Below are 121080 nucleotides of genomic sequence, written 5' to 3'. Positions count from 1 at the left end.
CGTAGCTAAAAAGAGCTGTGTAGTGTTTTTTTCAAATGTCTGTGGCTTACACCATCCCACCGACAATATTAATGTCACCCTCTGCTTTTTATAAAGTGGTCAGGACTACATCAGAGTGCACAGACTTGGAAGCAGGAAAATATAAAAATAAATACCACACTGATCAGCCAGAGTCCAAATGTGTGCCAGGTAGTTATCCAACTGCTTTATGAAATGAACACTTTATTTTAAAATTTCTTGTAGCATATGCGTCTGAACTCTTTTCAACTGCAGAGAAAATAATATCTGTGTTTTAAAGGCCAAAATCTTGCCTGAGGCTAGCAAATACAAACTAGGGGCACATAAGTGTGAGAAAGGTCAAAGGGATATAGCTACACAACACTGTTAGGGGTATTTCTAAAACATCCTGCAGCCTATGTGCTCTCTTCAGACATTGATCAGAATCCCTGCCTAAAGCATAGGCATAGGCTGCTCTCAAAATGATGTGACCCTGTTGGTTCCTGTGGTCACCTAGTGCCTTAGTACCTTCTAGTTACATTTTTAGGTGCTTATGCAAAGGTTGTGTTGTCTGCAAGATGTCAAAGTGTACAGGATACAGGTGAACGTGGGAATCATGTTGTTCTTTTGGATGTTGGAGGCTCTTTTGGAGTACTGCATATTGGCAGGAAAGGCACAGCACCCTAGGATTGTCTTATTATTATTTTTTTAAGATATCATTAGAACAAGAGTCTATTTCTTGATTTCAGTCTTGCTTTTTAATCCATACTCTGCATTCTCAGCTCAAAAATTCTAGACTTCAAATTTTTGCTCTTCATATGGAGTCAGGAAACTCCAGACTCGACCATTTTTATCTGCCACTACCCTGGAATGGAATGTTATCTCAGTTCAGTTTGGGGGTTTCTGATTATGTGCTTCATACTCAGAAGTGAAGGGCTGAGATATGCACTGGCTAAGAGCCTTCTTAAAACCACTTAGCAGAAAACCAAGTGCAGTTCTGGAAAAGGAATTTAGGGTAGTTTTCAAATGTTTCCCAATATGTTTTTCCTGGATTGGCATGCTCTAGAGTGTCCAGAGATCCAAAAGCCAGCTTCAGCTCTCATGGGAAATGGCAGAGGTATAAACCCAGAACATTTCAGTGTTTGCCAGGCTTTCATATCTTTTCCAAATGCAACAGCAGAAAATAATATATTTGATTTCACTCACTTCTCTGAATGGGAATTTCTATTTTTCAAAAGAAATGCTCGTCTATACCCTAGGAAATGATCATCAATGCCTTGAATATTCAAACCCACAGACATTGCAGTAATCTCCACTTGCCTCTCAAACCAGTGATTTTTTTCCTAGATCCTTAAACAGACTAAGTTCAGAGGCATCAACCTTTGCTACTGATACTAAGATTTCTCTCTCAGCTGCCATGAACTGCCACTCCAACCACTTACCCTAGTGCTCAGACCTCACCTCTGTGCACTGTGCTGTTGGTTTCCAACCAGGCTCCGTGCATTGCAGCTAATTCAGCCTACTGTCAGCATCAGGCTTGCATAGTCTATCTTATGCCAGCATTTGGGATTCTCTGACTTCTGCTGAAGACTACAGAAACCAGAGATGCAGTAAAGCAGCTCCGATGTCTCCCTCTAACAATGTCATAGAATGACAATGGCTAAATTTGAATATTCATTTCAAAGTGGGGTTGCCAGTAAAAGTTCAGCTTCCCAGCTGCTGCCTTAACACCTAGCCTACAGACCAGTGAAGGCAGTACAAAACTGCTCAACATTCTCACTCCTCCGATTCAAAGTCACTTCCCATAACTACCACTTAGTCTGTCACTGTTCATGCACTGACGATGCACTGATTACCATGAAAGGGACAAGTACACTGCAGCACATCTCCTCTGTATATTTAAATTCCATCTGTAAATTGTCTGTGAACAAACTTGCTTCCCCAAATTCATTCTTCAACATTCTTCATTGACTGTTTTCATGGTCATTGTCTTAACCTATAGATAGCTGTTGTTTGTGCCTTTGTCTGGCAGTTCCCATTAAAATTTCAGACAGTTTTGGTTTAATAGATAGTCCATATTCACTTATGTAATAATAATAATAACAACAATAATAATAATAACAACCAATATACCATATCTAAGTGCAAATCATCGTGATTATGAATCTGAAATGTATTCCCTCTGAATGTTCTCAATAATCCCTTAATATTTAATGCTTTCATGAGTATTTCTATGTACAAGTTTACTTGCTCGAACATTCATGGAAAGTAGATAGAAAAGGGATATAATGAAGCACACAGTAACAATTTGAAAGATTATCTATGAATATTTTTTGTCGTTGTTGCTTTATTGATTGAACTCTATGTATATTCAAATGTGTATTTGATCTAAATTTCCACCTAATCTACTCATGGAATAATGTCATCTTTTATTTTTTTAACAAGTCACTAATATAAATCACTAGTTGTGAATATCAAGGAAATATATCAATGACAATATATTTATTTCATTTCATGTGTGATTTCCTGTTCTCACAACATTTACCTTGTCCCATTCCCAGATCACAATTGACTTTTGAGCATATGGAGAGGCAGATGTGTCAGAAGTATTCCAGGGTACACTAGAAGAGAGGGAAAAAAATTATGCAGTCCTGTGAGGTTTAATAAGGTTGATGTGAACACGAATATCCACTGGCTTAATAGCTTTAACTAAAAGCTGAGCATCATAGTTTCTTTTGTCTCCTGTGCTGACTTGCCCTTTTGCATAGATTTACTGAAGTTGCACTAAGTTTTGTATTTCAGCACATTCCCACTGTGTATTAAATAAAGTGGAGATGTGCCATGTGAAGATATCTGATATACAGATAGATCTGGGCAAAACTTTTTGGCTAAAATGTTATTCCTGTATGACAGTGATTTAATTATGTTCATTTTCATGAGCTGCTTAAGGAGAAAATAAAGTCTTAACACTGGAAAAATGTCAACTTTATAGTGCTGAGATACTTTGATTTTTAGTTCAAAGCATTTGGAAATCAACTTTAGTTTTATGAAAGAATGAATAAGCAAACAAACAGCCCCTCCCAAACCCCAAACCTTGTTCTCAATTAAAAAAATATATATATACATATATTACTTTTCCTGCTCTTTATTTGGCTGAATACTTCATTCCAGCTTGATGCAAAATGAATTCTTATGATCTGCCAGTGAGCCCCCCAAACCAATTATTTACCCAGCTCTGGATACAAAAGTCCGCTTAGAAGCAAGTCTTTGGCAAGAGTGCCAACAGTAATTTTTGTGTGAGTGTTGAACTCCTAGGTTATTTACAGATAAATGAATGGTATGCTTTCAAGTCACTATTCTTCCAAACATTCTCTGTTTGTTTGTACTTATTATGCATCAGTAGTTTTGTTTTCACATTGACAATGCACAAAGATACCACTTATGGTCATGAAGTTGTGCAAGAAAGATGCTAACATAGAGCCAGAAAAGACTTTGGATATCAGGTTTTGAATTGACAGCAATGCAAGTATGAAGGCCTTGGTGTCTTAAAGGGGATGACAGAACTTTCCACTTCTACTTTGCTGTTTTGGATTCTGGTTGTGGCTCCTCACAACAGAAGGGTGAATGGAGCATGTGTCATATGAGGAGAGGCTGAGAGAGCTGGGCCTGTTTAGCTTGGAGAAGAGAAGACCGAGGGGAGACCTCAACAATGTGTATAAATATCTGAGGGGAGGGTGTTGAGAGGATGGGGCCAGATTCTTTTCAGTGGTGCCCAGTGACAGGACAAGAGGCAACGGGCACAAACTGAAGCACAGGAGGTTCCGGCTGAATATGAGAGGTCACTTCTGTGCTGTGAGGGTGACAGAGCACTGGCACAGGGAGGCTGTGGAGTCTCCTTCTCTGGAGATACTCAAAACCCGCCTGGATGCGACCCTGTACAACGTGCTCTGGCTGACCCTGCCTGGCATGGAGGTTGGACCAGATGATCTCCAGAGGTCCCTTCCAACCTCAGCCATCCTGTGACTGAGTGATTCTGTGAACTGAAGAATTTGTAAATAAAAGTTGTGGAGACTACCATTATAATATCAGTTGAAATAAAAATCACAGACAGTTAGGTGCCTGAAGCAAGATATGTACTAACATCTCAGTTACATAAAATCCTTGTTCTCCTGACAGATGTCAGCAGCAGATATGAGTGCACTTCCCTCTGAAAATCAGGACCAATCCTTGTGCACCGATAGCGATCCAGCATGCCATGGCCCTACACAAAACCCTACCAGTTTTCCAGGACAGTGCCTGTTGTTCATTAATAGTGAAGGGGGAAATGCCACCTATCTGTACAGCCAGAAAGTCAGTATGTGTGAGAGGTGAGTCACTTTGTGAAAGGTAAGTGTGAGCATTTGTGAGACATAACAAGGGCCTGGACAATTTCCAAAGATACCTTTTCATGGAAGAGCGTTGCCAATAATGTTTCGAGTATTACTCACTCTATGGAAGTGCAGTACTAATTCTCCTCCTCTCTGCCCAGCTGGAGAATGTGGCAGAACCCAGCGAGATTCTCGGGGTGGAAGAAAAGAGATGAAAAGAAGTTCAGATGCAGGTTCTGCTATTCATTGCAAAGGATGGCAAAAGTCCAGTCCCGCTGAATTCAAAGCCAAATGATTTCCCCATTGCAACAGAAAGTAAAGCACTGCACACAGACCTGGACTATAATGCAAAACTCTGGACAAAATTATCTTCGTGTTCCCAAAATACACTACTCTTTTGCCAAGCACAGAACAATCACTTAATCATTTGTAATGAAAGCTGTAGAAAATACTTCTTGCTGCATAGTTTCTCACCCATACAGAGTAAGTAAAGTGCAGCCAAATAGAATTAACGAACAACAGCGAGTATCATGCATGCCTTTCTGGGACCTCCCTGAGTCCTCTTTCAAAGGATGAAGAGAGTGCTGAAGTTATTTACAGAATAACTTTCCTGTGTCAATCTCAGGAGGAGAAAGATTAAATTGATTGTTTCTAGCAATGGGGCTGACTTTGTCAAAGCTATAAAGGTGCCAAGATTACCCATTAATTGTATTTGACCCATTGTTTGAAGCTACTAGTACAATTTTTTATTTATTTTTTAATTCTCCTAAGTCCAGACAACACCTGCCAGGTAATGAAATAAACTAGCTGCCCATTTTCATCTCTTCTTCAGAGGGAGATGAATTCTTCCCAATCCTTGCCCCCCAACCCTTAATAAATAAATAAATAAATAAATAAGTTTGTGAGAGTAATTATAACAAGATGTACAAAAAACATGAACCCCATTTTGTAAACAGCTGTAGCTTCAAAACCTCATAAAGGTAGCTCAAATGGCTATTGCCCCCATGGGATGCAATACAGTAGAAAATCCACTGCAAGATCTGAGCTCTGACATCATCTATCCACCTAAAGAAAAGAGCAGTTTTGCCACCAGGATATTTCATTTGAAGGTCACCTGCCTATCTTTCAGTGTCCTCAATGGGATATGCAAGTTTTTGTACAAGAATCTTAAAATTCTCCTGTGTTCATGTTGCCCACAGAAGCTGTGGACTCCCCATCCCTGGAATTGCTCAAGGCCAGGCTGGATGAGGCTTTGGGTAACCTGGTCTGGTGGGAGGTGTCCTTGCCCATGGCAGGGGGGTGGGAACTGGGTGATTTCAAAGGTCCCTTCCAACCCAAACCTTTCTGTGGTTCTGTGATTTTATGTCTGAGGGAGGAGAGGGGAAGACAGAAGCTTTGTAGTTTTAGCTTCACAATTCCGTATTTTTGGTGTGCATGAAATAAAATGAGCAGGATACCAAATAATACATGAAATGTCAATAAACTGAGACTGAAGTGCCAGGTGCCATTTACATGGTGTGCATGCTTGCTGTGTGCTCCCTTTTATAGGAAAAGTTCATGGCTACATGATGTATCCCTGTGCCAGAGAAGCACCAGCATAATGGCAGTAATTGAAAGAGAAGCACTTGTAGTAATTATTAGAGGGCTAAAAGCGATGACGTGTGAGGTGAGCTGAGAACAACTGGATGTGGATATGTCAAACAACTGACAGCTTAGTGCCTTAGGAGACTGCAGGCCAGAGCAGCCCATGCTTCATGGTGGGAAAAGGTTAAACGTGCTCTTCCCAGCCAGCCCAGCTTTGCTGCCCAGTGCTTGGATCTTTCCCCAAGCCCAGGAGGAGCACAGAGGCAGAGTCTGAGCTCGGATCTTGCCTTGCTCTTGTACCATGTAAACTCTGTGAATTTGTGCACATGGTGACCATTGAAAGGATCCTCATCTTTTGGACCTCATGCACAGGGCTGAGCAGAGCAATAAGTGTCCAATGCCTCATGTACCAGCCACAGGCACCCTACACTGCAATATATAATTCTGGTCCCTTTTCTGATTAATGACTTGGAGAAACTGCATGATGATTCTTTTTTCCCTTATCTTCCTACCATTTATGTCTGCTTTTCGTTTTGTGAATTAATGGTAGATTTATTGCCTTGGGTGAGATTTTCAAAGCATTCACAGTTGGCCTAATCCTGTTGCTGTTGAAGCCACTGGGACTTTTGCCAATGCATTTAATGAGAACAGAGTCAGGCCAGTGCTGTGAGCTTTGAAGCCCCCGCTTTGTGTGTACTCGTATGAAGGTGGGGAACAGTGTGCAGATAAAATGAGAACCAGTCTAAACTTGGATCCAGCAAGGGAAAATAATGCAAACAAAACCTTTCTTGTGGTTCGAAGGAATCTCGTCTGCCATTCCTTGTTCCATTCCCCAAAATCATCGACCTGATCCTGTAATCAGCGCCCTGTTCTGTGGGGATGCTCCCTTCTGTGGGGCCATACCTTGGTTTAACACTGATTTCGTTCACTTTTCAAGGCTAGCTGTTTTTCACCAGGAGCAGAAACCACCTTTTTTCTTCAAGTGCACCAGTGAACAGTTTGCTAGCAATTAGTCAGGAATTTTAAAACCAGAATGGACCATCATAGTCATATAGCTAGATCTTCAGCATAATACAGTTTATAGAGTTACAGTCAGTAATTTCAATATTCACCCACAACTTCTGTTTGAGTTATAATAGCATATAGAATATTTTGCTCTGTGTGTGTGTTTTCAGTGCTATAAATAGGCAAATAAACATGTAATCTACCTGGGTTGGGTGTGCCACAAAGAGAGAAAGTATTACCTAGTTTGAAACAGGCAAGCGGTTATATTAAAAGACAAATTTAAACAAAATAGGGTGTGTTGTTTTTTTTTGTTGTTACTTCTGAATTGCAGCAATATTTTCTTGTTGATTTTGAATACATAAAATTTATTGATTTTGATTGGCATTACCTTCTAACATTGCTAGATAGAGCAAAGATTATACCCAGTAGCACAAAATGCTTCCATAAGTTATATTTCTTCATCTGTATATGAGATTAATACTAAAAACAACATTTATCCAGAATACGTTACTATACTGTGCAAATTTAGGCATTGCCAAGAGAGATGATAAACAGGCTTCAACTTGCTTCAAATACTCTAACCAGTATTAGCATTGCACTCAAGAAAGCAATGACAGATTTCATAGATTATAGTATTTTTCATAAGCTATCAAAAGCAGTTAGTTATGAGATACTGTTTTAAAAATCCTCAAGCCCTAGAGAATCTTTGCTAAGAAAAAAAAAAAAAATAGAAACTAGTGAAAAAAGTATGGTGCTGTAATAAGAAAACTCTGAATTCAAACCCTGTCCCTATGGTCAGATGCTCTGTGGCCTGCTCAGCATGTCCAATTTTCATGATAGCTCAGTTAACTTCCTACAGCCTTTGCTTCTAGAGCCAAGTGATTGCATGAGAAATACAGCTTTCAGGTCAAAAAAATAAAAAGCCCTGGCTGTCATGGCAGTACAGAATATCTTCAAAATAAAACCTCAAGGCTCAACGGTGTATGAGGAGTTAAATCTTCTCTCATTTTTTAAATTTCTTTTTCAAATTCCATTAACAGTGCAGAGTAGAACTGGAATGTCTTTTGCACGTTATTTAGGCAAATCACAGCTCACGCTCAGTTTCTCATATGTATAGACAAGTATTCATGCTGCAGAGGCTATTGAAGAGAAGAAAACAATCTCTGCCTCAGAAAATCCTTGGGCACAAAGTGTTAGGGTATAAGAAGGAAGATAGTGCTCTCTGTTTGATCAGTTTTCTTATTCTTATACTCCTGCTCCTATGCTCTCAGCCTAAGAAGTTGGGTATAGTGGTGCTGGTGGATAAATACTGGGCTGTGTGGAACTTCACCTGATGCAGCTGATGTGTCTGTGCAACTAAACACGGGGAGCTCTGGGAACAATGACACAGTCTCTGGAAAGAGGGCCTGTGACTGATTAAAGTAATGCAAAGAAAATGCAGTGCCAGAGTGGATATTTATAGGCTGAAATTCGTGGTAATTGCTGCATGCCCTGGAGTGTACAAAGGAGGTATGAGAAAACATCAGAGGATACAAAGGCTGATGGGACTGCATTCGAGGACCATGTGCTGTGGAGGGAATGAGCTCTGATCTAATGCCTCTACACTGATGTTTTGGGGGAACAGTCCCTCAAGGCAGCTGACCCTAGAAACATGAGTAGCTTTGCCTTGGACAGTGCTAGTCAGAATAGCTCAAACAGAGCAGAGTGAACCAATTTGTGTGAGCAATCATGAGTACAACACTCTTGCTTACTTCCTTGGACCCTATTTATTTAGCAGAGCAAATGTAGCCAATGTGGTTCTTCTTACAAGTGTGGGGAAGAACACTTAACTAGGAATTATATTGTGCTTTAGCACTGTAAAGAATTACTTAGTGTTATGCAAAATTAGAAAAGAAAGAAAGAAAAAAAAATTTCTAAAAATGGCTCTTAAAGATATTCTTACAATGTTTGATTGTATTATTTTCAAGACCACTCTCTGCTCTAACTTGCAGATATCTTCCCTAGCTTCATTCAAGAGCCTAGAAGGGTGTCTCTTTGGAATGTGTTTTCTAGTCTATTTTAAACCATGTTTTCATTTCTGCTTTAAATGTAATATTTGGCTGTGTTTCTTTAAAGATTTTTTTTTAATGTACTCTTACTGTAAGGGCTTTGAATGCGCCTCTGAAAACCACGAAACAACAAAGTTGTTGTTGCCATTGCTGCTTGATCTTTCTGGGAGGCCAGTCCCACACAAACCTCCTTCTCTCTCCAGAATACTGCATATTGTAAATACAACAACAACTTTCAGTTTAGTCAGAGGAGAAAAATGTAGTAGCTTTCTCCTCTTTCGTATTATGAATCATTTTTTTGTTTCATGAATATCAGTTTCAATAGCTGCACAGCCATTTACGTTAACCAAAAGACCCCAGATAACAAAAAGCATGAGTGGTGTTGTAAGATGCTTTTTCAAATTCACTGTTCAGGGCCTGAACAAAGCATTATATTTAGACATGCTCTCAGATTCTCATTTCTTTTGACACTTTCAGAGCTCTTCATGTGTTCTAAATGCAATGACAGGTATTGAAGAGAAATGTTCGAGAAATTACATAAATAGCTTATTCTCATCATATAGCCAGAATAGTTTTGCTTTCTGTCTGTGTGAGTCAGTGAACTCTGACACTTCATGCTGTGACAGCTCTAGCCATACTCATGTGACCAAAGAGAAACTAAGGGAAAGGCAAACTAAAATAAGAGTCAAGAATAATATTTTTTTTTTATATCTGATTTGGATAAATGCAGATAGAAAATTATTCTCCCATTCCATAAGAGTTTCTGACATTTTGCAGCTTTTCTCCAATGCTAAATGGGAGGAGGAATTGAAAAGTAGGAAAATGTCATAGACTAATACACTAATATATATATATATATATATAAAAGGATCACATGAACTGTATCATTTTATTTTGTCATGTTAAAAATCTTTCATCTTGACTGTGGCCTTTCATATTCAATTATGTATTATTATAAACTAGTTCAAAGTTTTTAGGGAAAATGTATAATGAAGGGGCAAGTAGAAAGTTGTGTGTGCTTGAAATGTCTGAGAAAGGTGTTAATCACTTCCAATAGATTTGGAAATTCAGGGTAGTTTTTGAATCAGAAAACTTGTTGAAACAGCTCCCTTCTCCCTCGCAGCTTCATTTTAACTAGTTGACATGAAAAATCTTAGGAAGCTCTTCACCATCTCTACCAACATCTTCTTTCTGTCCACTTTTCTGCTATTTGCCACCTCTGGTCATTTTCCTTAAATAAAAGGTGATTAGTTTAAAAACTGTGCTAAGCCTTACAGCTATGCTGCCCCTTTTCACATCACTCTGCTTGTTGTTCCTCTGCTTTAGGCATATGCAACGCTTCCTGACAGCCAGGGAGAGGAAACACTGGCATGCAGCTGAGATCCGGACAAGCACAATTTTGAAAAAGGCCAGTAGCTGAACATGGAGAGAGTGCAAGGAGAGAGCTGCAGGAAACGTGTCTTCTGTTTCACTGATGGATGTTTAGATGTTGCATTCAAGTACTGATGAGGGAATCGAGAGCACAGGAGGAAACCAGAGAAGGTTCGAGATGGGTGGCAAGTCACCTGGCACCCCAAACAAAAGTTCAGGAAGCTGGATCAGAAGTTTGAAGCAGTTTGAAGAAGACAGTTAAGAACTAATCCAGATCTGGAAATAAAAAGGGCAGACAACTCCAGTTGTATCTCGTCTCCCACATTTCTGCTCAGCTAACTGTTGCTGCATGTCCCAATGTAGGTTTAAGAGCTAACAATTTTTTTAGGATGGAAGATGGATAACAGAACTATTGGTGCTGTTATTTCAGGCTTTTTAGCTTCAGTTCAACTAGACAATTAAGCATGTTTTCATTATGTTAACGTTATCTGTACAAGCCAGAAGGGACTGCAAAACTCAGACCAGAACTACCCAATGGATTTGACTGAACAATGCAAGTAAAAATGCCTTGCTGTGACGGGAAGGAAGGAAGGAAGGGAGGAAGGGAGGAAGGGAGGGAGAGAGGAAGGGAGGGAGGGAGGGAGGGAGGGAGGGAGGGAGGGAGGGAGGGAGGGAGGGAAGGAGGGAGGGAGGGAGGGAGGGAGGGAGGGAGGGAGGAAGGGAGGAAGGAAGGAAGGAAGGAAGGAAGGAAGGGTGGAAGGAAGGAAGGGTGGAAGGAAGGAAGGAAGGAAGGAAGGAAGGAAAATCTAGAAGAGTTCCCTGGTTTGTGTAATGCGCTGTTGCCTTTGGCTGCACTTGAGGGACTCTAATGTCCTTCCAGTCTCCAGTCAAGTGGAGAACTATCTTGAGAATTATATCATTGTCAGAAAAGGTCTCAAGATAAAAACTCCAAAAAGTCAGATTTTCTAAGAATCTCCTTCCAGCTCATTCAGTCAGATACTGAAGGCCTGTGCTGCTGTTGACAGTAGAGTGTACCGTGCCCATTGCAGTGTGCCTGCGGACAGAAGCTCCAGGGCAGACAGGCAGCCCTGCCGTGGAGCTGCCTTGGGATCAGCAACCTCAGGGCCTAGGGTTTCTGACACAGAGCCAAACATTTAGAAATTCAGGGCTTCTAGGGTCAGCAGCTGTAGGGCAGCTCAACTGTTTGGACTGTGCACATGTCCAGCACTTCTCGAGTCTGGATTGGATCCATCCTGAACACTGCCCCATTCATCACTGTTGGAAGGGTTCTTTGTTCTTTTGGACTACAATCGATTCAAATGGCTTTTAAAACAAGGAAAAGGAGTGAGATCACCTGAATTAAACCACATTTTTTACCTCCCAAAAATGGCCATTCGTGAGAACATTTTCAGTATCTTTTCCTTCATGAATGAGAGCTAGTTTTTCCTTACTGTAGGAAAATCTCTATACATGTTGCCTTTCTTTCACTTTAAAGAAAGATTTCTAAACTTGTTAGGTTTGTCAGCTACTGTGCTTCCAATTTTAGCTATTTTCTGAAAGCTGAGTATTGAATACCCTATCAGCACTGATCAAATTCATGTAATATAAATATGTTTTGTCATCTGATTATTCCACTAGTTTTGACTTGGAGTAAGAACGAGGTGGAAAAGTGTATTTGCTATTACAGAGGATATACAAAACAGTTCTTGGCTTACTGGGAAGTAGAATATATTGTAGAGCAAAGGGAATCATGGTGCAAATCAGTACCTCCCAGTCCTGTCAGGCAATATGTAAATATGATTGCTAACAACTGCCCAAAGGAAATTTTACTTTCTCGCAAGAAAATGTTTATCCTCCAGTCTGGGCAAAGAATGAAATCTTAGGGGAAAAAATATCTTGAAAGTTTCAGAGTAAGATGAAATTCCAATTCAGACTAGGAAAAATGTTAATTGATAAAGTAGAATTTCCCACAAGAAACAGATTACACTGGAGAAAAAAAAAAAAAAAAAAAAAAAAGATCTTGATTCTCAGTTTGGTTTCCACAGCAGGGCATGCTGGATTTGACCTCCAAAGTGCTAAAGCTCAGACTTCCACTACTGCATGCACTGTGGCATACTGTTACTCCCAGAATTTAACAGATCACCAGTTTAAAGATTGCTTAGGTGTTTTGCTCCATTGCTTTTGTTGAAAGAATCTCTTAATTTAATGGCTAGGAACCATCTACTTCTGATTGTGCCGATGTCATACTTATTAGATATAACACCTCTTCGTCACTGGTACGTTTAGAAAATTATCATATTCCTTCATAGTCTGCATTTTACTATATGACACCAACTAGGCTCTTCCAGTGTCCTATAGCTTCCTTTAATATCCCCTCTCCCCTCCATCTCTCCCTCATTATAATTTGAACTAATCTTTCTCAAATATGGCAAACCAACTTTGAATGTTCTTGTATAGATGAGGCTTCACGAGTTCTTGGTACACTGATTGTAAGAGTATTCCGTACCTGTTGGAAGTATTTCTCCTGATCTAGTATCATGTTTGCCTTTTTTTTCTGATTGCATTGCATTGGCAGTTTACAGATGTTATTTAATCAACTTCATACTAAACTCTTATTATTCAGAAGTCATTTCCAACTGCTGCTTTTGCTATGAGTCACTACAGGGTCAAATTCTGAGATGTCTTCATAATCCAACTTCAAATAATTTCCATAGGGAAAAAAATATTTTTTCTCCTAAAAATGTGGAGTGGTTTCATTGCAGTGTTCATGACAATATGATGTGCTAAGAAGTTATAGCTTGGATTGATTTACAGTGTTCCAAAAAGTGCTCTGAGACTTTGCCATGCACAAAAAATGCCTAACAGTTGTGTCAATAAAAGGTTGATAGCATATCAGCATATCAGCATAGCATATTACAAATTGTATATCATTCTTTAGATTTTTTCACATCTGAGTCAGCACCAAAAATACAAAAGATATTTTGAAAAACACCCAGCTTAAACTAACAATGAATTTAAGGAATTTCGTAAAACTCTCTTAAAGTTTAGTTCTCTAAATGTAATAACCTGAAGAAAGTATTGAAAATTAAAATCACCAAATCACTTCTTTGCCCTTATTGTTGGTCCTTCATCTTATCATGCTAGCACCTGCAGTATGACCTTATCAATAAGTTTTGCAAATTTTTAACTGTAGTACAGAGAATGTATGGTGTATTACTTCTTCCACATTAAGGATCAACCTCGTAGAAGAAACCTGCTATTGTCTGTTTGGTACCATAGCACTGACACTCCATTTTGCCAAAGGAGAGTGACTGCAGTATTTGTATGGTTTTCAGAATTGCCCATGGTAAAAAACTTTACATTAAACTAAAAATCCTATGCCAGTGGAAATAGCAGAACCTGATATCATACGTAAAAGAACATTTCAAACACCGATGTATTTTGTAAACAGAAATTGAAATTTGCATATTGTATTTTTTTGCATTCATCTTGGAAATAACAGATTGTTCCTAAGTATGTTTTATATCTTCTGTTGCAGGTATGTGCATCCTTATATATATATATAAAACAAAAATAACACTTGGTAAGCAGCAAAATGCTTACAGTTCTAGAAATACGCTTATGCAAGTTATATGGGCATCTAAATCTTAGTACTGGATGACATTTTTCACTGATAAATCTAGAGATCTGGAATGTCTTTAGAGTTCCTTGCCATGGAACAAGTGATGAGTTTGCCATCCTTTTCAAAAACAAAAACAAAAATAAGAAAAAAGAAGAAAAAGATGGGTGGTGCAGTTGATATGATAGAAGGAAGGGATGCCAAATAGACCTGGACGGGCTGGAGAAGTGGGCCCATGTGAACCTAATGAGGTTCAACAAGTCCAAGTGCAAGGTGCTGCACCTGGGCTGGGACAATCCCAGACATGGGCACAGACTGGGAGAAGAACTCGTTGAGACCAGCCCTGCAGAGAAGGACTTGGGAGTTCTGGTGGACAAACAGCTCAGCATGAGCCAGCAGTGTGTGCTTGCAGCCCAGAAGGCCAACTGCGTCCTGGGCTGCATCAACAGAGGGGTGGCCAGCAGGTGGAGGGAGGGGATTGTGCCCTGCTGCTCTGCCCTTGTGATGTCCCACCTGGAGTGCTGCATCCAGGTCTGGGGCCCCCAGCACAAGGAGAATGTTGGGCTGTTAGAGCGGGTCCAGAGGAGGGCCTCAAAGATGATCAGAGGGCTGGAGCACCTCTCCTATGAAGAAAGGCTGAGAGAGCTGGGGCTGTTCATACTGGAGATGAGCAGGCTCCAGGGAGATCTCCTTCTGGCCTTTCAATACTTCAAGGTGTCTTATAAAAAAGCATGGAGGAGGACTCTACTCGGGCAGATAATGATAGGACATGGAGGAATAGTTTTAAACTAAAAGAGGGGAGATTTAGATTAGAAGTTAGAAGGAAATTCTCCACTCAGAGGGTGGTGAGACACTGGCACAGGTTGCCCAGAGAAGCTGTGGATGCCCCATCCCTGGAGGTGTTCAAGGCCAGGTTGGACTAGGCACTGGGCAATCTGATCTATTGGGTGGCATCCCTGCCTATGGCAGGGGGGTTGGAGCTAGGTGATCATTGAGGTCCCTTCCAACTCAAGCCATTCTATGACTATGATTCTGATCTACTTCACAAAATGCTCAAGATAATGCTTTTAAAATAATAAGACTTTAAATAAAAATGCATGCTTCTTTACCGAAATACATTTGAACCTGCAATGTTCCTTTGTAAGGTTTTGTTCAAAAGGCCAGTTTTGTGGACTGTTACTTATATATTTATATATTTTGTTTGTTTGTTTGTTTAGCAAGAGCTGAGATTCTTATGTAGTTCTTAGCTCCTTAAAAGAGATGTTAAACTGAATGATGTCAGAATGGTGTGTAAGTCTCATTGATTTGAGAATATTTTATCCAGTCTTGGGACACTTGCGTTATTTAGAGAAGGTTTTTGAAAGTACAGTAACAACTGTCTGTGCTTCTTGTCATGTCAGAATTAGGACAGGTACACAAATATACCCACTAAGTAGCACACCGACATTGCTGTGGAATGCAAGGTTACTAGAGAATTATGCACATGGTGGCTTATATGATGCTGGGATTTTATTTGTGATAATAGTATGGGTCTATGGGTAACTGGCTTGGCATTAGAACAGATGATCTCAGCTACTGACACAGAAGAATTAGTTACGGAAAGCAGTAATGGGAAAGCATGCCCTTTAAGAAAGCAGAGTCTCTGAAACAGAGTAGTCCAAGACGATCCAAGGTTATGAATCTTGCTGACAGAAAAGCTCATCAGCAGAACTGTTACCAGCAGCAGCGATGGAATGCAAAAGGAAAATGTTGAAGTTTGGCTGCTTCCTGATGTCCAGGTAGTTATTTGTCAAGAATGTCTTGCATTATTTGTGGTAGGCAATGAGTCTGCCTGTTTACCCCTGAAATGCTGGTCTTTTCACACCTTGGCATACATTTGTCACCTGGATTTGGATCCTGAATGCTGGCTAATGGGCTTGCAAGAGGCTCACAAGCACCAGGTCAAAGTCCTGGGAGACTCCAGGAAATCATACTAGGTGCTGGAAGCTACCAGAAGGTACTTTTGCTAATAATGCTGATTGTAACTCTACGGAGCATGAGCCATGTTAGCCCGCTAATTTTAAGCAGTTATTTAAGGTATTAATTTGGTGCATACAGCCGTAAATTATTTATATACTTGCTATACAAGAAGTTCCTCCTGTAGTTGAATTCATGTGATTTTATAGCCTGCTTGCCTGACAGTTTTGTTTAGTTTTATCTTCTACCCCTCTCTTTCCATATTGTAATTTGACAATTTTGAAATGCAAAACAGTTTTAAACCAAATCACTGGTTTTAAACCACTTTCTTTTAACCTTATTCTGAAAAGAGAGGATGTTTTGACCAATTTTTGAATTGGGAGATTTTTAAAAAACAGTTCTACTATCAGTTTTCCATTGAATGAATGTGTATTTTGACATATGAGCACCAAGGATTTCTCAAATAGTTATTTTCTGAGATTTGTATTTTTATATCTGAAGCTACTGCTCTGCAATGTTGGTATAAAAGTAGATAAACTGTACTAAGTGACCAATTATAACCAATCAGCACTAATCAGTCATGAAGTGATTTTAGAAGTAGCCTGCTTGTAAGACTCACAAAACTGCTCAAAGAGAGACATGGTTTGCATTTTTATTATACTGGACACTGATGCAATAAGGCGTACGCAAATCTCTGGGCATGTTTTATCAATACAAGGCAGTAAAGAGGAAGCCAGTGTTGAGCTTTTTTCTTCTACAGCAGCATGGTTTGGTAAAGCCAAAATGTATTTCAAGAGATTCAGAGGCACACCAAGAAATGAGAATGACTGCCTTCCTGAGTAATGGTAATTCATTCTGAAAATGCTAGGTAAATTACAGTCAGCTGGATCTACTCTGCTGCTTGGAACATGGGCATCTTAGATTCAAAATTTCATATTGTGCCGAGAACTACTTACATCAGCAGTTAGACTGCTCGCAGACAAGCCATTGCGTACTGTTGATAGCCTGGGATCTCCAAACCACCCCGGGTACTGGTGCTTTGCCAACACAGTAATTATGTCAGCTGCACACACAAGTGCACATAAGTTGTGCGTGTTGTATACAGCCAATTTTATAGGTGGTTACATTAGTCCCACATGCAAAATACTCACAAATAAAAAAAGATTCACTGCCTGTGTTTCTCTGAACCCTGCCTTAGGGACAGAACAAGGAGTGGCACCCAGGCAAGCCACTTTCAGCCCCCACTCCCAAGCAAATTGACACTAATCAAGGAAGGGCACCAAGGAGGTAGATGATGAAAGCTGTTCCCAGGCTCTTTTGAGCTGATTTGGTTCAGCAGCCACTTCAAAGGATGTGGTCATGTGCATGCCTCTTGGTTTACATCTCGGGAGCTATACCTGCGAGGACTCCTCTCCTTCTCCTCACGCTGTCCTAGGCTGCCAGGGCACGCTGTCACCTGGCTGCACAGCTTTTCACATGGAAAGACACAACTATACCCTACCTTTCTTCCAAGCATACCATTTTAGGAATATTTTAACCTGCATTACACACAACAGCCAAAATCCTGAGCCAGCCAACCTGAGCAAATCCTCTGAAACCTGCAGTGCTAGTCTTTTAAAAGGAAATTCCCAACTGTTGCAACTCGTGGATGGGAACTATGTTACAGTCTTTCGATAGCTCAGTGGGCTGTATCTGGCTCTACTTGACAAACTCCAAATTTCCGTAAACTTCTATTTGTTCACACTTATCTTCTGCACTTGGAATAAACTAAGAATTAAAAAAAAAAAAAAAAAAAAAGAGAAAAAAAAACCACAAGTGTTAACCTGAACATGTTAGGCAAGCCTTCAGGATACATAAGAGAGACTAAGTCGCCTGTTGCAATTTCCCTCTGTCTACATGGTCTGTGTTGCACACACTTTGATTTTTCAAAGTCTCTGACAGACCTGGAGACTTCGGGGTTGCTACTATTTCCAATTCAGCTGGAGCCTGATATAGCTCTGCAGTTAAATGCTAAGAATTTTAGTCAGTCTATGGGAAGGGTGAGTCTGAGAATATTGACAGAGACGAGAAAGGATAAAATGTGGGTTCATTTAAATAATTCTATTTAAATGGAAGGCTTTAAGGACCCCAGATTTCACCTTGTTCAGATTAGTTCATTTCCAGGACATAACAAATAAAAAATAAGGCCTGAGTACCTGGGATCATGCTCCACTTCCAGCTGCTGAGAGTTTTGCCTGAGTAACAGCACGGCATGGTTCACAGTAACAAGAGAAGCATCTGTGAGAATTGGCTATTTCACTGAACACATAGACATTAACCAAAATTATACACGCTTTTAACTGTTTTTAACTGTTGCTTTGCTGCATGCCAGCAGCTGATACCACTCAGACCTTCCCCTCTCCTTTTGGGAAATTTCCCTCGAGTGCACAGTGCCTAACGCAATAGCCAAATATGGTTTAACTGTGTCTAACTCTGGTGTTGGTTGGTGACAGTAATATTCAAGATATAAATATCCTAATTCTGGCTTAACCTTGGGCCACCAGACAGCATGACAAATATGCAGAGGACCAAATATGTCCTCAGAGGACTATAACTTATAGCTGCCACAGTTGACAGGCATTCCTGTTCAGATGGCCCCTCAAGATTCACACAACGCTAACATGCTGCCCCCTGAAATATTTTTGGCAATGACTTGCTTGGTTTTAGAACCACTGATCTTTTTCAGGCCACTTGCATGTCTGTCTTTTTCTTCCCACCAGTAATTGTCTTTTTTATTGCATGGTCCTTAAAAGTGTCAGTATCGATAACCAGTTAAAACTCACGTATGATTTGTAGCTGAACAGAGGATTTTTGCACGGGATTAATGAATTGAAAACTGTTAATCAATCTCATTAATAATTATGTGGAAAGTAACCCTGATATCACTGATTACTTGCTGAAGAAAGGAGAAATGGTGCTTTGCTTTTCAGGAAGCCAGTTAAAACTAGCAAGGAAATTACTTAACTCCTTAAATATGTATGTTTTCCTATAAAGGGAAATATTAGAAGCACCCAGTTATCTATGGGGGAACCTAAGGTGTTGGAGCAGTGATTTAGAAAATGAATTACTTCTTCTGGATTACTTGCAACTAACTAACTAACTCCCACTACATTTGCAGCTAAAAAGCAGCAAGTGGGACTAAAATCCTGTGAGTGCTGGAGAGCAGGAGCTGCTTTAGCACTAGGAAAAAAAGCTGCTGGGATGCACTGCACGAATATGCCTAAAATATGAAAACCAAACATTACAAATCAGACTAAATTTAAATGGTGCTTATGAAATGACACACACACAGAGACTCTTCACAAGTATTTCCCTAACACTGGAAACTCCTCAAGGACTTGCACAAAACACACACACTGAATGATTAATAAGAAAAACTCATCTGTCAATGGATTTATTTGCAAACATCATACTTCATTGTCTCTGTCTTACAAATCTACACATTACTTCATCCCACTAATATCATTATAAGGTTGCATGGTATTGACCAAGGTTAAACATCACTCATTTTATTTCAATCTATAAACTGAAGCCAATCAACGTGCCTTGATATCACTACTCAAAATTCTCAATAGGATTGAATAATAGAGAAGAGGTAAATCAAAGCTAACTACTTTAGCTCCAGCCAGTCTGTCTCCACTCAAAGCATCCATTCAGCTGGGAAGCACATCAAAATTTATAGCATAGACATTTACTGTGAAAGGCTTTAACACTATGAGGAATCCTACACTCGTGCCTTGAAAGCCAATAACATGACACAGAGCCTATATTTGCACTGTTCTACAGGAGTGCTCAGTGGATGACAGCAACAGCAAACAAAAGCATTTATTAGCCTGTGAATCGTATTTCATCTATGTACAGTGACACTGAATTTGAAGCTGAAAACAACAAAAGATTAGAAGTCATAACAACTCCCAACCTTTTTTCTTGTACTTCTAACTGAAAGTCCAGAATCACAGAAGATTGATTCGATCCTCCATCACAAGCCTGGGCAACACAGCCCTGTTTTTCCAGCATCATAACTAAGCAGTAAAGAACATTAAAATTCTTCCACAGTGAATAGAGTAAATCTATTTTCCTAGAGTGCAAAATTAATCTTCTTTCAGGCTCATGAAAAGAACCAAGATTACAGAATCACAGAATCATTGACACAGAATGGCTGCAAATACTTCAGTTGCCAGCAACTTCATGCCTTCATTCTTGATATTACTAGTGATGATAGAAAAGAGATGAGCATCTAAATTACCATCTCACTGTGGAACAGCATTCATCTTGTTTGGACAAAATCTCACATCTTTTAAGGAAGACTGCTAAATGGATCTGAGATAGCAGGGAGACACCCTTATTTTCTCTTTTGACCATAAGTTTAGTTTTGTTGCATGTTCCTCATGAGAAACATATATGGCTAAAGAAATGCATAGGATATGTCTGTTCCACTGGGTTTCCCTTTATGTTTGGTCAAAATTGAATTAGGTGAATTAGTCCAACACATTTTTTCCAGACCAGGTCCTAATCAGATGTAAAAAGTAATTGCACATTGAAGTGAAGTGAATGCCCTTTGCAACATCTGTATTGCTTACAGTCTGTTTGACAAAGCCTGAATATTAGTAGAAGAGATTACTCTTTCCTTTGTGAATGTAACACAGTACAGTTTGGCAAACAGGAAGGACAGGAGACAGGCTGACATTGAAAGTCTCTTGATTTAATTGCTGACCTAGGTTTTCTTTTTACTTTGAAAAAGAAGAATTTATTTTAGAACCCATAACCTTCAGCCCATGCTTCTAACATTCTTTACAGCCAAAAACGATGAAAAGCCATCACAGCTGTGATCTACATTTTGTACAGCAGTGAAATGCATTGCTGCTTGTAGAACATCCATTGCTGAATATTGCATTACAATAGGAATTAAAATTGCAATATTGCAGAAGCAATAGAAGAAAGAAGAAGATCTTTGCTGTCACTCTTTTATTTATCACTAAGTAATAATTGTATCAGATTTGTCAAGTCAGAAGTCTAACCTACCAGAGAGTTGCTCAAAGAACTGGGATGTTCCCAGACCTTCAGTGGACATACAAACAGGAAAATAACCTTGCATTAATGAAGGAGAAACCTCCATACATTCACAACTAATCAGCTCACAACGTGTTATGATATGGACTGTATGATTTTGCCATAAAGAACTACTAGAGTTTGCAAAAGTTTCTGCTTTTCTAACTAAAATAGGACCATGTAATTGGTTATGTAAACAATTCAGGGGGAAGCTGCCAACTGTAACTATGTTCACTTAGCATTTTACATTTCAGTTGCTTTGTTTCCATATTTAAAGGGTCAGTATTTAAATCTGTAAGATTCTTCTGTTTGTTGTTGTTCTTGTAGTTATTATTTTTTTTAATCTGATTTAGTACTATTAAGTTCTTTTCTCATCCTCACTTCCCATCCAGAAAAATTCAGTCATTGAACCCCCCCTTACCTTTTGTTCTCTAAATCTCCATAAACAAATCTAGGAAAAGAAGTTGTGCTTGAAACTTAAAAATACACTATCTGTTAATGGGTGAAAGATTTAAGTGGGTTAAACCATCAAAGCATACTTTCAAAAGCAACTTTTCTTCCTGGCCTAAGTTTATCCTGAAAATACACATTTTTCCTATTCTGATGTCTTTGTCTTTTCTTGTGTTTACTAATTGCTTGCCAATGGCTGTGCGTTCACTTCTCAGGAAGGTTTTAAATCTGACATTACCAATGCATATTAAGTAAAAAAAATAAAGTGAAAAGTGGAAACAAAGTGTTACAATACAATACAAGCAAGCTATGTGAAGTCAAGCATGGCCTGTAGTGCTAACCGTGCCATGCTGATTTTCTGATATAACTCCATTTTGTTGCTAAAGACAGTGAAAGAGCAGTAGCAGTTCTGTTACAGAAGTGCTAGAGCTGATGAAAGAATTTGCTTTCTATTGAATATCACAAAATTCAGAGCGAAAGATGTACTACCTTGCTCCAAAGTGTCTTCAGAAATTCCAAAGCTTTTTGAAAAGGGGAAATTTCCATGACATTTTATTTTGAAATCATGTCAAGCATTTCATTTCAGATATCTCTAATCCACCTAGCAAGTCTGAAACCCCTCGGCCTGCTGCTCATGAGGGCAGCACACAGGATGGGCACTTCCAGGGGTGCCAACCCCTTTATACTTAGGTCATGAAGCTAAGGCTGCATTACAGGTGGGCGGCCAAGCATACAGTGAGGAAACTGTCAATCTTCTGAGAGAAATCAGGCAACTTTTACAGCCTACCTTGTAGGAAAAGTTCGCAGATTCCCAGACCAGTACTTTCCTCTGAGCTGATTTCATGCTCTTAATTTAATGTTTTTAAATTACATAAGAAGGTCATGTTGGAAATTTCTGAGAAGTTCTAGAAAAAAATGGTTACATAAAACCATACATTATTCTCATTTCTTTTTATCTCAGATTACCTTGTGCTTTTTTTGGGGTGATTTCATTTCCATTTCAGACAACCAATTAGATGCTATTACCTCTCACATGCCTTAGCTAGCATCTCTTATTGATCTTGAGTTCTGAGACCAGTTCTTCATTTCTTATCTGTTTGCTCAGTCTTTAATGACCAATACTCTTTTCCTCACTAATCTCTCAAATTAACTCTGCTGTTTCCTAAAAATACTAACCTCCTTTACTGTTGTGAGGTTGTTAATATTTTCTAGATGAGAAACACCTACCTCACAGTCGTATGTTAGAACAGTTTGTTCTATACACATCTTGTTCAAGCAGTGCTGAAAAATATTCAGAGATATCAAACTGGGGAAGATCCAGCTCCTAGCTGACTACAGTGCACTGTGCTATGTAGGACCATGGTCTGAGCTGGCTAGCACTACTAAAAGACTGAGGTCCCTTTGAAGGCCTGATAAACCATTTCTGATTATCAATAGATTGTCCATGAATGACGATGGTGTGTGCTGGTTTTCTGTGTTAATGCAGCTTTTCTGTTAATCCTCATCTTATATCAGCAATTTTACCACATGTGAGTGAAATTTTCTAGCTGTCTCTCAAAGCACCTGTGGTGGTTTTACCCTTCTGAGCAGCCACACTCCGCCACAACCACCCTCCCACTGCCCCTCCTCAGAAGAAGAGGGGGAGAAGAAAGTATGATGAAAAGAAAAAAAGAAAAAAAAAAAAAGGCTCATGGGTTGAGATAAGGACACTGGTGTGATACCAGTGCTCTTCTAGCTACAGGTGCAGAGCACAGCACTGTATGGCCCGCTGCAGGGAAAGTTAACTCCATCCCATCCAGAGCCAGTATAATATCTCAATACTGCATAAATGTTAAACAGCAAACATATATTGCTGTCAGATATGTAGTTTGTCACACGATGAATATTTTGAGGTGAAAACTTTACCTCATGCTTGTTGAAACTCCTTTCTACTCTGAATATGTTTAGGGCCACATGTGCACAGCTCCTATCATTTGTCATGGATGACCTCTGAAAGGCAGTAAGATTTGCTCAGACATATGCTTCCCCAGAGGGTCCAACATTTACACCACTTCTGTTTTCTGAAAATATTAACTGGAAATACTTTTTTGATTGTGTTATTCTAGACATAGTACTTTCACTCAAGAAATGTGTTAGCCTTCACTCTGATTGAAGGAAGCTGGCTGGCCATATGTACTCTTAACATATATGCATCACAGGTCAAACACCTGTAACTCAGATACTTCAGGGTTTTGTATAATCCCTTAATGAATTTGATTTCATAGGAAAAACTCGAGCTACATGTAGTCTAACTTCCATATGCTGTCTGACTGCGTTACCTAAAGAGAAACTCTTCTCACATGTTTCAGATCAACATTTGATAAGCAGCTCCATGGGAATCCGTAAGATCAGAAGAATAATTTGGTGTCACCTTGAGAGCTGTCAAGCACAAAGGATGACCAAAATAGATACAGCTCTCTTCCAGCACATTATGGTTACCATATGTGTTATAGGAAGTATATCATAATATTCCATGACAATGTCTAGTGTAGCACAAACAACAGGAACCTTTATCATCAATGTATTATTATAACTCGTACACTAATTTCTCAGCTGCATTCGCAACCATTGCATGTTCTCACTCCGTGTGTAATCAAACTCTTGCCTTTAGGAACAAAGATATTAATTAAAAGTGAATCTGTGGCTCATTTGCTCCAAGTCTGTTGGTGGTGGTCTTTTTAATGCTGTTATCTAATAACAGGATTTCAAATATGGTGCAGGATGGATGAGCTAAGTTCTGTTGCCATGGCATGACCAGGGTGAAAGCTCTTAGGGCTACAGACTGAAGGGGCAAAGTTCAGCTAGGAAGGGTCACAATCACCTGGTGCTCATTAGCTTCCTAGGAAGCAGCCTGCGACATCAGAAAATGAGAGAAAGGGGAAAGCTGCTCCTTGTGAAATTCAGAGGTTATGGTTTGATCTTACACTATAATGACAGAGTCTCTATAGATTTTTGTGTTTCCTATTTTTTCCTGCAACAAAAATATCCATAAAGAGTGTTCCTATCTTGCTGTGACTTTCTGCTAACTCAGTAGGAAGGAACATGGACAACAGTTTTTTTCTGTATGGATGGAAAAAAATATGGGATGTTACAGTTTTTTTTGTCACTCAAGAATATTACTACTCTTACCAAAGTGGATGGAGGAGAATACAAGGATATTTAGTTTTATGATTGAGCAAATAGGGGAGGTAGCATATAGCAATCATCTCTTCAACATAAGATTGTTACAGAGAAGATCCCGTAAGAAAGTCAGAACAAACTATCAGTTTTTGTGGTGAACTAGTCCTGCAGAAGCAGACTGCTAATTTCCCACAAAGACCAAAGATACTCGTGGACTGTAACTAGACTGCTGTGTAGGATGTCTTCTGGGGGTGATTTCTTAAGAGGAGAATGGGTGAAGACGTTTCCTAAGAACAGTAGAAGAATGTTCGCTCTTCTACTCACGCACTGGGTAAAATGCACAAGTAGGTTTCTTCTACTACTCATGGGTAAGATAAACAAATATCAGAGATCACAGAGTCACAGAATGATTGAGGTTGGAAAGAATTTGACTTCTCAGCTGCAACTGGCTCTTAGTTGGTGTGCAGCACTGGTCCACAGCAAGTCACATCATGCTAGAGTTGCAAGCAACAGCCTGATAAACTCCTTAGGATGATGGTTCTGTTACATCCAGCAACTTGACAGCCTGCTTCAGCTAGCTTTGTACCCAGCTGTAGAAGAGGTATGTCATGTTTTTCACCCAACCGTGTCATGCCACAAAGCAGATTAGAAAGCAAATGCTAACATTGATAGATGCCACAGGCTGGCATCTACCAGGAGCATAGCATAACTCCTGCCAGAGGTATATTGTAAGAGCTGGAATGGGAAGGAGAGAAGTTGTGCTCATCACAGTCTGTGTTTGGCCTTGATATGGGGCTCATACAAGGCTCAGAGGCATGGAACAGGAGTTATTCACAGCAGAGTGGATGCAGTTGCAAAAAATATCTGTAATTATTCCTGCAAAATTTATCATAATACTGCTGGCATTTTGATTTTATTGCAGTTCTGCCTGGAATAATTACAGCAGGACTAGTGTGCAACCTCCCAATAAAAAAATAAAGTTCTGCATGTGTGGCCTGCTCCCACCTCCACAAATTAGGGTCCTTCTTATTCACTCCCTTTGGGACCTAGACTGTCTTTCTGGCTTCAAATACACTGTGGCTGAACAAACACTTCAGCAAAAGCTTCAGTGGCCACCATGAGTCCTCAGCAAGTGCTTCTGCTGGCACGTGAAACAAGATCAGAGCCTACCCATTCAGCAAGCTGGGGAATGTAGGCAAAAGATGAAAAGTAAAAACCGAAACTTTTTTATTATCTCGCTAGGAGGCTAGGAAGGTTCATGAATTGCATGAGGCTGGGCTGCCAGCCCTCAGCCTATGGCGCAAACCATATGGGTATCTGCCTGCATACTGTGGTCCTGGACAGAAGGGTGGTACAGAAAGACTCGGGTGATTTATGTGAAAGGCAAATTTTACTCAAGTGAGAAATCTGATCTTCACAACTGCCTTTAAAGACATTAAAGGTTTCTTATTTAAAGACCAGATTGTTTGGGGAACTAATTACACTTCCTTATAGGACAGAGAGAAATACATCTAATCCTACAGAAAGCTTTCAAAGAACAAGCCCAGCAGAGGAAAAGGATCAAGCAACAATTCTTATTAGTGTGGAACAAGAGCAAAGAGCATGAGAAGATGGATGATCCGGAAGGTGGGTGCCAGGATCCAGTGCGGATGCCTGGGGAAGCAGCAGAAAACATGGAAAGCAGGATGGAGCTCTAGGCTGGGGTTCACAACATTTCAGGAACAATTGCCTTGTCATGTGCCGCAGCTACCACAGGGATTAAAAAAAAAAAAAAAAAAAGGCAGCATTTGCAGCATCTCCCAGCCATTAACTGCCATATTCACGATTATAATACCTGATCAACGACCCGTTTGATTGCAGCTGGATTGGGAAACCAGCTGCCGTTGCAGCCAGTTGAGATAAGCAGCAGTACTCGAGTGGAGCCGCGTGGCTGCCTGCTGCTGAGGTGTGCTCCGAGGCCAGTGGGCAGCTGCTGGCTCTCGATAGGAAACCCACAAAATGAGAAGTGTTACAGCTTGGATATCATCACAGCTGGCACACGAGGAGAACAGAACATCAAAACGCCTTGGGGAGGAGGGCATTGCTTTTGGCTCAGCGCAGTATGCTGCCAAATAGCAAAATGAAATTTAGCAGAAATGATTAAATCCAGAATTGCCTTATCTTGATGCACGTGAGGCCAATTCCACTTGGGAGCTCTCTGTAGAAATTTTCATCCTCCGTGTCTAAGTACCTGATGAAGGAACTTTGTGTAATTTATCCACTCACGAGTTGTAGAGCAGGGAGGGACTGCCTGAAACCATTCAATGGAGACTGACTCCTAGGTTTTTAGGTCCCAGCTCAAGTTGTCTGCTAAACTACACTGTTTGTAATAAACACTATCAGTTCCACAGCAGCAAGAAAAATTCCAGATAAAGTAAGACACTGATCTAAACAAAACCAGTGACTTGAGCATGGAAGGAAGTTGCTTGTACATGGCAAAAGCACTCACTGTGCAATATCAGTTGGTTTTGATACCTTGTTTTGCAAGTACTGCTGGGCACACTGCTGGTATGAAAAGCCTCACCCTGCAGCAGGCTTCTGCTCAACCACGTGGACCTGTCACTTGGGTGGTGAAGGAATTGATAGCCTTACGAGGTTAGGACTGTTTTTTTTGTTTGTTTGTTTGTTTGTTTTTGGGGGGGAGGGGAAGGGCATGGGAGAGGAGAGAATAGAGTGTAAAGGGAAGAAAGAGAAGGGAAGGTTACTTTATTATTCAGCTGAAAGTTCAGGATTAGGGCATGTTTTGTACTTTCTGAATTGTGTTCTGAGTTGGGTGCTGGAGTCAACATTATGCAACACAGAATAGATCTGAGAACTTGGGTCATTCTACAAATGAGGGAAATTCACTGTACCTGCAATCAACTGCTGGCACAATCCCATTTTAACAGCTAAGACCCTTACTATAGACTGCATGAAAGGAAAGCATTAGAAAAATATAATATCATTCTTCTTGCATTAACAGGAGATGACTGAGGGAGAGAGAAATTTTTAGAAATGTTAATAATTTATGTGTGACATGAAGTGAGGAGGAACACTTTGTATTCCATCCATTTCTGCCTGAACAATTCTCACATCGTTATTCTGCTCCCTGCTAAAATGAATGCTAAGCACTTCTAATGGGTAGTAAACCTCATTGCATTGTTCTGTGCATTTCCAAAATCCATTTTGCTCTTGTACCAAGAAGCAATGGATGAAATTCTTCACTCAGAGGGAGGTGAGGCACAGGCACAGGGTGCCCTGAGAAGCTGTGGATGTCCCATCCCTGGAAGTGTTCAAGGCCAGGCTGGATGGGGCTCTGGGCAACCTGGTCTGGTGGGAGGTGTCCACACCCATGGCAGGGGTTGGAACTGGGTGGTCTTTAAGGTCCTTTCCAACACAAACCATTCTGTGATATTATGATGAACCCTTTTACAGAAAATAACCCAATGATTTTCACAGAGAAAACCCCAAATCCTGTGTAACTACTATTATTACAAAAACAAACAAACAAATAAATAAATAAATAAGAAACATATGATGCTGATAAACTATATTAATAAGTCACCAAGAAATTATATGACTGGCTGAGGCAATGCATTATTCATGCTGTTTTTGCAATTCTGCATTGAGAAGTACATTAAGCAGACAGGGAATGGTGAGAAGCTGACAATATTGGGTTACTAGAATTTTTTTAACATCTTCAAAATAAATAAAAATGAGTGAAATATTTGGAAGAAGGTAGGAAGAGCTATGTTGGTTTAGAAGTATGATAAGCAAATTGTATTTTGTTTTGGGGGTTATTTTGTAATCAAAGATCTACTTAAAAATGCCATCATATGAAAAATAAAGCAACTAAAAGTTTCAGGTATACTTTTATTAGTCAGCTTTCAGAAGTTTCTTGAACAAAAGATGGGTTAATGACATTTGCCCAAATATCATTTAAATTACAGATGGTAAGAAGAGCATGTGAAAGCAATATAGATAGAAAACTTTCAGTTAGGTCTTCTTTTGGTCAATATCTTTGGGCTTAAAAACCATAAAATATTCTTCTGGCAATAAGCAACTTAATTTGTTGTCTCTAGTGGAAGATCTGAAGTAGTTTCAAAGTACTGTGAAGAAGTAACATACTGGCTTAGAATATTAAACTAAAAATACTCACTTGATCTCAAGCCAATCACAGTTACAGTTAAATAATAATAATTAAAAAAAAATAGAAATGCTAATGTCTGCTCTGGGGTAAAGGACAAAGGTCTAAAAGAAAACATGCTATGGATCTTATACCTGGATCTCAAAGTTATTTTGGTGCTCAACTGCCGTTGCTTCTAACCACTGACAAAGCAGTTAATGTGGATTTGACATGTGTTAACAAAGTAATTCATAAGTGATGCAGCTGGATGGATTCAGTTATCTCCATGTAGATTAAAAAGGGTGTCTCTTCTGGTTTTGGTCAGGGTAGAGAAGGTATGCAAATACTAAAGTCAGCCATACAAAGGATGCAAACTGAAATAACCTATTTGGCATAGGCTTTGTGCCTTACTCACATACAGGGATTTTGCTGCAACTCCCAGTTCAGTTGATTTAGGCCCAGAAACCCAGACCTGTAAGTAACTAAGTAATTTATGTAAGTATCTGTGATCTGGGATTTGTGTCAAGATGTATACATACATTCATCCACTTAGCCATGTAGGTCCTGTAGATTCAATCCTCAAAGTGTCATTCATGGAGACTGAATTTGATGTAGCGGTTCCTTAATTATCTATGGACTAGGTTGAGGAGCAAGCTAATTTGGGACATTACCTCAGAACTGACTAAGCTAGGGACTCAAGCCATTCATTGTTATTCATTCAGCTGGGAAAGTTAATAAGATACAAAGTGTACTGGATGATGTCTAGCTGTACTGCCTCCAACAGCAATGGGATGCTCACCAATGACTTCAGTGGGTGGGGACTGGACCCTGAACCTCCATTCTCCAGCTCCAACTTCTGTAGTTGCACTTAGGAGCTCTGCCTGCAAACAAACGAGTCAGGTTCTCATTGACTGCTTACACTTTCTGTCCACCATTCTGATTAATTGCAAAGGGAAGACACACATGTCACACCTTGCAGATAATGGGCGTTCTCTTGCCATTACAAATAGGGTTTTAGGCACTGGAAACATCCACACTGCAGGGAGAGAGAGACTTATTTGTTGTAGAACATCTTAACCGTTCTGTAAGAAACTAATTCTGATAACTGGTGCTACTCAGGGCAAGTACACCATTACAAAAATCGTTGCGGTTGGGAAGCCTGGTGTTTGGTATTGCTGAGGGAACGTCTCTCCTTCTGCACCAATTTGCTGTGGTGTCAGTGATACCCGTAACAGTGAAGTGATGGATGAGCTTCTAAATGCCTCTACAGTTTGACTTTAAAAAGTTACTCTGGCTAAGGTAGTAATCAATTTATAAAATGAAGTGAAGGAATTTCTGCTTTTGGAGCTTGTTATTTACAGATGCAAGCACTTGCAAGTACTCTGATCCAGAAAAAAAAAAAAAAAAAAGATGTTAAACAGCAGGCAAATTTATGCCTCTGGCTTTTAGGATGCATAAGACAAAAATGACTACCAGTACAGTGGTTATTACAGAAGATACGAAACCTCTTCATGGATTTATTTTCTACCAAAACATGCTAACTCAATAAAAGCAAAAGCAAAAGCATTTGGAATTCATTATGTTTCTACAGTTTTCTATTGTAACAACTGGATTTCTTATTAAAAAAATCCTATTTTACATTTAGGAAAAAAAAAATCCAAATTGCAATTAAGTATTTTGATAACACTGAAACTAACACAGTGATAAAAACAGCCCTTTGGGGTTTAAGAATTCATTCCACAAGAAATTCTGCATGTTTTGTCTCATTTCATTCTAAAGTCTGATTCCCACCCTTTTGATTAGCTGTGCTGCCGGCCTCTGGCCATTGTATTTGTATTGGGAACGCTTTCAAACTCAATCGGAAAGTAAGCATATAAAAAGTCATCTTCTACTTGGTTGTTTAGTACATCTCACATTGCCATATGTGTCTCTAGTGGAGAAAACTCCATAAACTTACAGTTGCTCTGTTGCAAAAAGGAAGAAGCATTGGTCTGCTTCACTTTGAAATTCTAATTCTATACTAATTTTATTTTTTAGTGCCAATAAAGCATAGATATTTTTCAAATAAAATTTTAAAATGCGAGCAACTTTTTTTATAAGTAGTATTTCTAGCATCTGTATAAACCTATCAAAGCCCCATTCTTCCACCTGACAAGTTTGATGGATTCACACATTCTACGTGTCCTGAAAGCTGAACGTGTTTTGAGGCAGCCTTCTGCTACGGACTGAAAATGGAAACTCCTGAAGATGGGATCAAAGCCAAAGTAAAAAAATAAAAAAATCTTAACACAGAAGTGTCTGCTTATGAAACAGTAGCAAATCTGAGTCAGAAACACTGGCAGCAGTGGATTGAGCTGTAGGATGCCCTGCAGTGGGAGCTAAGATTCAGTTTCATTCCATTGTTTGAAAGTGCAATGAGGTGTACTGACCAATTCAGATTAGAGAAAAATCTATTTCTAGTAAAAATGAGTCCCTCTGTGCACAAAGGCTGGGTAAACAGGATTTACATCTTCCTGTACCCTGAAACCTGCCTGGCAGCACAGCTTGTACATGTGTCCAGCCCACCACACTCCCAGATCCAGTGGCTTACCTATGCCCTGCAACAGGATCTTGAAGACTTTATAAGGTAGAATCTATGATCATGCTCAGAAAAGCAAAACAAATCAAGTAAATGGGTTGTTTGGCTTTTCTAGATGAAAATCGTTTGTCTGATTATTTTTAAAAGGCTTTGGTACAAATTTAGAACCAAAAAGTGGTCCTATAAGAAAGAGGCTTTCTCTTTATTCAACCTGTAGGACACTAAAAATCCTGCTTACCATTCAGTGATTATTACATATGCAACTTGGCCTCTTTTTTCTATTTCCAAAGCCATAAACTCTCTTACAATGCTGAAATAGTTGTGGAATGGCAATTCACAGCTAAGGAGTAGCAGACCTGTTCCACTATCTGAAAACATGTAGATTTAGGTGATAATGCTCAATAGGAATTGGATACGCGCATTTCTTTTACTTCTCTTTTACTGAAATACATTTAAAGCTCGACATAGGCAGTGAAAGTAACATGCACCAGAAAGCTCTGTGGGAAAAACTGAAGTCCACTGTAAGCATTTTCTCACCTGTGTGGCTCCAGGCAGCAACTACAAATTGGATAAATATTTACTAAAATGCAGAACAACGAATGCTGTGAGCAGAGAAAGTTTTACAGCAGCAGCTTAGACTACAGGGGAGAAGAAGAAGAAGTGTTTAAAGAAGCCAGTGTCATAAAGAGATGGTAAGTGGTATATAACTGCATGCCTACAGTTAGTGTTGGCAAACATTAAGTCCTTCTAAGTATTTCAGATGAGAGTATTTTAATTTATTTATAAACCTCACATACTCTGAAATTTTATTAGTCTGCATTCCACTCCCAGGAACAAGTTCCAAAGAGCTGCAGGAGTACAGAAAAGGAGACTGATGTTTTTGGAGTGAACACAGTGACTATAAAGTAATGCCACTGAATGAGGGGTGGTATCTTCTTAAAGAGGAGATGGTATCAGATGCAGGACAGAACTGTTTGCCTTTCAGTTAGGGGCATAATGCAGCAAAATGTACATGAGAGGACACAGGCCTACACAAATGTTAAAACTAGGGTCTGAATATGAACAATGCACATCAGGGTAATCAGGTAATAAAAATCAATACTAAAAATATAAGAAGTGGCATTTGTGGTTGCTCTTAGTATAGGCTGAGGCTGATCCCAATTGAAACATAAATGTTCTCTTTTTTCCTCTCTCACCACTATGCTGAAATCCACCTAATACTTCAAGAACAAAATGTGATGTTTTTCCTGTACCTTCAAGTCACAGAGGAAATATTTTAAATTATTATCTACAGTCTCTCCCCTTCCACGTTTCTATGTGTGAGTTTCTCACAGGACTAACTATAAAATTTCCATACCTGTATTTATGCCCCAGTGTGCAGTCCAGGGAGTGGAGTGGTGAAACTCCTTACCCAACAAGGAAAAATTAACCAGTGCTCATTTTACTCAGCTCAAATTTTAGGCTGCAGCATTATTTTCTTCTTCATATTTAGAGAGTGGTGATAAGGAAGTTATAACTGTTGTGTATAACAGCCTATAGATCCTCACCTACCTTTCTTTGGGAGTTACATCACATTTACCTCAGAATGTCATTCTTCCACACCTTACTACAAACGATTCATCCTGATACCCTCCTGAAGCCTTTAATAGCTAACTGTGAGTCAAGGAACTTGAATTCAAGAAATCTGGATTTCAAGATGAATTCATGTTAGTTTGTTGTCCCTTCTGAATAGCTGTCAGTTCTTGCATACAGTTCCATTTTTCTGTAGAGACTTCACAAGAGGATGCCCAAATTCAGTAAGTGAAAGGTGGACTAAAAAAAAAAAAAAAGAAATTAATCTCTTATCTTGGAAATTAAATGCCCAGCACAGAATTAAGGCCTGCCACAGAGTTCCACGTAATAACAGAATCTGATCTTGAATTTACTTAGCTGCAAATATAAGTCAATTATTAATTCATCAGTCATTTATCACTGGCATGGTAGAGCAAAAGACACCTAAACTAGGATTTGCACTGGAGAAAGACAAAGCAACATATTCACATCATGCAATAATTTTAATTATTTTTTTTCCTCAAGGGTATTATATTGATCCAAGCAGAGACAGGGACCATTTTCTTTCCAACTGTGTTTTTCTTTCTTGCTAGTGAATTTCTGAATGACAATTAAATAGGACTTTAATTCTAATTAAGTGTAATTTTACTTTTCCATCATTCAAACTGTGATTACCATGACACTGCCTGCAATAATCCAACGAAAATGGGATAGGGAAGGGATATCAAGAGATTATCTAGTCCACTATTTTGTTTCAAAGCAGGAGAAACATGCCGTCACTGTTCATGTCAGATGCTTGTCTTCCATGGTCAGTAATAGGCACAGCGAGATAAGACTTTAGGGAGAACAGCAGAAAGAAATGTTACTCACAGGTGCTGCCTGAGAACTGAATTGCACCCCACAACAAATTCAACTTTCTGGAGAGGACGATACAGTAAAACATGAAGTTCATCTCTTAACACTAACTGTCCTGCAGTGCTTCTTTTGTCCATTTCTTAGCAAAATTATTAATCACTCAAGGTTAGGCCTAGTTTCTTCACTTCTTTTCTGAGGATTACGTGATATTCACTATACAGATGGCTACAGAAATTGAATGACAGGATAAACCAGCCTTGAGGATTTAAGTTCAAAGGGGAAGAATAATGTCCCAAGGCCCCTTTTTTTTTCTGAATCTTTTTGTGTGGGGAGTAGGACAGGGAGGAAAAGTTCGTTTTGTTCATTTCATTCCTCTCATTCAGAAGACAAACAGCTGTTTTAGCTGTCACTACGTCCAGCCTGATAACCGTACGCTTCGTTGGTTGTCATGTTACAACTAGGAAAACTTTGCTCACAATATGCTATTTCAGGCCTGCTGGTCTGTGACACTGTCTTTTGAAGTTAGCCATGCACACACAAAAAGCTAAATCGATTAAAAATCATTGCATTGCCTTTATTCAGAAAGCTAATGCTAATCTGAGTTGTGTTCCTACTACATCCGAATGAAAGTTACAGTCTTTTTTTTTTTTTCTTCATGGGTGGTTATATATGTTCCTAACTGTTTATATATATCTGATTAATATATATATATACACATACATATGGCTTACTAGCCAAACTGCAGTACTGTAACATTCAGCTCATCTCTTACTATAAGATTTACCTTTAACTAGAAAACCAAGTGTGTCATGCCAAGTCCCCCAAAGTAATATGACTGGACTGGCAGAGAACTTGCTAAGTTGTCTGTTTTTTGGAAATTCAATACTTTTCATGAACTTTATTTCACCTGTGTTAACATTATTGGTGTCAAACAGCCAGCAAATGAACTAAGGCATAGTTAACTGAGCACCTTAAAAAAGACCAAGAATACTGAAGCAAGGCTAACAATAAATATCTATAAATAAAAAAAAAAACTAAAAATAGTGTTCTGTGCCTCCGTTTTCTCATCACATTCAGAAAGAAGCCACGGAAAGAGTTGTGCTTAGACAGAGAAAACATCTGTGACATTTTCCATTGAAATAAAAATACTGAGTAAAATCAGTCAGGCAAAAGGGAATTTCTTAAGTTACACATTTAAAGCGATACTATTTGAAGATCTGCAGCTACTCCCATAAGTAAGAGTGAAACCTTGCTACTTCTCTACTGCTCAGTGAAGCACTGATAAAACTTTCAATGTGATATCTGATGCATGTCCAGTTAACGCATATGTGGTTGCACATCTATGTATAGCAGCCTGTTAGCAGTTTAACACTATTCCAAATTACTCTGAGCCTCGATTAAGCTGTTTATTTTCAGTCTATGACTGAATATTCCGTATAGAAGTCAATGGAGCCAGTTTAGACTTGCTGAGAATCTGGCCTAAAATTTCTTAGCCTTAGCTGTTATGGTAGCTATTTTCAGCAACAAGTAGACTGAAAAAATAAGACTTGCGTCCCACAGTAACTATATTTAATCAGAAACACAAATAAGGTAACTTCCCAAAGATGCATCATTAGTGATAGATACAGAGTCTTTAAAGATTTTTTTTTTTTTTTGGTGACCCAGGCTCCTAATACGGACCTAGCATATTTCCTTCCTGCCAAGCTTTTTGCAGAGGTAAGCAAGTAATTACTGACTGCCCTCTCCAATAATAATTTAAAAATTTGTCCAGCTTTCTGCAATGCAAAGCCTCACCAAAGTTTAGCAGACCTATGGAAAACAGAATAATAAGAGCATACCATGAGGAAGAAAAGGCTCTCTCCACAAAAATGTGTAGGAGTATCTCTGTTTACCTCAGCAGCGCAGAGTTGCTGGGAGTAGACAAACCCGGAGACCACCTTTTTAAAGGGATTTGTAGCTTTGAACAAATGCAATTTACACCTTATCTGTCCATCTGTAGGATAATGCCCGAAGCTGATCTGCACTTGATGTGCAAATGCTAGGTCTAGCATTTGCATGCACAAGTGATATGCAGGGACCCATTTGCACTTACATATGTAGAAGATGACATTTGAAAAACTGGCTCCTAGAATCATTCCTTCTGTGAATGTTATGCAGCCATCTGTACAAAAGTTAGCAACCAAATACTTTGCCATCAGCAGAGTGTTAGCCTTTCAGAAATGACTGGTTGAGAGAAGTTTTTTTGTTTTTGTTTTTTTGTCCAAACTTCTTTTCAACAAAAAACTGTGTTTTTTTAATTCAACTAATAGAATTTTTCAACATAATGTAAATATGTTGTTGGTTTTCAGCTGAATCTTTCCTTTTCTCACCATCGCCAAATTTGATTGATCTGATAGATGTTAAGCATGTTCATGCCCTGGGATTTCAATTTTCTCTATGGTACAGTGATCAAGGATTCTTGTGACAAATCCTAGCAGCTCATCAAGAGAAGTGTGATCTCACAAGGGGCTGTAGCTTGTGAAAAGAAACATTACCTCAGACAGCAACAAAGCATTTTGCCAGGGTTGGGGATTCATGGGTGAGGGGGCAGAAATCAAGGTTCTTTTTCTTACTCCTCTTCCAAAAACATAAAAATAATACAACGAAAGAATTATTTCTACATTCATTTTCAGTGATTCTGAAAATACAAACTTGCCACAAAGCAATGCACCTTTCTTCCAGATGAGAACTATTCCAGGACAAAGATCTTTTCCAGAGAAAATTATTGTGACATATTGTCAAATAGATATCTTCACATTAAGATCTATGTAAAGGCAGCTGCTCAAACCAGTTATAAACTGGTCAGCACTCTGTTTTCAATGAAATATGCTGCCACTTGATCAACGACATGAATGGACTAAGGGTGAGATGAGAGAGGCATGAAGGCCAGGGCTATGGATGATGAGAACCACATGTGGAATTTATGGTCATGGTCTATGCAAAATGCTCTGTATGTTAAATTTATCAGGAGCCACATTGTTGAGACTCTACAGTACACCCAGTTACAGATATTAAACATGCATGTTGCGTGTTAGATTACATCTGACTCAAATAACCTAAACACAGGTGATAACCAATGAGAGAACCCATCACAGAGTCATGAAAACAACAGTGTGGCAATTTTACAAAAACTGCTGAAATGGCACACATGTTAGGACAGGTGTTCTCTACCTCCACACTCCATGCCAGAGAAATAAATTAGAAAAGTGGAAGAGCGACTTTTATTTCTCTTTTGTTAATCTGTGCAAATACTCATCCATTTTTATCCTTTCTCATTATTTATTTCATACGAGACCAAGGTCACGTGTGCATGCATATACACGGTTCAGAAAGATGCACTTCAGTAAAGCATAATCAGTTTTATAATTTCTTCTGGAAATACAAAAAATACAAAAATGAGAGAGGGAGGGAGGGGGATGAGAAGGCCTTTTATGCTTTGTCTATGTATTTAGGAACAGTTTTGATCTCATTTACACAAAAGCAAAACTTGTATCTGTTGAATCAAACAGAACTTCAACAACAAAACTGAAAGAAAAAAAAAAAAAAGAAATATTGCTGTAAGTCAATGTCCTTTCCTTACTTGTAAAGCCTCCCTGGAGAGCCAAGGTGCCCAACAAAGTCTATGCTACCTTTAGAAGGAGATATTTAAAATTTACCATTTTTCTTCCCCACCTTTCCTTCACATTCTGCCTTGTTCTTTACAAGAATACTTAATGCAGGAGTGAAGTCATCTTATCTCATTTTTGTAGTGCTTCTCCCATCCTATTTTCACAGCATTTTATGCATACTTTTTTACAGAGTGAATTATTACACAGGATGCAAGACAATGACAAATCATGATCTAGAAGCCAGTGGACTTGGTATTTTGTTTTGCATTTGTTTGAAAAATGAGTTTTGTGCCCAGTCCTGCATGAACAGCTGAAACCAGTCAGCAGTGCTTTGTTGTTGCTACCAGAAACCTTTCTGAGTCAGATTTTAGGGAAAAAGGACATCAGGTACATGACAGCTTTTATGAAGTATACGTTTAAAATCATTTCCCCCTCACCAGACTGACATCCATTTCCATAGAAACAGAGGTGGAAATGGACCATTAACATCCACGAGTCAATTTAAGCTACTAGCGGTCAATTTCTATCACTGAAAGAGACGTTGAATTAGTGAAAATAGGAGCTCTAAAACGATACTTTAAACAATCTTTTCATGTGTTTTTCTGTGCTAGCCAGGTTCAGTCTCTACGGAGCAGAGTCACAAAGTCACTTGGAGCCAGCAGGGAAGCAGAGGATGAAGATGACTACTCCAGCTCACGTAAAACAGCTGGAAGTAAAAAGCAAAACAAAAGGCAGATGAAACTTTGGGGTTTTAAAATCCCCAAATTAAAATGCTAATTTTAAATTGCACAGACTTCTTTTTTAAATAGTGATTGTTTAATACCTTTGTTTAAAAAACAAATACTCAAGTCCCTTTAGCAACTGCAACTAGACTTCTCAGGATTTCACTGTCCTTAGAAAGGTGCTATTATAGGAGAGAAGCAGGCATCTAGGTCATGGGGATATTTATTTAATAATCATATATACTGTGACATGTTGTTTTACCAGTGCAATTTTCCTTGAATGGCTTAAAAGAAGCAATTCTGAAGTATCTTTTGCTATGTAATTGCAGAATGCTGAGCTATAAGAATGCTAGACTTAAGGTCTCCTGAGATTATGGCTTAGCAGCATGGTACAGATACCGAACCTCACATTTCTTTTATTGTGGTGTAGCTCCATTGCCATTAATGACATTACTCCTGCTTTCTAAGCATGAGAAGCTTCCTTTGTGGGAAATCAAGGCAATCAAAACCAGTTTTGCAGTGGCTGCTTTCAAGCCTAAGTGTGCATGTGTTGTGCTCTATTTGCACATTACATCAACCACAATATTCGACTACCATTTTTGCTCTTGTGTCTGTATGCAGTTAACAGTCTACATTTTCTTTCTGGAGTTTGCAACCACTGCACAAGCCTTTAAAAAGCATCAGAAAGGAGTTTGTGCCGCAAAATCATACTTCTACTTGAAGACAGAACAGCAACAGTTCTGCATAACAGTTTGGATGCCTGGGGCTCAGGAGCTTCCCCTCTCTTTGGATGAGTTTCACTCCCCCCACAGATGGTTAAAGGATGAAAATTACATGCTTAGTATTTTTTTTTTTCAGGAATTCTGCCTGATTTCTACAGTGCATTGATATAAAGGTCAAATTCCATCAGCTTCTGCCAGAAAATTCTCTGAATTTTGTTATTTTTTTCCAAGACACAGAATGAAGCAGAACACTTGCCTGTAAAATATTTCAACTTTGGGGGGTTTTGTTAGTTTCTTCCAAAAGAAGTGTTACCTTTGCATATTATTTGTTAATTTCAGTATTTAGCTCCATTATTTCAGCATTTAGTCTTCAGCATTGGGTTGAGTCCTTTTTTTTCTGTCTCCATAGCTCTCAGAAGTGAGAAAGAACATCGTGTTCCTGCGGACTGCCCAGGACACATGCTTCACAGCTGTGCCAAGTTTGCAGCTGACCAATTGGCCTACGTTGCAAGAAGACTCGTTTTCGAAATTTACAATCGTTTTTTTTAATGTGTGCCAGATAGGCCGATTCACTGTGAGACTTCTTTGATTTTATTGACGTTTAGAGCCTCATCCAGTTCCCAGTGAAGTCAATGGGTATCTTTCCAGTCCTTATAGCAGGACTTGGATGAATCTCTAAGTGGGCAGAACTGTTTCCCGTCACCTTTTTTGCCTACTGCAATTCAAAGGATCTCTGACCGCCTCATTTTGTAACATCAGACAAAAGCAACTATCCTGGAATTTAAAGGACTTGCATGATCTCCAAAGGTAGCTACCAAATTAAAGGTTGCACCTGACTGAAACTAGCAAATTCCCCACCATTAAGCCTTTCTTGGAAATGCCAGTACTGATGTTGTTATTTTGTTTGATCTGTCACAGAAATAATATGTACCTTCCATAATCCTAGGTCCTGCTCCCTGGAGATGGCAGGTTGTCCAGGTGAAGGAAATGCATGAAGAAGCAAACTTTAGGCATCTAGTCTAAAATATTAAAATGCAATTTCATTAGTAGAATTTTTATAACAGTGGAAGCAGGCATAATTCAACCATAAAATGTTTTGATTAGAGTTTAATATCTGAAACTATTTCAGACTGAACATTTCAGTTTACAGAGCATATAAACAGACTTCTGAAACTCAGCATTTGCAAAGATGAAATCATAAGCTGGAAGAATCCAAACCCAGATGACATTTGAGTCTGTAGCCAACAATAGCATCCACTCTGCAAAGGAAAACCGACAGGGGAGCAGCAATGTTAATACATGTGCTTTAAGCACAAGAAGCTTGTGGACTGTACATCCTGGGATGCCACTTTCCAGGTAAGTGCAAGAAGAAAAAGAAAAAGGAAAAGGAAAAAAAAAAAAAAAAGGCAGTTTAAGGCTTTTCATTCCAATCATTCACCAAGTGTCGTGAGGAAATGAAAGAAAATGAAGCTGAATAATTCCTTTCCCCATTTGCTAGGGAAATTCTCTTTAACAACTTGAAGCAGCTGCATATCACTATGGCATATGTAGGGAGGAAGGAGGGAGGCAAGATATCTCATTTGCTGTAAGAACTGGACTTTTTGTACCCTACTTTTCTCTCCCCATCTGGATCTCATCCTCCTTTACCTCTACAGCCATTATAAGGAAAACCACGGGAGAGCTATATATTGAAACGATCAATTCTCACAAGAAAATAAAATAATATTTGTCCCGTAGAAGAGTCAGGATACACCACTCCTCCTCCTGTATTTCTGCTGAAAGATCACAGACACCTAAATAATTCCTGCACAGTTCAAGTTGTCACTCTCAGTACTTTGTGGTATCTGAATTCAGGGATGCTTAGGACCATATAAATTTCTTAAATTTATAGATCTTCATGCATGTCCATTTGGCACAGCAGAGGTTCTTAGAGTAGCACTCCTGAAAATAAAAACCAAATCAGAGAGAAAGTTTTCTGTTGTAGTCACAAAGGGATGTACCTTGACTGAAACGGAGCTAAACTGGGTTGACATATCAAGAAACGATTTTAGTAATATCTACAGGAGCATGAAATGTTACCAGAAATATAAGCATGGAAGAACCACCTACTGTGCTGTTGTTGAAGGCACTGAGAACACTCTATATGGATACATTTTGGCATGAAGATCATGAACTAGAAGTATAATCATTTTCATCCCCACTTTGTCTACAATCTACCATAACTGAAAGTGTATTAGAAAAACTGGCAAAAGGTACAGAAGTGTTTTTCTACATTTCTGCAAAGAAAATAGGAAATGCTATGAAATCAGTTAAGAGAAGAATTAAGTCTAAAGCCAAGTAATTATGGAACAAGAGATATTTGACCACAAGAAGAAAAGAACAGGTTTTCTCCCTCTTCCCTCCCCCCCTCCCCCAAAGAAAACACGTAAAGACAGGATAAAAATCTATGTCACTGCAATTGTTAAAATCTTCTCTCTGAAACGGTTTTAATTTCCAGTTGTATCGTTTCCCAAAGAGAAACAAAAGAGTCAGTCACAGAAAGCTGACAAGATCATTCTGTCTTGAATAAGATGACAAGGCCAAAAACAGGAAAAGGAATAGCCTAAGACCCCTGAACATATTTCTTCCAAGACAGTTTATTTTCCCTTTACGTTACTTTGCCTTTGCGGTCCTTGCTCTTATCAATCTCCATTCCCATTCTTGCCCCCACCTAGACAAAAGAAGATGAATGGAAGGAGAAGGATCAAGAAATGACTTTTTATGAGCCATTACATCTGTGAATCTGCAAAGTCTACATTTTTTCACTATGTCCAAAGTACAAAATATGAAAATAAAGAAAATCTTCCTCAACTACTGGAGTTATTCCATTGGCTAGCTAAAGCAGTCATTGTTTATTTATAATACAATACCATTCAGAAGGCTTGTCCAGACTGAAGTTTTGTAATCTTAGGTACTGTGTAAGCAGAAAGAAAGGCATCCTGTCCTTGGGGCAGGAATTGTAAGGTGAAATTAGTGTCTTGAGATTTGGTAACCACTGAGGTAAGAGAAGAACAGGGAGGCAGCAGCTAAAACATATGCTAAAAATGGGGACAAAGACACACAAGTCACTATTTCTGCCTAAGACAATGACCACTTCACTTTGACAGCTGATACTGTCCATGGGTTCAACAGCACATTCAGTTGTTTTGTCTCCTTGTCTGAACAAAGGAATGACTTACACAGTGGGAGGGTGTGAGCATGAAAACTGCCAAGTGTTAAGGCAATGCAGCGCTGCACCTGGGGAATGAGGTAGGTGGCAGGGAGGTACATGTGTGTAGCGTGTGTGTGTGTGTGTGTGTACAAGCTTGCACAGTGGCAGGGAGGCCATGTCATACTTCTTGTTTTCTGTTAGGAAGGTTTCTTTGCTGTACCCTCTATTTCTTTACTGACCACTAGGTCATGAACAGTAGTAACGAAAGAGTGAGGCACAGTACAGACCTTTAAATTCATTAGCCTCTACATACTATGTTTCACTGAGTTAGTTGGGCAGTAGATACTACACCAACATGCTTTATTTATTTCTTGGAAATATGCATGTTGGAGAGGGGCCCTGGGCCACACACCTGAAAAAGAACCAAGACTGCTGACGCTGACCAGGGCCTCCTACCTCTTTTCTTTGTCTCAGCTACACCTATGAAAAGGAAGAACACAGAAAAATATCCTCAGGACATTGCACCAGGGAGTGTTACTGGTGAGGACACAGCATCCATTTGACTCTGCAATCACCATTGTCTGCGCTTACATTCATGCTGCACATCTTTAAATGGAAGTATGAACTGAACTTCAGGACACAAGGAAATGCCCCTAAAAGGTGATAAGCACACAGCTCCTCTGAAATCCCAACTAGAAGAGCAGGGTTGCTTATTCTGATCATGAAATCCTGTTTTTAGGAATATTTATGAAAAGATGAGCCAAAATATCATAGAATCATAGAATGGCTTGGGTTGGAAGGACCTTAAAGATCATATAGTTCCAACACCCCTGCCATAGGCAGGGATGCCACCCACTAGACCAGGTTGGCCAAGGCGCCATTCAACCTGGCTTTGAACATCTCCAAGGATAGGACATCCACAAGTTCTCTAGGCAAAAGATTTGAGCAAAAAAATTCCCTCTTAGCTTATATTTACCAATGGAATCTGTGAATCCTGTAACAGTTCAATCCTATAAATGTTCAAAGAATAAATGAATGGTTATGTTTCTGAAATACTACTAGGTTCCATATGGGCTAACAATTTGCTTAGAAAGTGGCTGATAAAAATCCTAGACACAGAAGAGGAAATTGTAACTAGCTCCTTGCTCAATTATTTTTACTTTCAACACTGCCTCAGATAATATTCATACATTTCCCACTGAAGAATTCCAGCTCTCTTTCTCATAGATAAGCACACCCGCAGCCAAGATGTTCTCATAAAAGATTAAAATTTCTTCCCATATCAACAACAAATTAGTCATTCATTTTCACACTGTTGCACTCTGGAATCAGAAAAATATAAATTATTAAATATTCTTATACTCCATTTACAAAAGCAACTATTTTAGTTAATTGCTAATTTGAGCATGGCTTAAAAACAAATGAGAAAATGTACTGTAAATGTTAGCACTCAAATATATAAAGTGGATTCTACCAGGAGAATTATTAGAACTTAACAGGGAGATTTATTTGAGGGAATAATTCTTCTTAGAAATATCTCCTAATACAAAAAAAGGATTTGCTGAAGACTTCATTTTCCTATATGATAGTATAAAAATGGATCAAGGTATTTAAGGTAATATTTCTGTGTTATATATGGCTTATAACTAATACCACATTTTCTCTCCTCATATAGAGCAGAGTATTTTTATTGGCAGACAGGAATATGGCAATGTGCACTTGTGACTATTTAAGAAACCTGTCTGGTAGCCCAATGATAAACTCCAATGAAATCTTATCTATTGACAAGATGAATAATTATGACAAGTCATTTGTCAAAGTAACATTTTAAATTCATAACATTGCAGAAAGGGAATCCTTTAAACAGATCCATCTGCATCACACCCTGTTACTAGCAATGAACCCAGATAAATAAATAACCCCGTGGCATAAATAAAAGTTGTCCCCCTGTACTCTGCTCTGGTGAGGCCGCCCCTTGAGTACTGTGTTCTGCTTTGGGCCCATCACTACAAGAAGGACATCGAGGCCCTGGAGAGTGTCCAGAGAAGGGCTACGAAGCTGGTGAAGGGCCTGGAACACAAGTCCTATGGGGAGCGGCTGAGGGAACTGGGGTTGTTTAGTCTGGAGAAGAGGAGGCTCGGGGGAGACCTCATTGCTCTCTACAGCTACCTGAAAGGAAGGTGTGGGGAGCTGGGGGTCGGCCTCTTCTCACAGGAAACTAGTGATAGGACTAGAGGGAATGGCCTCAAGTTGTGCCAGGGGAGGTTTAGGTTGGGAATTAGGAGACATTTCTCCTCAGAAAGAGCAGTCAGGCACTGGGACAGGTTGCCCAGGACATCACCGTCCCTGGGGTTGTTTAAGGAAAGGTTGGATGGGGTGCTTAGACATGGTTTAGTGGGTGACATTGGTAGCAGGGGGATGGTTGGACCAGATGGTCGTTTCCAACCTTAATGAGTCTATGATAAATAAGTTCATGCTGGTTCACCTCAGGTGAGAATTTTCAAGTGGGTTTCATCAGGACTTGACACAAGGACATGGGACCATGGGATTTGGTTCTTTTGTGGGACTGGCTATTGCAGTGGTGTTCTAAGGAATAGTATGTCTTTTCACATGTAGGGTATGTCCTGAAATTTTAAGTAATATTCACTGGAATGTATTCCACCCAAAGCTATCATCCAAAGTAGTGGACACATAAATAAAATACCAGTCAGCAACTTTGTGGCATGATGCAGAAGGCTGTATCTGCCTCCGAAAACAATCAGTTCTATGAATTAAAAATTATATTCAAACATTAAAGCTATCCCATATAAAGCTCTTTTTTTCTTATTATTCATGAATCAAACTCCTACTGGATTGAGTTGGTGATCCATCACTGTACCACGTCAGGATCTTGTCTGGCTCTTCCGTAGATGAGAGGGCTCCAGCACAAAGCTATGGCCAGGTGGGGTGGACAGAACAGATTGCATGCATGACCATTTATACTCAGATTACAGAATAACCAAAGGCAGGTGAGAATCCAAGACTGCTGAATTGGCAAAAACATTAGACCCACCACCCCAGGTCTATATTGCACTGGCAACTATGGGAAGAAAGAACTTGTATGCTTATTCTGCTGCTATAGATCAGGTGAAGGATGAAGTTAGTATGCCAAGGGTGAGCTCACCTGCTACAGACCAACTATGCAGACTCCTAGTGGGTCTCTCACCTTTGCTCTGCTCTTCTCCAGTGGACCTGTGTGTTGTTTAATGCAGCTTAATGCAGTTTATGGAGCAGAAATTACTCCCACTAGCTGGAGTCTAACTGCAGGGAAAGCACTGAGACTCGGGGCTCTTCATCGTGGAAATCTGCAGCTTGGTGTTAAAACTGACTGCCTACACTTAGCAACAACTCTGAGGGCTACCACACTTCCCTGCTCTGCCAAACAGCACCACTGATTCAAGGCCACTTTTGCTAGTCAAACCCTACATCATTTAACAGGGAAAACAAAGCCTCCAAAAGAAAGAGCGTGATAACAGTTTCCAGGACTGGGCATGGCATAGGCAGTTTCTGTGCTGGGCACAGAGGTGGGAACTGGTTTTCCACAACGCAATCACATTGATTATCAATATCATTGGAGTGGAATCTGATCCAAGTCCTTTGCCCACCTAAGATCCCACTGGTACATCTATCCACAGGGCACAAGACAATTTAAAATCATGGGGTCACATCTATTGCGCTGAAGACAACCCTACAGCAAAGCTACTGAAGGAATCTGTCTTTTTAGTTGGAAATGGTAATGGAGGAGAACTTTTCTCTTTTCCTAGAGTCACAGTGGCTTCATCACTCAGCATAAGCAGTCTTGTGTAGATCTCCTTTGACTTGAGACAGCCAGGGCAACACACTGAAAATCCTGCTGTCTTTATAGAGGGAGATATGATTCTTGTATGAATACTGAAGCTTCAGAAAGAATACTGGCATAGGAAGTGAAATCTATTTCAGAATACCTCCAAAAATTATCTCTCTTCAGCTTTTTCTTGCCAAGACTCACTAAGATTCCATGCAGTGCTGATATTGTATGAAATATAGCACTGTGCAGGAAATAAGCTCACCGGGTTTACTGGAATTATTTAATTTCCATTTTAGCTGTTATATTATTATATGGGGCCCAGATACAGAGATCAGACATCTATCCAGCCTGTCCTTGTTCCCACTAGAAATGGTGGAATAAAATCAAGTTTGTATTATAGGGCCACTGTCCTTATATGGAAATGCCACGCTTTATTAAAAATCCAGAATATGTGATACTTTCCAATTCAAAATAAGGTAGGACTCCCAGCCCACAGTGTATCTGTAAACTCCTTGACTCTTCCTTTGAATGCTTTTTCTTTTTTTTTTTTTTTTTCCGCTCACTATTCCATAGTACAAGAGCTGAAATGCTATTTGTAATAGCTGCCCAGGGAAGTGGTTGAGTCACCATCCCTGGAGGTCTTTAAAAGACGTTTAGATGTTGAGCTTAGTGATATGGTTTAGTGGAGGACTTGTTAGTGTTAGGTCAGAGGTTGGACTGGGTGATCTTGGAGGTCTCTTCCAACCTAGACGATTCTGTGATTCTGTGATTCTGTAATGTTCCCTGCATTATTTTGTAGACCAAGAGCATTCACAAAAACAAAACAAAACCCAAAAAATTTAGACATAGGGGAAACTTTCAGTGATTGAAAACTGAGATGGATACTGGGCTGTAAATTCAGCAGGCCCTGCCTTCCCCCAGCCATAGAGCACAGCACCATCCTGCAGCACGTACAACACAATACACTGCTCACCCAAGCCCCCTCTGCCTTTCTCTGCTGAAAGCAGAAACACTGGAAGAGCAGCTGCTTACAGCTTCTCTCAAAGGTGTATCTACCACACATGTTCCTATAACTCAGTTTCCATCTGGTTTGTATTAGCCACATTTTTGCGCTTCACCTTCTTCCATGTTGCTACTATTAAAAGCAACCAAGACCCAGTTGTGTCTGCACCAAGGAAACTAACTCAGGCAGGGCATATCACAGGACCACCCAACCTGGAGTTTGTCTGGGTAACAATGAATTTATGAGTATCTAAATTACTGTGGCATGTAATGGTCTCTGTGCAAGTGTACAAACACCGGGAGACTCCACCCCCCCTGCAGGGATACTGGCCTCCCTGGACCACAACTTCCTGCCTTCTGGCCTCAAGTTGGAGGGGACGTAGTCCTCAGGTCCTGTGGGGCAATCTGAGATGGGGGATTTGCTTCCCGTAGTCTAGTCCCTGCGTTCAGTCCCCAGTTTTCAGTTGTCACAATCCAAGAACAGACAGAGTTTCAGAACATGTCATGCTGTCCTAACAGCACTTCCTCTCGTGATCTCCCGAGAAAAAGTTTGCTGTACCAGCAATTCTTCCATGCTGCATTTAACCATGATGGCTCTTGCAGTGCACCTCACCATATCAGTCTGTTCCCACAGCCAATACTTTTTGTTTTTTATTTCCTATACCCAAGCCATCATCATCTTCTGCTTCTTCTAAATCTTTATCTCCAGAAGGATTTATGAAAGTCAAACATTTTTTGTGTGTCACATTCACAACTTTTTTATGTTGGCTGCTGTCTCAATCCATTTCTGTACTGACTTCAGGCTATTTCTTACATCTTCAAGGCTGTCACAAGATCCCTGTGAGATCTGACTTATGATATGACACAGCTGATGAAGTACAAGTTCCCCAAATTCCTTTGCTTTAAAAAGCAATGCTTCAGGAAACGGGCCAGAGGGCAGTCCCATCTCTTATGATGCTGGTGACCCTACCACAAGCCACAGTTGAATCATATCAAGGGATCTCTTTTCAGCAGCAAGCTGCACGAATAAACTGCGCTTCACAACATTGTTTCTGCTTCGGGGAACTGGCACAGACAAACAAGTACAGTGACAGAGCAAACCCTCCTCCGGGCCACTTAACTGACTTCTTCATCATGATCGGAGGGGATCCTGGTATCTCAGCACCAGCCACTGATTATTGTTTGCAGTCCAAACCCATTCCCATCCAAGAACAAACAAACAAAAACAACAAAACCCCAAGCCTCTACACTAGTTAACAAATACTGACAGGAATGACATGGCTCTGTTCTAAGTCCAGTTCACTTTCTTTTAAATGTTACTGGAAAGCTCTCCTTTTCCAAAATGCATTGCATTGCCAAAACTAGAAGTGAAATACTTGTTCTTATAAGAAATGTGCAGCAACAATGTACAAATTGGTGGGTAATGGGCAGAAACTACCACCCTTATCTTTGAATTTCCATTCTTCTCCTTAGACTCCAAAACCTTACTTTAAAACTGTGGTATTCCCCCCCTTTTCTTTGTGGTTTAACAGATAAAGTCAGAATGGGAGGAGGTTTCACCACTTTTGCTAAATGTAAAAACATTACATTATTCTGTTACTCTGAGGCTTGTAGATAGGATGAAGATGACAACTGAACACCAAGGATAGCATTTTCTTGTTCAGCTAGTAACAGAGGGCTTCTTTGGTTGGCTTTTCTTTTCCTTTTTTTTTTTTTTCTTTTTTTTTTTTTTCATTTAGCAAATACCTGATGGAATTGTTTTGATATGAGCTCTTCAAGTTTTTAGCTCCACTCTGTTCCCAGAATAAATTTCTTATTTTTTTCTATTTTTTTTTCAAATAAAGTAATTCCTAAACTATTAAGTTTATAATGAAATATACTAGCTCAAATGTATTTGTCAAATACTACTTTTTATATTCTTAAAAAGGTGTCCTAATAGCATATAACAAATAATTGTCCTTATGGAAATATCACGTATAAATACATTGAGTTTACTACATTTCAGATGAAAATAAAACCAGTTCAATTTTCATAGAATCACAGACTCACAGAATCATTCACTTTGGAAGGGATCTCTGAGGGTCATCTAGTCTAGTCTCTCCAATTTGCTCCAAGCAGGGATAGCTTCAAAGTTAGGTCATGCAAACAAAAATGGGTTCCAAACACTAACTTATCATATAATTGCTTGTTTTACGTTAATATTTATTTAATAGTTTTGTAACATTTTTACAATAAGACATATTTTCTTGTTGTACAGAAACAATGTTGTTGCTACAAACAACACAGGCAGATGACAGGCACAGAAAAGGAACAATTGCATGTACGTGTGTGTTGGTATGCATGTGCACTGGGGAGACCCATGATGAATCATACTGCCCTGTAGCAGCAAGGTGGAACTGCCACTTTTAATATTGCTCTGCTGATCCTACTGGAGAAGAGGCAGGAAGCAGGTAGAAATAGTAAAGCAGTTTTCTGCTATGTATTCTCACTTGAAAAAAAGTGAGAGGCAAATGTTCTCAGCCTTCTCAATTAATGGAGACTTAAGGGAGGCTCTCTTTCTGAGCTGCACTTCACAGCACCTACATGATCATTTGGGGCTTGCTAGAATGACAGCTGTCATGCTGTGCAGGCAGAAGCCTTGTTGCTGTGCAATTAATTTGCTACAGAATACCATGATTTAGCTAATTAATCATATTGCAATTTCAAACCACAGTTTAGAAGAATGATAGCTCTGGCCCATCAGATTAAACAATAGATTCATTTGTTTAATGCTACAATAAAAAAGAAGTACCTTCCTAGCCCAACCAGCAAAACGAAACTGAATATGCTTTTCTGCTGGCCCTAAACTCCTACTAACTTCGCAGGATGAGCCCTAATTTTATATTTGCTTCCTAGTACTGTAATTGTTAAAGATGTCACTCAAGATGTATTTTATGTAGGAGCAACAGCACATGTTCCTGCCTGGCAGAATTTGGATTATTCATGCCCATATTGCAGTGAATTTTGCAGGCCCTACAACAACACGTTGAAATTGGCAAGCTTTCCAAGGCTTGGTCTTACATCTTAAGCTCTTTGGAAAAGAAAGGAAGGTGCCATCTATCAAGTACCCATACTGAGACTTACTGTGATCAGTGACTCTTATGAATAATTTATTTAAGGGTCCAGGATATCCCAGATGATTGGTAATAACATGTGATCTCTTCCACCTTGATGTTATTGGAAGAAACCAAGACAACTCTTACTCTGTAGAAGCTGATGCAACATGACTAGATGGTCCCTGCCTAATTTAGACTCCATCTACTTCTCAGAATGAGCTCAGTACTGCAGGATGCAAATTTCTGTGGGATATGATGTCAATGCTGAAACCTACAAAAGGCATCTTTAGGGAAACAGTCTCAACAGAAAACACATCTACAAATAGCCAGGGAAATTTTGATATGCTATTACTCACGGGGGTCTTATTACTCCTCACGGTTGTATTTGGACAGTGCTGATCAACATCAGGTGCACAAATGATACAGCACACATGAAACCTTCCAAGATTTCTGTTCATGCTGCACCACTTGTCTACACAGAAGACATGAGTCTTGCACGGCTGTCAAGGCTGCACTTTTCTATCACTTAGCGTACAAGCACTGAAAGAGCAGAGGAGGAATTACTCATAGATTTCATAAAAAGCAGAATCTATGTTTATGTAATTTTATATGGCTGAAAGATAAACACAGATGTTGCATTTGCAGATATGATATTTATAACGCTATTTTATCAGTTATGTTCTGCTTCAAAGATGGAAAAACATTGTCTATTTATTTGTCTTAATAGCCTGTAGATCTGAAAAAATAATTCTGTTAGATTTAAAAAGGCTTCTCGGCAAAAGAAAATTTTCATACAATTCAAAATTATGAGACTAGAAAAAAAATACATTAAAAATCAACTTCCAGATGATTAATAATAGTGGCTATTTTAAGCAAAATATTTTGAAGACTTCTAATGAGCATAAAATTCTTTCTGGCTGTGATTTGTGCACAGAAATCTTGTTTTCCACTAATTTTGTGTTTTAGAAATGTGTTCCAAAGCATACTGGAAGAACTGCTTGCTAAAAGATAAAATTGCAAAGGTATGGCCTTCTGCTTTCACAGCTACAGTATTCTGGTTTTCGAATATCAGGTGTGGCTAAAGGAGTGATTTTTGGGCCACACAGACTGCTGGTGGAAAAGTTTAGTTAAGAGAAACTATGATTTGTCAGGGTTTGTGTCCTCTTCAGAAAATTAATATGTGCATGCACTTTCAGAATGATAAAAGTACTCCAGTGGTCACCTATTCCATCTCTCTGGCCAAGGCAGGACAACCAGAATCTAAGCCAGGAAGCTGTTTGACCAGATTGCCCCTAAAAACCTTCAGTGATGGAGATCTCTCCACCTCCTCAGACACTCTGTATGTTAAGAATGAACAAAACCTGTAGATGCCCACCATAGCATTCACCTCATAAGTGAATCACAAACTGGAAATATCTGTAAATGGAGATTTGGCTGATTAGCTCAGATACGGACATTTATTGTTGATGTCAGGTTTTTGGCCAAGTAGAACCCATTTTAACCTTCCCACAGAAATGAAATAAAATGCAAATCAAATTGCTCTGCTACGTCCAACATGACTGGCACGCTGTTAATCTGCTTCCTTCCCATTTTAACATGAAGGCTGTCAGGCTTACTTCTCTGATTTTTAGTATTATAGTGAGCTTTGCCTCTCTCTTTCCTGGATTCCTCTATCTTATTTTTAGCTCATTCTTTCCCTTTATATGCTAAAATTCTCTTAAGCAGTGGAGTAACTTGTGTTTCATGCTACTGTTTCATCTTCTGAAACACATTTAAAACCAGTTTTGGGCAGCAATGTTTTCTTTGTGCTAGCTATGACAGAAAAATAGCACTGTTCTCAGGCATTGGTACTTGCCCTTCTTGTGATCCATTTTATTTATTTTATATTTAATTCATACCTACACTAACTATGGTCACTCCTTTGGGAATTTTACATGAGTCACTTAGCAGTGTGTGCTAATAGAACTGCACACTTACACTGTGTGAATTCATTTTCATCTTGAGTAACATGAAAGAATATAAACATTGATTCCTTTTCAACTTCACCGTTCAAATCAGCTGGCTGAAACCCCACTGCTACAAGATGGTATGGTGTTATGTCAGGAGTCACAGGACTGCTCTAATTTAGTAAATGACATATGTCATCAGCATTTGTCACACCTAAGTTAGATTTCAATAAAAGTCCCCTGCACTATCTTGTCTACCCTTGCCCACACTATCCCAAGAGATCACATTCAGCACTGAGAAAATCCACTGAACTAGGTATCTTACCTTACAAATGGATTTGTCTTCGTATCTTAGAAGAAATAGAAGGAAATCTCCCTACTAAATCTCCCTACAGCAGAGAAGAAAAATGGAGTTTGCCAGTTATAGTGACACAGATCTGATGCCCTGGGAACTCTATTTTCCCCACAGATCCTCTTTGTTGACTGTTTGCATTTTTTCCTCTCTTCTCAATCTCCATACTTCAGTATTTTCTAAGATCAAGCTGAACTTTCTTTTCTGGTACAGGAAAGTGAACTTCCAGGGTAGATTCCCTTCAGTGCTGCCTGACCTTTAATACAGAAAGCTTGCCCAGAGGTAAGATGTAAAGACTCAAAACAACTGCAAAAAAAACGCTCATTTCTATATTGCATTCTCCAGTGCAGCCTCTAGCAGAAATGCTCTCTAGGTGATCTCCTGATGGATGGAGACTAAAGTTGTCTTCCTTAGCAAGCACAAGACTTTATGGCTTGTACTTTCATAACCCGCCCTCTACCCATATTTCACCTTTCTGTCATTTCTTCTTTCCACTGATTGACAAATAGTCCTGGTTACATTTAGCCAATAACTTCCAGTCAAGAAATATTCTTCTCAAGAAATCTGTACCTAATCAAGCATGTCTAGGTGCATTACTCCCACTATAAGGTTTATATATAAAAGCTTTATGCAGTCCTCAAGACCTCCTGGAAAGCAGCTGACTGAAGAAGGACCCAGGTTTTGAACTTATGAATCCTCCTCCCATACATATCCAGCTTTACACCAAAGTACTGCTTTGTAATGTTTTCAGTGCAAACCTCATTGCATAGCCTTCAACTACCAAGATTACACTTCGGAAATGATCCCTGAAGACGCTGGCATGATGCTGGGGTCTGTGGGGAAGGGGGTGAAAGGGAGCTGAAGTGACCTTGGTAGAGGAGTCACACCAGGCCCAACAGTAAGCACTGCCTACTTTCTCCCTTCTGGGTTTCTTTCTCCCCTTGCTTAACAGAGAAAAAGAAGCAAGCCAGGTGCCTCAGGTGAACTCAAGAGTCAACTTCAGGGAGGAAATGTGGTAAGGAAAGCATGCTCCGCTGCTAGAGAAGGGAAGAAGGAAGGAGGCCCATTTGACCCTGCCCTGGAGGCTTTCCCTTGCAGTGAGGGATGCCATGCCAGCAGGGAGGGAGCGCAGCCACCAACTCCAGCTCTGCCTTTCACCTGTGGGACAAGTCTAGCTGCATCAGTTGGGAACCATTACTCGAGAGGTTTTTAGTTCCCTTAAATACCCATTGTCACGCCAGTGCCCGGGACTGGCATTCCAACCAGCCAGTCTGTCTAATCCCCTTCAAAATCAATGCTGTTTTTGCCCTCAGCAACAGCAAATGCCAGAGACAGTAGTCTGGACAGAAGAAACGGAACATTCTTTCTTAACTCTGCTTCTGCCTGCATTTTCAATCCCACGAAAAAATGTAAGAGATGAGAGCCGTCACTTCCCTCAACAACCTTCCACTTTACTGTTTAGTAATTAAATTACAGCAATGCTCTTGCTTACATACAAACACCAGTCCGTATTCCAAATGGACTGTTTAGTTTAAAATGCGTTCTGCATGCTTCGATTGCCAGATAGGCTAATGAGAGCATTTTTACTGTTTCCCAGGGACTGGATCCTGCAACCCCATGGCTGCAGCCTTCCAGTGCTGTCACACCCTTGTGTGGTCAGATCTGTGCTGCTATTCCGAGAGGGCTTAGGAGCTGTCATCTTCTCTCATCTGCAGATCTGAAGGGAACTGAGTCCTAATGAACCAACGCAGAAAGGATTAATAGGAGTCAGGAAATATTCCAGTGCCTCTTGGAAGCATGCAAAGTTAGGAACTCAATGGGGAAAAAAACATAAAAATAAAAAATCGACTCCAAAGCATAAAGAAGAGGCCACAGAGGAGTATGCTTTAAAGGAACTATTGCTGATAAGAGATTTCAATTTCTTCTCCACACTCAGTACAACCAAATTTCTTGGCTTAGAACATTTTCAGCAAAAATACCTCCAAAAGCATGAAGATTGCAGAAATGCACACTACCTCTACTGTACTTCACAAGAACTTGTCACAGTGTGTTGTAGTAAAACTGTTCTCACTTCTTCTCTAAACTGCCTGTGATCAGACCATAAGCTAACTTGCCCAGCCGCTAAATGAAAGCCAGGCTCTCTTCCCTTCCCCTCCGGCCAGCTTGTACTTCTCTTTCCATCGTGAGACTTCAGGCTGGAGAAGACTTCACCAGTCTGTTTCCCACACAGAAGGCCTGATCCCTGTAATCTGTCCTAGCAGGTAAATCTCTTGCCTGTGTCTTCATGTCCTGCCTTCAGAATCATGACCATCTTTATATACACCTCTTTAACACCCAGATTGTCTTCCTAAAACCCCTGGTGAGCACAGCTGCAAAAGCCATCTCTTCAGCAAGTTGGCTTGTTCGAGCTCCATCCTTTTTGAACCCTTGACCACAGCAGCGCCCATTTGCGCCACAGATGCCTTGTCCTTACTTTTGAAGGCCTACATATCTCTCGTGTAGCTTCTTTTGTTCGGGGCATGCTGGGCACTTGTGTTCACCATCCCACGGCACTGCCGTCGATGAGCCTTCAGCTTGCCTCTTGCACGGCCGCCCTTGCACTCACCTCCCTGCATGTGTTGCACCTGGGCCTAAATCACTTTCTCCCCTTTCACAGCGACACCTACAACGACTGACTCACGGTAACAAATGTACGCATATTTAGCATCTGGAGATAAATACAGGCCTGTCCGAACACAGTACGCACACCTCAACAGCACGATTCTGCTGCTGCAACCCTGCGGTGCTGTGTCACGCCCTCGTGCTGTCAGATCCACGTTAGATTGTGAACTCCTTGGGGCAGGGAATATGTCATTTCGCTCTGCTCCGCACGGAGCCCGGCAGACTTTGGCACCACAGGACGGTAATTAACGCTATCACCCCGAGATCTGGGCTGCTTCAGACAGCCACCACCCCCGCCCATTCGGCTCTGCTCTCGCTAGGCCGGGGCTGGCAGGCTCTTGGGACGGTCGCCGGGCTCCCGACGGCTCAGGGCGGCCAAAGGTTGGCGAGCGGAGGGCAGGGCAGGGCAGGAGGAGCCCCCCGAGGGGGACACCTCGCCCCCCCCCCCCCCCCCGCGAGCCCCAGGCCGGCGGCACCGGGTCCCGGGGGCCCGGCGGGCGGCGGCGAAGGAGCAGCACCGCCCCTAGGCGCCGTCAGGCAGGGGGCGGCCGCCGGGCGGCTCGGAGGCGGGGCGGAGGCAGCGGCGGCGGCGGGCACCGCGCAGCCCAGCACTGGGTCGGCGAGCGCGGCCGGGGGAAGAGGGGAAGGGCTCGGCACGGCTCGGCACGGCTCGGCACGGGACGGAACAGACGGGCTGCGGAGAGCGGAGCGACGCGGCGGCGGCTGCCCCGGAGAAGGCAGGGAGGCGCCGCCGCCGCTGCTGCTGCTGCTGCTGCTGAGGTAAAGCGGAGCCGCTGTGCTCGCCTCACCTGGCGCTGCCCCGCCGGCAGCCCCGGCCGGGAGGGCGGCTCGGTGCGGAGCGGAGCGGGGTGCCGCCGCCTCGCCCGCCCGTGTGGCCGTGCGGGCGGCGCCGAGCCCCGGCGGCGGCGGAGCTTCTCCCGGCGGCGGGGCCCGGCCCGGCGCTTCCTGCTTGGGCTCCGCCGGCGGTGCCGGGGCGCGGGGTGAGGCCGGCAGGCGGCGGCGGGGCCGGGATGCCCCCCGGCGGAGCGCTGCCGGCTCTCTCCCGGGGCGGCTCCGTCCCCGCCGCAGCCCCGAGCCCCTGGGGGTCCGGTGTGGAGCCCGGCCCCGCGTACGGCCGTAGTTGGAGCCGGCTTTTCGGAAGCGGCCTCGGCGCCCCCCAGCCCGCCCGCGTGGCCGTGCAGCTCCTGTGAGGGCTGTGAGGGGTTGGGAGCGGGACGTGCTCTGTGGTGCTTCTTGGTTTGGACTTGTTCGGTTCAGAGATCCCACGGGCTTAAAAACTCCCTCTCTGAGGCTGGAAGTTGGTTAAAGGCTTAAATAACGAAGTATTAGGAATACTTATATCACGGACCTCGCTGTCCTGCGGAAAATCGCGCTCCGGGGTGGTGCTTGCCTCGGCCATCTCCTCTCGGAGAGCGGCAGCATCGCACTTCAGGGACAGCCGAGGCTGGAGTTAGAGAGTTACAGGTGTGCGGACACCTAGTGGGGAGAGCAGCCAGCCTCCCAGCCAGGTCCCCCGGTGGCAGGCAGGTTCCCGTTGCTTCAGTGCCGCCCGAAGTGCGGTACCTGAACTTCCATCGCCAAACCCCACAGTACCTGTGCAAGGGGAGTTACTGGAAGTCTTTGGAGTAAGCATTAGGGGGATCACAAGTGCGAGAGAGGTGACGTTACTAGGAGCTGTGGTTATTAAATTCACTAATTTTAAAGAAAGTCTTTGCTGTCTTATCCAGGGGTGCAGGATCAGTAACACCCACAAATGCCCCTCTGGTTGGGCTGGCAGTGGTGTGGGTTCACCGAGTAAAACCTTTTTTTCTTCTCAGTCCCCAAAGGAGTGCCAATGTGAGGGGAAATGCTTGGGTACCAGTGGGGTTGGAGCCAGCCATCGTTTTTAACAGGGGCAGAAAGAGGGGTAGAGGGGACGCTTTCACGTCCCCTTCCTTTACTACTTAAATCTACGTGAACCTCTTGCAACTTTCTGGTGAATGTCAAAGTTCATAGCTGTTGATATGCACAACATAAACCATTCTGTTGAAAGACCAGAATTCTGCCTGAAGTCGGGAATCTTTCATTGGGATCAAGCTCTTAGACAGTAAATAAAAAACAAATGAGCATTTGATTCTCTTACAATACTTCTTCCTCCTTTTCCATTCCACCCGCCAACTGGAAATCCAGTAATGCATCATCTCAAATGCAACAATGTTTCTTGCCTAAAGTGTTTGGTTTGTTTTTTCCCCTGTACTTAAGATGTCTCCGAGCTATTTATTTTAAGAGTAATCAGCTTAAATCAGTTTGACTCAAAATGTCTGAGGGTAGAGACCGTGTAAGTCCACTTGGAGTAAAGGGAGTATGTTTATACAGAATCTTAACAGAGCAGAAAATGAAGAACTATCAAAGAGGGCTGTTTGGAGACACTGCAGTGTTACCAGGCTGCTATGGAGAAATACTACTTGCTCATCCATGTGCTTTAGGGCTGTCTGCAAGGTTCTTGGGGTCTGAGTCACACTCCGTTCTGGGACTTCACAGGTATTGAGCACATAAAAAGGTACACATGCCATAGGTCAGTCAGGAGACAGGATGTGGGGGACGCTGTACCAAGAGCGGTGCTGGGCGGTATGTGCAGACCAGTGCTGCAGCTCTGCATCCTGGGGAGGATGGGTTTAGGGAAGCTTTGCTGCCAGCACTGCATTGAGTTGTTCTAGCATGCAAGTAAATCACACCTTTTGTTCTCTCTGATCTAGGTTTTGAGTTATTTTTAAAGATATGCTTCAAAACTGTCACAGACATTTTCTTACAGCATGACAAATTCTGCATTGTCAGATCAAGTGCAAGATGTACAAGTATTCATTTTAAATATCTGGACATAAAGTTGCTGTGATACATTTGATAATACAAGATCAGAGGAGTAGGTCAAGTCAGTTAAATTATGCAGTGTTTAGAAGACTTATTTGGTTAGCAGCCAAAATGCCTGTAGGCAGTAGGAGTAAAATGAGTAGTTGTAGCAGAGCACTTGTTGAACCTTTCTTAAAAAGAATAAATATTTCAGAAAATTTAATATAGTAGAAGTTGTAATTTTCTAGCAGGTTTTGCTGTGCATTGTTGGTTTTGATGGGAAACATTTAGATTAGCCCCAACATTGAAATCCAAGTTGTGAAAGTGTCTTTTGTTTCCTTGCTCTATGAGAGGAACCCATGCTTTTGGAACGACTTCTGTACAATTTAATTGATACTTGTGCTGTAGATTTGTCATCGTTGTCCCCCCCTCCCTTTTTTTTTCCTTTCCAGTTAATGTCTGTACACTTCCTTCTGGTAGAAAAGGCAAAATAAATATCAGGGAAATTCTCTTCATGTTAATTTTGGAGTCTGTGGTGCTTGGTAGTATGTGTGTTAAGGCACATAGTTTGGGTGTTCAGAAGTGGCTATAGAAGTTTCTCATTAAAATTTTGGTGGGAGCTGGATGCGTAGTTCTTATGGATAGATTGGAAAATTTTTGAATACATACATGTGTGTAGGCTTTTTTTTAAATGAGAAGTCTAATTCAGACTCAGAATATTCTTTCCTACAGCAAAACTGGTTGCAGTGGATGATAAGGAAGTTCTTCAAGAACTTGCAAGACTTTCTTATGTGTTCTGTTACAAGAGTTGTTGCGTAACAACCTGTAGGGAATTATATTTAGACCTGATGGACTGAAGAGGAGCCCCATACAAATTAGGGATCAGGCCATGCACTGAAAAGGGAAGCCCATATACGTTCTTACAAGCGCTTTTTAGCTTTTTGAGTAGCGCTTTTCCAATGGCTTGATGACTGAGACGTTAGAGAAAACAGTGTGGAAAATTGCTGTCAGAGGTTCCCTATTCCAGCCCTGTCTACTCTTGTCCCTTTACAGTGTGAGAGTGCTACTTAAAAAAAAAAAAATCAGCCTTCTGTGGCATTAAGTATACAGTATGCAGTTAATATTTTACCTACTGGTATTAGGTAGCCCCCTCAGGTCTTTTATTCAGCTGCAGTTTAGGAGTTTCAATGCACTTTTGAATAGCTAGCACTTTCTGGTTCCCAGGGTAGTGTTTCGAGTTATGATTGGGCTTGACTTTTTAAGTAGATGAAAATGAGTAACAGTTGAAGTAATGTTTAGAAAACTTTCACTGTTCTATATGTCTTTAAACTACTGTTTTCTAAATTTATTTTTTTTTTTAATCATGTTTTCCCTTTATAGTCGGGCAACCTTGAGTCAAACGCTTAGGCCTGTAGTCTCTTGCCTGTAGTGTAATTTAAGCATACACCCTGATACCTTCCTCCTGCTAGTGCTGCTTAGGTGGTCTGGGTGTGCCCATTTCAGTTGCTGGTTGCTTTTTCAATGTTTTACTGTAAACACATTAAATAGCATCTGGATGGTGCGGGAGTGGAGAAGGCCCTCTTTTTTAAGAAGTATGGTGCCCATCCAGTAAAAGCATTTCAGACATTCTGTTTCTCTCACATGTTACAGAAAGATCCCTCCCTCCGCTAGCTTTTGGGGATACAGTTTTTGGGTTGGAGGTTGTTGCATGGTTTCTGCATCGGCAGCAGGAGGTCGAGTACCCCGGCACTGGGTGCGTCAGCACTAATTGCAGTGAGCTCCACCTCTGTCCTGGCAGACCTTTTGTGGGCAGGGGTTGTGGCTGTGTGTCTTCGGGGAGATTACGAGTGAAACCTTCCTGCCAGGTTAGATACTGCCCTGGCAGGGATACCTCGAGGGCTTAGCCCTCTCGCTCTCAGAGAGTTCAGTAGCAATAAGCCACCAAGAAGGAAACAGGCAATATATAGCAGCATGTCTTGTACTGCAGGGATGGAAATTTGGTTCGTCATTAGACATATCCTTTATGAAAGTGTGAGCATTAGCTGACAGATTTGTATGTGTGTATGTGTGAGGTTGCATTTTTTTGAGTGTTGTTCAGGGCTCTTTTGGGGGACACACAATCCCTGTCAGGGTTACAGAAAGCTTAAAGCGTGAGCAGAATCACAAGTTCACAAGCATCAAGAGAACTTGAAATGACTATACCAGTTTTCTCTTCTCTTTACAGGAAGAGCATGCATGCAGAGTTCCGTGGCAGAATATTTGAGGTACGTGTGCAGTCTATGGCAAGTTCATCAGAAGAAGGTGTGACTGGTTACAACAATCAGCTGAACTTGAGTATGGAGACCCAGAATTGCCAGCAAGCTCAGAAAAGGAACTAACTGGAAGAATTCTGCTAGACATAGAAGAAGTGGAACACATTCTTCTGCAACAGACATTGACTTAAAATAAATGCATGAATTAAAAACATCAGTAGTGAAATAGTAGATCCTGGTGCTTTTTGATTCTCTGGTGGATTTTATTACTTAGACATTGCTATTGACATTTTTATTATCACATTTAGTACATCTTGAATCTACCTGTACATAAAAATAACTGGACAATTGCATTTTGATACTGTTTAGTAACACTTTTGAATGTTAAACCATTTGCCAAGATGAGTGCTGAAGGATATCAATACAGAGCTCTATATGACTACAAGAAAGAGCGAGAAGAAGACATTGACTTGCACTTAGGAGATATATTAACTGTGAATAAAGGTACCTTACTAGCACTTGGATTCAGTGAAGGGGAAGAAGCCAAGCCTGAAGAGATTGGTTGGTTAAATGGCTTTAATGAAACCACAGGGGAGAGGGGGGATTTCCCAGGAACTTATGTAGAATACATTGGAAGAAAAAAAATATCTCCCCCAACTCCAAAGCCTCGTCCTCCTCGACCCCTTCCTGTCGCACCAAGTCCTGCAAAAGCTGAAGCAGAGAGTGAGCAACAAGGTTAGTACTGTTCTCAGAAGGTGTGTGTGTGTGCACGTTTGTCTTTCACATTTTTCAGATATTCTTGTTTCATTGCCTTATATGACTGTATATATGTGTGTACAGCACATGCTGGTCAGGCTTTTGTAGTGCCTGCCTCATTTCAGTCAATGAAGAATTATGCGTGCTTATAACATTTAGCTCATATACTTTGTGATCTCATGTGCTTTGCCTCAGTTACTGGTCGCTGCAGTGCCTTACTGTGAGCTACATCTTACAGGTGTAAAGGTATACTTAAAATCCACAACTGCAAAGGCTTAAATGGAGAATGAGCAGATTACTGTTTATTTTATGTTTCCAAGAATCTGATGGACACATTTCCTTCAGTGGTTCATCAAACTCACTGCTAAGAAATTTCTTCGTGAATCTGGTGGTACAAATTGCACGTAACTCTCTTGCCAACAAGAGAAGATTTGATAGGAACGTACTGTTTATGTACTTTGTCACGGAGGTTTTCATGTGGCATTAAAAGTGAGAGTAGGTATTTAAAAATGAACAATAGAGTGATGATAAAGAGAAATTCATATTTAATTTTGTCTGTTTCAGGGTAGGGCATGCAGTATTAAAATAGCACTTATATAAACAAAGGAAGTATCTTCCTTTGTTTAAACATAAATCGCATTCTAACCTACATTTGCAGCAGTATGTTGGACAGAGCACAGACAGAATTTGATTAGAATTCTCCTGTTAGCAGAAGAAAGACATAAGAATTGGAAAAGGTGTAGATTTAAAAACAAAATGAAAAAGCCCTCGTCAAAGTGATTTGTCTGCTTTGTTGATTGACACTGAGATATTAGAATTTTACATATAAACAAGCCACGTGCAGCTTAGGATGGATTTTATGTTGGCCTTTCACTTCTCAAAAATCTAGAGTGATTCATACTGCTTCAACGTTTAATGCTTTAAATTCTCAGTATTTCGAGCCATAGAAAATACAAGTGACAGTATGTGGCTTATTCTCACAGTGACACCATGGTCCTGAATAGTATTGTCGCTCCCTGCCTCCCTAAAAATGTTTGCAACATCACCTGTTACAATCTCGTATTTGGCTGTGTTGATAATCAACAGAGATAAGAGCAGAAATATAGAAAACTGTATGTGGCAACGAAGTGGAAACCTGGAAGAAGTGTTTCCATATTGGTGGGGACTTCATAAGGAGTAGACCTGAACTGTTTAGGACAGCAACATCCTTAAACACTCAAGAATAGCTTGTGAGTGTATAATGCCTTCATCCTAACAATGGTGTATGTACACCCAGACAGGAGCCAGAAGGGTGTGTTTTGGCATTTTAGGTCATGCTGTCCTTGAACCTTCAGCCTCTGGTCACACAAGTCTCATGGTTCCTCATCTGATTGCTTCGGAAAATGGGATATTTGCATTTGAAAGAGAACTTCTTCTTTGATAATTCCCCAATTTAGATATTAGCATGTGCTGATCAGATAAAGTTTGCTTTCTCTCTTAACCCACCTGCTGAGGTGGTTGCCTCCATCGCATGTAGCTGCAGGATAACCATTGCTCTTTGGATAGACAGCTCAGCACTGGCAGGTCATTTGGAGAGGCAGAGGGTGGAAGGAAAATCTGATTTCTTCACATGTGCCTGCTGCAGTGAGGTAACCATCACCTGAGGCTTTGATGCATTTAATGCCTTGAACTTCCAGCAGTGCTTTGTAACTCACCTGGGCTCTGTGCTCATGCTTGGTTGGTGCTCCCATTCTCAGCTCCATGCTGTGAGCTGGCCACAGCACTGCGATGAGAAGTCCTGGTGTTAATCTCCGTTTCCGAGCCTGCCTTGGGTTTGTGTTCATAACAGATGTTTCTGGAAGCTTTGGCTGCTGGGAGTTGCTCTCCTGTGAAACCCTGCTGCAGGTTTTGGGGAGCTCTGCTGAAATATGCCCTCTTCTGCTTCCATGGGATTAGACACTGCCGCAAGCCTCAGTGACTAGTTCTCTCCTAATCTGAATTTTATTGCCTTGAGAACAGAGTACTATTTACATGTGCTTATTCTTAATATTTTGGGACTGTGGGGATCTGAAACAAGAAAATGTGCTAATTTAACTGGGAATCTTAACCTCAGATGAAGTCTGCATGCATGATCCTGCCATGCTCCAACATTTTTAAGAATGAGCTTACAACCATGTATTTTTCTGATTAATATATATAAGTTCCCATACCTTTTTTGAATTTAAGATTCCGAACTCCATGTAAATGGCTAGGCACACTCGCTAATGCTTTAGCAGCAGGGATTAGACCCTCCTCAACGAGAAGTAGGGGAAGCATTGAAATTTGAACTCAAGATGGCTCAAGAGATAGGTATAATTATTTTTAAAATCATGTATTTAATTTTAAAATAATTTAAAAGAAACTGGGAACACTAATTTGAAGTGTCTTTTCACAGCTCTTTTTGTAGCAAAGAACTAAGGCAGAGAGTGCTTCAAATATTAGAACAAACATGAGAAGTGCATGGAGAGAATGTTATTAAAAATAAATAAAGAAGGTAGAATTTTTAATTGAGCAAAATAATACAAAAAATTATGTCTATGATGAAACCAGAGGTGCAGAAAAAAATATAGTTCAGTTAAAGACAAGAATAATATAGCAATGTACATCTGACTTTCAGGGTGCTGTGCTGTTTCTGCATATAAAATATGGTGCAGGGAATAGCGCAGTTAATATTGTCCAGCAGCCAATGTCACGGGCAGTGGGCCAAAAGATTCTTCCCAGGATGATACTTGTCTCTACACCCTGGGAGTGTATTTCAAATAAATTAATGCGTAGTATGAAACTTGCTTGACCAAATACAGTCAAGTTTATATTTTCAGTGCTTGATGATTTGAAACTGTTGTGTATCAAAATGACAAATTAATGGGGAACTGGAAACAGACTTCTTAAATGTATCTTAGTTATTTGTGATCTGTATACTTTTGTCAGTCTGTGAAGAGTCGATTCTGTACATACCTATGTGTGTATGTGGTGAATAAGAATATCAGAAACTGAACTGGAGATTTTAAGAATTTATATTTAATTGTGCAAGTTCTTTTAATTTTACCATATGCGTATATATTTTCAAAAGAAATTACTTTCTAATAATTTCATTAATCTCTAATACTTCGATATTTATTCTGAATGTTTTCTCCCAGTCTTTTCAAGTGTGGTCACCTGCTCACCAATGTTCAGATTCTTTTGTTTTAGATCAAACTTGCAATATTTAGGCAAAATGCTGCCAGTGTTCACAGTGCTGCAAGCACTCAGATGCAAGTAACTGCAGGCACCTAATCAAGCATGACATCAATGGGGCTGGTAACATGGGCAGAGCTGTTCGTCAGGCTTGTCTTATGCTATCAGTCTTAATTATAAATAGAAAGGTCTTTTAAATATTAGAAGCTAATTTGAAAGCAAATAAAACTACCAATGGTGTCAAATTCTGTTAAAACATTAACTTACTCATTCTAAAACCTAGGTCAAATCTTTCTCCAGATTTTTATTTTATCGATAACCCATTTAAATTGCTGGAACAAACTGATCAAACCAGAAGTGAGGATACTAGAAGGAAATTCTAGGACCATTGCATTTTTTGTCTGTCTTCCCCTTAAGTTTGTCAATGAACAGGTAGATTTAGTCTGAATTTGTTTTCGTTGGTGGGTTGTTTTTTTTTTTTTTTTAATTGCATCTGAAAAGATGTGAAAATAAGGGGGCCCCAGGAAGTCTCTAGCGCCTTTCAGTTTTAGGCTTGGTGTGGGTCAGAGCTACCAAAAGGCAGACTTAATTTGTATAGTTGGTGTGAGGTTCTCGGTGCCCCAGCATTTTCTCCCATGCTGCATCTCCCACCAAGGCAGGGTGAATGGCTGCCACTGGAGGGGTTAAAGGCACTTCCAGCATGGAGACCCAGCAAAGGGTCATCTTCATGCTCCCCTCCAGAGCCCCTGAAGTTGATGTGACTGAGACTTGATATGACAAATTCTTCTTTTTATCTTGATTTTTTTTTTTTTTACATTGCAGCTACATAGGGCTGGTTTTTCTTACTTAGCCCCATTTCACACGACTCCTTTTGAAAATGAAAAATGCATAATTTGTTCTGAGTCCAGCTGAGTTTTCTGAACTTTTATTCAGACTGATATGGCTGTGTACTTTGTTTCTTAGTGTTGTTTCTCTACCACATTTCTGAAAGCTGATTTTAAACAGGGTTTGGTGTATAACGCCTTGATTAATTGACCGAAATACTTCCAGATTTCGCTTGGAATGCTCAATTCTCACTTTTAAATGAAGGTTGGTTTGCAGAAGGCAAAAGAGAGCTTCATGTGAAGTTTTTCTATTTTGATGTTTTGGAGCTTCCTGCAACTTCCTGTGTAACTTAAAAGGGTTGTGTTTGCTGACACTTCATACCATTTGAGCTGTTTTAGAGCCTAAAAATAATCAGAAGCTCTTCCTTCTTATGATGAAACTATACCATAAATTTAAAACAAACAAACAAAAAAAACCAGCAGCCTTCTTTACTTTTCTCCTTGAACAGATATAGATCAGTGACTTAGACAAAGATAATGACGGAACATTTGGAAACTCTTTCCTTTCAAAGACCGGGTTATGCAATGTCTGACAAGGATCCAAACTGACAGAGAGCAGAAAACCGTTTGTGCATGGTTGAACTGAATATGCTGTAGAATTTGCTTCTGCATTTAATTTTGCTATAAAGCCAGTAGAGAGATTGAATTTCTGAAAATTATTTACATTTGTGAAGTAGGGGGGACAATAGTAAGTGGAATGCAGCGAGCCTGGAGCCTCAGCTGGGAAGAGAAGAGTCATCTCTCCTGATTCAGGCACATGGAAAAAGGAAATTATGGGGTGAAGTGATGAGTCACTATCTCATTTGGTAAATGTATTTGCCACTCAATCCAGGGTCCTCGGACGTATTCTAAAAAGCCCAGTTAGAGAGCAAGCCTTTGTTTGGCTGGAGTCGTCAGAATGCCCCACGGTCACAAACTTTCAAAGCTGGTGGATTTTCACTTGCAGTGAGAAATGGGGCAAGTTCCTTCCAGAAAAACTCACCAGCTTTCTCATGGTCACGTTTCTCAGCGTATGAGGCAAATTTCAAACTGCGAGATCGGTGCGTCTCTGAAAACAGAGCTCTTACCATCTGGTTTTACCACTAATGAAAACAAATATTTTGCAAGCTGTATTGAAGTGAGACAAAGCATTTTTATTTTTTATTTTTTTTTTAGTGGTAAGAGCAGGGTGATAGTAACCAAAATAGTTTTTGTGAGCACCACAATGAGCCCAGAGCTGGAATTAAAAATGCTAGTTAGTGTTCACATTAACAGTGAGACCTGGGCAAGTTCATGGTTGATGCTTGGCCCCACCTGCTGGTAGAGGAGGAAAGAAGCAAGAGGAAGGAAGGAGCTTCACAACCACTGTCTTCCATGTTGTGTGGGAGAAAATGTTTTGTTTTACTTACCAGTCGCTATTTCTGGAGAAAAATTATATCACTTGGGGCACACAGAAGCTCCTCATGTTCCTCGGGGATGACTTCAGATCTGAATAGGCTCGTGTGGCTGAAATGTCTTTTTTTTTTTTTTTTCCTTTTTCCCCATCTGTATCAATTACTTTAAAAAATACTGCCTTTACTCACATATTTTAAGAAACTGGAAGCAATACACTACTATTTTGTTGCTATAAGAAATTTATCTGTTTTGTATTGCACTCATTTTGATACACCTTTCTATAGTTACAAAAGGGGCATCGGGTTGAGTGATTTTGCTGGAATTTCTTTAACCTTCTGTAATACAGATTCAGTATTTTAATACCTCTTGATGACACAAATCTTCCTGGGGCAAGATACAAAACAAGGCAAAGGTGAAGTAGCCTACTCCTCTCAACTGGAATTATCTCAATCTGTTCTTTTAGCTGTGATCCAGGAACATCTGAAAAAAAACCCACTGCTTAGCAAATAGTTCTTACTCAGGTTTGCATATGATAACATCAGTTTGTTAGTTTCAGCAACACATGCTGCTATATATTTGCCAAGAATGGATCATTCTGCACCCCAAGCAAACAGCCATGCCCACTTAAATAGTTGTGTGATGCCATATACACATCCAGATTTTCTTGTGTGAAAGAACACAGGTGTTGTAACTACAGCTGGCTATGCGCTCTTTCACATCTGTGTCTTGCTCCAAAGCTACTTTCCATGATGAACATCCGTGAAATCAATCTGAAGGCTACAATACAAAGAACTGCTTTATTTTAATAGCTAAGAATGGTGAAGGGAATTACAGGATTTTAAAAAGGAATTCAACTGGAGAAGGATTTTAAGTCCTGAGAATAATTTGGTGAGACTCTAGGTACTTAAGAGAACTTAAAGAGAAAATTTGGATTTTTTTTGAAGTAATAACTATGGTTAAAACTTACTAACTTCTGTTCTTACTTTTAGCAAAGTATATGTCTAAAAACAATCCTACTTTGTATTTTCATCAGTGACAGTACTTATTTTTGTTTTTATTTTGTTTTGCTTTCTTGTTAGGTATGTGTTTCTTTTTTGCACTTTGCTACAGAAATTTTCACATTCTTGAACATTGCCTGGAGTCTCTTGGTAAAGCGTTGGCAGGTATAAATTTCTGTACTAACTTCACTGCTTTTTGTTCAGTCTTATCTGAATGCTGTATGCAACGGTCTAGGAGAGCAGCACTTAGACAGTATTCTTTATTTATATTCCATTTTTTTAAAAGGGTGCATAGCTTACATACAAGACAAGATGTGAAAATGATACATAGACTGACACCTCATTAGGAGGTAATAAAGATCTAAAATCAAAAGTCCTCAGGACAGAGTTTCCAAAGCATGCTACTACCATGAGCTAGGGGAAGATGTGATTGCGTATGGTTTGTACTCTTCAAAATATCTCTTAGGACTATCTTGTACTTCAAAACTGCTGTGGCATGCTATGGCATGAAAGGTGGAAAAGGTCTTCAACAGTTCAGCTAGCAGTTGAACAATTTGCTTGTATAATTCACTGGATGCATTCATATGTGTTTGGCATCATTTGCTGGGTTAGAGCATTTCCCAGAGGCTAATGTCTGAGGTTGCTTTTTCAGTAGAGACCATGGATATCGAGGACAAGAAGGGAGATCTACCTTTTTTAGGTCTAAACATGCAGTTTTCCATCCATGCTGGCAGGTCACTCAGTAGTGTCCAGGATGGGAAGATGTTCCTGTAGCAGGCAGACCTGCTGAAAGAAGGCAGTTAGTTCTGTTCTGTGCCGTTCAGCTCTGGGCAACAGAGAAGCAAGGCTTAAACTAGACTGATTTTGTATTGTGTTACTCTATTTTGGAAGACCAGATGTGACGTTAACCCTTCCTACTATTCAATGCTTCCTTCTAAAAAAAGCATGCGCACTCAAAAATGTAAAGGTTCTGCCTGATACTCAGCTATTTCAGCTGAGCATATCAGGTTGATGTAGTTCACGAGTCTCTTCCTTGCTCCTCCTTTCCTGTAGGACTAGATATGTCTGATGCAGCATGTTCCAGCACTCCTGTGCTATAGCTAGATGGGAAAGGAGGGAGTGTAGTGCAAAGTGAGCTCTGTAGTCCAAGGAGGGAACCTACCTCCCAGGAGGCATGGCTGTATGAGTTTTACGTGTCTTGTTTACAAATATAACAGTGAAATTTATTTGCTGGGGTACAAGAGAAAACTTGAGTCATTGATTTCATCCTCGATGTCCTGATCCCACTTGGATAACATTTTGTAGAGGACTGATGAGCATGGAGGATTAGTCTTGGGGAAGGACTTCTAAACAGTACCAAACAGGGTAGACCCATGTTTCAAAGAGTATTATGCTTTCTTCTCAAATAGTCTGTGTCAAGGGCTGGGCTTTTAATTTGTGAAGTTACTATTTCATCTCCAAGCCCTCTCTTCCTGAGCTGCTTTTGGCTGGAGGTAGACCAAAGCACTTTAATTAGGGAATTAATGAAAGAAACCACTAATTATACACAGTGATAGATAAGGTTGCACGGCTGTGTCTGTTTTCATTATCTTTCTACCCAGAAATATTCCAGAAATAAGCAGTTAAGGGCAAAGATTTGCAGTCCTTTTCCTACTTTCACATGGTGTGTAACACCATGATGATTCAAGTCCTCTGTTGCTAATTCTTAATTTTTAATGTGCTGCGTTTGAATGGAGAAGTGAAAATGTCTGTTGTGCTTGCAGGTGTAGCCACGAATTGTTACCTCACCGTGACACAGCTGCTTGGTGCAGGTGAGGACTGACAGAGGCAATTGCAAAGCCTTCTGTGATTTCCTGCTTTCCTCCTACTTGGTGGTGCACACCTGTGGGGTCTCTAACCTGCCTTGGTCTGCAAAGAGCTGTAAGCCATTAGGATACGGGTGGGATGCAGTGAGGTGTGCTCCGCTCCCGTGGTCTCCTGTGTCTGTGAAGCACAGGTCCCAGAGCTGTCTGTGTGTGGGTGATGTATAGGTCTTCTGTGATGGGTTGGTGCCATTTGGGAGCTCCACTGAAACATCAAGTTCTTGGCTTTGGATTTGGTTGCTCTGTGCCTCTTACTGTAACAGTCTTTCATTCTTTGTTTCATATTTATTGCATTATTTGCAATATACTCTTTCCCTTGAGAGAAACGTCAGAAAAAGTCATCCCTTGACATTTTGAAATGAGTTATCTTGGGTACTTTGGAGTTGAATCTGTACAGATGTTTGAGTATAATGTAGACTATATTCTTGCCAGTCCGAATCTATTCAGTTGTTCCAAAGCCAGAATAACATAGTTGCTCGTTAGCCTACATAAGCAATTTTCTTATGGAAAGAAAGATTTAGGGAGGTCTTTTGTTCCAGTGTAAGCCGGTTCTGAGAACAAAGGTCCCCACAGTCTGGCCTGTTCAATAGAGAAAGTGTTAAGGAACTCATATTCAAAACAGTCAGTAGCAAAACTTTCATATCAAATATCTGGGGATAAAGGACCTCTGTTCGCTTAGTTAGGGGTCCACAAGGGCACAGGGGTATGAATTCTCTTTGCTCTGCTGAATTTATAATTTATTACCATTGGTTGAAAGATCAATGTGCATTCCCCACCGCTTTCATGCTTTTCTAACTTCCTCTTGGGTTCAGACTTAGTGCTGACAACTCCAAGACCCTTTTGTTAGCCTGTGTAAGCTGCAGTCTTATATGTAAAATCAGGGATTTTCAAAATCCCATTAGTATCAGGACACTTTTTTGTTTGTTTGTTTTGCTTTGTTATAGTAAGTCATGACTTTAACAGTGTTTACTACAGGGCAACTAGCATGAAGTCCTGCTTCTTTAGACTGTGTTCTGGGTTTTGGGAGGATTCTGACTGTCCAATAGAGGAACATTTGGCACTCATCTGTTGCACATAACACTGATCACTGCTTGGGACTGTACTAGTCTCACAGAGCTAGTGAAAAGTCCCTTCTGACCCTGATACTAAAACTTGCACTGAAAAGGGTAGCGCGTTGGGGTGCTTCCCCCCGGTGACTTAAGACACAGGACTTGAGTTGCATGTGCAGTTCAGCAAAAAAGGGGAAGACAGTTACCAACTGTTGTGCTTTTTCTCCAGATGTTTCCTCTGAGACAAATATCTAGGGTTTTATTATGACACAGAAAGAACACACCAATAAGATGAGAATGGTTTCATTTTTTTTCCTGTTCATTGTCTGTTTGATCTAAACAGCCAGTCAATCAAATGCTGTGGTAGATTGTCTGGTAGTTTAGATGTAACATGCCCATGCTTGTTAATGAGAGCTGTTCTCTTCTAAGCAGAGTATTAAAGAGTTTTATTCAAAATCCCTTTGGATGCAAAGTAAAAGTAAGATTATTTTAAAGAACTGCTATTCTTGTAAATACAGTACTTTTTATTTACTTAAAAGACTTATTCTTACAAGAAGCAGCAGGCTGCTACTCTACTTTCCCTTAAATTGGTGGCAAAACCAATTCTGACTTCAGAAAGCACAAGGTCAGACCTACAGTCAGGCTTTAGTAGCAGTGGGACAAATCCCACAGTTCTTTCTCTCATTTCTCTTGGACAAAATTCCCATTGCCTTTAGGGTTTGGAGCACAAATGCTATAATTATGCTAGCTCTGTTCTGCAGAAATTCTCTTTTTTCAGTATACCAAATTGCATATAATATGAATGTGCATGGAATACTACACACTAAGCACTGCTGTAAAGGACGTTCTCTGACTGTACTTTCACGGATTGTGAAGAGATGGAACAGAAACACTACTATGATCATCTTGTCTGAGCTCCTCCACTAACACAGGGCATGAAATTTCACTCGGTAGTTCCTGTATCAAGCTCATAACTTTTAGATGATTTTAAGCATGTTTCTAACTTGTCCAGACTCCTCTCTTTAGTACATACTTAATGGCGGTGATATTACTTTTTAGCCATTTGTATGTCCATTATAAAAAGAGTTGCAAATTCAGTAGTAAAAATGTCTCAATTTGGGGGGAGGAGAGGGGATGGACACTTCATAGTATTTGGTGATGACAGCGTAGAGACTTTTTTCACCAGGCTATCTTCTTCCATTATATTCAGTCATCTTCCCTAACACAAGTGAAAAACTTGTTCCATGCTGCTTTGGCAAGGCTATTTTTTTCTCAGGGTTGCTTGTTTGGGTAGCTAGTGTGACAGTAATGCAGGTTTCTTAAAAGTGACAAAATGGTATGGTGACATTTTTAATTCGATATCCTGTTATTGTAACAAATTATTACATTTAAGATAAATATGGAGGTTTATTACCATGGTGCATGTGCATGTATACAGTGAATTGCACACTGTATGAGGAGATCATTAAGATTGCAAAACTATGCATTTAAAACTTGCGTTTGTACCTGTAATTACAGCTTCTTACAGTGTGTGAAGTCTGATACTGTGTGAAATTTTTAATTGCGTAGGTCCTTGACCCCTTTTCCCTCTCGTGCTTGCTTTGCTCATTTTAGAGGTCTTCACTGGAAGAGAATTGCTTCATTCTGGTTGTTAGTTTGTGGTCTTAAGCCCCCTTTTCTTCACAGTATTCTCCTCTCTAGAAACAGATTTCTTCATTGCCTCGTGTGCTTGTCCCAGCAGTATTGCTGATAATACTTTCACAGAGCTTCACAAGTACTAAGTCACCTTCAAGACTCTGTTGTGAGTAAAAGTAGCATCATAATTCCTGTGAGGAATAAGGCAGCCCAAAAATAAGGAGGAAAAAGTAACTACCATTTTAAGATTTTATTAAGCTTTTAAGTTTAGTCCTCTCATAATAGGGAGGTCATGTAGAAAAGCATTGCAAAAAGCTGATTCTGGGGACAGAACTCAAATAAAATTTTGGTTAAATGTTCATTAAGATAACCAAAACCAAGAACCAGAACTGTTTTAGGCTTGATAGCGTAAGGTTTCATTTGTCAAAACGAACAAGTACTGTCTACTCGCTCCACCGCTGGCTTCAGCTGCCGAGTACTGGGAGTCTGAGAGGATTTCTTGCAGAGCAATCAAATTTTACTGGCGTACCTCTCCCTGCATCATCCAGCTCCACCAGCTGGAATCCAAGTATAAGCATCAAAAGCAAAAAAAAATGACTAGAATGTGAGTGCTCACATTGAACAGATGTGGTGACATTTAGTGGTGTCTCAATTTTTTCCTGATTCTGAGAATTTGAAGTTTCAAATTCTCAACACTTCAATGTAAATGTAGAGCACGTCTTGTAATTGAAATATGTGCATTAGAGCCATACACATTTTAAATACCTTTTGCTCTACATTTTTACGATGTATGTCCAGTAGTTTTGCTTTTTTTCATTGTATTGTAGTTGTGATTAATGGAAACAATGTAGGAATTTTTCCAAATTATGCCAAGTTGTGTGGGAAATTATAGTACTTGAAACCTAATACTACTTTTCTAATACCAGTCAGTAACTTGAATACTTGAAAGATATTTTTTCAACCTTCATTATTCTGCCATGCTGTAAACTGCAGCCTTATTTAATCAAGAAGTATGGCAATGCAACTTCATCCCGGTGTGACAAAGTTTTTTTCCTGGATAACTCTATTACTAGCAACATACATTAGATTTCTCTTTAGGGAAATACTAGTTTAGAAGGTGGAAATTAAGAGAGTGTCAATGCAGATGATAAATTAGTAATGCAGGAGGTAGGAAACGTATTCTTGACTGGTTGTTCATTAATTTACCAGACACACAAAAGACATGGAAAGAGTGTTCTGCTGTGGAGGAATCTGTGATGTGTTGTACAAGACCTCTACACCAAGATGGAAAAATTGAAAATATTCTTATTTCATAGGAAGTTGCCTGCACATCCTTTGTATTCTTATTTTTTCATATCTCATGTGCCTTCTAAATAGTGATATGTAATCTGCAGGCCATTACATCTGTATATACAAACAAAACACAGGACTGTGAAGAACCACTCCATTTGATCTTTGAAAACCAAGGGTGTATGAAAGCATGCTCCTATGAAAACCCTGTATTGCAAAAATCGTTTGTAGTGGGCTATAGAGGTATTTGACAGATTACGTGCAAGTACATACATGTGTGTTTCATTATTTGATTGCCTTAGGAGACTGGTGTTTAAGTTGGCAGATCTATTTATTAAAAGCAAAGCTCATCGGTTGGCAGGATTACAGAATGCCAGAAGGAAAAAGAGACCAAATGCTGAGAGAGAAAGAGAGAACATGTAATGTGCATAAAGCATGGTGAAGCGATAAAGCAAGCAGGAAAAGTAGACTTCAATGTGGTTCCAATTTGTTCTATTGGGCTCAGGTTGATAGCCATTCAGAAGTAAAAGCATGAAGTTTTCTCATTTTAGGACAAACAATATTTCAGAAAATCTAGAGTTTTCTGTCACGTTAAATGTGATTTGGTCACCTGTTTGTGGCCTGTCAGAAATCTTTAGCCCACGCTTATTATCTTGTTTCAAATTAAAGAAGTAAAAAAAAAAATAAGGAAAAAGGCAGCTTCCTATACAAAGCACTGTCAGATGATGGCATAAGTAGGCACATCAGCACCCAGGAAATTTGCTCTTAGTCTTGATTGGTTTTTTGTATGAATACAGTATTGACTCTCAGTATATGTAAATTTCTGCCTGCAATTTTATGATATGTAACTTGCAGCTGTTTTGCAGGGGGAAAAAAACCAACACCACCACCACCAAAAACCAATCTATACATAGCTGTTTGGAATCCTCCAAGGTTTTGGAAACAGAAACCCAGCAAGTTGAGTATATGTGCATCCAGAGGAGTCTACACCTATGGCTTCACACTTTCTCCCTCCAGTCAGGTCCCTTTGCAACCTCTGGCAGCACAGATCAGCGTATTCACCTAGTGCTTTGCATTATTTTTTCCCGACTGAATGCCATGAGAATACCCAGTCGCTTCGCTTTGTCTCCTAAGACTTCCCAGTTTGAGAACATTGTTTGAGATGTGGGAAGCTGACTGGTGGAAGGCTGACTGATGTACTGAAATGCAAGAAAAAGAGAAGCAGCAGGGCTAGCTCCCCTGAGAAATCAAGAAATATGCTGTCTAGAAAAAAAAAAGCAAAAAAAAAAAGTGTTTCCCTTTAAACAAGACCTAGATTTAGACGATTGCTCAAAGTGATCTCTCTTAAAGAGGCTATTAATGGCACATTCATGGCACGTTTAGCATGAAATATTAGAACCCTTTGGGAGGTGACGGGCTCCTGTGAAGGGTTTCTTAGTCCTGCAGGAATTACATACTTGGTGGTAGTAAGGCTTAGGTGAGTTATACCAGCTGTCTGCTGTATTTACTGTTTTTGAGGAACTTTATCTTGTAGGTGCCTCAGTAAAGAAGATACCATGGCTGAGCTAATTATGATGCAAGTTTTTAGGGTTGTATACCCAAGTTTGGAAGGGTAAAACTAGAAGGAGGGATGGGTAGAGAGATGCTTGTTCTGATGTAGCAGGCAAGTACCCTCAAAAACAGGGAGTCATAAGTCTGTTAGAAAAATCAGGTCAGTTTAAAATGTATGCATTCCTCTTCCTTCTGTTCTCGACAGGGAACTAGTTTTCTGGAAGGATTCTCCATCTGGGAATCAAGTGAGCCATCGTTTTGCTTCTTGGCATGGCCCACATTTAAAAAAAAAAAAAAAAAGAAAAATCATTGATATTCTTTCCTTTAAAATGTAAAATAAAAAGGGGAAGAGGTGTGTTTTTCTGTTTAGGGTCAAATAAAGGTAACTCTGGTTCTTTCTTTGGCAAGATGATGACGAAGGAATTCCTCTGGAGCACAGTAACAGAAACAGACATGTAAGAGTTCCTTTTTATTTTTGTTACTTTTTTTTTTTTTAAACTTAGGAGGATAGCAGGAAAAAACCTGTGTATGCCTGGCCTTTTGGCAAAATAGTTCCCAGTGTTTGCTGGCCAGTGTGGAAGAAGGCATATTCCATCCAGCCAAAAGTCTTTCAGCCTCACATACCTCCATTGGTTTCTTGCTGAGTCATAGCTGGAGGACCTTTTCACATGTTTGATCACAGCTTGTGCAATTTAGGAATATATTTTTACTTTTTTATTGTACCCTACAATCAACATTCTGAAACAACTGAGTGTCTGTAGCTTTAAGTGCTCTCTGTGCCTATGTGAAAATGCAGATAGAGGTATTGATAGTGCCATTATATTTTCAGATGTGGATGTGTTAGAAGAGCAGCTAACTTCATGGCCAGGATCAGGATGGTGGACAAACTTTTGTGTCTGTGTGTGACCCTTAGAAACATGGTATACTTGCAGCACTTAACTATACAGCATATTAGTGTAATGCTCATTTATATACTCAGTACTCCCCTAAGTTCAGAGACAGCATTAAGGCCTGATTCTGCTCCCCATGAAGTTTCACTAGAGAAGATGGAGAACGTCAAGTGGCAGCAGCGAAGAAGGGAAGGGAAGCAGGGAGGTCAGAGTGCTGCTTTCTCACCTATGAGTCTTTGCAGAGGACATAAAGTGAGCTTCTGCCTCCCTGGTGTCTTCTCTGGAACAGCAGCTTTCATTTAAGCACGAGTTAAAAATCACAGGAGACATGTCAGCTTGTAACCAGATGCATTTATTTATTTATTTTTCTCTGCTCAGCTCTTCTCCATTTTAGGCTTTCCAAGACCACGTAGAGATTGTTTTTGCAGTTATTTCAGCCTGTTCTACTCCTACTTCATCCTCACTTCTTCCCATGATACTACTTATTTTCAAAAGGGACACATTTCTTTGATTTAGACCTTAAGAAATGCTTTAATACTGTAGGCTTTCATGGAGGTTGCGCAAGGCTTTATCAGAGTTCAATGCTTAGTTCATTCTAAGGGTTTTCTTAAAGACAGGCTTTGCCTATCGCTTCTACATTTTTGCAAATGAATACTACCAATGCAAACTGAAATCCTTTTCCATACCTTCTTACCCTTGACTTCAGTCTTTGCAGATAATGTAAAATAACATGGCCAATTTTTCATGCTAGCTTTTCATTTATATTATCTTTGTTGTTCTTATCGATTTTTTTAACACTTCCCATAAATAAATTTTACACTGCATGAATTTCTGCAACATCATGTGCTAGACAGTACACAAATAAAGTTCTTTGTCCTGTTGCAGTTAACCAGCCAGTTGAGACCCTGATTGCTTTGTAAAGATCCGTGAAATTAGTTCACAGCTTTAACTGCTAAGATCTAAATTAAAGTTAGCAGTGCAGTGGGAACAAACAGTGATTTATGGAAAAGAGGTCTTTAAGTTCATTCAGTAAGTGCTTGTACTTCATATTCCATGATATCCTTTTTGTATAGCATCTCAACAGTGTAACATATAGTGGTGATGAGAAATCAACATTAATATTGCTATGGAGAGAAACCTAGACAGGTGTATGATATGGGTCAGAGAATCTATTATTATAAAGGCTGAGAATTTTCTTCTTCATCTGAAATTAAAGACGAATGTGGGATTAACTCTCCGTAGATACAGTGCAGGAATAAATTTGTTGTTTCTGTATTTGTGTCAGATGAGCGAATGGTTTAATGGCTGTAAGGATTAACCCAGTTTTACTTTCTTAAAAGATTGCCTTTCAGATAGAGCCCTAAACTTTTTTTTTTTAAAGGAGGAAAAAGACTTGATTTGAAATATGTTAGTTTCCAGAATTTAAAAAAAAAAAAATCCTTCTGATGCTGGATTACTGTTACCATTGTTTGCTTTTTCTTCTGTGTGACTGCTGTACACTCATTATTTTTAACTTTCTGTGTACTTATGTTTCCCATAATTCCCAAGATGAAGGAACTGTTTTGGCTTTTATCTGTCAGCAGTTTCTGCCAGTACTTTTATGTAAATCTTCCAGATCTAAACAACTTGACTTCTCAAGCACAGTAATACACATTATCTTTTTCTTGCAGTAATGAAGAGCTTATTCTTTTCCTCTAGATTGCTTGCCTATAGAAAGTGATTTATTGTGTCCTCCTACCTTAGTTTCTTCACAGAAAAAAAGGTAGCAAAATAAAGTATTCTTTCAGAGCAAAATAAAATGCTGTCCTGAAGTTTAACGTATTCTGATTACTGAATAGAAAGAGTGTTTTAAAATATGCTTCTCAGGTAGAGTCATTATCACAAACCAGTGATAGCCTTGCATAAAAAAAGTAAAAATAAAAAAATCATGGTAGTAAAACCAAAAAAATACGAAAGAAACAGCAGTAAGGAACAAGGATCCATTACAGGTGAGACAGATCATTCCGGAGAGAGTTCCAGTTTCCCTAGTATCTCATACTGAATGTCTATCCTGCAGTCCTGTTTCTGTTACAAAGACAAGATGCTGCTGGAGCTCCACTACTAACCGTCATCATAGTTATGTGGGAAGAGAACTGAGTTAGTAATCTTAGTAGGTTACTGCCCAGCCATTTTGAAGGAAACATATCAGTGCTTTTTTAGGTGAAAAGGGCCAAATGTCTGAGAAGACCAGCAAGGGAACTTGGCATTATCTGTAAAGCTTTTCATCATGGAGGTCATTGAAGTCATCTTGCCATCACACTCTCCACAGCCTTGTCCAGAAAAGGTAGAAGATGGTGGTGGCTGGCCAGAACCAAAATTTTCAAGTGCTTCTTGACATGGACCTCAGCATTCCTTCCCTTAAAAGACAGGCAGCTGTCTCTCTCTTGTGAGTGACAAAATTTCCAGGAACCGAGTATGTATTTCCTTCCTCACTTGTTCTGAAGAGTTAGAGAACAAGTTGTGGAACAAAGTACTCTTTCATGGCAAACTGAGTTGGACATGAAATGATAGAGAACTTGCGTTTGGAGAGGGAAGTAAACGGGAAAATAAGAGCCTACTAGAAGACCAAGTGTCCATTCACAATCTGGATAATGCTCAAGGTAATAAGTACCTCAACTATTCAGCTGGGTTCTATCCCTTGCAAGCTAAACGTTGTGTGCTGAAACAAGCAGAGTAATTTCATGGGAAAAAGGTTATGGTGTCAAAAGACAAAAAAAAATTGAAAGTTTTGAGTGCTTGACATTGTGATCTTGGTGCTCTTTAAATGTAGTTTTGTTTCTGTCTGTGAAGTATAACAGGCAGCAGACAGAACCTTTTTGTAGAGTAAAATATTGTGTAAATGTATTAACTTACATGTAGTCTATTTAAAATACACTTTTTGCAAGGATTTCACTGGTTATTTAAAAAAAAAAAAAAAGACCAAAATGCAGAAGTTAGTAGAACTCCAGGGCTTTAATATCTTTGGGAAAGAGGAGGTAGAGTTTGCAGAAAGGTTAGTAGAGCAACTGGTATGAATTCTAAGAGATTGCTTGGCTAATCATAAGGGAGGCTTTGTTTGAACAGAACTATCACAGGTTTGTTCCGATTCCGATAAGGACTTCTAGGTATTACTGCTGCAATCTGGATGTTTAATGACAATAATAACCCTGCAAGTTGCACAGGGAACCAGTTAAGTAGGTCACGAGATGCAGATGTTAGTGGAACACGCTTTGTCCTCACGCCTACGCTTAGACACAGTATGCTTGCATATTCGGTGTCGTAGCTTTTCCTTCGTGGTGTTGTGTATGGTTTCAAACAAAAGCACTGCCAGAAGCTGGAATGCTAAGTTTTTCATTGGCAGTGGGTATCTCTGAGGAGAATTGGGCAGAATTGCTGATTTTTTAATTTTTTTTTTCTGGATCTCAGCTCTGTTCTAGCCATGGAACTGCCATCCTGAAGGAGGAGGGAATGTACAGGACCCTCTCTTGATGAAAAAGGCAGTGTTTTGCACTTCGCTGGTCCTCCCTGTACCTTCTTGGTCCCCCCTGTACCTTCCACTCCTTACTGTCACCTCTGTGATCTTAAACCTTGTTTTTCGGGATGTGGTAACTGGGTACCCACGCCATGTTTTAACTGTAATCTGCCAGTATCTCTCTAACTGCAAACTACCAGCGGGGAACCTGCAGATATCAACAGGACATGAACAGTAGGTGTTAACTCCTTAAAATGTTTTCATTCTCTGTCTTCAGAATCATGCTCAGAGGACTACTGGCTTGCTCGGTTTAGAGGTGTTAACCTGCTCCTCTGCTTAAACAGGTGATAGTTAGGGGCTGTGAGAACCCTGCTACCTGTGAGTCACTCAGGGTGATCTGTGAGAAATATGGGTAAGGTGGAAATAGCCATCAGCCTGCGAACCCTGAGAGAGGTGTGGGAAGCCTTTAGCCATGCCCTGTGCTCCATAGTACTGGAAGGAGGTGAGATGCGCCTTTCCCAGACCAGCAGTGAGGGACCCCACTCCCTGCCCGCTTGGTGTGTAGCTCCAGCGGTGCTTGGCATGAGCATCTCAGCTCACTGGATGCCCTCCTTTACTTAGAAGCAGAAAGGCATGTTCTTCTACTACATTCTTGCTTATTTCTTATTTTACTGTTTCTGCTTGCCTGGCAACACTTTGAAAGACAGTTGAATAAACAAGTACTTTTCCCATTTCCTTCAGTTTGTAGGGAGGTTTCTTCTGCAAAGCAGTTCAGGCATTGTGTATGGCATTGCAGTGCAGTGAACTGCAAGACAGAATGTGTTCTACTTAATACTTTTTTCATAACTTGTGTAGTTTTTCCCTAGAACAGGGCTTCCTGTTTCTCTAATTTTGCTAAAACTATTTGGACATAGTTGCAGCCATTTCAAATCCTAACCTCAGTTATAGTTTAAAAATGAGTACTGCAAAAACTCACCCATAGAGGGAAGCAAAATACTGTCTTTACAGGTCCTAACTACGGTCTGCTTTTTAAAAATTATCCGTGCTTCAGTTGAAGCCAACAAAGAACATCTGTTGTCTTATTTATAGCTCCTATTTCTAAGAAGTATATTCTGCCGCAGATGAGAAAAGTGCCTGACAGCTCATAATTCATAAAGTTACTGAGGTTTAATCTGATGGAATATTATGTACAGAATTCCTGCCCAGTACAGACAGTATCACTTCCCTTTCAACAGATAATACAAATAGGGCTTTATGAAACATTAAATTAATAGGTGTGAAACATGATTAGCAGTCACTATTAGAAGTATTAAACTATTATGAAGGAATATAGTAGTCTACACTGCTGTTGCTTGGTGGTTTTATATTTTCTGCACATTTGTGCAGCTGAGTTTTCCTGAAGTCAGACACAGCCTGTCTTTTCTTTCTTTCTGTCTGAACTTTCATTCTGTTTTGTCTTAGATGATTTTTTAATGATTAATGCAACAGCTCTCTGACAAGTATTGATTTTCTTGTGTCAGAAGGGTAAGGAGACCCCAGATTTCTTTCTGCAGAATTGGTAAATTATAAAATACGACTTCCTATGTCAAATCAAAGTTTTATTCTGTCTAGTTCTGCCATCTACTGTTTATAGATTAGTTTCTTGTACTAATCTGTATGTGCCCTGGGTTGTTTCTTCTTCCAACAGTTGCCCCTTATTCTCTTCAGTGCAGCTGCTGTGACATTATAAAAGGGGATGAAGAGAGGAGTTTGTTCTCCCAGCTCCCCAAACTTCCTGCGTAATCATCATACACACGACTTTTTATCAATCAGATCATTGCTTGCATATATGCACTGATAACCTTGGAAAGTATCTAAGCAAAGTATGTGACTTGTCTCAGTTATAGCGTTGATTTATACAGGTAACTATGTCTTTTTCCACGTATTATGTGTAGCCAGGAAAAAATGAAGTAACATTCAGTTTTTATTCTAACCCTTGTAGATTCAGTGGGTTGGACTATAAATGGCCCGGTCATGATATACATATAATTGTCTTCCTGAAGAAGTGACTGGATGGCCTTATTCTGTTAAGTACCACATATAACAACTTACACACATTTTTTCTACAAGTATCAGTCTGAAATGCCCTTTTTCAAGCTTATAAGGGGTGTTTGTCGGTACCTACCTCACACTTGGGTTTCTGTAAATTCTGGCTTTGTGATTGATCAGTGTGTAGGGATCGATTGAAGTTCAGAAGGTCATGTTGGTAAGAATTCTAGCAGTTATCTTTTGGAATAAACCCCTTCAAAAAATTCTTGTCCCCCTACATGTCTGATGTAGAATCACAGAAGAAATATGAATGCTTTAAAAAGTGACTGAAATCCAAAAGCATATTAACAGAGTATCGTTTATCCAGGAGTTAATTGTTACCATTGAGATGCCCTAGAAAAGGCTTTCTGCTTTATTTGAGTGTTTATCCATTGCAGGTGAAGGAAAACGAGGACTGACCACTGACATGGTAAACTGTTTTTCCTGTACAGCTCTGTATTTTCACTGAGGCTAATATCTTCAACATACCATTAGCAGAGAACGTCTGAATTAAGTTGTCACTGTCTTCTAGCATGTAGTCAACACCTGCTGACAAATGAAGAAGTAAACTGGGCTGGCTGCGTATTATAGAAGAATTTTCTGACGGGGTTTTAGAATCAGCAGTATTTCCATCAAGCTTCCCAGTTGTAATTCAGTCACATAAGGTCACCAGCAGACACTATTTCTCCATTCCTTTTCAGAGCTTTGAGATCATTCGTACAGTAATAAATTTTGACTCGCAGACATTTTTCAGCCTACATTAGGATGGGCTTCTTGTGAGGCTGAAGGCTGATAGCATTAGTGGGACAGACCTTTTCTTTTTCTAGTACTGAGATAATCTTCGCCTCTCTTCATTTCTCTTGGATCTAGTCTCCTCTATCAGCCACGGCTTCTGTGGTATTCTGAGTTCACAGAGTCTGCCTGACTGACGACATCTGATAAAAATAAAAGACAAGTAATAGTAGACAGACTTACTAAACCACTCATAATGATGTGTCAAATTCACTGAAGTTTAAAATTCTTTCATATTTTCCCATTAATATTTTTGAAATATTTCTAATTAAATGAGTACTGGAAAAGGTGGTTGAGCACTCCTGCCATTTTCAGTGGTGTTTTCAGCCCCTAGGGGAATTTAACTGCAGTCAAACCTGAATCATCCTGGGTCAGAAGGGGCATGAGGAGAGGTCTTTTATTCTTCCAACAGTTGCAGCAGAATTTACTGTCTATTGCCGTGCTTGATTTATCTATGACACACAATGACATAAACTTCTTTGTCTTCACTCTCACCTTCTTGCCTTTCATCCCTGTCCAGTCAAAACCTTTTGCTAATAACAGGTGGGCAGTTCTAAATACTGTATTTGTTTCTTCTTTTGGTAAATGTCATTAAGCTCTCTAAAATTACAGGTGCCAAGGCAAGGTTACTGTCCTCAGAGTGAATTTCTCTGTGTTATTTATTTGTAATGCCAGACTAGTCTTTTTCTGTCTTGCTTGAACTGAAAGCACAGATCCCTTATACTTGTTCTACCAAGCGTTTCTACAAAAACTGCTGCTTCGTAAGACTATAACAAAACATACAAGGGGCCATGAAATGCCCCCACACTAAAAGTTATGGGTTTTGTGTCAGTCAGGCTGATTTCGTTCCCTGATGGGCTGTGAGGTTCACGAAACCTTTCGTCCCGTGTTGCTGGAGGTGGGTGCTGAGGGGCAGAGAAGGCCAAGTGAGGCCCTGTCTGGAGCAGCCACTACCAAAGTCTGTGAGAAGCACCAGCCCACTCGACCAACCCTGCAGAGGCACCCTTGGTGCTTCCCAGTGTTACAGGACCTGCACTCTGGTTTCCACAGACGGGGCTTTTGATGAGAGCCCTTAACACACTGCTGTCTCTCCGCCCTGGGGACTGCTAGGAGGAAGGACACACGGTACACCAAGTACACCAGGCTGCCTTAATGCATTTCACTGCCTGAACTGTTCTGCAGCAATGCCAGGTTGCCAGGATCCTCACTGAAATTCAGGTTCTCTTTCAGGGAAGATGGCTGATGGCAGGAAAAGTGGAGTACTTTTCCTATACATGGTACTCAGTGCTGGTTAAAGCATTCATGTTTGGACATATTGAATGACTTTCAGACATGGATATGTGAAAATCTTATGACTGCATACTTCACTATGTAGGTGGATACACACATAAAGAATGTATCTGCACACACATAAGCCAGTTATGATCATCTTAAGACCTGTGCTGTCAAATATTATGCTTTTATGTACAGCTGCGTTGTCATCAAATGCAGTATGTATAAACAATTTTAAATGCCATTTCTGGAAAAAGAAGGCAGTGCACGGAGTAATCTTGATTCAAAGTTAAATTCAAGTAATGTTAGTATATAGTTCCTGTAAAATATCCAGAAATTGAACTACCTTCCATGGTTTGTGTTGTTATATTTTAAGTTACATTCTTTTTTTTTTTTTAATGTATTCATTTTCATTCCTCTTCCAACAGTAACGAAAGATTTGGCTCAGAAACTCCTGAAGCCAAATTCCAGCTTTAAATTTCCACTTGTCGTTGCCAGGTACTAACTCTAAAATATCTCTTTTTACTGAGAACCCTTCCAAAAGGTGCAGCTGTGGGCTGGTTTCATCTTGCACTTTGTAGCTGTGTTGGCAACCCTTGAACGTAAGGTATGCTCTCATCTCCCACACGTTGCGGCTGCCTTAGTGCTGTTCAGGCCTGTCTGTATCAGGGAGAGTGAAGAGTTCACAGATTGGAGAGAACCCTGGCTTGTGGTTCCTCTCATTGGTTCTCACTGTGGCAAGGTAAAAATAGAGCTAGTGGAAAATCCAGCTTTTATCATGTGTCATCAGAAGCTTCCTTACTATCTGGAGACCTACTACCAGGCTTGTGACTAGAAAGAAGACACGAAAACTGTATGACAGCTTTTTAGAATCTTATTATTTTGGAGACAGTGGGATTTAAAAAAAAATAAAGCACAGGATTTTGGGGGAAAAAATGATTGCTCTAAGTGAAAAACTGATACTGGATTGTAGTAAAGGGATCTACAAAGTTGCTCAGATTCTTAAGACTGGATTTGGTTCTCCAAACCTCTGTGCTGCGCTACAGCATGCTTCAAAGCAAAAGATACTTTTGAAATCAGGTACTAAATGAAGGTTGCATGACGGATTTTATCATCTTTCCTCTTTTACTAAAAGTGACCTATCTGAAAAGTTTTCCTCTGGAAATATCTTAATATGCATGCTATATTTTCTTCTAGAACATCTAACCTAGAATTAGGACTTCTTTAAGGATGCCTTGTATTCTGGCTACAGGATTCAAACTGTTTTTCCAAAACTAGCTGTAGTTTTCTTCAGGTTAGCCTCTGCCATTTCTTATCATCATTTTGAAAATGAAGAGCACTTCCCAAATTTGGCTCTCTTTTGTGTAGATGTTGCAAACTGGCTTCAGTTCTGCAAATACTGCTATGTCCTTTTTTCTAACAGATGTGTGTTTTGTGAGATCTTCAGCTTAAAATGGACATAATTGTCTGTTCTATGCAAAAGTTGTGGAATTTAAAGTACAAGACAATATGATGCTGTAATGTAATTGTATGGGAAATGACAGCAATGAGTAGGAAATACTAGAATATGTGGGGGGTTAAGTAATATTAATTTCTTAATATCTCCTCCATGCTTATAAAGTGAGAATTTATTCAATGTTGTTGAGCACTATAACTGTATTGTTTAGATGTATTGTTCTGTCATTACTGTGCTGAAGGTAACTTTTTTTTTTTTACTCCTACTCTGTGTGTATGTTCATGTGTCTTTTTGCTATTGAGCTTGTACTCACTGATGTATTCTTAGCATTAACAGAGAGGTGAATATCCTGGATTTTTAGTCAAATTCATAAGTATTCTATAGCTTATGTATTTATGGAGTAGATTTTCATTATTATTTTAAAGGCTCTCTTCATACCTAAAAGTTCAGCAATGTCTCTGATGGATAAAAATTTCCACTTTTGGAGAATTGGCATGGGATACAGGGAAGAAGAGAAGAAATCAGAAATCATGATTTCTATTTTTATATTTTATTACTATTTTTAATATTTTTCCAGTGTAGGAAATACTTAATTTTGACCAATGCAATGTTTGCTCTATGTGCACATGTTCTGTAGACTTATTGTAGATTTTACATAATGGTAAAGGTAAGTACTTCTGAAAGCTTTTCATTATCATCATCTAAGAATATTATTGATCTAAGGATACTGTAAAACAAAGAGATTCAGTAACAGATTAGGAAAGAAATTTAGTTAAGCTAAGACCCTCTTTAAAGTGTAGATGAAAAGCATGGAGATGCAGAGGTATTCTCTGTTTAAGTAATCTGGTTAAGGTCTACATCCACCTCATTCTTTATGTCCCATGGGGACAAACTGTGTTCTGTAGTCTTTCTTCACTCTGCAGTGTCTTCCCATGAACTGAAATCTTCCCTTGACATTAGATTCTCCCTTTTTGTTTTCTTGGATTTTACTTCAGTGTTTAAGCCTTGTTTATCAGTCATAACTCATCCATCCTGTACAAAAATCTAAATCTAGTGGGAAATAGAATTATTTTTCTAAATACACCTTGTTTATAGCCATTTGCTGTGTATCCCCTGCCATCTTTTCAAGGCACATTTTGGTTAGTGTGAGAAAGCATAGTCTTCTCTGCTGCCTGAAACGATGGATAACACCTGAATAGTGTCTGTCAGACTGACTTCGCTCTATCTCTTTCTCCCTGTTCATCTCTCCTTTTCTTGCTCAATTTCAGTTTAGACAGAACTGCTGCCTCCAGCTGGAGTTATGTTATCTTTGTTCAGAGATGATGCAATTTCTCTGATGTTACTTAAGAAGGAGTAAGGTAACTGGCTATCTAAGGGAGCAGAAAATTATTTTCATAATTAAAAATACATAAACTCTGTTCATAAAATCCGCACTTGGTTTGATACCATGTAAGGGATACATTTTATGTCCTTAGCTTTCTGTGACGCTATTAGTATGTCATACTTGGAGTGTTTTTGTAGAATACCCATTGATACAATTCTGATCTAGTAATTCATTTATTGTTTCAGTAGATTTGCCCTTGCTATAAGATAGATTCATAGTTTGGGGTTGAAAAGAATTACTTGATCTCGGTTTTACAAATCATATGGCCTTTATTTCAGCATGACTCAGCAGAGGCTGCTTGGACTGTAAAGTCTTGCATTTGAACCCAACTTGGGTTTGATGAAGCAGACATGATGTTAAGCTAAACGATGTGTTCCAAAAGGCACCTGGAAGTGGTTTAACGATGTGAAGAGATAAAGAAATCCATGCCTCCATGAGTAGTCTGTTCTACATTAATAACTACACTTGGAGATCTGCTGGTCAGCTTCACCTATAGAATACACACTTCATTTTTATGTGGGTTTTAATTGCAGGATTATTCTAAGTCCACCATCTGACAAAACTTTAGAGTTTATGTCAACTCATTTGCATTTTTCTTCTATGATGCCATCAAGGAAGGAAGTAATGTGTTTTTTTTTTTTAATAAAACCTATCCACTAAAAGGTATGCAGACAGCTGTTAGTTACAGTGCAGCCTTTTATTGTTTTATCATAAGAATCTCATATCAAGTTTTTCTCTACTTTGCCCAAGATTTGTCCAATTTAACTAGTGTGTAGTCATCAGGGTCATCTTACTTGTCTTTTCAGGGTACAGGTAGAGCATTAGAACTCCTTTGATCCCCAGGAATTGTTCTAATGTTCCAGGAGTCGTGAAAAAGTAACATCAGCAGGCCAGAAATCTGCTGAGGTGGGACTCCTGAATGCTCATTTTCTGGGCATCCTAAGTTAAGCTGTTTAAACTAGCAGATATTTTTCTGATGTCCTTTTCAGTTATGAATGGACTGGAAAGTATTTCATCATTATACTATCATAATTCTGATTCCTTTTGGAAGTAGCATGTCTCAGTGTACCAGTACGCTCTACTTCTACTTCTAGTTTGTAAATATTATGTAAATTGTCTTTCATTCTTCTATTTTCTTCACTTCCAGACTACTTCTGTAACTTACTTCCTGTCTTTTGCATTTCTAAATTGTTCGCATGTTTAAAAAAGATGTGTCTTTGATGCTTCCAAACTAGGGTAAGATCTCAGCCAGAATTGCCTGCTGTCTCAGTTGTGGTGTATTTAATTTTTTGCTTATCTAAAAAAATTTCAGTAAAAACTCTGTATTCATATTCTCCTATTGTTTCTTCTTTTTTTTTTCCTCCTATTTAATTATTATAACAATTCAGTTCAGTTTCAGGCTTCTAGAAATATGTTGTGTTCGTGTGCATACACACATAGGTGTATGTGTGTTTAAATATCGTTCTCAGTCTGTCCATGATGAGTTTAATTGTCCAGAGATCACCATCACGTAGGCAATTGGCAACTTTTACTTCAGTGATTAAGCTTTGTTTATTAATCATAACCCATCGAAGAATGCCAGATGTTTCTGGCAGCTGTTTAATGATACCTTTATGTAAATGTTTTTGCTTTCCAGGAATTCACCGGGGCGTCTCTAAAAGTTGAAAATATTCTTTTGGTTAAAATTATGCATTTAGAGATAGATCATCCCTTACTTCATAGAGCCAGAACATTCATTTGTATGTTGTCTTAGTGAAGAAACCGCGTTGCATGAAAACTGACTTTATGCAGAATCAGTATGCAGGTTTATTTGAATCGGCAAAATGTTTCTTTCTGATTAGACTACTACTTATTCTTAACTGGTCATTATAGAAAAGAAAATTCCTGCTTCAATAAAACTATGCTGTTAATACCATTAAGCTTGAAAAATGAAATATATATATATATATGTATGTATATATATATATATATACACACATATACAGGTATCATTTAGCTTTTGTACGAATATGAACTACTCGTTTCTACTGCTATTTCATGCTTTTGCATGTTTACCTAGTGGATCAGCAGCTCCCAAATGGTGATGTTTTTAGCTCCCTCATCTGGTGCACAGTGGATGTAAATGCTTCAGGAACAAAATGTTTTTCTTTTATTTCCTGCATTGTATTTCTGTCCTTCCATAGGTGGCAAACTTTTATTATATTTTCTTTTCCTGTATAATATTGAGGGTGATTCTAGCACTGATTGAAATCTCTAAAAGAAAATGCTGTAAAAATACAGTCGTCATCATTTTTTACAGCTTTCTGGTAAATTGTGGAGTGTTCTCATTTAGGCCTGACAAGTGGGATGTTTGCACAGTCTTTTACAGCTGATAAGACGAATGTGTTCCGTGCTTAAAAATTAACAGGTTTCATTATGCGTCATTATTTTCATAAATAGAAGTTGAATTCAGCTGTACCTTGGCTTATTTTTCTTTTTTTTTTTCTTTTACAGCTTTTTCGCTTCCAGATCTCACAGAGCAGTTTTCACCTCCTGATGTTGCTCCACCAATCCTCATCAAGATAGTGGAGACAATTGAAAAGAAAGGTAGGCTGAAGAGTGATCTACTAAGGCTTTTTGTTACTTGCGTGAGCCAGACACATTATGGGGCATATACAGACATTTTCTCTCACCAGTGACGTACCTCTTTATACACCGTGAGGTTTCAGGCTCTACAAATAGTCAACAGCAGCCTAAGACTTGCCTGTTCCATACTGTCTGTCTCGGCTAACTACATAGGGTGGCAAAAGTTGAGCATGCTTTTAAGTCTCAGTTAAGTCTTTGGTATTAATTTGGATATGTCAGAACTTTTATCATGTCCATGTCCCATTCCTGCAGTGGCATGACTCAGGCTTCTTACTTCTACCTACCTAAAAGACCTAGTGTTTTGAGGAGTATATTATACATTCATGTAGAGTGTAAAGGAAGATCTGGCTCCCATGCTGCTCCTGCAGGCTATTTTCTTCCCTTGGGATATGTGCCTCTGTTTCCTAGTCCTGGCCTTCTGTGGTCATCTTGTGGAGCATTATACCGAGAATGGCGGGCTGTTGGGATCTCTGAGCTTCAACGTCCAGCTCTGTCTGCAGATCCAGCAGTTAGCATGTATAAAGAACTGTTTTAGAGCCTTGAAAAGCAATCATATTCAGTAGGAGGGTGGTGGTGGGAGAATGTTGCTAATTTATACTGTCAGCACTTATTTGAAGAAAACAGAAGTATGTTGTCTCATGGCAACAGTCACTGGAATATTTATGTATCCCATCGATTTTGTTTTGAAGGTCTGGAGTGCTCAACTTTGTATGTAACACAAGGCTCAAGCAGCTCAGCAGAATTAAGACAAATTCTTGAATGTGGTAAGTACAGCTCTCTTCCTTAAAGCACTAGATGGATTTTGTGGTCCCACTGATACCATTTTCTTTGGTCCCCTACTCAGCTTATGTATGACCTGATTCTGGATAATATAATACTAAACAGACAAATATCAGTTAAAAAAAAAAGGCTTAGTAAAGTTTACACTTTCTATGAAAAGTATTTTTTTGCTTTTGCGGGTTGTCTTTTTTTCATTGTATGGTTCTTTTCCCAAGAATAGTTATTTTAATCATTTCTTGACCACTTGGTTATTCAAGGACTAAAAGTCTAGCTGTGCAGAAAAAAAAAGCGGGGGGGTATTGGGGTTGTTTGTTTGTTTTAAGAGGCAAGGGAAAGATACACTATTCCTGTAAGGCTAGAGGTTAATATTTTGTAAACAAATGGCCAATTGTTTACATGCAGTTCTGTGCATGCTATTTTTTTTTTTTTTTGGTGCAGTGAGAGGCAATAGCTGAATGTTTCTTGACTGGTACGGAGATGATGCTGGAAGGGAAATCGAGAGAATTGATCTGATGTTGCTGCAGTAGTCTGGGTTCTCAGGCTTTGGACAGTAAAATGCAGTTACACCACTAACACCACATACCCATTCAACTTCTCTGAAATACACTTACTTCTCTTTTGGTATTATTTTTTTTTTATGCCAGAATATACTGGCATGACACAAGTCAGTTGCACTGTGAGAGATGAGGAGCTATTGTAGCAGGAGTGCTTGACCATGCCTTTGCAAGCTGGGGTGCAATGTGTGTTGTGAGCTTCCTCTTGCATGAAAGAGCACAAAAATACAAGAGCTAGGAAATGAAACTGGCTACATGCCGTATTGCCAAACGGACTAAGCAAGCAACTCATGCTGTAAATTAGCTCTCGTCAGTTTTAGTAATTACAACTATTAGTAAAATGAACAAGAGATGATACTATGAGTTGACCATTCCTTCAAATCAAAAGAGCATCTAGTCTTCTACTGATTGTGGTGGGAGAGAAGAAGTACATGCATGAAAGCAGAGACAGGAGATATGCATGCGGTGCTAGCTGCCTAAGCCTTATTTTTACCATTCTAATTATATTATTTACAGCAACAAAATGAGTACATTTCTTAATTTATCTGGATCCCTTATTAAGCATTGAAACTAATGTGTACCTTTTATGAAAGGTTTGTCTATCTCCTAAGATCAAAAACTTGTGGTTTACATGTATTCTTTAAAATGTAATTAGGTTTGAGGAAGGGAAATCAGGACTTTACCCTTCAGTAACACAGTCTCTTTCTCTGTTCTCTTTAACATACTATCAAAGCCTTCCAGGACAGAGCCAGTGTAGTAGGTGTCCATATACATAGATACAAGCAGACCTGATCTCCTCTGCCTGCTCTCTTGATCTAGCAGTGTGTAGTTCAGCTTTGTTTCCAAACCGTGAACAGAATTAATGTGCTGTTCTGCTTATGGTTAAAATGCTCTGCATATTAATTTGGATAACTGCCTGGTAGCTTCAACACAATGCTACTTAGCTCCAAAATCAAAACTGATTTGCATCTGGCCAGCTCAGCAGACAGAATAGTTAAGATCTGTTTATGACTTTACACCCAAAGAGTTGCAGAGTACCACAAGTTTATTTTTACTCATGTATTCATTATAATAATTTGGGATGTACTTCAGAGAATGGGTCAACACTGAGAGAATCAGGACTTAACTTGAATTATGAAATAAACATCCTGTGAGCAACAGAACTATTGAAAACTGTTTTGTAGAAATTTGTGGTTGGATTCTCTGATGCTTCATTGCTTTTGTGGAATTTGTAGCCACGCTACAAGTTTTTCCATCATAATTTTCTCAAGTGGATTCTTTGGTGTCTGACAAAGATTGAGCTCCTACTGCAAGCTTTCCTTTGGGGAAAACAAGAAGGGTAAGGAGGAGCACTAAGCATTTCACTACTCTCTCTCGGATGTCTTTTTTTACAGTATGTGTAGACACACAGTGTAACTGTGTCCTCTACCTTCCTGTTCAGTTTGGTTTAAGCTGGCCAAATAGGCTCAAGAGTTATCTTACAGGGGACTTGGCTACTCTGGAAAGTCAATCAGCACTGGTATATTTAAATTCTTGTACCAAACATGCATCTTTTTGTAAGCATTTGGGACTTTACTGCACCAGATTTTCATGTTTTAGGAGGAAAGCCAATCTTGCTCACATTAAGCATTTCTGTGTTTTCCTGTTTTTATTTTTGCTGCTGATATTCCTTGCTTCAGTGCTAAGAATTAGTGGTACTCTCAGACCTTAGCTCAAGTCATAACTATGCTGGAAGGATACCAGGTTTTACAAGATAAATCCCAACTTATGGTGCACCAAGTTTTGCACGTGTATATTTGTTTCCACTTACATAAATATTTACAGACATGGGGCCCCAAGTTGTTAATCAAGCTTCCAGTCATAATAGAAGGAGCTGCCAGCAGAGAACTTGCATTTGAGCAAAGCCTTGATTAATACTTACTTCTTACACAAAATATTTACAGGTAAAACAGAGACCTGTTAAAAATATTCTGATGATTCCACAACATTGCCAACATCCAGCAAGTCACTGCCATTATTATGAGTTCAGCCCTGCACTGTATATGACAGAAGGCTACACAAGCTGTGATAGTCATTCAGTTCATCGGATGCCAAAGGCCTGGACACAGTGTTGAGCACTGTATATTCTTTATGTCAAAGATGCATATTGGTGTCTTCCATTATATCTTTTGAGTTGTTCACCATAAACCAGATATTAATTAGCAGTTTTGGCTTGGTATAAAGAGTTCATATCACAAGCCTGTACATTTCTTCCAATTTCTAATGTATAAAAAGTATGTTGCTCTTTCCCTTTAGATGCTTCTTCATTGGATTTAGAGACTTTTGATGTACACACTTTATCAGATGCTCTCAAGAGATATCTTCTGGACCTGCCAAATCCCATCATTCCAGCAGCTGTTTACAGTGACATGATTTCTGTAGCTCAAGGTATGAACACCAAATTATTTCAAATGTCAAACAAAGGAGCTTTTGTTAGGATTGAGAGCACCCAGTGATCCAGCTGTCCCCCATAGAACATGGAAGATTCTGAACAACCTGGCAGAATCTCAGAAAAAAATAGATACCTTCATTGCTTTTGGTGGAAGCTGTTTCAGTTCAGATCTAGACATGCATTATTTACTTATCCATTTAAGTTAACATAATGCAAAGTATAGGGATAGCCCTGTTCTCTGCATTTTAGGAGGTAGAATGACTATAGAAAAACTGGGGGGGAAAAATCAAGGACTTATCTGTGTGCAGAAAGCTAATTTTTAACTTTTTATCAGTGCTGACAAAGTAAACGTATTAGAGGTCATGGTGTTCTGCAGTGTGTTGGGAGTTAACAGATTATGAAGTGACAAATGCAGGCGTGTAAGATTCATCATCCATAGTGGTCGTTTCAAACAAGCACAACTTACAGGCTTTCCGCTCGTGGGCCTTGTATTCTGTTATATGTCCCAGGACAGGATATTGCTACTGGTAACCTTCAAAGTTAGAGCAGCACCTGTGAGACTTATCTTGTGCATCTCAGAATTACCCAATCATGTGTGACGCTAAACACAAGACAGACTTCTACCAGCACACTCTGAACACATTGTGGTTTTTACCAAAATGCATATCTGTTTCCATTTGACTTTTAAATACTTGTTCTTTACTTTTCCCTGAGCATTTCACTTTTTTCAAAAGAAGAAACAAGTCTTGCAGCACTCATGAAGGACAAAATTTTTATTATTTTTCTGTAAAATTGACGCTTGCAAGGGTCATATATAGTTACATTTTACTTGTTAAATATTCTTGTTCTGATATCAAGAGCCTTTTATCTGTTTGCTTGCAGAAGTCCAGAGCTCAGAGGAATATGCTCAGTTGCTGAAGAAACTCATCAGATCTCCAAATATACCTCCCCAGTATTGGCTCACACTCCAATATTTGCTCAAACATTTCCTCAGACTTTGTCAAGCCTCCAGCAAAAACCTCCTGAATGCAAGGTCTCTAGCTGAAATTTTCAGCCCTCTGCTTTTCAAATTCCAGATAGCAAGGTACGTGGGACATCTTTATTATATTCTGTATTGTAAACTTGGGTTAACTACATACGAAAACAAGTTTAATGAATTAATTTTCTGGCCTGACTTCCCATGTGGAGGGCATTATTGTATTTTTTTTCCAATTCTTTTGAATAACACTAATGTAAACTTCTGTATTTTTCCTGTTTCTTACTGTCTAATCCATCTCTTGCAGCTCTGATAATACTGAACACCACGTAAAGATCCTAGAGGTTTTAATCACAAGTGAATGGAATGAGAGACAACCTGTACCAGGTAAAAATTCCTAATTTTAAAAGTTTTATGGTGTTATTTTCTTTAATATTTAAGTTTGTATTTAAGGACAGTAAATGTTCATTGTTTTTCTTTTTAATGAAACAATGCAAAAGTAGATAATTACAGAACCAAGTTATTTATATTTTCCATAGTGAGGTGCAACATTTGTTTTATAAGAAACTGTCTTTTTTATTAAAATCAGTTTAGTATCCATGGTTTCTACAGCCTCATGGTATTCCTTTCTTTTTCGTTAAAAAATAGGAATTTTTGTAAACCAGTAAAATGTGTATCATACAGTGGTAGGGGTGGGAGGAGTATATTCTGAAGATTTTAGTTAACTGCCACTCTACTCCCAGACAAATTTTCTTGAACTACAATACCCCATAGAGATCATCTGAAAAAATCGAGATTTTCCCCTTTACTTACATATATTTATTATTTTAATCCAGAGACTCAAAAGATTTATTAATCAGTATCAATAAACTGTGCAGAAAATATTAAAACCCCATTCAAGAAAATTAGTTTACACTTATTTTGATTCCGTGAGTTAGCATCTAATTTAGTTAACGAACAGTAAAACACACCTCTAACTTATGCAAAAATCCCTGTTTTTAAATCAAATATTTGGTAGGAGGAAGGCAGAGTTGCTTTCTGTGTGAAAAGGAAATTATTAATGCAGGGGGACTTTGTATGTTAGCTTGAGGTAATTCATTTTACAGCTTATTAACAAAGAATATCTAAGCAAAGGATGGGGCCATAGTGAATAGAACCCTGGGCATGTTATAGCTCTCCCACCTCTATTGACAGTACAAGGTAAAGTTCATGGCAGTAAGATTTGTAGGGCTGCTTATGTTTTGAAGAGCTAGAACACAGCAGCAGAAAAACAGCAACAGAACAACAAAAAAAAGCATTATCACTGGTATTTCTGGTAGGTTCATTATATAAGCCCCTTCATCAACTAATGAAGGTTAATTTTAAGTGGCTAAAACAAAGACTTCTGTTCCTACTGCTGTGATTGAAAGGTTTTTCCAACCTTCCTAGCTCTGTTAGGAACCTTTGCCTAACAGTTAGTGTACATGTATTTTCAGCTAATTTATAGTTCCTTGGTTTTCTTCAATTTTCTCAAAATAGTTAAGGAGGCATTTCTAGAAACACAGTGTATTTCCCTTCCTAATGTTTCATAACAACCAGCAGAGTCCAAACTTTTAACAACTACTTGTCTTACCTTATTAAGCAGCAAATAACTGCTTATTGTTAAAGAATGAGTGTATCTTTGCCGTGTGTTACAAGCCTTAAAAAGCAAAATACACTGTTGAAACCTCTATATTCTACAGAGTTTGATAACAGCATTTTTTGAAATGATGTGTTTGCAAATGCTTCAGGATATGTAAATTTACATGGCTTGAGGCACCGGTTGGGTGGGGCATTACAAAGATGGGGTCAATAGTGAGAGTTTCTTAAGTTGCACTTAAGAGATCACTTAGTTGCATATAGCTCTGAGTTGCTTCCTATGAGGAAAATATAAAAGTGAAAGGTGTTGATGTTAGAACTACTAATGAGGACACGAAGTGTAGTCATCCTGAGAGTATCGTTAGAGTACTTGAAGAAATGTGGCTGTATCAATCAGATTTATAGGGTTTGACATTTCATTAACCATTAAAATCATGACACTGCATTAATCATTAAAAGCAAATATTTGTTTTTAATATTTCATCTGAATTAATAAATGTTTTGTAATACAATTGTCTATTTTGAGGATCCTTCTGGGATTTTTTATATAATCTGTTACAAAAATAGATCTTATGCGTGAGTTTCACAGTCCATCCCCGGCAATGAAATGTTTTTAGTAGAACATTTGCATATCTATAAATACACTGAAAAAAAATTACAAATTTTCAAACTTTGTGGTTAGCTAGTCTCTGCTCTTAGACCTCTAAAGTGCTCAAATACTTGTCAAAATTTGAATCTTTATAGAATGCTACATAAATCTACAGTATTGGGACACGAGCCTATGTTCAACACCTTAATTGTTCAGTGACCTGAACATCTGAAATGCTCTGTTTTTTATAGTTCTTATAGAGGATTATAAGATGTATTTTTCAAAATTATCAGCTTCAAGATTATTGACTGCAGCGTCTTGAATTTCCATTGTAATAAACGAAGATGCTTAGGAAAGAGATTTTTTTTTCATGTAAGTGTTCTGAGAATGATGATCTGTAATAGAATTTGAGAAATACAGAAGTTAAGAGGTTTTAAACAGAAACAATCTTGTTGAAAATGGTGTAATGATGATTGGGCAATTACAGGTAAACCGATGTAGCCAGGTTTCTTTTATTTTTCACAGACTGAAGTGATAGCATCCTCCTTTATTTTTTTCTTTTTCTTTTTTCTTTTCTTTCTTTTTTCTTTTTCTTCCTGTTATTCTTAGGCCTGCATGAAAACATTCAGTCTAAAATGAATTGTGCGTGAAGTTCTAGTGGTGTCTTAAGCAGTGAATAGGTACATTATATGCAAGGCTGGAGATGTCTGAATAGGGAAGAGACTTTTGCACAGCTGCGGGCCTTTTTCTTATCACATCACTCACTTATTATCCTTCTTGCCTCAACACAATAGAAAGTATGTAGATTGGACCAGCATCTTAAATTGGACATGTTATAGTTACTAACGTGGTGCTATGCACGCCATAGCACAAAAGCAGGAGTTAATGTTAGGCCATTACTTGATTTTTATTTTTTTTTTCTATTGGACAAACCTGGACTGATATTTTTTTTTTTGTTCCCTGTCACAATGTTCATCACAAACTCTGTATTTTTTTTGTGAATTACAATAACATTAAGCACTCTGCAAAAGTTAAAACACCAAAGTTAAAATACATGCCATTATTATGTGTGCAGTATATGAAGACATGGTAGGGTTGCAGGCATGGCATGCTGACCAGCCAGTGCCCGGATGGTCAGCTAGCCAGCCAGCTACCCTCTGGTTGGCAGAGACAGGTAGGTTGATGGGAGATGAGCTGGGGGTTCTGGGGGAGAGCATGGGGTGATCAGGGTCCTGCTGGGGTGGAGGGATGCTGAGGAATCTGCAGTGGCTGTTAGGAGCTGCTTGCTGTCTGGTACACATGAATTGGAGCCGGTAATGGCCTGCATGCCTACTGACCTCGAGCTGCTTTGTCCAGACTGCCTGTCCCCTTTTATTGCTGTAAAATACTGCAGGTTTTAAGCGTGAAGAAGTAGGTTTTACTACTTGCTTTGTCACAGGTAAGAGGTGAGGTAATGAGACCACTTAACGGCTCACTTGCTGGGGACTGAGATGCAATCCTGGCAGCACTGCCAAAAAGTTGGCACTTTGCTTTCAGATAAACAAAATACCAGCAAGCTTGGCAGCACAATAACCAGAGCAGGGGAGTATCAAGGCTGGTCCTGCTCCTCTGGAATTTTGTCTCAAAGCTGCCCTGGCCTGTGGTGGTCAGGCTTAGCCCATAGTCTTGTCTGTAGCATCTCAGGGCTCAGTGGAGGAGGATGTGCAAATGCTATCTATTGCCAGGACCTTTCTTCATCGTGTCAGGACTTTTCTGCATCATACCACAGGCTTGGCTGAGCTGTTGGCAGTGCGGAGTGTGTTTTGGAGTGTGTGCAAGGCAGCCCATCCGTGGGAGAACTGATTTCACACTGGCTATTGCGCATTGGCTCCTCACCCGGCAGAGGGCTCCCCTTCTAAGCTAATAAAAGTCAGGCTTCATACTTGGTCTAGCGGACAGCAAAATGTATCGTTAATTGTCAGCCCTAGCTGTTCTGAATTCTTGCTTTAGACTTTGACAGTGGAGCATACGCTAATTTTCTCACTACCAAGTTGAAAGTATTTGGTTAAATGTGTGGGATAATCAGAATTGTTTACATATTAATACGTGTGCACATGTATATTTGTATGTAAGTACATATAGAGTTGTGGAATCTGATCAGTTCTCCTTCTGCTTCATACATTTTGTAGAAACAAATTTCTTTACTGATAGAAGAACACTGTGCTTAAGAGTGCAAAAAGTAGTACGCTGCTGCCTTTCTGTAAATGCAAATCTATACATTCAATGGGTACAGTTCAAGTTGCTGAAATTTAAATGTAGATAAAAGTTAAAGTGGTGCAGTTATGTGAAAATGCAGGTGTGTGGATGTCGGGATCTAATTTTTTTTGACAAAACACATGATTCTTTCTGCAGGATGATTAGGCACTCATTTTTGCACAAGGCACTGGGATAAAAAAAAGAAATGGACTTAGGAACAAAGTCTTATCTTTCATCTCTGCCTGTGTAACTGTGTGTTTTGAAATGATAACCAATTAAGTGACCCCGGCTTTGGGATGTCTTATCTTCTTTGAGAATATGCATCTGTGCTGCAGTCCTATAAACCAAAAAAAAAAAAAAATGTTATTAAGCCCATTTGTAGCTTTTAACAGTAAATAGGAGGTGTATCAGTTACTGTCAGAAGTTAGATTTTACCTCTTCTCTTGCTGCGTGCTGTCATGAGTTCAGAAACACAGGGTTACTGTCTCTATTTGAAGTAGGCTATACGTTTATGATTGTGCTACTTTAAATTATATATAGACCTGACAATTGTTCAGGTAGGCAAAGGCTAAGACTAGGAAAGTGAGGGATTTCTATTAGGTGAAGCTAATCCATCAATTGCAAAACATCAAAATTGTACTGAAGATATTTGGGATTTCATTGTGAACTACAAGTGGCTTTCGGTAGGTGTGCTATTTTGTAGCATGTGGGGATTTTGCTAGGTGGAGTGTTTGGGGGTGAAACTGCAGTGCTGTTTGACTGCCATAAGGAGCATGAGCTGAGCTCAGGGACCCCTGGTACCAGCAGTGCCCACTGTTACCAACAAGTGGGAAGAAAATATTAGTCCCCTTCACTCCTTTCTCTGAATTTGTGGTCTTGTAGTCTGCTTGTCCTTTCACTTTGGATTTATTTCCTTGTAAAACTATAGCTGGCAAAGAAATTAACTTCTGTAGGCAAAGGGAAGCAGTCTTTTGCTGTTCCATTCCTTTAGCAAGTCAGATTTAAGGCAAGGAAAATATATTTCACCTAGGCTGCTTCCTCCCTGGACAGTCACTTTTCCCACCTGCCTGTGGGAAATGAACAAACCTGGCATACTGGCAAACACTGTGAATATGGACAGGTATTTTCTCTACTGTTTTCAGGATATGGGTAAAATGCTTCATGGCCTCATTCTAGGGGTCTTCAAGCAACACATGTATTTGTAATCCAGTGTAGGAGGTGATGCTGTATTTGCAAGCAGGCTATTTTGCTTGCACAGGGCTGATCTGAGAGATGCAGCTCTTTTCAAGGAAGATTTTGAATCTCTCTTTTTTTTTTTTTCTGCAGAAAGTTAGCCACTTCCTGTATTTAGCTGTTCTTGGTGCTTTTCTTGACTTTAAAACTGTATTCACCAGCCAGTTACACTGAATATTTTAAGGCCGCTTACAATGGTCTTCTCATTTACTTAGCTAAAATGAGAAAGTTAGCCTTGCATTGGCCATTTGTTGGCTGTTGACAACTTTTACTTTGAATCTGCCTCCCCCTCCCCCACTAGAAATCCCTGGCTCAGCAAATATTTGAACCTGCCCAAGTTAATCATGAAACTGAGATCTTTATCTCTGAGAGACGTGCAAGCTACCGAGGGTGGTGTTTTTTTTTTTTTTTTTTTACAGTACTAAAGTCAGGTTCACTTTTTAATGATGAACCAGAGTAAGTGGATACCTTCTGCACAGCACAGAGCTGTAAGCAGTTAAGAAGAGAGAGAAGGCTGGGGTTTTCTCATTACACATTGCAGCTTTTTAGAGATTTTTGTGGAACGTTGGTTGGAAAGCAGAGTCTTCTTTTTTCAGAATTATCTTTTGCTTAGTTGTTTCAGAGAAGCTTCCTAGTAAAAGAAGTTTTTTTTTGTTTGTTTGTTTTTTGTTTTTGTTTCTTAAAGATTTTTATAAGAGAAAGCCAATTAATTTTTCAGGTTATTGGATTGTGTTTTCAGGCTGTATTACAAGGGCGAGCGTTTGCGATGCATAATGTACAAAGTAAGTGATTTTGAATTTCTCTTGAGTTTTTGGGTTTTCTTCGTCACCTTGTGGAGGTATTTCGCTATAACTGATTACCAGGTAGAGGTTTCACGGTCTTAAAATAGGTGAGTGAAGGTCAAGTGCCTGCAGATTACTCAGGGAGTGGGGAATTGCCTATCTGCCGCCTGTCTTTTCCTGCCCGCAAGCTAGGCTAGTCCGTACTGAGCACTAACCTGGTTATACGAGCACGGGCAGCCCAGAACTCAGCCACCACTGAAACCCAGGAGAAGTAATTTCTCCTGAAAGACCTTATTCAACAGAATAAAAAAATCTTACTGATCCCACATTAGACCTAAATGCAGTGATATAGTCTTGGTAGGAAATCTTTATAACCTAATTTAAATAATTACCTTGGCAACTCAACTGTTTAGGTAGCAGGTGGGCTAAACCTCCAAGCTCAGTGTTTGGACTTGTGTCTGGGATGAGTTCAAGTATCCTGTTACATTTTGGAAATGGAAGGAATCTTCGGAGCATGTCTACCTAAACAGGGAGGGGAGTCTATTTCAAAATGAATTTCAGCTTGTTAATATAGAGAGCAAACTGGCGTGTATTTTTTTTGTTAACTGTTGGTTCTCCAGACATGTTCGTATATGTTAGTGCTCGTCTGATGGGATGAGCTGGTGAGTAGCACGGGGAGGGTAGATACGTGTGAAATATTTGGGATGGGTATAAACTGTGTTAATTTTTTAATGGGTGTTTGTGAGATAGAGCACACTTCAGCTGCACCAGGATTCCTCCTGATGTAGGCACAGATAGTTGCTACAGTTACTCTTTGTTGTGGTTATTTTTGGTATCTGGTTTTCTGCCCCCATAGATTATAGTGAGTATAAAGCGTTTAGATTGCTTTACATAGCATTCTGCTCTGGAATCAATAGTCTGTTCTGTGCATGCTTCTTCCAAGAGGTCTGAGAGCGGTGCAGCCAGTGATGGGGGGGCTTAGAGAGACGGTTTCCGAATAGTACAAGTATGCTGGTGGCATAAAGTCAAGTTCAGAAGAAGACACTGACAAGGACTCTTGTTTTTAAAAACAATTAACTTGATAAATATCTTGATGAGAGCAGGGTAGAGAAACTGTGAAAAGGCAGACTAAATCTCATGTCCTGACAGACTGGCTTTTTATGTTCAGCAAAATCATTTTTCAAGATCTTGCTCAGTTTTGACTTTCTTGCATGGTACAGGAAAGTCTGATGAATGTAAGACTACAATATTTGATTTTTAGATTTCAAAATGAGTTAATCCAGATCAATTGGAATTGTATTTTATTACAGAATGAAAGAGGGGGGGTGGCATCTCTGCAGTAAGCACAATTTATATAATAATATTATGTATATCAGATCTGTGTGCGTATTAAAATACAGAAATCTGTACCGTTTAAAAACCTAATCCATATTTCATTATGTGGATAAATAATGTATGTATGTAATGTATGTAGCCTAAGTATGTATGTGTGTAATGGGTATATAATGGCTATGCTCTTTTTCTCTTCTGCGTCTTTAACATGCACACAAGCCTTTTAAAGCTTTTTTGGTGGTAAACTACAGGCATCTGAGTAGGAGAATGAATCTGAGAAGTGACCTACCTCTCTGCAAAGGGAGCTGCACTGTGTGTGAGCATGCATGTGTTGTGTGTGCGTGTGTGTAAGAGCTACGTGCTGCAGCATATCAGCCTTTTGTCATCCTGCCAGGATTGGACTGTACCATGCTGCAAAGTCAGGAAAATGAAATGGAAATAAGGGTGCACAAGGAGAGCCTGCTCAGGCTTTTTGCTTGTAAAACCAGGTTTATATTGCTATTCTGCTAAATGCAGGCTCTTTCTGAAACTGAAATTGTTCTAAGATTAATGTAGAACAAAATGATGAAACAGGAGTGGTCTGGTGACATTATTTTGACATGATTGGCTGAGGATTATGATGTAATAGGTTACAGTGCAGCCCCTTATAGGTTTTAAAATGAATTCCAAGACACCATTACAAAGAGAGCCTGACTCTTTTCTTGTATCTGAGCTTACTCAGTGAAACTCATACAAATGTACAATACTGTTTGGAATATGGAAGAACTGGATATAGAATATCCTAAGACAGATATAAATTGTGGCACAGACTTGATGTTTTACATAGAAATGGATCCACCAGGTAAAACTGCAGTCTTATTATGGAAGACTTAATTCCTCTTGGTCTTTACGATAGCTGATGAAAAATACTTAATGGATATATAGGATTTATTTACTTTGTCATTGATACGAATTAGAATTAAATTGTGTTTTTGTGCATGGTTATAGCAATTAGAATCATAACCTGTAGAAATACCTGTCTGCTTACTTAAATGTTTTTTTTTACTGAATTGACCTGTTTCTCTTTTTTTTTCTGTCATATGTAGTTCTAGCTCTGCTATTATATCGTTAAAAAATATCATTTCTTTTATTTTGCTATTTTGCTGTCATCCACACTGTAGCTAAAAAGAGATGCTGTAATAACACTTATGTTTCCTGAATCAGTGGTTACTATTCAATGGTTTGGATTGCTTTAGGAAAAACAGATTTTAAAATCTAACAGTATTAACTGCATACCGGATATCACATCATTTTTTTCATAGTATATAAAAATATTATGCTATCTTTATATTCACTGCAGCTTTAAAAATATTGTATTTTGTAGCTGGTCATAATATACATACAGGGATGTTCATAAGGAATGTTGTACTTACTAGAGAACTAAAGAGCTGGGTTGATTTTCAATCCTGATCTCAATGTAGTCCCCCTTTCTAGTAAGTCAGGAGTGCTGCAGTATCTTCCTCTGGCACCCACTGGCATACGTATGCAGCTTTGACATTGAGAAAAGGGGATGTGTTTTTTATCAGTCCTTGCATTTGGAAGACAATTTATTCTGTAGAATACTAAGATTAACACAAAGGATATTTGGGTCACAGATGGGTTTCTTGAAGTGTTTTTTTTTTTTTTTCAAATGATTGCACAGAATGCAGAGCATCATGGAAAGCTAATTCTTGTATTAAAACGTACAGTATTGCTGTGGGTTTGCATCTTTTACTACTCAGCTAATAGGTGAGAAAACAGCAATATTAGTGTAAGATCATCACATGGGAGAAAACAAAATGAAATCTTACATGTTTTATTATTTATAGTTACCTGAAGATAGTTGAAGAAGGTAAAAGCAAACTTTAGATTTCTTTTTTCCAAATGCTTTCCTCACAGGGAGAGGAGATGAGTAAAGTGTTATATTTTGCTTAAAATATACTATTGCAAGACTAACGTACTTTTTTGAAGCAGTACATCCTTCTTGTTGAATTGTATTTTTTTCAGTAAAATTCTTGATTCCTTATTTAAATACTGTCAGAGGTGGAAAACACTGTTTTGTAACTATTCCTTTTTTTTCTCATTCATGTAGTAATGTGTGATTTCAAGGAATATATGGTCATGTTTTCAATGAGTTATAATCAACTTTTTCTCCCTTTATCTGCAGCACTGCCTCCTAAGCCACCGAAACCTAATACTGTAACTAACAACGGCATGAATAACAACATGTCATTACAAGATGCTGAATGGTACTGGGGAGATATCTCAAGGTAAAACATCTCAAGACATGTATTTCTCATGTTTGACTTTATATTCTTGCTCTGTTTTTCTCTGTATGTATTCTGCTTAAGTATAGAAAAATTATGGCTCTAAGAGCCATTTTTAGGATATTTTCCAACAGAAACATATCACGGTTGGTTTTATTCCATACATGACTAAAAAGTTAGTTGCAGTCCATTAGAATGTAATATGTGAAATGATTTGGTGATTGTTCTGTTGTTTTAAGGCAGCTGTATGAAATGCTAGCATGAAATACTAGTATGAAAAGACAACACCAAGAAATAGTTTTTTTTTTTTCTTGTCTTTCATCCAGATCCTCAACTGTAGGCACAACAGTTAACAAGCCAGACTAACAAGTGCTATGTATTAGCAACATTTTAAATGTACTATATATAGGTACATTAGACCAGGACTGGCTGCTCCAATTGTGCAGGCTTGTATGAACAAGCAGAAGACCTCTGCATGAATATAATTTTGTTCCAGCAGTGAGGGGACATAGAATATACCATTTTTGTATCCCAGTTGTTCTCTAGTAATTCTAAATAAGCTATTAAATAACTGTGTTTATTTATGTGGAGATCAAGAAGGCTTACAAAAAAAAGTTATTTTAAAACAAGAATTTAGAGCACGGTGAAAGGATAAATGAGTGAGAAGAAGCTGAAATGATTAGTTACTTTTGCTTTCATTTTAGAGAAGAAGTGAATGAGAAGCTTCGAGACACTGCAGATGGTACCTTTTTGGTACGAGATGCTTCAACCAAAATGCATGGGGACTACACGCTTACACTAAGGTAAGACAGTTACAGCAGGTCTGTAATACCTTAAGTAAAATGCAATACTGCCTTTAAAATACCACGTTCTTTCGGAAATAGTAGTAGAAGTACGCCTAACTTTTCAACAAACTTTACTTGCAGGAAAGGAGGAAATAACAAATTAATCAAAATATTTCACCGAGATGGGAAATACGGCTTTTCTGACCCGTTAACTTTCAACTCTGTGGTTGAGCTAATAAACCACTACAGGAATGAATCTCTAGCCCAGTACAATCCTAAACTGGATGTAAAATTACTGTATCCAGTGTCTAAGTACCAGCAGGTAATTCAGTCTATTTTCTTTGTGTTCCACTTAATTACAAAGAAATTATCGCAGACTGGGGAGACATTTATTACAAAGAATTTCAGCTCTGTTAATATTTGAAAAAATAAAGTGGGTATAAAAGTGGATATTTTTGTTTAAAACCAACAGCATAAATTGCATATAAATAATTAAAACTTTAAATACTGCAGAAGCATTATTAGGAAATAAATTTAAGTTACTAAATACCCCACTCAGTGCTGATGAAATATATCATTTTTATTATAAAGCTGCACACTTGCAATGGAAAATTGCTTTTTATTATTTAGTTTTATTTTGACTTGCATATTGTGCATATAATATATCATACCTCTGTATTGATAAAAGAGATGTCACTTTTACCATATAAATATCTGGGCATTTTTAAGCAGTCTGGAAATCTGTGCAATGTATTGTTGTTTTTTTTTTTTTTTTACCAAATATCTTTTCTTCTGTTCACCATCCCAGGATCAAGTGGTAAAAGAGGACAGCATTGAAGCAGTGGGGAAGAAATTACATGAATATAATACCCAGTTCCAAGAAAAAAGCCGAGAATATGACCGACTCTATGAAGACTACACAAGAACATCTCAGGTAAAATAGATTTGAAACCAAAAGGGGAATGGAAGTCTAATGTGGATTTAGAAGACTGTTATTTAAATTCATGTTGCTATTTTCTTCCTTCCTCCTCCTCCCTTCCACCATGACTACAATTGCCCAAAAGAGGAAAACGTACCTTATGTGCTTGCTCAGTATAGTGGAATTGCTTACTCATGTTTTAACAGTCACCACCTACAACCTAACTCTGTGCTCAAGACCGACACGCACATCCAAAGCAAGCACCTTGATTTACAAACACATCTGCATACTGGCCTCATCAGGGCTAGTAATACTAGTAATACTTTAATACTAGTTTTGGAAATGTCTAGTTTCACTGATGCAGAGTGGAGTGATGACATGTAGATACCCTGCAGGGATGAAAAGCTCCCACTGTCCTTCTTTCATCTTATCCAATTATTAGCCAAGTCTTGAGGTTTTGGTGAATTTGTGCCGTTTTACACCCCTAGAATCAAGACTGCTCCTTAAAGTAAACAGAAAATATGCCTGAAAGTAACTGAAGAAAGGTGGAGGTGTGCAGGCAATTTGAACTTAATTGTTTCAAAGACTTAGCCCTGGACTAGCCATGCAGGGGCAGGAAGATGGACTAAATGACCTCTGGAGACCAGTCCACCCCAGTAACTTAAAATTTTATTTCAGAGAGCCAACTATACTTCTAAGGACATTAGATGGTACAAAGGGCAAAGTGCATTGCCATAAGGCTAATCTTCAAAAAATTATTTATAAAAAACTTATTTATACAAAAGAGAGCTTGTAGCTAACTCTTTGTCTAGCAGTTTTTCTTTCCTGGAAAGCCTCATCATGGTTGTCTTTTGCAGAGGCCTGTTTCCTCTGTTTTGTAAAGCTCTGCAGACAGGATGCATTCTGGTAATGGGGTATTGAAGTCATTCTGTTAGAATATACTGAAATATCTCCATGATACAAGCCAATAAATCATCCGCTCTGTTTGATAACAACTGTAATTTAAACAACTATTTTATTTTCAGGAAATTCAAATGAAAAGAACAGCTATTGAAGCATTTAATGAAACAATAAAAATATTTGAAGAGCAGTGCCAGACACAGGAGAGATACAGTAAGGAATACATTGAAAAATTTAAACGTGAAGGAAACGAAAAAGAAATACAAAGGTCAGTATGTGTATTTCAAATTGTATGATTCTGAAGAAAGAAATAATGCCAAGTATAAATCTGCCTAAAATTAAAGCAAGATGTCAAGGTTAAAGTTGTTCAGTTGTAAGCAAAGCAAACTTCAAATGGGGTTGATGTGAACTTGTGAAGCATGAAGCTACATTTAGAGAAATAATCTGTTCTCTTAAAAGTCTACATGAGAAAATAGCAGACATAAAGTTATGAATAAGACGTTATCAGAGTATAACATACCACATTGTTCCATTCAGAATTATGCACAACTATGAAAAACTGAAGTCTCGAATAAGTGAAATTGTGGACAGCAGGCGTAGATTAGAAGAGGACTTAAAGAAGCAAGCCGCTGAATATAGAGAGATAGACAAGCGTATGAACAGCATTAAGCCAGACCTCATACAGCTGAGGAAGACAAGAGACCAGTACTTGATGTAAGTATCATTATGAATTCACAAATGTATACATATATATAAACATATATATAATAATGTGATATAATAACAGTATAATATGATAATAATATAATACAAATATATTTATTTATTGGCATCAAACTTCTGAAACTAATAATTAATTTTATTTGGTATTATTGTCCAGGTGGCTGACTCAGAAAGGTGTTCGGCAAAAGAAGCTAAATGAATGGCTTGGAAATGAAAATACAGAAGAGTGAGTATTAAGAGATTTAAATATTCCTGTTTTTTCCTATCAGCTTGCACAGAAGTGAGATTGAGCATATTTAATTCTAGATCCATCCAGAGGGAATCTCTTCTAGGTCTCTTGTAACAATGTTCACTGTTAACGCAGGGCAGCCTACAAAACCCAAGTATCAGAAAGGATTCCCTCTCACCCCCCTACTCCGCCTTACACACTCAAGGAAGTGTGTAATCAGGTTACTATAGCAAAGCACTGGAACTTAACCTGTGTCTTTATTCTTACTAACAAAATGAAGATTATAAGGTGTTGTTATCTTGGAGGCATGTCATAAATTGTTCAGAAGGTCTCTTAGGCACAGGCAGGCTGTTTCCCAATTACAGATGTTGATACTATGGTGCTATCTAGTATAGTGGTGCCCACATCAGTGTATCACATTGCTATTGAAGGTGATAAAATTGTGCTGAAGAGTGGTCCTTCTCCATTTTTATGGTCTAGTCAGTCTTTCTGGGAAACGGCAGGATAGTATTCTGTCATTTCAGCAATTCAGTTTTAGTATAGGTTCTGGCTGGGGTCTGACAACTAACTGAATATGTTTCACTTCATTCCTGGAGAAAAAAAAAAAGGAAAATAAAAGAAAAAAAAAAGCAGCAAAAAGAAAATATAAACCAAATTTTAAACAGAAGCAAACTGCAAAATAGTATCGAAGTGCCTTAAATTCACAGTTAAAAATAGTAAACAGTGAAGAGTGAACAAGTAGAAAAACCAAGTGGTCTGAGTAATATTTGTATCAACATTTTCTGCTTGTGTAGTCTCCTGTGCGTGCCTTCTACACTGCCTGGCTGAACATATAGCAAAAGCAGCAGATTGACAATGACTGTTTTCTGGTTTTACATTCTAGTTTTGTCCACATTAGTGGTCTATTTTAATTTGGCCTCATTTACTGAATTTCCTGCTGTTATTCTGGAAATTGTGCAACTGCTGTGGCTGCATTGTTAGAAGAAGGGAATAAAAATGGCATACACATTTTAAAGCCATGTTGTTCACTCAGTCTTAGCACTGCTCAGAGAAGATACAATGGAGAATATGTAGATACTTGTTTCCGCTGGTACTCTCATCAGTTAGACAGAAAGAGCAATGCCAGGCTGTGGTTATAACATAGCATCAAAATAGTAAGTGAAACTGTTTAAAGAAAATCTTCCTTTTCTCTGTCTCTGTGACTCTCCAATCTGTTAAGTGCTCAGGTTTCTGCTGGCAAATTAAACTTTGAGAATTTGACTTTTTCTCTAAAGTACAGCAGAAAAAAATGAGTATAATAAGCAGCAGTAAAAATAGGAATCTCTTTCTCTAGATGCTGAAAATAGAGCCAAAACTGAATGCACTAGAATTTCTTGCAGGGCAAAGAAATACGATGGGATAAGGGAGCTGGATAGCAGGTCATCTGAAACAAAAGAACCCTTTTTTCCTGAAAAATTAAAATATGTGAAATCGCTGATCTTGGTAGACCACTTTGAGACTCTTCAGAACAACTGATTGTAAGCAGAGAGGCAGAGGCAAAGCTGACAGTGCAGGCTGCTGGGCAAATAGGGAGCTTTGGAACTGTAGAGTATCAAAGTGGTGTCCCCATAGCTGAACCAAAGACATCTTCTTTCACAGTGCATTTAACTCAGATGGTTCTGTAAAACTCTGAATTAGCTTTGTAGTTGGTGGCTGTTTTGGTAAAGAAGGTCCTATACTACATGCTTTTTTCATAATCTCGTCAGGAAAGAGAACACTACTATTCCAACCCTTCCACAAAGCCATCTCCACTATGAATAATTTATCTATCTACCTGTACAACTGCTCATAGCTCTCCCAAGCAGCAGATGTAATCAATACATTGCATGATTTTTCACTGCTGACCAAGTGTTCTGATCTTTAGAAATGAAGCTGTCTCAAAATATATTGATTTTGGTGGGCTTGCTGTATACCAAAACAGGGAGCAATGGTAGAAGTGCTGAAATGCTCACAGCAGATTCTGATAGATAAAACAGCATCCTTTTATGTCCATCTTCACATCTACATGAGTATTTTTAAAAGAAACAGGGACCAGAACTTTTATTTCAGTTCAGCAGGTGAAATGTTGTAGTATTACATGGTTTACACCCGTAGTTCTACCAGGGAGACAATCTACTAACCAAATTTTTCCAAGTGATATGAAAGGAGGACTAGCATATTCATGGTTTTTGCTCTGCAACATGTTTTACAAACATCTTTTGTCTTATTTTGACAGCCAATACTCTATGGTAGATGATGATGAAGACTTGCCCCACCATGACGAGAGAACATGGAATGTGGGAAATATCAACAGAAGCCAAGCTGAAAATCTGCTGCGGGGAAAGCGAGATGGAACATTCCTGGTTCGAGAGAGCAGCAAGCAAGGCTGCTATGCCTGCTCAGTTGTGTATGTACCCTAGATGTGAACGATGTAAACATTTGAGGCACCCACCTTGAGCAAGCGGCACATGCACACTTGCACGTGTGTGGATCCCATTGGATCTTTCTGCTTAGAAGCAGACAACAAGTACTGAGGCCATTCTTATTGCCGCTCCATTTTCTACACAGCTCAAACCTGTGCTGCCCCCGCCGATGAGGCTCATTGAAAACAAGGGAAAGTAGAGCATGGAGTAACTCATTTATCTACAGCTACTAAGTCTTGCCTAACTCCTGCATCCTTAAGCTCACACAACACCTGGGAATTTGGGTTAAACCTAGGCTGTTACCATTTTCCCACCACAGAAGACTATAGAAGGAATCCTATGTAGTGACTAGCATTTTAATATTTATTGCCAGTACCTTATTTTCTAGCTTAATTTTACTCTACTGACAAACTAAAAACTGTGGTTTTGTTTGTTTGTTTTTTTCTTCTTTAGGGTGGATGGAGAAGTTAAGCACTGTGTGATAAACAAAACACCTACTGGGTATGGATTTGCAGAGCCATATAACTTGTACAACTCTCTCAAAGAACTGGTGCTACATTATCAACACACATCACTTGTGCAGCACAATGACTCTCTCAATGTCACACTAGCCTACCCAGTATATGCACAGCAGAGGCGATGAAGATCTTAATACTCTGGGTGTTTGGTTTTTTTCTAAAGAAAAGATTTGACAACATTGAGGCCTCTGGAGAGAGCAGGCTCCTTTCAGCCTTACTCAAGAATTTGAGCTGCAGTGTCAAAGCTATCTGTCTTCAGATGGGACTAGAGCTTTCCTTCACAACTGCAGTCGGAAAGATCACAGTATTAAGCTGTGAACGTATGTTTCTAATCTGAAGTGCTTTTTTTAAATTGAGAAAAGAAAAACACAAGAGAGAGAAATCCTAACCTGATCTCCCTGCAGGGACATAGAGGCCTTTAACCATGGTGCTTGTTTACGACCACTTCTGAAGCTTTACCAGCTAGAACGTTGGATTCTGCAGACACAAGGTGTAAGAGGTCTTTGTCATTTGGTTATTGGAATTTCTTGGTCACAACCTGGCTTGGATTTGGTGTTGCTGCACTCAGTGGATCCAGACACACAGCATTGTGGATTTTTTGGTTTCTGGTGAATGATATGTAGCAGAATGGCACTTTCATTTATAAGGGACACTTTAAAAGGACTTCAGTTACAGTATGTTGTTTGGAGGAATTGTAATAGTGAAGTGCCAGGAAGTGTTTTGCTTAGACATTTAAAAATCCTGTTTTAAGAATTTATTTAAGACTGAAGAAAACAGGACTTTCAATGGCATACAGTCTTTAATAATGTACATATTGGATGACTAACTATCATTGATGGAAACTATCAATACCAAACTGCTTCTCTTTTCCCCTTTGTGTTTGCTGAAAGCTGAATTCTTAGACCATGCTATGCAATACTGAATTTTCTTTAGGCTGTAGTCTTCTCTTGAGCATGTCTACAGGTTAAGCTTGATTTTCTTTCTTCTTTACTTGCCTTCTTTTTTCTTTCTTTCTTTTGCCTGAAAATACTTTTCTTGATGATTATTTTTTGTTATTCTTTTGACGTTTTCTGGTGTTGTTTTTTTTTTTTTGATGTACAGGAAGCCAGCAAGAGTTGGCTTCAGAATTAAAACTATGAAATATTTTACAATTTTCTTTGTATAGAATATTGAGCTACTAGCTCAAAGTTTAAAAAGTTCATCCTTTTTTTTTGACTAAATATTTTGTTGGGCAGTGCCTGATAAGCTTCAAAGCTGCTTTATTCAATAAAAATATATGAACATTACAAAATATCATTGAGTCCAACAATATTGTTTCAGAGATACCTTTAGAGTACGGTACCTTGCTATGTTTGCTTTTGAAGCATTTTGAACTTCTGTCATGATTGTCTTTGTATTTGAAAGATGAAAAATTGTGTATCCTTCTCTGATAATGACTGCAGAAAAACAGGAAAATTTAGCTACTGGAGTAGATAGGTTGGATTTCAGAATGAATCCACACTTCACAGTAAATAAATGACATCTTGACCTACTGTGGCAGAATTTTTGTCAGCATGTCAAGGTATTTTCATTTCATATGAAGGAAGTTTCTCTAAACTGTTGCCTGGATTTGTTTATCATACTAGTATTTTTAAAGAAATCTCCCACCTGTACTCAGAACAATTGGATACAACATAGGGCTAAATAAGACTGGAAAACCTCTGTTCTGAAAAATGATTAGGCTTTCATAGTTAACATTTTGGGTTTATTTTCATAAGTTTGTAGACTGAGGGAGTATCAAAGTGAACATTTTCATAGTTTCAGGCACTAGAGACTTACAGAATTATGGTTTGTTTAAAGGAAACAAATACATGAATCCCACTAAAGCAAACTTACTAGTAATTCTGGGACAATTCACTGTGGGTGGCTTGCAGTGGTTATTGTTATTATATATTTTTTGCCATGACCATTGCGGAAATTCGTGCATTGCAAATTGATAAAGTAATGAAGTTCACATAAATATTGGACAAGTTTTGACTAAGTTAAGATGAATTTATTCTTCCCCAAAGATGCACAGGGAAAACCCATTACTATTTAACGGACTTACACATGATCAAAAGAGTAGGTCCCATGGAGCTGTCTCATAACAACTCTGCTTTAGAGATACATGTATTTTGATTCCAAGCATTCAGTACTTACTAAGCTTTTGAAAATAATGAGGAATTTGCCAGTCTCCAGTAGTTTTTATATTATCTTTTAATTTTTACATTATCCCTTCATTTCTGAGACTGTAAAGCTTTTTTTTTCTTTAATTATGTGGATTTTGTGCTTTTTTGGTGGGTTGTCTTTGCTTTCCTATAGATGTATTTTCTCTCTAGAATCTATATCAGGAAACAAGATACAACCAACAAAAATGTTTCAGGATAGTCATCATTTTCAAAATTATTCTGATTTTTTTATTTTCTAAATAGAAGTTTAGCCTTCATCCCTTCCATTCCTCATTCCACCCTCCTTTCAGGCCTCTCAGAATAGGACCATTTAAATTTGGTTTTCTAATAACTGGTTTTTACTATGAAAAGCAACAATTACTCTAGCATGACAGTCATACTACTGGGCTTGACATTACAAATTAGCTCAATATACAACAATTTAACACTTGTAGCAATCCAAGGTATTCTTCAGACATATATTAATTTTTGAATGTTAAATACTTTAAGAGTAAAATCGTATTTTTTTCTCTATAAGCAAAATATATGTAATCTGAATGGATGTTTCACTTAGTATTTCTCAAGAAATTTCATCGTAGTTAAGGCATTTGGATCTAATTTTCCTCATATTAAGAAAACCTCTGCTATGTCAGTGGGCCATATCCTTAGCATGCCCAGCCCAGTACGGGATATCATTTGTTCCTGTTGTGCTGTACTACTTCACTTCATCTGTGGTTGTAGCAGAGAAAAAATAGTGTGCGTGCAAATTTGGCACTTGCTTTTATTGCACAAGCAACAATGAGAAATAAGCACTATGTTATGGGGATAAATGCTTTTAGGGCTTCGTTAGGGGAAGTTCTGCCTACACAGGGTCTGTGCAATTCACAAGGATCACTTACGCCCCCAAAGTGGGCATGAGTGGGGTTTCTTTGGTACCTGGGTATTGTGTGGCCTCTGCATTTCCCTCCCTCCTTAATGCACAGAGCTGCATCCTGCCAAAGGCCCTATTCACTGCAGAGTTGTTTGTCCTTAATGTACCATATTGTTCACTCCAGTTTTGATTTGATCTCAGACTAATATATACAGAAAAAAAGCATGTGGATATAACTGAAGAAACGCAATGCTTTTCTGTGTTTCTATTGACGTATACTTTTTCCACCTAATATGATTCAAGGGTGGGAATTGTTTTGGTATTTTTTTTTGGTTTGGGGAATTTTTTTATTTTAAATCCCTGAGTTATGCTGCACTGCAGCAGCACTTTTGCAAGGCTTTTGTAAAGTATGAGGCATAACACAGAGAACCAACACCCGCAGGGAAAATTAGGAGCTTCTGATTTCCGTAAGTTGAAATTGGGATTTCCAGTTTTGGGGATATTCATGTGTGCATCAGTGCATATGCGCACACACTTGCTGTGTTTATGTATGAATAGATCTCAGTATAGGTGCATTTTCACCAAACGTGATCATTTTGCTGAATTCAGTAAGTGATATTATTAATTTTGTGTAAAGACACACACATGCACTAGACCTTTGTGGGTGCAGCATGTTTCCAAATACAGTTAGAAGACTGAGTTTCTGTGTTGTTGTTGTTTTTTTCTAAAAAAAAGCTTGTCTGTATGGTTCATTTATCTAAAAAAATCTTATCAAACTGTAAAACCAAATCTTAAAATTTTCTATTTGGTGTCAACTGTTCTGTAGTAAAGAAATGGCTTTGTCTTGTAATTGGCAATGAAATAATAATGCTTGGGAAAACATGCAAATGCTTCTAATGGGGAAAACTTCTGCCGATTTTCACACAGTGCTTTTGCTATGCATGGTATTAAGTTGGGAAAGTGAATCCTGATAGTATTTTTTTCAGGGTCACTTTAGAAATGGGCAGCACAAAGCACAATGCCTCCCATAGGACAAGGTTCCAAAATACAACATTTTATGTAGAATCATGTTGTATTTACTGCAGTGGAAAACTAAACTGGACTGGAGGAGTGGGTAACGTTACATTGCACTTGTCCTAATGAGACTGCATTAGCTGCCCAAGATGCTGCTATTTTTTTTATTATTATTATTGTTTTTAAAAATAAAGCTCTGTTCTGTTAAATGTCTTTAAAACATTAAGATTACTTTGTTTTAAAATGGTCTTTGAGGAGGTGAAGGGTAAAGTGGGTTGTAAATTGCCTTCACAAGGCAACAGTGAAAACATGCCTCCTTGAAATTTTGTTCAAGCTATAGAGTTGATGGAGCTGTGTCTTGTTTTTAAGTTGCTTTAAAAATTGTAATAAGTCTTCAAGCAGAATAAAGGTTGTTTTGAAACTGCATTTCAGTTTCTGAGGCTTCAGTGAGGACTGAGAAGTCCATTTACCAGAATCCTTTGCTGATGCTTCCTGTCTCTGTATGTGAACTACTTCGAAAATGAGACCCAAGTGTTCGTATTATTAGAGGGAACTAGGGAGAAAATGATTTCAGCTTACTCTCAGCCACCCTATGGATTGAACTGAATGAAGTAGCTGACTAGCTCCAAAATAGTCTTGTACCAAATTGTGCCAAAATGACAGTTCTGCTAATCTTAGATGCATTGCTTTTGCAAGAGTATGTTTTATACTGCAGATGAAGTGCTGTTTCATCTGAAATTAGAATGAGTTTTGTCATTGATTTTCATGAAGCCAGCCTGTCAACCTTTGTAGCCAGAGGTAATTTACCAGCTTCACGACTACCCCTGACAGTGAAAACCAAGGTACCAATGAAGAAGAGGGAGAATGAAGAGGCTGATCGGGCAAGGCTGATTCCGAGCATTGTTTTCTTTCACACATTGGTGGCATACAGTATTTTAACATTTCAGGCGCATCCATATCTTGCCCCAGGAGAGGTCCTCCAAGGAAGCCAGCCAGTCCCTCTAAAAGCAGAAAGAGATTCCTGTTCACAAGGTTTCCATTCCAAAATCTGCCCACGTGTTGCTCACTGTAGTCACATAATACACCCAGATTGAGGTACCTAGGTACCACAGGCTTGAAGTAATTACTAAAAATTACGTCATCACTGGCCTTACAGTTTCTCACAAGAAGCACAGACTGAAGGCTATTACAATATTTTTAGTTCACTTGATAGAAAGTGGGGTTAGATCTCTGATTAACATATGCATTGCAGTTCTCAATTAGTAAGCTGATTCTTTTAAATAGACACTACGTTTATCTTGTTCCTGCTCTCAGAGCATATGCTAAGCAACACAAGGTCCTGTAGCCAGAGAGGTCTACATCTAAAAATACAGTTATGGTCATGAATCACACATCTTCCATCATCAGCTACTGAGAGAAATTATGATTGATTGATCATAATCTGCAGAAATCCACGGACCAGCGGCTTTCTGGCCTGTATCATACATTGTATAGAAATCACACTTGGCAGACTGGAAAAAAATAGTTTGCAAAAATGTCATTCTATTTTTGTTGTCTGCAGACAAACACACTCCTACTTTTTCTCTCTGCTTTCTTCCTGAGGCTTGATGGCCATTTTTCATAAGGAATGTGAAAAACTGCTTGAATCTATCTGTGCAGCTACACGTGGGTGATTTTTTTTTAAAGGCTTAGGAATACTTTTCATCCTCTTTTTCTCATGGAGCTGCTTGACTCACGTGAAGTCCTGTGCATGAGTAACTTCTCATGGGCCCCTTTGAGTAAAAATGGAAGAGGATATTTTAGACTTCTTGCTGTGGGATATTACAAGCCCTACTGAAGGGACAGGCAATGCCCCCTCCCCACACTGGTGGAACACAGGACAAGTGCTGGCACCCCTCTGCTGCCTGTGGGGAGCCAGGCACAAAATGGCTGGCAAGGCCTTGCTATGTCTTGAGGGCTACCCAGAATGGCGGCCCTCCTTTACACTCCTGCAGGGAAGGCCCCTCTGGTTTTCAGGAGTCCTCTGAGGGACCCTGACAGCCATGGGGTGTATTAGCATGTTCCTGGAGAAGATTACATTTCAGAGACACCCAACACATAGCACAACAGCCCACCATGTCCCACCAAGCCCAAAGAGCCCACCTCTGCCTCCACCTGGGAGATGTGGCAGCCACCTTCCTCTTCCTCCCCTCCATGTTCTGTACATCCAAAGCTGAGACTGGCCCCAGCCAGCATGGCGGCAAGGCCAGCACCTATGCAGGGGCCCTTGTTTAGAGGGTGGAAACTAAGGAAATTGTAAATGGTGGGGTCCTGCCCACACCACAGGCTGGAAATGAGGCAAAAAACAACTCATTCTGCTTTGCCTTCAGGGACATGGAGTCAGACACACTTTCCAGTCAGACCTGGGTTGTACAAAAGGCACAGAGCTTTTCCTTAATGCATTTGAAAAAACAAATAGCATTAACTGTGGGAGCTGTGCTGAGAACATGGTTCTGGTGTGTCTTTCTTTTTCTTTTTCTTTTTCTTTTTCTTTTTCTTTTTCTTTTTCTTTTTCTTTTTCTTTTTCTTTTTCTTTTTCTTTTTCTTTTTCTTTTTCTTTTTCTTTTTCTTTTTCTTTTTCTTTTTCTTTTTCTTTTTCTTTTTCTTTTTCGTCTCGCTGAGGACCTATGTCCTCAAATACACAGACTGCCAAAAATAGAAGCTCTGTAGGGACTTCTTGGGTAAACAGGTATCAATCAATCAGCAGCTATTCAAACTTTGGATAATCTTTGTGGGGACCAGTACTTTAACCTCTGAACAGCAATCAGATGACCAGAAACGTCCTGATAATTCTTTGAAAAAGCAGCATTTTTATCCACGGCTGTGCCAGGCTCTATTCCCTCCCCGAACACTATTACATGAATATATCTTGTCACTCCATTCTTTCTAGCACGAAGAAATCACCCTTGCATACTAAGAAAGGAGTTTAAGCCACCAATTTAAACATGTGCAAATATTGATAGAAGAAAAATTTAACAGGTAACACACAAAAGGATCTAAAATCTGCTCTCCTCAGGTCCTTGAACAAACAATATTGACAAAACCAGGCATGAATATAGTTTTCAGATGATGATTTCACTTTCATATGTCTGATATTCCTAAATCCTTAGAAAACTCTAGCCTGAGAAGAAACATAATGAGTTCACTCCTGAGAACATTTCTTCTTCCATAAATGTTTATTTCCTTACCCAGTTTACTTTTTTTTTTTCTTCCCCACTAATCTTGTTCTTGGTGTAAAACAAATGTTCTATGAAAGGTGCTAGCTAGATTAATCTTTCTTCCCTCTTTTCTACATCTGGCAGCCACCCTACATACTTCAGCAGATTTCTCCACAGGGTATTGGGTAGAAGAGCCATGCAGAGTCCATATTTCGTGACCTGTCTGAAGGGAAATGTGTGGCTGGTTTGTGTGGCAGGGTGGTACACCACACTTACCTGTCCAGTGCTTCATACTGATGATGGTTTTCATTGTGCCCTCTGGCCTATTACTTTACCAATCTAAAAGACAGGTAAAGCAGCTCTTAGCAGCTTGTACATTGTGAAGCTGGATGGGAGTAAAGACCTGAGAGAGCATGATATGAAAATATGATAGGAATGCAAGTCTAGCAGCTGTAGCCAGCCACACCATATTAGAAGGCAGATGCGAAGGAACCAGCCTTGTGCCTCTCACCATGTCCTCTGGGCAGGATGCCAACGGCACTGTGCTGGGGCACAGATGCTTTTCACCTTCCCTTTCAAATCCATGCAGGATTATTTTTCTGTGGGCTGAAGGCTGCCACTTAAAAACAGTGGCAAATTTGCATGCTTATGCAACTTGCAGCTCTCCCTCTGGCTCTTCTCTGTTTCAGGAAGGCATGGAGGTTGAACATTTTGAGGTGGGATTCATCTCTAATTTTAAGCACCTAAAAGAAAGACTTGTCATCAAAGCCATCTGGCAAAGCTCTCTTCATAGAGAGAGACAGGCAATTCCCAAGGGTGATTCACCCCACCTACCTCAGGCTCTATTCTTAGGCTGTGGTGAATCATGCTCTGGAGTCACTCCATTGACTGGAGGGGGAGCCCAGGCAAATGGGTGACGTGAGAGATGCAGCTTGGAGGCGGCTAAAGTTAGATGAACTCAATCTCTTCTCTGCTGGTAGGCAGCTCAGTTTCAGTCTTTCCAGTACCAGCTGTGGTATCTTCTGCTCTTAGGCGTAATGATAAGGAACAATTAATTTGGGATGAGAAGTTCAGTTGGTTTTCAGAATTAGGGTCTTTCATAATAATTGTGAAGGTAACAGGGTCAAAACCATGCTGGGCAGCGTCCTCCTTAATGCTGGGTTCCACACAGAGGAAGGTGGATGAGCAGTAATGCCAGGATACTGCCAGCTTCTCTGCCAGATCCAGAGCAAGCCCTGACACTGCCTCAGCCCTGGCTTACTGAGGCCTGCCCTTGGCACCCTCAGGCCCAACTGACCGCCAGTCTGCCTGAAAGCCGGAGACCTATCTTCTGCAGAATCATTTGATCTCTTGCCAGCCATGTGATCAGCTGAAAAGGCATGGATGGAGATGCTGCTGGTTTTTCCAAGTGAGATCAGTTTGTTAGTCACCATATTTGCATTTCCTTTCTTATCCAGGGGAAACTTATGGAACTTGATGATCTTTCCTTCCATTTGATCCACAGCCAGGATCACAGGGTGGGATATTTTGACAAGAAAACTAAGATAGGAATGACTTCAGGCAAGTTACTTCCCAGGCATGCTGAGCTCTGCAGCAAGGCAGGAGAGCTGGTGGGATTCCCCATTCATCTACTATATAGAAAAATCGAGAAGACAGCAGGCTCTATGGTATTTTTTTGGGCTGTAGCGCTACAGGCATGCATGCCCCAGTTGAGTTAAACCAAACCTTTCATCAGCAAATGATCTGCCAAGGAAGTTCTGGCATAGAGAGTGTCCCTGTCCAGTGAAATGGGAGACATGGCCTTGCAGAGCCCCATGGGTTTAAGCAGGTGAAGTGACATGTGGGATTATGTTCTGAGGCAGGAACAACATTTGGGAAAGAAGCTTCAGGAGACTTGAGATGAAAGAGGAGAAGCTGTTATGCAAACTGCTGTTGTTCTACTGATAACAGGCAATGTAAACAAGAAAGTCCTGGATTGTCAGGCAACCCATGAGCACCAGGAGTCCTCAGGGCATTTGAAAAAGACCCTCAGAATGGGTTCACGGCATTGCACCTGTTTATGGTAAGCACTTAAGGTTTCTGGACAAGAGAACCATCCTGCATGAGGACAGACTGAGCTGGCAGGTGAATACGTCTACACAGCCACCTTCCTGCAGGGCTGTGAGTATTTCAGAGGGAGAGAGAGAATAAAGTGATTTAAAAAATGCCAACTGGTACACAAAGACACACAACTAAATGACGTTGCTGTTTCAAAATGTCTTGATGTGTCTTACTACTAACACCATTACTGAAACCGAAATCTTGTCATGGTCAATTTCCTGCAGTATTCCTGGCAGGCACAGCCATGCAAGACCTCGCCTTGGAGAAAATGCCTCTTATCTGGCTGGGCCACATGGGCTTCCAGCAGGGTGCGGCCAGGGGCTGGGCTCACGCTGTCGTCTGTTAGAGCAAGGCACTCACAAAGGCGCTTGTGCACACTCTTGGCTTGCTCTGTGTAACAGCTCCTCGGTAATGCTGGTTCAAAATAGCTGATTTCAGAAGAGGGGAGGGAATTGCCATTAATGTCCTGGTAAGAACTTGTTTTCACAAGAATCTTCCTTTGCTGTCACATGCAGAAGAGCACACCCTCTCACAGGACGCTTCACGAGAGCTCCTGTTATTGATTATAACTGGGGAATGCGGTGTCTGTGGCAACTCAAAAACGTGGTTTTCCCCCCTTGCTTTTTAGAACATCTATACCAATGTGAATGTACATGCTCCCTCCGCATGTCTACGCTGCAGACACTGTGACCGCAGGACCTGTGGGCACACCTGGGCGTGCTTGGCATTACGTGGCTAAACACAACCAATACCATGGCCTTGGCTCTGAAGACAAGCTGACTACTTGAGTACATAATCAGCTTCTTAGCCAGGCTGCACCAATGAACAGTCCTCATTTCAAAACGCTACCCTCCCCACGTTTTCAAATTTCGTTTGTCCATTGAAAATGGTGTAAAATTAGTGAAAAACTGTAAAAAAAAAAAAAAAAAGGTGTAAAATTGGTGTAAAATTAGTGAAAAGCGGCAACTGCCCCAGGCTTTGTAAGAAGCCTAGGAAATCCATGCTTCTGTAAAGTAACCATGCTGTGCAAGTGAAACTGACTGCTGTAGGAGTTTCCCAGAAAAGATGTTCTGGATCTTGGAAAGTGAACCTACTACAACTCTATCACTGTGTCCCATCCTTCTTGCAAGTATCTGGAATTTCTTGATCAGGTTTTCGTGCTTCATCTCCAACCAAAAGCAAAGAGTAGTGTCTTTTTGACTGTATTCAAATCTTAATATTCCAGACACTCACAGGGGAACTAGCCAAAGCAGACCAAAGCTGTTCCCCCCATGCACATGCACAGACACCTAGGTTGTGTTCTGTGGCAGTGAGGCTGCAAGGGAACATAGTAGTTAACTTTTGCCCTCGTTCACAATCAGAACACACCTGAAGAACATTCTCAAACTCAGAAACTCAAAATAGTACTGCCGTATTTGGTGATATGTATATAGCCCTTGCTTTATGTATACCCACGTCTATGAAAAAAAATAAAAATAAAAATGTATGGTTTCTTCTTTGTGCTGCTACCTTCAAAACTTTTTAGATTAAAAAAAATAATCAAAAGAAGCTAGGCAGATGGCTTCTTCTGATTTTTTTCTTAATGTCAGCTCTATCTCTACAGTCATGAAGCTGAACTAGCTGACTGTAGGCTCCCCACCAAAAAATAGTGGGTACATGTGGCTATCAGTCCCAGCAGATACTTTCTATCTGATGTCTCTCTGCAAGCTTTCACCTCTGTAGCAGCTTCTGAAGCAAACCTGGCTGTGGAGTTTTGAGAACTGGCTCCCACTGAGAGAGAGG

The 121080-nt window shown here is 39.5% G+C and overlaps 1 protein-coding gene and 1 long non-coding RNA gene across 4 annotated transcripts; one reads left to right on the top strand and one right to left on the bottom strand.

Moving 5' to 3' along the window:
- Positions 1–60435: 60435 nt before the first annotated feature.
- PIK3R1 (phosphoinositide-3-kinase regulatory subunit 1) lies at positions 60436–114427 on the top strand (the record flags this gene model as incomplete). 3 transcript variants are annotated; one of them, XM_083816029.1, is made up of 15 exons in its annotated part: positions 60436–60769; positions 88470–88562; positions 89291–89365; positions 92231–92362; positions 93249–93450; positions 93650–93729; positions 103316–103418; positions 104120–104218; positions 104342–104522; positions 105009–105134; positions 106145–106287; positions 106557–106733; positions 106900–106968; positions 109226–109396; positions 109866–114427. In XM_083816029.1, the coding sequence occupies 15 exons, from the start codon at positions 60436–60438 to the stop codon at positions 110053–110055; spliced, it is 2175 nt and encodes a 724-aa protein (XP_083672155.1). In that variant the 3' UTR covers positions 110056–114427. The 3 variants fall into 3 exon arrangements, with proteins under 3 accessions (XP_083672155.1, XP_083672157.1, XP_083672156.1); XM_083816031.1 differs by lacking the exons at positions 60436–60769; positions 88470–88562; positions 89291–89365; ... (1 more) ...; positions 93249–93450; positions 93650–93729 and adding an exon at positions 99403–99798; XM_083816030.1 differs by lacking the exons at positions 60436–60769; positions 88470–88562; positions 89291–89365; ... (1 more) ...; positions 93249–93450; positions 93650–93729 and adding an exon at positions 101764–101971.
- On the bottom strand, positions 106116–118492 carry LOC310889055. The gene is made up of 3 exons (XR_014576347.1): positions 118033–118492; positions 117710–117953; positions 106116–107561 (listed from the first exon to the last, which is right to left on the bottom strand). It is a non-coding gene; the product is annotated as an uncharacterized lncRNA (long non-coding RNA).
- Between the last annotated feature and the right edge of the window lie 2588 nt (positions 118493–121080).

The sequence above is a fragment of the Anser anser genome (assembly GCF_964211835.1).
Source record: "Anser anser genome assembly, chromosome: Z".
Lineage (NCBI taxonomy): Eukaryota > Metazoa > Chordata > Aves > Anseriformes > Anatidae > Anser > Anser anser.
Note: the sequence above shows the minus strand (reverse complement) of the source record. Positions and strands in the feature narration are given on the sequence as shown.